We start from the raw sequence: 121,896 nt of genomic DNA, 5'->3' as shown, positions 1-121,896 counted from the left end.
TAATTAAATTACAGATTCTAAATGACTAACTGTCTGTAACAGGTGCTAGTTAATTTGGCTAAGCCCTGAGTTACTATTCAAGATTTTTCTCTATGTGCACATTTCATATAAATGATTATATTGAAAATATTCACAAAAAATAATAACAATTTTGGGGGAAGAAAGATGGAAAGAAACCATCTGCTTTGCAGCACAACTAACCACTCTGGTATGCTTTGCCAGCACATCACCTCTACAAGAATTTCCACTTCATATGGCCCAGCATCGGCTGTGAACACCCAATCGCAAGATGGAGGATTTTTCCCTTGTATCAGAAATGTGACTCTATGAGGCATACCTAACATTCTGCTGTTCAATGTTTTGCTAAAATACACTGCTTGTACATCCATGACATCTACAATGCATGAATTTATATAGTCGGCTTGGGATTGGTCATTAATGTTCCACTTGGATGTTAGTGTTCCACTGGCAAAACTTTAAGGCAAATCTAATCTCTATAAGAAAGGTGATTGGAGAGATGTCAATAACTACCAAACTGTTCTTCAAAAATTTTGAGTGGTGGTGTCTTCTAGAGCAGTATTTCACATGAGCAACAACAATATATTTAGTCAATCATAGTCTGGATTTCAGAAGAGTTGCTCTACTGAGAATACCATTTACACATTCATTCACCAAATTTTATAACCATTAAAAAAAAAATACTGCTTGACGTATTTTGCAGTCTATGTAAGGCATTTGACTGCATGAATCACAATATTCTATAAGTGCTGAGATTTAATGTAATTACTGTTACAGCCAACCACTGAACAATATCATGCATAAAGTTGTACTTAGTAATTCAGCCAAAGTAGTCATAGGATATTCTTCTTTCTGGAGAGAAACCATGTACGGGATTCCCCAAGGCTCAATCTTAGGTCCACCGTTGGTCCTCATATAATAAACAATCTTCCGTCAGATATACAACATGCAGAATTAATTCTCTTTGCCCATGACACTAGTATTGTAATTTATCCAATTTTTTGAAAGTATCAATGTCTGGTTTTCTTTAAATGATCTCTGTTGATAAAAATAAATATAAAGTAAAAATTTGGCATATCCATTTCTGTAGATCTCAAAGGTAGTCCACCAGTGAACTGGAAAAAGCAGATTTTGAAACTTGTAAAACAGCTTAGTTCAGTCACATTTGCATATAGAATCATCACTAATCTTGCGGGAGAGAGAAATAAGTAAGCTGAGACAGTTTGCATATTTTCTTTCAGTAATGTCATTTGAAATAATGTTCTGGGGTAAATCATCTTTAAGAAAGAAAGTCTTCATGCTAAAAAATGTGTTGCAAGAGTAATATGTGGTGCTCACCCACAGTCACCTTGTAGATATCTGTTTAAGACGTTGGGCATTTTGACTACCAGTGTAATTATTCTCTTACATAATTAGTTTAAAAGTCCACTGCAGTTCAAAAGAGACAAAAATGTAGATACTGTAATACCAGAAGAAAAAGTGGCATTTACTACTCCTAATTGAGATTGCCTTTGGCACAAAAAGGGGTGTAAAATGCTGCAGCCAAAAGTTTTGATGTACGAGGGTTGCTCTGACAGTAATGCAGTGCAGTTTTTTCTTTATTAATTCTTTATTGAACATAATGAGAATTACTCTTTATTGAACATAAAGAGAATTACACACATGAAAGAATGGTGTCTTATCTATACACCCTATTTTTCCACATAATCTCCTTCTCATTCTATGGCCTTCCTCCAGCACAAAACAAGGGCATGTATGCCCTGATGGTACCAGTCCTTGTCCTGGTGGTGCAGCCAGTGCCTCACTGTGTGAATCACCTCAACACTCATTGTCCTCAAAATGTCTACTATGAATGGCATCCTTTAACTGCCCAAACATCAACTCACTGGAACACGTCAGGTGTGACAGCCATGGATGGTCTCCCTGACCAGTGCAAACTGTGGAGCTCCACCAAACCGCCTTCTGATGACCTCTCCCTTCTTGCCCAGCAACTAACTGTACTTCTCTTGACAACAGATGCACCATAGACTTTGCAAGAGCATTTTTGGATGTTCCCCACAGTTTCTTTCTCTGCCGGGAGAAATTTAATGATGGCATGTTGCTTCTAACATACATAACCCACATACGCTATTTTGAAACTGTCCTCCAGCTATGTTATCTGTTGGAAGTGACGGAGACTTGGCGCACTCACTCAGTAGACTTCAAATAATACATATGTAACATTTTGCATTTGTAGCATTGGTTTTGGCTGAGAAAAAAATGTGGTGCATTACTTTCTGGGCAATCCTCATAAAATGTCTGACAGCAAAGTAAAGTTTGAAAACAAACTGAAATAATTTCTCCTTGACAGGTCATTCTATTCCATAGAAGAATTTCTATCACTGCAATGTGTAAAGGGTGGTGGGTAGGAATTACCAATTCATTTCTTTATATTAAAAAAAACTAACTAACTCTTGCACAATATTATGAAAAGGACATTTGCTACTCACCATAAAACAGAGATGCTGAATCGCAGATAGGCAGAACAAAAAAAAAGACTACCAGAAAACGAGCTTTCGGCCAACAAGGCCTTCATTGGTGATAGAACATAAACACACACACTCACACAAACATAATTCCCACACATATGACTGCAGTCTCTGGCAGCTGAGGCCACATTGCGAGCAACAGCACAGGATTGTAGACCATGTCGAGAGGGTAAGGAGGAGGCTGGGGCAGGGAGGGGGGGAGGGCATAGCAGGGTAGGGGTGAGGGATGGTGAAGTGCTGTTTGTGGGAGCATACAGGCATGAGGTGGAGAGAGGGTAGGGCAGCTACGTGCAGTCAGGAGGTTATACAGATGATGGGGGAGGGTTAATGGAAAAGAAGAGTGGTAAAAAGACTGGTTGCTCTCATGGAATAGAGGACTGTGTAGTGCTGGAATGGGAACAGGGAAGGGGTTAGATGGTATGGACAAAGACTAACAAAGGTCAAGGCCAGGAGGGTTACAGGAACACAGGATATATTACAGGAAGAGTTCCCATCTGCACAATTCAGAAAAGCTGGTGTTGGTAGGAAGGATCCAGAAGCCCCAAGCTGTGTAGTAGTCAGTGAAATGAAGATGGCTGTGTTGGGCAGCACACTCATCAATAGGGTGGTCCAGCTGTCTCTTATCCACAGTTTGTCGGTGGCCATTCATGTGGACAGACAGGATGTTGACTGTCATGCCCATATAGAATGCAGCACAGTGTTTGCAGCTTAGTTTGATCATTTTGTGTCGTCTCATTGTCACTGTAGGCTTGCACCATGGGAAGGAAGCAGAGGATGTTGTTTGGTGGCCAGTAACCTATTTCTGTAACACAACTGTACACATGTATTAACAGGTTTCTTTATTACCTTAAACAAGAAGCTACCTAACTTAAGATAGTCCAGTGTTGTGGTACAAGCTCTTCCGTAATAGGCCACATTAGCCTCGCTGCTAGTGAAGTACAAGTCCCGCTATGTTCTCTACTCTGGTCACTATGTGCTGCCTGAGGCTGAGACTGACTGCAATTGCAACTGTCTGTGACTGCAAGTGACTCAACTCAGTGACTCACTAGATGACTGACTCACTCTGCGACTCTGACTGACTGGGCCCTCTGGTCCATGGCGGCAGTCTAAATACTGGTGGTCAGGAGGCCATTGGTCGCACATTTCTTGTGAGTTTGCCTTTGTCCTCTCTCCTGACAGGTTGCTCCAGTGCCTACTATTAATCTTCTCACCACCTCTTTGCCAATCAGAGTGATGGTGACAGCTTACACCAGCACAGATCATATGATGTGTTTCAGAAGTAGCCATGCCTTAGATGGGATAGGTGATGCTTGTGACCGGACTTGAGTAGGTGGTGATGGGAGGATATATGGGACAGGTCTCGCATCTATGTCTATTACAGGGATATGAGCAATGAGGCAAGGTGTTGGGAACAGGAGTTGTGTACGGATGGCTGAGGATATTGTGTAGGTTCAGTGGGTGACAGAATACCACTGTGGGGAGGGATCGGAAGGGTAGTGTGTAGGACATTCCTGATTTCAGGGCATGACGAAACATAGTCAAAACCCTGGTGGAGAATGTGATCCAGTTGCTCCAGCCCTAGGTGGTACTGAGTCACGAGGGGAATGCTCCTCTGTGGTCTGATGGTGGGGCTTTGGAAAGTCATGGGTGACTGGAGAGATAAGGCCAAGAGGTATGTTTTTGTACAAGGTTGAAGGCACCAATGAGATACTCGGTGTATTTTGGGAGGGATTGCTCACCACTACAGATGCAACAGCCATGGGTGGCCAGGCTATATGGAAGGGACTGCTTGGTATGGAATGGGTGGCAACTGTGAAAGTGGAGGTATTGCTGGTGGTTGGTACTGATGTAGCTATCTTTGAGGTGGAGGTCAACATCAAGGAAGGTGGCTTGTTGAGTTGAATAGGACCAGGTGAAGTGAATGGGGGAGAAGGTGTTGAGGTTCTGCAGGAATGTGGATAGGGTATCCTCACCCTCGATCCATATCATGAAGATGTCATCACTGAATCTGAACTAAGTGAGGGGCTTGGGATTCTGGGTGTTAGGAAGGTTTCTTCTAGATGGCTCATGAATAGGTTGGCAAAGGATGATGCCATGCATAGTCATACACTGTATTTGTTTGTAGACAGTGCCTTCAAAGGAGACGTAATCATGAGTGAGGATATAGTTGGTCATGGCAATTAGGAAGGAGGTTGTAGGTTTGGAATCCATCAGGTGTTGGGAAAGATAGTGTTGTATAGCAGCAAGGCCACGGGGATTGGGGATATTAGTGTATAAGGAGGTGGCATCAGTAGTGATGAGCAGTTGACATTTACAAATGAAAGCATGCAAAATTCAGCCACAGCAAGCACCTCATAAAGGTGACAAACAACAACATGTGGAGTTCTGTAATTTAGTTCTTGGCCAGATGGAGGATGACAGTTTTCTTCCATGCCTACTGTTTAGTGATGAGGCAACATTCCATTTAAATGGAAAGGTGAACTGTCATAATGTGAGAATATGGGGTATGGAACAACCACATGAAGTTGTACTACATGAGACGGACTCTCCAAAATTTAATGTGGTTTGAGCAGTTTCTCAGGAGAATGTGTATAGTCCATTTTTCTTTGCTGAGAACACTGTCACAGGAAGCACATATATTGATATGCTTGAGAACTTTCTTTTCTCACAGTTGGAGACTGATTCAAACAACAACTCATTTATCAACAGGATGGGCACCACCATGCTGGCATCTGGAAGTGCAGGAATTTTTAAAGCAAAGGATTACTTACCAATGGATTCATCACACTGGACCAAATGATTCAGCCTTACATTACTGGCCTCCAAGGTCAGTGGACCTGACTGTATGTGATTATTTCCTGTGGGGGTTTACAAAAGACTGTTTATGTGCCTCCGTTACCCCGTGGAAGCTGTAACTCAAAACATGCTCGTTGCAGTGTGGGAACAATTTGAATACTGCATTGACATATGTTGTGCATCTCAATGGGGGAGGGGCGGCATATTGAACACCTATGAAAAGGTATAAAAAAACTTTTTGAGTTTTCTGTCCATCAAAAACCAAAATTCAATGCATATGTTTATTAGTTTCAGAAGTATAGACATGCCAAATCAGATGACTCTTTTTGATCCACCCTGTACATTTCCTGGCAACGGCCTTACTGCAGTGGATACACCGGTTCCCAGCAGATCACTGAAGTTAAGCACTGTCGGGCATGGCCGGCACTGGGATGGGTGACCATCCGGGTTGCCATGTGCTGTTGCCAATTGAGGAGTTACTTGACCTAATAGCAGCAGCTCCGGTCAAAGAAAACCATCATAATGACCGGCAGAACAGTGTGCTGACCACATACCCCTCATATCTGCATCCTCAGCTGACAATGACATGGCAGTCAGATGGTCCCAATGGGACACTTGTGGCCTGAAGACAGAGTGCTGTACATTTCCTACAACAATGAAAACAATAATTCTTGATGCAAATTGATGTGTATTACTAACTACTTTTTAAGTGAAATTACTGAACTATTGATTTTGCTGTTAACTGCATATGTCTGATCTTTTAATTATTATGTTTATTTACAAAGAAAAAATTATAGTAATAATGAGAGTTATGGATAGGTGGGAGAACCAGAATTACTGTTTCTACAGTCAAGCATTCATTATTTTTATGGTAGAGCAGGATAGTCATCCAATTTAATGTAAATAAATGATATACTGAACATCTTTGTCTAAATTTATGTCATTCATACTCTGAGGTACATTTCATCAAATACTGAAAAAAGAAGAGAAGTTTTGTGGGATGCCAGGCAATGTACAGTTAAGAATCATGTCACATGCACTGTTGGTGATGTTGAGAGGTTTTGTCAATGATTAGTTTTTGATTAGATGTATAATGTTAGACCAATGAAGTAATGATAGTTTATTTTGAGATGATGTAATTATGATGAAGATTATGGTGTACTGTGGGAGATTATGAAATATTTTGAGAGGAATATGAAAATGAACTTATGGTTTGGGACTAATAATCAGACGATGTAGTGAATTACATCCAAGGAATCATACTGCAATATGCTTATAATGAAGTATAAGTAATTTTGGAAAGTGATTATGAGTATATTGGATGAGAAGACAGAATGAAAAGTGTATGACCTATTAGTCTCTTAGATGAGAAATGGTAGAAATGCTTAGTTTAACCTGATAACTTTGTTTTGAGTAGAAATGTACAAGATCATCATCAGTGGTAAACAACTAAACAGTTAGTACAAAACGAGTACTATTCAGAACATAATAATGAACTTGTTGCTATAATTGGGGGGGGGGGGGGGCATTAAAACTAGTGTGTGGATAGATGAGAAATCTACTCAACAATCACTGGCAGGGGAACACACACATAAAAGGATTTAATTTAACTTCTACATGCTTTCTGAGCCAGTGTGTGATGAAGAAAGCTGGGATATTTTTACTTCCCCTCTTGTTTTGCTATCTGCCTCCTTAAATTCGTTTTTTCACTTCTAACTAATTACCATTAATATACGTGTATATAATCTGCTTTTTCATAAAAGAGAAATACTGGCCCTCAGTTTTAAAGAATTTAACACCAGATCCAATTTTGTGCCTAGTTTTCTGTATATAATTCATTTTCTAATTTATTTTGACTATTACTAGTTAGTATATCTTATTGTAGGGTGAAATCAGTAATTGTTTCTAACTTAAATTCTATTGTTGATGTATAAACAAATATAAATTCTGTACTAATTATAAACATTTGGGAGACAAAACAATAGCATTCTTAAAGGATTTCTTTGTCTCTATTCGAAAACATGTTAGAAAAGCCAGCACTCAATTAATTCCAAAGTAATTAACAGTTTTGTCAAAAGTATTGTTTGCATAACTGTATATTTTAAATTCAAGATTTAAACAAATAATTCAGCCTAACTCTTGTAGTAGAAGAAACTGTTAAAAAGATGGAATTTTTTTGATGTATTCAGTTCATTTAATGAGTTAAGTTTTAATTGTAATTTCTGTAAATTAAACTTTGAACAATGTGTAGTTTCAGCACCTATTATTGTGAGGATACATAAGGGCCCAATTGTTGGTCACAAGACAGTCAGTCCACGGCAGAGTTTCAGATGAGGAACCTGTGTTGGTTAGATCAACAACTATGCATCCGTGAAATAAGTGTAACACAATTAGGCCATGTGTAAAATCAATGGCAGTGTTTGCTCCATATGTACCTGGCTATTCTTCAAGAAATGTGAACTTTTTGGTTAGGTTTTTACTGCTCATCGATGTTCAACAGGAAACTATTGTAGTAGTATGTGGATGTTCACCTGCAACCTATTAATGAGGCTTATCGAAGGTTAATCTATAGTGCACTGGCCATATAATTGTGTATTATTGGGGGGTTGTGAGCAGTGAAAGTATAAGACTGTGAAATGCAAATGTGCACCTGTCATCTGCATTATTTACGGTAGTCAGTGTCCAAATTATAAACCCCATTTTTCAGCCAGTATAGCAACGCAGTACGTTGACACTGAGGACAATAAACAAAATAAATAAGGCAAGTGAACTGCTACAAGTGGTTTCTTCTTCTGACAGAAGAGCTGAAGAGGAAGGAAGAGGCATGAAGGAAAAGGACTGCAGAGCTTTAGGGAAAGGGATACAGTTCACTTACAAATCTGTGAAGATTCTACTTCAGCCCCAAGTACAACATAATTTTAGATGCAGGAACATATATCCTGTAGCTTTGATCACTGCTGTGAAAATTAATTTTCTAACTTTTTTGTAGTGATGGTTAAACTTTCATGTAGCTGATACAAAAGATATATAATTAAGGTGAGGCTGGCCAACAATCCCTTCAGAGCAGATGCACATTACATTCGAACTCTTGCAGTAATCAGTGTAATGTCATGAGTAATGAGAATAATGGGCAGGGGTACTACATCAGTAATGGGTGGATAAGTTGAGAATTTCTAGAGCAGTCCATTGCAGTTGTGATGACCACTGTGTTTGGATGGCTTAGTGGTTAGAGGATCTGCCTAGTGAGCAGGAGACCTGGGTTTGAATCCCAGTCTGGCACAAATTTTCAACTTTTCCCATTGATGCAAATCAATGCCCACTAGCAGCTAAATGTCTTGATATGAAAGAGAATGTATAAAGTTGATATACTTTACTACAAGAGATGATGGAGTAAACTGGACTGAGATGGTGAAATCAGTGACACAACCATTTGAAGTGTGAAAGGTAATGGGCCTTGCAACAATGAAGTTTACCTAATAATGGACTATCGAATTTGTCAAAAAATTAGAAAATAACTTTTCACATTTTCGCCAGAAATACAGGTTGACACAGAATAATGGGAGTGTTTGAAATGAGTAGTGGCAGCCACGGGCAGGTTGCAGCACTGCAGGTTCGTGTCACTTAGTGAGTAAACAGTTTGCCATTTCAGTAATCATGGATCAGTGGAACTGACAACAGTGTGCATTAGCCATAAATATGTTTTATAAAAACATTGATAGTTTGGTAGCATCACAGAGGGAGTTTTGATGTTTTTATGATTCAGGACATCATGATGCCATTCTGTCAAAACACGTGATAAAATATTGGATTAATAACTTTGAAGAGACTGGGTCTGCCCTCAAGAAGAAACCAACAGGATGACCAAGAAGTGTGCGTTCTCCAGTGAACATTGATGTACGCGAGTCTGTCTTATGGAGTCAACGGTGTTCAACTCATAAGCAAGCAGCAGGGATTGGAATTGTCCTGGGAGAGTGTCCGCAAAGTTTGGGATGTAATTCACGGTGTCCCAGCTGAGATGTTGCAGCATTCAATGAGGAATCTCAACAGCAGATTTCACGAATGTATTCGTACAGCAGGACACCATCTAAAGGACATAATTTTTAAAAATGATAAATGCTATCAATGTTTCGTAAATAGCAAAGTTGTAAGGTTTCAATAACTATGAATGCAATTTCTTTCCATCATCACTTCTAGTTTTATTGGATTGTGGAAATGTGCCCATTTTTCTGTGTCACCCTGTAGGTGATTAGATTCAAATCACTGTGTAGATGTTCTGAAATTTTGTTGATGCAATGTGATAATGATAGATTTAAAGAATTTAAAATTCCTATGGTAGATAAGAACGAAATATTTCACTAACTGTGCAATTTTGCATTAGTTAAATATTATTGGATCTCTCACACACACACACACACACACACACACACACACACACTAAAAAACAGTATTTGCATGTAGAAATAATTTAATAATTTATTTCAGAAAAAAATTTTATCATTTATTCCAAATGAAACATTGGTTGTTCCACTATGTTGATGTCAGAATTTTGCTCACATTTCATGCATGCAAAATTCTTAGGGGGTTGTTGCAATGGAAATGGTTGCTGTTACATTTTCATTTACTAGTAAAGAATGTAATAAAAGTAAAAAAAGGCCTGTAACTTTTCATTTACAAGCATACATGTCACAAAACTGAATCCTTGAATCACGCCTTCTATCAACTGTGCCAACTAAGAGAATGTCAAGTAATTTTTTTTCCCCTCAATGTGTAGACAAACATTTGCATCAACCAGTTTACTCTTCAAGCCAGGTTTTATGAACAGTATTGTAATTATGTTAACATTGTGTTAATTATGCAGTACCTTAGTAGGTACAGGCAGAATTAAATTATTACATCTCTTTCAAATTAAAGTGTGAACTATGTTCTAGTAAATTTCTGGCTTCATTCTAGAATCCGGCAATTTCTAAATCAACAGTAATCTTCATTGTGATGATCGTAGTGAAGATAGTCTTATCCAGCCCTGCGTGTAGTCCATGATGAAATGTTTGTCACTGGAAAGAGCCTCTCCAGCAGCTGCATGCGGTCTTTCTGGTAGAAGCCTTGCCTCATAGCCAACTGTGAGCCTATCTCTAAGTACCGTGGGGTGCAGGGCTTAAGGGCCTGCCAGTCGACATTAAGCAGATCTGTCTTCTCTGATGTTGGATTCCTGCAACAATAAAAAGAACAGATTAATGACCTGCAGTGCATTCTGTGCTTTGTTTGTTTACAATAAAAGTGGAATTCACTCTTCCCAGCTCATATTTATCAAGACTTTCCTGATTGTGATCAGTCCTGCAGGACTGGAAAAAGAGCACAGGTCACTCTTGTTTACAAAAAAGATAAAAGAACAGATACAGAAAATTATACAAACATCACCGTTGCCCATCTGTCAGCATATGCTAAACTCAAACATTATGATAGTCCTAGAGGCAAACCAACTTTTCCCAAAAACCCAACATGAATTTTCAGGAAGAACCACTTGTGTGAAACACAGCTTGGCGATATCTCATTAACAGTAGATGTGAGTGAACACTTAGATACCATATCCCTACCATATTCCTAGATTTTGATACTGTTCCACAGCATTGACGATAAACAAATACACGATCATACGTATCTTCACATATAGTGACTGGCATAATGAATATTTGACTAATAGCAACCTATACATTATACTGGGAAGTGAAAGTTCAACAGAAAGTGTAATAAAGCGTCAAATGCACTCAATATCCATAAAAAATTTGTCACATATGATCAGTTGCACAGTAAAATTTTTCCCTTCTTGATGATGTGGTAGCCATACCACAGAATCATAAGGAGGGCAGCACACCATTTTTTGCCCAAGAGCACCAATTTAGTGTTAGGCCTCGGAAATGGTGCAGTCCCCAGAGGCTCGGAAGAGACAAAAGCAAAATCCAGTGCAAGGCAGACCTCTGTGCCTTGTGGATGTTTACAGTGACCCTGATTTTGTCAGCAGTGACCCACGTAGGTCAAGTACAACATACGCTCTTCACTGATCCATCTACAAGTTTAAACACATGTTAATCATTCGCTCCATCCCGTCATGTCCACAAATTAAATGGTGGCCCATGAGACTAGAGGTAATTTGCAAGTTTGGTCAGACACACATCCTTTCTCCTTCTACAGCTGCGAGACCACACTATGCGCTCGATCACTGAGGAGTGTGCGCCCTCCAGGATCAGTGGTCAGGCTATTAACTGCAGTCACGTGACTGCACATTGTGAACATTTCAGACAATATTTCTGCAAGTTTTCTAGTATACCAAATGTTGTCAATAAATATGTTATTATGTAATCATGTCTCTGATCAATTACTGTCGCCTGAGCCTGCAGCCTGAACTTAATGCATGGGTGCGGCAGTAAAAGCTGGCTCACAGCACGATGGACTTGAAAGCAGTAAAAACGACCAGTCACCTACTTCACTGGTCAGCCTGACATTATCTGTGGACAAAACAAATGGTGAAGGACATGATCAGTGGAAGTGATGTGGAGCTGCAAGTGGACTCCTGGACAAATGTTTCTGTGCTTTCCCCTAAATGTGTGCATATGTGTTTGAATACTGAACATTAATTTTTTTGTGTGTGCATGTTTTCTTCATGTGTGTCAAGTTACCATAAATATGTGTTTTACCCTGTGTGTGAATACTTAGCTATTGCATTATGATGACTATGGAGGAACTCCAATAGACAATAGAAGAATTACAGCATGCATTAGGTTCCTGGAGAGCAAGCTACAGACATGGCCCACACGCATGGCATCAGCTCACTGGAAGCCAACTAATGAAAATTTGCACAAGCAAAACAGCACCACACCAATGCCACTCGCCATTGCTGGGACGACAGCTAGCACAGGATGCATGTCGATTAGTCTGTCCCCCTTTTGGCCCGGCGAACCATTCATGTGGTTTAGCCCAGTGGAAACGGTTTTTCTAAGTAACAAGATTACTTGCAGGCTCACCAAATTTAGACAAATCATGAGCCAGCTCAATCAAAACAATGTGGCCAAAATGCAGGTCATAATCACTGTGCCACCGATGCAGTCCTCGTATAAACAGATGAAGGAGGAATTTATCCAATGGATTTCGTCATCCAAAGAACAACAGATGCACCAATTGCTGCATCATGAAGTATGCAGTGACCTTCTCAGTTCCTGTGACACCTGCACAGCCTCGCACAGCCAGACATTGTCCTGAATTCACTGTTGCACATTGTCTGGTCATGCAGCCTCCCTACACAGGTGCAAGTGGTAATAGCTATGCAGACAGATATGCATCTGGATGCCACTGCAAACTTGGCCAATTGAGTACAAGAAGTACTGGCAACAGTGCTTAGTACCAAGGCTGCGGCAGCCTACAACACGATACACTGCAGCAACAGCCATTTTAACAGTTCCCTCTTGATAGTGGAACCACCTCCAAGCAGTTACTGTTGGTACCCTGTCCATTTTGGTAACAAAGTGACCAAATGTCATTCACCATGCCCACACTCAAATGCCATCTGCAACCAGTCCTGGACACACCCATCTGCAGTGCAGTATCAAAGCATCTATTTGTAGTGGAGGCCGTTCAAATGGCTCTGAGCACTATGGGACTTAACATCTGAGGTCATCAGTCCCCAGTGGAGGCCACAGGTACCTGGTTGACACTGATTCAGATTTATCCATTTTCCCTTGGCCAATGCTAAGAGACTGTAGGAAGGCTAAAATTCTGATTCTCATGGCAGCAAACAATTCTGCCACAAAACATACAGTGTTCATCACTGGAATGTGGACCTTGGACTGCACTGCACATTCGTGTGGAGATTCACTATGACTGGTGTCAACGAGCTGATCCTGGGTGTTCCTAGCCACTACAAGATGCTTACTGACATCACAAATGCACAACAAAGCAAGACTGAGTTTGAGGCCATGCTCCAAGTGTCAAGCAGTCCGTGGTCTTCTGCTGTAAATTTCATACCAAAAAAGGAAAATTCTTGGCTCTCATGTGAGGACTACTGTGGACTGAATTCAGATTCCTGTTGCACTGGAAGACATACAAAAAATGGTGACCGTCATCCCATTTGGGCTTTTCAAGAACATTTATACTACGATGTTCAGGCTTTGGAGTGCTGCCCAGACTTGGCAGCATTTCCTGGGGAAGGGCGCGGGGGTGGGGGTGGGGGGGGGGGGGGTGAGTGGAATTTGCAAGGCTTCCCACAATGTTTTGCATACCTTGATGACATCCTCTCATGTTCTCACATTTGCCTCAGCTCCACCACAACCACCTAATGACCATCTTTCAGCACTTTAGTGAGGCTGGCATTGTTATAAACCTGTTGAAATGCGTATTCAGGATAATGGAGATTGAAATGGGCATCTAATCACCCCTACCAGATTCAAGCCTCTACTGTAGAAGATACAGGCAATCCTAAATATGCCACACCCACAGACGCACAAAAGTATCCGCCAGTACCTCAGTGTGATCTACTTTTACTGGCACCATCTGCATAACTGCCGAGGTGCTGGAATGCCTGAGTGCAGAACTATGTTTGTGGCCCCATTGCTAAAGGTGCTAAAGGAAGGGTTCTCATTACCTGGACAGACACAATGGAACAAAGCTTTGCCGAGTCCAAATGGAGCCTCACTGGACGATGCTGCTTGGCGCCCCCCCCCCCCCCCAAAAAAAAAAAACACAATGCACAGTCAGTTGCAGTTAAAGATGCCAGCCAGACTGCTGTGGGTGCAGCACTCCCCAACAGTGCACTGGCTGCAGTTGGCAGCCACTTTGTTTCTTTTCATGCAAGTTATCAGCATCACAGTGCTCATGGAGTGTGTACGTTCATCAGAAGACACCCGCCCTTTCATTACTTTCATCAGCCACAAGCTGTTGTTATCATCTGTTCACCACACTAACTATAATAGCTAGAGTACATGCTGCAGTTCACCAAGGACATTTGCCACTTTTCTGGGGTGGAAAATGTCGTTGCTGACTACTTGTCTGTGATTGTGCTGTTATCTCCTCTCCTGTGATCTTTCAGGATATCACCCAAGATCTTTCAGGATATCACCCAAGAACAGGAGAGTGGTGAACAATTGGACAGCTTTCACAACAATGTCCCCAGTGGTTTTCAACTGGATATATTTAATGCTGTGTTACACGCACATACACTGAGTGATAATGCGAGATGACAGCTTTATAGGCACATTTAACTTGGACAGCACTGGCTAGTCAGTGGTTCCAACTAACCTGCAATGATGTGAACATTTTCCTGAAACACCAACATTCAAGGACAAACTGAAAGAATAGTTAATACAAAAGTCATTCTATTCAATTAATGAATTTTTTGTGCATAGGAACAAATTTTTATTATACAACTGAGTTAGCATTTCAATGTAAACATAAATGTAAACTACTTGTTGCTGTAGTGTTATATTGTTGCTCAAATACTTTGATACTGTTAATCTGAATGTGTACACATAATATTAATTATCATGTATGTTATATGTTTTTATTTCTGCTAGTGTTCCATGTTGTTACTATAAATCTTGTCATGAATTAACCATACTGTGCTCTGCTGTATTGTTAACGTTGTAAAAATACTGACTAGTTCCATATCCTTGCAATCCATTGCTATCAGGATCAACAGAAGTCACAATAAAATAAATAAGTAATAAATAGAGATGAGCAGAGAAACAATATAGCTACAAATGTCATTTAATTTTTCAAGAGAATGAAAGAATATTCAGCAAAACTCCAGCACTACCACATGCTTCTTGGGTGACCAAACGGAAAGCATAAAATGCTCTCATTCTCCAACTTAACATAGTATTCTAATTACAAATAAGAGGGATCACAATTTCCTAACTTAAATACAGGGATGTGCAAAAGCATACTGGACAGATTTCACCATATTCTTGAATAATGAGGCCACTGAAGGTATTGAATACAGTCAGTCATCTGGTAATCTCATGGCTCCTTCCTTATCTCAGAGAAATACATTTCATTTCAGGAACTGTCATCTGCTATGCTGATAACAAGTCAGTCAACAACAGATTCCACGAAACCACTCAGGCAACACATTTTCTCCTCTTCTTTTATGATGTGCCATTCTATACTCTGTCAGCAATCAGCAGTGACATGTGAAAAAGCTGCCTGCTTTAGTACCAGTATGTCTGACAGCTTAACAGTGTTGTTATTTCTTGTGACAAATCCCATAACTTGGCTCCAGAATCAGTTCTGTTGGGTTCATATTGTAATGGTACAGTGGCTAATATAAAAATGAAGCATTTGTAAGGTGTGCTCGATGCTAGGAAAATGATTGTTTTTCATGTTTCTATGACACTTATCACTGTGGTTTGTGTGAGACTACATCTGTGGTATAAAACAATGGACATACCGTATTTACTCGAATCTAAGCCGCACTCGAATCTAAGCCGCATCTGGAAAACGAGACTCGAAATCAAAAAAAAAAAAAAAAAAAAAAAATCCCGAATCTAAGCCGCACGTGAAATTTGAGACTCGAAATTCAAGGGGAGAGAAAAGTTTTAGGCCGCACCTTCAAATCGAAACAAAGTTGGTCCATTGTCACATGAGACACAATTTAGGTCGAATGAAAGACGATACAGCTACAATAGTTTGGTTCGAGTCGTAAGCTTAGCAGGTAAGGTAGCCATTGCTATGTGTCACGCGCTCCGTCCGTATTTATACGGGTACCCTTCCTTTTTCACGTGCTTCGTCTGGTCTGAATCGATTGCTTATTTTGCTTTGATCCGATAAGTGCCGTTTTCTTTGTTATAGGTGTTTACGTCACTCTAAGCTGAAAATGCATTACTGTACTGCGTCATGCATTGTTTGTCGCATTTTGTTGTGCGTGTTTACGTCCTGTCGCCGCCCGCGGCATGGCTTGCTTTTGTGCGCGCTACCGCCGCTTACAATTAAAAAAGAGAAATTGTCTCATTAGCGAAACAATGGCAAGTGACTGCTACTTGTTGTTACTTACACTGCTGCTTTCTTTGATAATGATCAACAAGAACCAAATAATAGACTGCGTATGATAGAACATGTTCTGAACGAGAGTTAAGCGAAAATTTTTCTCCGTTTGAAAATCTTTGCGGCCGCTTCTTTAGTACATCAAATTCTGCACAGAAATTAGTCATTTTAGATTTAAAAATCTAGTCAGTTGCCGTGCTTCATTTCTGACTATCACTATTAGGCATAAGAATAATACGAATATAAACATGACACGATACGTATATTCTTCCGCGTTTGCTGTTGTCTCACTCTAGTTTCGTAGTTTATTAGGCAGACAGGATTTAAATGAGATAGCAGCAAACACGAAAGAATACATGGCAAAATGTTGATATTCGTATTATTCTTATGGTGAAGAGAATACTGCATGTGATTCATATTTCATCAGGTTCCTATTAGCAACAGTCTTGCCAGTCGGATTTTCGTAGTACATTGAAATTCTGCTACTTTCGAAGATGAACAATACGGAATTTGTATTTACTTCGTTGGATAATGTATGAAAATGCAGTGGTCGAAACTGGGGGCGGACAAAAAAAAATCTCGTCTTCCACTTTTCTTTTTTTTTAATTTATTTACTGACGCAGAGGTTTTGGCGCCAGTATTTATCTCTGTGCCTACAAAGCATGCCCGTGTAGCGCTACATATATTCGACGGCAGAAGGTAGTTGTGTCGGCACCTACCAACATTTTTCAGAACTTCCGCTTGCTTTGCACTCGATTCTAAGCCGCAGGCGGTTTTTTGGATTACAAAAACCGGAAAAAAAAAGTGCGGCTTAGATTCGAGTAAATACGGTAGTTCAAATAAAGTGTGTGTTGTTTTACATTTTTGTCTTAAAAATTAAATTGTTATGTTTTCTTAATTTCAGCAACCTTTAATTATAATCTTTCATAAAATATTGACAATTAAGAATTTATATTTGAAATGAAAACAAGAATTTTGTGCACACTATGTACTTAGAAACAAGAAGATGTGCGTTATTCATTAAAAAAAATGATGACAAAGGTGAGCCTTGCAGCTGTGATCCATGAACTGCACCAGGTTACCAATCTACTACACTACCAATTCCACTATATGTCCAGTGTGTATTTCTATCTCAACTGCATCAAAGACAGTCCCTTGGAAAATTGCAAAGCCAATTTTTTCTGTAAATTTATGAAAAACATTAAGAACTACCTATTTCTCAGCACTTTTGAACAATGTTCCACACATGTATTTCACTACAGAGCAGGGAGCAGCTTCATCCATTTTCATACTGCATATTAACAGTGTGACAGAGCACAACAGTACAGAAACTGTAATTGTAAACGAGTTTTGCAATATAAACTACATAGCTAAAGCATGATTAAGAAAAACATTCATGGAAGTTAATACATTAGAATATCTTAAAGTTTCATTTAATGTAACTTAGTAATAAGATATCTAATGGATAAGTAGGATCTACTTCCAAGAGCATAACACCACCAGTGTACGTGTGCTATGGCTTCTGACAAATCATCGTGTTTGTGTTTGTTTACATCAGATTTATTCTTATGATGAACAGAGTATAATGCCCATTCCCGCTTCCTTCTGCAAAATTTTGTGCAATGTTTTGACAGGTGTACATTGCCCATTCCTCCCATGGAAATTCCAGTGTAATGCAGTCAACTGCATCCAAGGCAAAAGGTTTCTACTGAAAACAGTGTGCGCTGTTTATGCACATTGCCAGACTGTGTGGTGTGAGGATACTTCAAACAGCAAGCTACCCCTCAGCATCTAAAGACATGGCCAACTAGCTCCATCAGGCATTTCCTGAATGCAGGCACTTCTGCTTGTACTCCTCAGCCTGTGATTAACACTAAAGTTCGAGATCGACGTTTCATCAGCAGACCTAATCTATCGTCAATATGTTGCCATCCCTGGTAAATTCATGGAGGAGGCACTACCACAGGATGCCTTGGTCTCACAACTGGCAGAACATCTGTGCAGTCACATGGACAGTCTGTGACAGCATGCACTGACGTGCCATGGCCAGTGGCGTAGCATGAGGGGAGACTTTGAGACTTAGCCTCCCCTGTTTTCGTGTTCAAAAAAGATGCAATAGTAAGTCGCAACAAAAATATAAAAAACTTTCTGCTAAGAGCTCTAAATGCGAGAAGACATCAGTTTTGTAGCCCGCGCCGCACCCTGAGTATTGGTGTATTTGCCTGCTTGAGACTCGACTGCTCTTAGTCTCTGCCTCCCTACCCTTACCTGTCTGTGTTAGTGGCATTCTCGGCTCCCCTCCACTGTCCCTCTTCCACGAAGGCTGGGGCGCTGCACTTGCTAGCAGGTATCGAGACTAGTCTCTGCCACTTCTATGCTGGCTTTTAACACGAAAGTGAACAGTCGTGCGGTTTTTGTTCTTAGTCATTCTTGTGTGATTTTAGTGCATATTTTCATTGTGTCACAACCATGAGTGAGCCAGCAACTGAACATCTTGTAGAATTTTTATTAAAGACGCCTTTTTCTACAGTAATGTACCGTACGAAAAAAATTGCGAATTGAAGGACAAACGACCTACTCCTATACTCAGTGTAGTTTTAAGTGAAGCCACATGAAAACGCACTTTTCAGACAGCCTGGTACGAAAAGTATACTTGGCTGACTGCTTATGCAGTTAATAACAGATTATATTGTTATATATGTCATCTGTTTGGTGGTGAAAACGAATGGTGCAATAAGGACATTTGTACAATAAAGAACTTTGACAGGAAAGCACCAAAGCATCAGATATCAAAACGTCACCGGCAGAACAACTAATCATTTCAGTTATTGGACAAAAGTAGAATTGAGCATGCCCATTCTGAAGCTGCTCGTCTGACAGCAACAAAATACAATGAACAAGTTGCATCCAACAGGACAGTATTGGCTTGTCTTACTCAGGCAATTGTATTTCTTTGTAAACAAGAACTAGCCTTTTGCAGCCACCGAGAAGACAAATCCTCTAGCTTCAAAGGTAACTATCTGGAATTGTTAGATTTACTAGCTCAAGGAGAGCAGTTAATCTGAGACCATCTGTCATCATCTTCAACCTTTAAAGGAACTTCTCCAGATATACAGAATGATGTAATAGAAATGATAACGCTGGCAGTTAATGAGAAAATAAAATCTGAAATTCAGAACTGTGATTTCATTTCGATTCAGGCTGATGAAACATTAGACGTGTCATGCAAGAGTCAAATGAGTATAGTATTCAGATACTGTATTGCAGACAAAATTGAGGAAAGATTCATTGAATCTTATGATATTTCTGGAGATAAAACTGCTGCAGGTTTGTCAAACATTATTCATGCAGTATTGAAGGAATGGCATGTGGAAAGAAAAGTGGTTAGTCAAACATATGATGGTGCTTCAGTAATGGCAGGCAGAGAAAGAGGACTACAACAATTGGTGAAGCAGTTCTCTCCCTATGCGGTGTTTACGCATTGTTACGCACACCAACTGAATTTGTTACTGTTACATGCTTCCAAAATCATACGAGAAGTATGCATGTTTGTAAGTGATCTTACTGCATTCCATTCGTTTTTCAGCAAATCATCAAAACGAACAGTATTGCTAACTGAGAAAGGATTTAAACTGCCGCATGCAAGCAGCACTCGCTGAAACTTTCATTCCAGGGCAGTTTCAAAAATATCTAGTGATTTCTCAGAGCTATATAGTGTTTTTAATTATATAATTGATGATTCAGACTCTCAGTGGGACCAGAATCTTTGAGCTGTGCTGTGGGAATGAAACGACGGACAGATGATCCTATGTTTGTCTACTTGCTTCATCTCTACCGAGGGTACTTTGTTTATGTTGATCATTTCTTTAATGTTCTTCAATCAAAATCTGTCAGTATAACTGCTTGCCACGATGAAATAAGAACTGTTTTGAGAAACTTACGACAGTTAAGAACGGTAACATCCGTTCATGAATGCATTAAATGCAGCTTGTGTTTGAATGGCAACTTATCATTTTGTAACAGTCAAAAGACATCTCTCAGGGCACTAACTTACGAGATACTGGATTTGCAAATTGTTCAGATGGAAAGAAGATTTCAAGATTTTCCCAAATTAATTTTGTTGAACTTTTGAACGAAAAGTGTTTCTCGAACTATCAAAAAGAATGCCAAAGTTGAAACTGCATCAGTTATTAGAACAATACCCTTTTCTTTTCTTTTTTTTTTTTTTTTAACAAGAACAACTTGAAAATGAACTGTGTAACATGTATGCTGATGAGAAAAAACACTTATCTCCAAGAATCCTCTTAAAGTACATTGTCAACAATGATTTAGACTCCGTTTATGAAGAAACAACGAAGTTCCTGATTTTGGTTTTGACCCTACCTGCAACTACAGCAAGCAGTAAATGAAGCATGAGTACTCTTAAAGGAGTGAAGAATTATTTAAGGAATTCCGTGTCCAACACCTGGCTGTCATGTTTGAGCACATTATCAATAGAAAAGACACTACTTGGAGAGCTATCCAGTGATCAGATCTTTGTAGACCGAGTTGTGGACTTCTTCGTGGAAAGAAAAGACAGGCACAATGCACTTGTGTACACGAAAATATAAGTGCTTCTTCTCTTGCTGCTGGAGTTCTACAAATGTGTCATCGTTTCTTGAACAAATTAGTTATTACTATTATTTCTTTCCTTTCTCACACTTTATGTCTGGTTAAAAATGGAAAGTGAGGCAGACTTTGATCAAGCATGACTTCCTTTTAACTGTACGGTATATGTTACATTGCATTTAGGAACTTTCAGGTAATTTAACATGTATCAATAATTACAGATTTCCAAGTTGTGTATATACGTTTGGGTGTAGCTGTATTGCGTTGATGTACTGGTGAATATTGTGTGGTATGACTCCTGTAGTTGATAGTATAAATGGTATAATGTCAACTTTATCCTGATGCCACATGTCCTTGACTTCCTCAGCCAGTGGGATGTATTTTTCAATTTTTTCTCCTGTTTTCTTCTGTATATTTGTTGTTTTGGGTATGGATATTTCGATTAGTTGTGTTAATCTCTTCTTTTTATTGGTGAGTATTATGTCAGGTTTGTTATGTGGTGGTGTTTTATCTGTTATAATGATTCTGTTCCAGTATAATTTGTATTCATCATTCTCCAGTACATTTTGTGGTGCTTACTTGTATGTGGGAATGTGTTGTTTTATTAGATTATGCCATATGGCAATTTTGTTGATGTATTATTTTTGCTACATTGTCATGTCTTCTGGTGTATTCTGTATTTGCTAGTATTGTACATCCGCTTGTGATGTGATCTACTGTTTCTATTTGTTATTTGCAAAGTCTGCATTTATCTGTTGTGGTACTGGGATCTTTAATAATATGCTTGCTGTAATATCTGGTGTTAATTGTTTGATCCTGTATTACAATCATAAATCCTTCCATCTCACTGTATATATTGCCTTTTCTTAGCCATGTGTTGGATGCGTCTTGATCGATGTGTGGTTGTGTTAGATGATACCGGTGCTTGCCATGTAGTGTTTTCTTTTTCCAATTTACTTTCTTCGTATCTGTTGATGTTATGTGATCTAAAGGGTTGTAGAAGTGGTTATGAAATTGCAATTGTGTAGCCAATGTATGAGGGCTATCCACAAAGTACATTACGTTTTGGAATTAAAAATAAATAAAGTATTGGAAATTTTTTTTATTATATACAGATGAAAGCCACACTTAAATACTACTTTTCTACATAGTTGCCATTTAAATAAAGGCACTTATCATAGCGACTGACGACCTTGGAAATTCCTTCGTCGTAAAATTCGGCCGCCTGCACCTTCAACCACGTGGTTACCTCTTCTTGAAGCTGTGCATCGTCATCAAAACGCTGCATAGCCAACCACTTCTTCATTGCTGGGAATAAGTGGAAGTCGCTCAGTGCCAGGTCAGGACTGTACGGCGGATGAGGAAACAACTCCCATTTAAGATTCGAGAACTTCACAAGTGGCATTTGCCGTGTGGGCCCAGGCGTTGTCGTGAATCAGCAAGATCTTTGAGCCCAACTTTCCCCTGCGCTTGTTTTGTATTGCTCTTCTGAGGTTATGCAGAGTTTGGCAATACCTTTGAGAGTTTATTGTAGTGCCTCTTTCCAGGAAATCCACAAAAATCACACCTTTTCTGTCCCAAAAGACAGTCGCCACATGGTTGAAGGCGCAGGCGGCCGAATTTTACGATGAAGGAATTTCCAAGCTCGTCCATCACTACGATAAGTGCCTTAATTTAAATGGCAACTATGTAGAAAAGTAGTATTTAAGTGTGGCTTTCATCTGTATATAATAAAAAAATTTCCAATACTTTATTTATTTTTAATTCCAAAACATAATGTACTTTGTGGATAGTCCTCATATTTATATGAATGATTGCTTTGTGTATTTTGCTAGTTTCTGCTCTTTCTATAAAGAATTTTCTTAAATTGCCTACCTGTCCATAATGTAGGTTTTTTATGTCGATAAATCCCCTTCCTCTGCTTAATGTGAATCTTTCTGTTGCTGAATGTATGTGATGTATTCTATTTTGTGGCATTGTGATCGTGTAAGTGTATTGAGTGCTTCTAGGTCTGTGTTACTCCATTTCACTACTCCAAATGAGTCGGTCAATAATGGTATAGCATAAGTATTTATAGCTTTCCTCTTGTTTCTTGCTGTCAATTCTGTTTTCAGTATTTTTGTTAATCTTTGTCTATATTTTTCTTTTAGTTCTTCTTTAATATTTGTATTATCTATTCCTATTTTTTGTACGTATTCTAGATATTTATAGGCATCAGTTTTTTCCATCGCTTCTATGCAGTTGCTGTGGTTATCCAATATGTAATCTTCTTGATTAGTGTGTTTTCCCTTGATATGCTATTTTTCTTACATATGTCTGTTCCGAACGCCATATTTATATCATTGCTGAATACTTCTGTTATCTTTAGTAATTGGTTGAGTTGCTGATTTGTTGCTGCCAGTAGTTATAGATCATCCATGTATAGCAAATGTGTGATTTTGTGTTGGTTTGTTCCAGTAATATTATATCCATAATTTGCATTATTTAGCATGTTGGATAGTGGGTTCAGAGCAAGGCAGAACCAGAAAGGACTTAATGAGTCTCCTTGGTATATTCCACGCTTAATCTGTATTGGCTGTGATATGATATTATTTGAATTTGTTTGGATATTAAGTGTGGTTTTCCAATGTTTCATTACTATGTTTAGGAACTGTATCAATTTAGGATCTACTTTGTTATTTCCAATATTTGTAGTAACCATGAGTGGGGTACGCTATCAAAAGCTTTCTGGTAATCAATGTATGCATAGTGTAGTGACCTTTGTTTAGTTTAGCTTGATATGACACCTCTGCGTCTATTATCAGTTGCTCTTTACATCCTTGTGCTCCTTTGCAACAGCCTTTTTGTTCTTCATTTATAATTTTGTTCTGTGTTGTATGTGTCATTAATTTCTATGTAATGACTGAAGTTAATATTTTGTATATTGTTGGTAGGCATGTTATGGGGCAATATTTTGCTGGGTTTGCTGTGTCTGCTTGATCTTTAGGTTTCAGATAAGTTATTCCTTGTGTAAGTGTATCAGGGACTGTGAATGGGTCTGCAATGTAACTGTTAAATAATTTATATCTAAAAACAAAGATGATGTGACTTAGCAAACGAAAGTGCTGGCAGGTTGATAGACACACAAACAAACACAAACATACACACAAAATTCAAGCTTTCGCAACCAACGGTTGCTTCATCAGGAAAGAGGGAAGGAGAGGGAAAGACGAAAGGATGTGGGTTTTAAGGGAGAGGGTAAGGAGTCATTCCAATCCCGGGAGCGGAAAGACTTACCTTAGAGGGAAAAAAGGACGGGTATACACTCACACACACACCCATATCCAACCGCACATACACAGACACAAGCAGACATTTGAAAAGGCAAAGAGTTTCGGCAGAGATGTCAGTCGAGGCAGAAGTTCAGAGGCAAAGATGTTGTTCAAAGACAGGTGAGGTATGAGCGGCGGCAACTTGAAATTAGGGGAGGTTGAAGCTTGGCGGATAATGAGAAGAGAGGATATACTGGAGGGCAAGTTCCCATCTCCAGAGTTCTGACAGGTTGGTGTTAGTGGGAAGTATCCAGATAACCCGGACGGTAGAACACTGTGCCAAGATGTGCTGGCCGTGCACCAAGGCATGTTTAGCCACAGGGTGATCCTCATTACCAACAAACACTGTCTGCCTGTGTCCATTCATGCAAATGGACAGTTTGTTGCTGGTCATTCCTACATAGAAAGCTTCACAGTGTAGGCAGGTCAGTTGGTAAATCACGTGGGTGCTTTCACACGTGGCTCTGCCTTTGATCGTGTACACCTTCCGGGTTACAGGACTGGAGTAGGTGGTGGTGGGAGGGTGCATGGGACAGGTTTTACACCGGGGGCGGTTACAAGGGTAGGAGCCAGAGGGTAGGGAAGGTGGTTTGGGGATTTCATAGGGATGAACTAAGAGGTTACGAAGGTTAGGTGGACAGCGGAAAGACACTCTTGGTGGAGTGGGGAGGATTTCATGAAGGATGGATCTCATTTCAGGGCAGGATTTGAGGAAGTTGTATCCCTGCTGGAGAGCCACATTCAGAGTCTGATCCAGTCCCGGAAAGTATCCTGTCACAAGTGGGGCACTTTTGTGGTTCTTCTGTGGGAGGTTCTGGGTTTGAGGGGATGAGGAAGCGGCTCTGGTTATTTGCTTCTGTACCAGGTCAGGAGGGTAGTTGCGGGATGCGAAAGCTGTTTTCAGATTGTTGGTGTAATGGTTCAGGGATTCCGGACTGGAGCAGATTCATTTGCCACGAAGACCTAGGCTGTAGGGAAGGGACCGTTTGATGTGGAATGGGTGGCAGCTGTCATAGTGGAGGTACTGTTGCTTGTTGGTGGGTTTGATGTGGACAGATGTGTGAAGCTGGCCATTGGACAGATGGAGGTCAATTCTGTTCTAATTTGCGGTTGGCCTGTAGGAGGATGCGCATGTCACCCTCCACCTCAAAAAACTATCCAATCTCCTGGTTTCCCACCTCTGGAAGGGCAACTCACTCACCCTTCACAACCTTTCCAACAAACCTCAACCTCCTCTCATTGCACACAAACCCAGTCCCTCCCATCTACTCAATCTCCCACTTCCAGCTCCACTCCCTCCAAAACCTCAAAATTCCAATCAACACAATCTGGAACCACAACACCCTAATTCAGTAGTTAACCTTTCCTCCAAACCTCTCTCCCAATCCGAAACCTCTGTCCTATCCAAAGGCCTCACCTTCAGCCCCACTCCCAGATTCAACCAAAGAGCCCTTGTCAAAGATTTACTGTCCTACACTCGTACTCTCTGCTGGAAATATCACTTTGCCACGAAGAAAAATGATCCTAATCCTACTCCCAATGATCCAAATCCCCAAGACACTATCCAAATTCAACCCTGCCTGGAACAGTTCCGTCCTCCGTCACAATGGGACCACCTCCTCTTCCTCAAAATCACCCTCTCCAAACCTTCCAGGAATTTCTGACTTCCAGCCTTGCCTCTCAATCCTTCTTAAAAAACCTTAATCCTACTCACAACATCACCACTGCTGAAGCCCAGGATATCTGTGATCTGAAGGCTGACCGATCCATCGTCATTCTTCCGGCGGACAAGGGTTCCACGACCGTGGTACTTGATCGTCAGGAGTATGTGGCTGAGGGACTGCGTCAGCTTTCAGACAACACCACATACAAAGTTTTCCAAGGTACTCCCATTCCTGATGTCCAGGTGGAGCTTCAAGAAATCCTCAGAACCTTAGGCCCCCTACAAAACCTTTCATCTGACTCCATCAACCTCCTGACCCCACCGACACCCCGCACCCTTACCTTCTACCTTCTTCCTAAAATTCACAAACCCAATAGTCCCGGCCGCCCACCAAGCCCCCACAGAACGAATCTCTGCCTACGTAGATCAACACCTTCAACCCATTACATGCAGTCTCCCATCCTTCATCAAAGACACCAACCACTTTCTCGAACGCCTGGAATCCTTACCCAATCCGTTACCCCCGGAAACCATCCTTGTAACCATTGATGCCACTTCCTTATACACAAATATTCCGCAAGTCCAGGGCCTCACTGCGATGGAGCACTTCCTTTCACGCCGATCACCTGCCACCCTACCTAAAACCTCTTTCCTCATTACCTTAGCCAGCTTCATCCTGACCCACAAGTTCTTCACTTTGGAAGGCCAGACATACCAACAATTAAAGGGAGCAGCCATGAGTACCAGGATGGGCCCCTCGTACGCCAACCTATTCATGGGTTGCTTAGAGGAAGCCTTCTTGGTTACCCAGGCCTGCTAACCCAAAGTTAAGTACAGATTTATTGATGATATCTTCATGATCTGGACTCACAGTGAAGAAGAACTCCAGAATTTCCTCTCCAACCTCAACTCCTTTGGTTTCATCAGATTCACCTGGTCCTACTCCAAATCCCATGCTACTTTCCTTGAAGTTGACCTCCATCTGTCCAATGGCCAGCTTCACACGTCTGTCCACATCAAACCCACCAACAAGCAACAGTACCTCCATTATGACAGCTGCCACCCATTCCACATCAAACGGTCCCTTCCCTACAGCCTAGGTCTTCATGGCAACCGAATCTGCTCCAGTCCGGAATCCCTGAACCATTACACCAACAATCTGAAAACAGCTTTCGCATCCCGCAACTACCCTCCTGACCTGGTACAGAAGCAAATAACCAGAGCCACTTCCTCATCCCCTCAAACCCAGAACCTCCCACAGAAGAACCACAAAAGTGCCCCACTTGTGACAGGATACTTTCCGGGACTGGATCAGACTCTGAATGTGGCTCTCCAGCAGGGATACAACTTCCTCAAATCCTGCCCTGAAATGAGATCCATCCTTCATGAAATCCTCCCCACTCCACCAAGAGTGTCTTTCCGCCGTCCACCTAACCTTCGTAACCTCATAGTTCATCCCTATGAAATCCCCAAACCACCTTCCCTACCCTCTGGCTCCTACCCTTGTAACCGCCCCCGGTGTAAAACCTGTCTCATGCACCCTCCCACCACCACCTACTCCAGTCCTGTAACCCGGAAGGTGTACACGATCAAAGGCAGAGCCACGTGTGAAAGCACCCACGTGATTTACCAACTGACCTGCCTACACTGTGAAGCTTTCTATGTGGGAATGACCAGCAACAAACTGTCCATTTGCATGAATGGACACAGGCAGACAGTGTTTGTTGGTAATGAGGATCACCCTGTGGCTAAACATGCCTTGGTGCACGGCCAGCACATCTTGGCACAGTGTTCTACCGTCCGGGTTACCTGGATACTTCCCACTAACACCAACCTGTCAGAACTCCGGAGATGGGAACTTGCCCTCCAGTATATCCTCTCTTCTCATTATCTGCCAGGCTTCAACCTCTGCTAATTTCAAGTTGCCGCCGCTCATACCTCACCTGTCTTTGAACAAAATCTTTGCCTCTGAACTTCTGCCTCGACTGACATCTCTGCCGAAACTCTTTGCCTTTTCAAATGTCTGCTTGTGTCTGTGTATGTGCGGTTGGATATGGGTGTGTGTGTGAGTGTATACCCGTCCTTTTTTCCCTCTAAGGTAAGTCTTTCCGCTCCCGGGATTGGAATGACTCCTTACCCTCTCCCTTAAAACCCACATCCTTTCGTCTTTCCCTCTCCTTCCCTCTTTCCTGATGAAGCAACCGTTGGTTGCGAAAGCTTGAATTTTGTGTGTATGTTTGTGTTTGTTTGTGTGTCTATCGACCTGCCAGCACTTTCGTTTGGTAAGTCACATCATCGTTGTTTTTAGATATATTTTTACCATGTGGAATGTTTCCCTCTATTATATCCATATTGTTAAATAATTTGGTTAGATGTGAATGTGTTTAGGTGAATTTCTTTAGCCAGAAATTTGCTATTTTATCTTTTCCAGGGGCTTTCCAATTGTGCATAGAATTAATTGCTCAGGAGACTTCATGTTGCAAAATTATCACTTCAGGCATTTGTGGTATCGTCTCATATGTGTCTGTTTCTGCTTGTATCCACCATGCATATCTGTTATGTTGAGCCGGGTTTGACTATATGTTGCTCCAGAAGTGTTCCATGTCTGTTATGTTTGGTGGATTGTCTATTTTAATGTGTGTGTTATCTATTGTCTGGTAAAATTTCTTTTGGTTTGTGTTGAATGTTTGGTATTATTATTAGTGGTAGTGGTGGTAGTAGTACTAGTAGTAGTAATAGTAGTAGTAGTAGTAGTAGTGGTGGTGGTAATAGTAGTAGTTAGTTTTTTTTGTTGATTTATTTGATGCATTTTGCTTCACTTGTTTAAATTAATGTTTATTGTACTATTTTGTCACCCTATAATAAATGGAGAGTCTCCCCAACCTTTAAAACCACGCTACGCCACTGGCCATGGCACTGGCTGTGTATATGTTCCTGCTAATTTAGAGTGCTGCATGCATGTTGTGCATAGACACCATACATCCAACACCTAGGGCACCCTACTCGGGACCGCACATTTCCAGCCACACATCATCACCTACCACTCCCGGACAGTGGTGCCTGTCACTGCTGTCATTAGTGTGCTGCACATGGACACACCCACTGCACACCCAGCCAACCACATGTGACATCATGCATCGCCGCCCAATCACTGCTGACCGGCGCAATGACAATGCACTCATGCTGACATCAGCACGAAACATGGGAGGCCCAAACTTATACTGGCCACAGATGGATCACTTTTGCTTTTCACGGCTACAGAGCTCCACCCTCCAAGGGGGAATCCGTGTGGCAGCTGTACCACAGAAATCACGTCAACCATGGACCTCCAGTGTTCACACACAAGATTAGATTTCCCTGTTAGGCCAACCTTTGGCAGTGGTGCAGCATCCATGGGTGCAGAGGAGACAAAAGTAAAAGGCAGTGTGAGCTAGACCTCCATGCCCTGTGTATGTTTATGCCGATTGCAGATTCTGTCAGCCACAGAACACATGGGCTGAGTGGAATGCATGCTCCCTAGTGATGCATTTGCAAATCTGAACAGCTGCCAATTATTTGCTCCATCCCATTATGTCAGCAAATTAAACAGGCCTCACGAGTTGAGATGTAATTTGCATGTTCAGCTGGACACACATCCTTTGTCTCCCCACAATTGCCAGACCACACTATGGCTCAATCACTGAGGAGTGTACACCCTTCAGGATCAATAGTTGAGCTATTTAATGCACTCACATGACTGCAGTGTTGAACATTTCAGACAATACCTCTGTGAGTTTTTTATTGTAGCAACTGTTATCCATAAATATATTATCATGTAATCATATGTTTGATTAATTACCATTGTCTGAGCCAACTACCTGAGCTTAGTGCATGGGTGCAGCATTAAAAGCCAGCTCACCACATGACAGCAGTTGAAATCAGTAGAAACCACCCGTTTCCTGCTTCAACATTGCCTGCAGGAAAGTACCATCACTAGGTGAGTGCAAGGAAAGGCAGAAAGACTAACAAATTTTCTGCTTGGTGTAATGAATGCAGCTCTCATTAAATGTGCAAAATACAAGATAATGCCCTAACAAAAACGAAAAGGAAATGGAACCTGATAGTATCCAATACCAAGATTGGTGGTGACCATCTTGAGCAAGTCACGTGGTATAAGTGTTAAGGGTAATAATAAGAAACAGTACAAAATGGTTTGGTTACTTAAAATCAGTAGTAAAGATGTCAAATGGAAGTTACATTTCTTGGGAAGGTTCTGTAGATGTGCAGTTTGTATGAAATTGCATGCAAGACACGAGTGTGACAAATTGTAGATTGTTGTTATAGCATCTGGAGGTCTTATGATGTAGGCATGAAAATAGACATGTAATGATTTCAGAAAGGAACTGATAAGTTAGTCGTACAATGGTATATCCCATATGGAAGTGTAACATAACTTGACTGGAAATCATCGGAAAAAATGCGACATAGCTCTTGCGAAACCCTGTTTTGTAAATTTAGAGAACCTGTGTTCAAAGAATGTTGTGTGACCATTCTATTGCCCCCCCCTGCATAAATCATGTATGGATCACGAGAATAAGCTTAGAGAGATAAGGGCACATACAGAGGCATACAAACAGTCATTTTTTCCATCAACCAATGTACAAATGGCAAAGGGCAGGGAATCCCTAACATTGGTTCAATGTACCCTCCAATATGCACTGTGGAGGATATAAGGATATACATATGCAAATTTACACTCAGGAGATAACTGAAAAATAGCCTCACATGCTAGTGTCAGTGCAGTTGCTACTTCGGAAATATGGAAGAGTTGGAGTTTAAAAATGGAAGTTCAATGGAATCAACTGGAAATATCTCGAATATTTCAAAAGTTGTATACAAAGCCCAGTGTTAAGGAAATTATTCAGCAAGTATTATTTATTTATACATTACACAGTACTACTGAGAATTCTTGTTGTTTAAGAAAACAGAAATTCTTGGTATGTAAGGAAACATTATGTTCATGAGCTATTATGAAATTTATTTCTGTATTCAGAGTGCAGGGCACATAGCCTCTTAGATGTTTTGCTTAACTGATTGATTTTGAACCAGATTCAACTTATCATTGGCACAATATTTGTTTACTAAAACTTTTTAATCAGTGCAGCAGTCATTGTTATATTTATTTTTTCTGTACCTATTTAATATATATGTGTAAGACTTTGACTAAACTATCTTTTATTTCTTATATTTGAACTGTACAAAATCAAACAGAAAAATCCACAGCCGGCCAGAGTGGCTGTGCGGTTATAGGCGCTACAGTCTGGAACCGAGCGACCGCTACGGTCGCAGGTTCGAATCCTGCCTCGGGCATGGATGAGTGTGATGTCCTTAGGTTGGTTAGGTTTAACTAGTTCTAAGTTCTAGGCAACTGATGACCTCAAAAGTTAAGTTGCATAGTGCTCAGAGCCAAAAATCCACACATTACAGGCTTTCATGGCCAATATTTGAGTAGTAACTGAGGATGGTGGAACCATTCACTTGTTTTAGGTTAATATTAAAAACATAATAACCAATTTTGAGTTTTACCCTTATGCTCATCTATAAAATTTTGCAGATGCTGTGATGGAATATTGCACTGTGTACAAATGTGTTATTTTACGTACACAGCCAACCACAGCAAGGGTTTGTTTTTCTCCCTTATGCGATAACACATCGGAGCTCCATCTGAAACACACTTCTTGTTTGGTCTGTGTTGATCATGTAAACACAATTAAAACTGCTAATAAATGATGCCATCTGCATGCTGGACAGTGCTGCCAATGTCTGCATATCTTCGATATAGTCTCACTATTCAAAGCCACTTTTACAATTTTCTATGAATTTGGTGATTTTAAAATTTTTCATCTTTTACTTTTTTTCCCTCCTGCATCCCTTAGGATCCTCCTCATGTAGGAGTCATGTTTAAATAAATGAATCAGTTTTGTTACAATCTTTTACTTGGTTTAATGATTTTTAGTTGACTCTTGGTCTTGGCATAAGATGATTTAAAATTTCTACTCATAAATAGAAAAATGGGTGTTGGTTCAAGGTAATTGTACTAAATAGAAAAATGGGTGTTGGTTCAAGGTAATTGCACAAAAATAGTCTGGTCAAATTTATTTGTACATAAAAAATTTCTAAATTAATTAAGGCTATCACCCATTAACAATACTGACATGAAACTTACCCTGTTTTTACAAAATTTGCCCACATCTTCGTCATTCTTTTCACTGTTGTATATTCTGGATCAGCTTCAACAAATTCCGGGAAAATTGTTGAAGTGTAGAATAAGTATAAGAGGTCATCAGTATGTGAAACACCTTATAAAAAAAAAAAAAAAAAAAAAAAAACATAAATAATAAATGTATTTTGCAAGAAGAAATGCACAATTATTTTTGTATTACTATATGATAAAAGTTATATGCCTGAATAAAGTCATGCCTGGTAGAAAACGAATTTCCATTAACAACATTTATGACACTTCATACATTTTCTGCTTCAGGCACTTTCACGAAAGCTGTGAAATCATTGAGGTGTTCAATTCAAAGACTGTGTGATGCATTCTCTCATCTTTGCATAAGTACTGCAACGTACATCCCTCAATCCTATTTACTGAATTCAGGTCTTGGCCTCCCTCTAAAACTTTTGATCCACTCTCCCCTAAATACTCACACATGCCCTTCCCTTCATTAGCAAATAATTGTCCCTTGGTGCTTCAGGATCTATAGTGTCAATATATTACTTCTTTTGGCCAAGTTGTGCCAAAGATCTATTTACTCTCCAATTGGATACAGTACATCTTCATTAGTTACCCACTCTACCCTTTGATGGTTATCATTCCTCTAGAATGTCTAATTTCAAAATCTTCAGCTCTTCTCTCCTCTGTGGTGCTTATCATCCACATTTCATTTCCATATAAGGAGGAGTTATTCTCTCCGCAACAGTGTGTTATCTCATGAAATAAAACAAAACATCAATAACTTAAGGTACGTAACCAGAAACTTTACGTATTTCTCTTTGGCCATGCCCTCTATAAATAGCCATAGATAATTTTAGGAGACTGCATAACACCATTACTACACAAATAGGTGGGTTACTTGTCTATCAGTTACCAGCACTGTACAGTATGTACTGCATCAGCAATCAGTCTCCACTGTATTCTGACTGTTGGTGTTTCCTCTCAGCTGATTACATTCAAAGCTTCCACATCCATCCTTATGTTACCTTACCATCTGTTTCTTGGTCTAACCTGTGGTCTTTCTGTTGTAATGTGGGCAATGAAAGCTTGCTTAGGAAGTTGGATCTCCAGCATACAGATTATGTGAGCTGCCCACTGGTGTTGTGTCCTCTTTTGATACTATAAAACTTTGGGGTGGTTCATGAGCTCATACATTTCATTATTCTTTCTTGCTTGCCAAGTATATCTCTCTCTTACTGGGCCCTAGTTTCTTCTCATTGCTTTCTTTCAAATGTCACAAACTTGTATATCTCCCTTTTAGTTACTGTCAAGCTTCCTGAACTACAGAAGGCAAGTTGGCAAATGGTGGGATTGCAGATCTTCATTTTCACAGAAAGTGATGTGGCTTCTGATCTAAACATATCTCTGAGAGCACACTGACATCTGGAGCCAACAGAAATTCTTTCATTTACCTTTATGCATATCTGATCATAACAACTGTACTTTCCCAGGTACATGAACTGATCAACAGACATGAACTTGTTTTCATCAACTGTGAAGTGCTCCTGTGCATATTTAGTTCTGGTTAACAGCAATATTAGGAGAAGGACAGATTGCTACTCACCATAAAGATGACACATTGCGTTGCAGACAGGCACAACAAAGCTTTCGGCAAAGTCTCCTTTAGAAAAGAAAACACACATGAACACTGACATATATTTTCTTTTGTGAAGAAGGCTTTGGCCAAAATCAAAATATGTAACAGTCTTTTTGTTTTGTCCCTCTGCATCTTAACAAGTCATCATTTATGATGAGTAGCACTCTATCTTTTTCCTAACACTGTTGATATTCCAAGCTGGAATTTACATTATTTGATTTAGTTCTGCCTACTTGCACATTAATTGTTTTAGTTCTGCCTACCTGATATATTCTTTTTTTTTTTTTTTAATTGTTGATGGGTAGTCCTGCCTTGCTTACTGCTGTGGTAACTCTTTTGTAAATCTCCCCAAGATCATGTTCACTCTCACTAATGCCACAGTGTAGGCATCAGAAAATGTCTGAAACATGCCACTTTCCATTCATAGCCCATTACACTCTTCAGCTTTGCTGGCTTACGGTTTCTCCACGGCAAGATTAACCAGTGGCAGTGCATCTTCCTGTCTCAATCCATTTGGGAAAGGATATGAGTTTTCTCCTCCTGTTCATATTGCAATGAATCAGACAATGCCTCTAACCACAGTGACACATTCTGGGCACTGGATGCCAAGCTCTATGACCTATGTTGACACAGTGCTCTCAGCTGTGAGTCACTTCTGTGCTCTGACTTAATTCTGCAAGACAATAACCAAGTTCTTGGAGACTGACTACCCTTTGAGATGCTCCCACATGATGGAAGAATGTGGCCCCATATGATGGGAGAATGTGGTTGGGCTACCTCTTCCACATAATCCGCTTCCTGCAGCAGTATTTATCATCCCTTCCTCCCCCTCCCCCTCCCCTGCCCCTTTAAGGAGCCATCCAGTCGTCATTGGATAGTCGGTTACTGTTTGACACCCACTCTGTGTCAAACTCTGCCATCGAAACAACAATGTACTACCTATGATGTGGCTGCCAACACTGTCTCAGGCCTCAAACACTCAACTGCTGCCCTGATGCTGCCAAACATAGCCATCCTGTGGTGCAGAGTTTGGGGCTTTGCGTCTCTTGGCCGCCTTCACCACGACAACAACAGTTGTCATGCCTGAGTCTGTTACAGACTCAGTTACACGAGTTGTCCATGATGGACCTGAAGGAGGATTAGTGGGCACTTGCTATACATTGCCTCTAATATGGACAGTGCTGTGGGGACGACTGCACAGGAGACACTTGCCAGAATCTCAGATATCAAGAACTATGGATAAGAAGGGTGAATGACTGTAAATAATAATAAATGGCATTTTTATCTATGGGGCTTCTTCTGCTGCATCCACATCCATCTTTTTATTTTATATTTTGTTTCACACATCTAGTTCCATAGGACCAAAGTGAGCAGCAAATCTCCATAGCCATGGAACATGTCAGTACATGAAATTACAACAGAAACGTAATTCTAAATAAAATAAAAATGTTTATGAATTCTAAAAAGACCACAAGCTACAATTTGACATAAACACATTCAATAATGTAACACAGGAATCAGCTTAATTTTTCAAGGAACTCATAGAAAGAATGAGGAAAATCTTCAGCTTAGGTATGAAAGTGCATGGATTGCTGATAATATTTTTGAAATCTTGTGGTAGCTTATTGAAAATGGATATAGCAGAATACTGCATCCCTTTCTGCACAAGAGTCAAGGAGGTGTGATCCAAATGCAGACTGGACTTCCGCCTAGTATTAACGAGTGAGAGCAGCTAATTCTTGGGAATAAGCTGATATTGTTAACAAGAAATGACATTAAAGAATATATATATATATTGAGAGGCCAATGTATATTGTTAATGGATGAATAAAGAGATTGATTGATTGATTGTGTCAGAATACCCAAAGTAATGAACAGGAGTTGACAAGAGGTTCGCAGTCTTATACCACTTACTGCCTGAAGTGCCCATTTCTGAGCCAAAAATACACTTTGAGAATGGGAAGAGTTACCCCAAAATATAATACCATGCATTCTAAACAAATGAAAATAAGCAAAGTAGACTACTTTTTGTGTCGAACGATCACTTACTTCAGATATTGATCTAATAGTAAAAATAGCAGCATTAAGTCTTTGAATAAGATCCTGAACATGGGTTTTCCATGACAATTTACTATCTATCTGCTATTTAAAACAGTGCCAATGTTGCACACAACACTCTCTACTACCAAGCTAGTGTCATCATCAAACAGAAACATTTTTGAATGACTAGGCATATTATTTATATAAACAGGGAACAGCAGTGGCCCCAACACTGATCCCTCAGGCAACCCCCATTTAATTATGCCCCACCCAGAACTCATATCACAGCCATTCTCAATACTGCGGGTTTGCTGTCTGTTCTTAAAATAAGAGGTGAACCAATTGTGAGCTACTCCCTGTATTCCATAATGCTCCAACTTCTGCAGCAATATTTTGTGATCTGCTAGACAATCACTCATCCACTTCAAGCCATCCTAACACTTTTGGTATCAGAAGAAACTAGTGAAGATTCAGATGGGTTATCAATGAAAGAGAGCAATGGAACAGGTTCTGCAGCAGGGATGTTCTATGCAGCAGTATAAGTAAGTGCCGACTTTAGAATTTTGCTTTTGGCATTTATGGTTGTTTTTTCTTATTCTTTTTTCTTCCTTCTTATTTTAGGTACACTGTGTACTTGTAGTGGTGGTAAGTGGGCAAAATGTCTAAAGAGGTTTTTGCTTGGGGTGTGATTAAGCATGTGCTGGATAATGTAGCTCAGGTGTGGGAAGCTACATAGAAATGCATACAGCATTGGGAAGCCTAAGTGAGGAAAGGAGGAAAAGGTCACATTCCAGTGTACTCATACCTGTCCTTGATGCTAATGGCTTCACTGGTAGTGGAACTAAACCTTGTTTACGTGCAGACATGACCGGAGGTGCCCGACAGTACTAAACGATACCTGGATGACCCAGGCTGCTTGGCGCTGTACAGTCAAGTCATACTGATACTGCATTATATTAAAACTGATGCTTATTCTTGGTGTCTGCTGATATGTATAGTTATTGCAGAAATATATGTTATTGGAGAGAATTCTCAGATGAAAAAGTGTTAATAAATAAGCTCAGTTCTGTCAATAAATATGTAAAAGCTTTGCTAATACCATTAGAAAGAGCTATGGTGAGAGCAGTAGCTCCAGTATAAAACTGTTCAGCCCTTACATGGATTACAGGTGTGGTGTACACTTATTATGCAGCATATAGCTACACAGACCCTAATGCTTTACACATTAACTATTAGATTATAAAACAAATTTGATTTTTCCACACTAGTCTGTAAAATTATGCAATAGCAAATCCAGTTCTGTGCTTGCTTGTCCATATTTAGCTGTTAGTTTGTGCACTGAAATCTCTATTTCATTTTCATTTCTTACACTTTCCTATAGATTCATGTATTAATACCGAATGTGTTTTTTTTTTTTTTTTTTTTTATGTGCCACAAATTCAAATTATTTGATCGTAAAATGACAGTTTAATTTTACATTTGAATGCATCTCTGTAAAAGTATATATTAATTTCTAAATTATGACACATTTGCTTCAATTTTCAGATCATAACACAACTTTTTTATTTTTATTTTCAATGGTTTCGTGTAAAAGGACATATTAAAGGTGAATAGATAACAAAAATCCATTGTCTCCTACATGCTGTGCTGAATATTTAGGCCATAAAAGAAAAGTTATTTTCCTTGTGTTCATTTCTGTTGGCTTTTGACAGAAGAATGTGTTAACACAATGCAGTTTTAAGTTTGTTTTATCCACTGCTGTGCACCAATTACAGTTCAGGAACCATATTACATTTTGAGTGCGACTAGACCACTGACGCCTCCTTCAGAACAATGAATAGCAGAGTACAGAAACAGCTCACAGCACTCTCACGCAAAACAGCAATTGTGAAGTGATTGGGTAATAGTTACTATTTAAAACCAGTTTTTTTTTTTGGGGGGGGGGGGGGGGGAGCATATAATTTGGTGCGCCTAGTGGTGCAAAATTTTAAAATCTGCCTAAGCATCAAACACCTTCCCTTCGTGCAGAATCAGTGGTTGACTCTCTGACCAACTATGTGAGAGGAAAATTGCACAAGTTTATATTAGATAAGAGGGTCACAAGTATCTATGGCAAATAGAGGTATACTGGGTAAAGCAAAATTGAATCCAGCACATTGGAGGTTAAGTGGTGTAGGTGGAGTTAACATTCATTCATTCATTCGGTTTGGCAATGTTCTGGGATTCTGATTGTAAGTAAATAACTACCAAGTTTATGCAGAAGTACTCCCTGTAGTTGATAATAGATACAATGTCATACTTGGTTTAGATTTCCTGACTGAACATCTTGCCAAAGTTGACTTAGAAAAGCAGCCAGCAGAGCTGGATAGAACATTGTTTCATCTTGGTTTTATGGCTGAAAAATCCACATTGTCACAAGAATTGCCCCTAGGCCAGGGATGGCCACCTAACTTACATACTTTGTCCCTTAAATTCAAATTACAGGATCTTGTACCAGGTTGTACAGGGATACTGATGTGTGTAAACATAGAAGAAGATGAACATACAGAGACTAGGAGCAGATTTGCTGGTTAATTCTCTACATATCATTTAGCCCTTGCCAGAGCACAAGGAGTTGGATCAAGCCCAACATTTTGTAAGTAGTTTTTCCTATGTACAAGAAGTCAGTGGAAGCCAGGCTGTACCTGTAAGTATACATAAGTTTAGTTCCAATGAAGTAATGTTATTTCATGGTGCTTTGACAGCCAGCTTAGAAGCACTGGGTGAGGATGAAGTGAATACAGATTCCACAACAATCTATGTGACACTGGAACAGTATCAGTTCAGCCACACTGATGGGAAGGTACCACATTGAGAGGGACATGATACAGTAGATAAGGAGAGGTTGTTAGAAAATTACACTGAATTATTTGATTGTCCTGGACCACGGCCTGCCATGCCACTAACTGAACATAGTATTTCCACTGGGAATGAATCACCATGTATAAGGAATCTTATCAAGGTGTGTACCATTTACAGCCTGTTGTGGAAGAGTTTATACATCAACAACTTTGTGATGGGTTCACAGAAAAGAGTACAAGCAATCGGGGTGTATCTATTGTAATCATACGAAAGAGATCATCACAAGGCAAAGTGTACAGGTTTTGTTCTGACTAACAGTATTTGAACCAACAGACAGTCACAGATATCTCCCCCAGGTCTAATATAACAAAGATCTCAGATAAATTGGGTCAATGTCATTATTTTAGAACTATGGATTTATGAAGTGGTTACCATCAGTTACAATTAACACCACCACCAAAAATGACATTCACAGTTCCCTCTGATCACCACCAGCACTGTCAATGCCATTTGATTAAAAAATGCACCAACAATATTCCAACATCTTGTAGATGGGGTATCACAAGCAGTAAAACAAAAAGCAAACATGGTATATTTAGACATCATCATTCTGTTCTCCAAGGATATCCATGAGCACTTAATATCTTTATGCAGTGTCTTAGATTCACGACAAACATTCAGCCTGCAAAAGTGCCATTTTGTATGACAGGATATCCATTACTTGGGTCATATTATAGGTCAGGATGTAGTGTGTACCAATCTGCAAATGGTTAAAGCTGTGAGAAATAGCTCAATACCCACTATAGAAAAATAATTGCAGTCTTTTTAGACATAGCTAATTCTCATAGAAAATTCATTCTGAAATTCACTGAAGTCATAAAACTCCTCACACAATTACTAAAACATGGAAAGAAATTTCAGTCTTCTCTGGACTGCAAAATAGCAATTGGAATCATGCCTTGGATTGCGTACTATGTCAAGTATTACATGGGGGAAAAAAAAGAAAAACATTCAATAGCAAATTAATAAAGACAACTCAATAAGGCTGAAAAAAATATTCAACTAAATAAAAGGAAATATATGGAGTCACTTATTTCCACTGTTAGTTGTACAGACTGTACTGTAAGACGATAAATGATCACTCGACATTAAAATGGCTAATGGGAATTACAGATCCAGCCAGATGGGTATTAAGACTAAGGCAATTTTATTTTGAAGTAAACTAGGTAAATCACATGGAATGCAGACAGACTAAATTGGAAAGTACTCACCATGGAATGTGATAATGTAAACACAGGTGAATGACAGAAAGAACAATAGATTGTTAGCACTTCGTGAAGAAACCAAAATTCAGCAATTCAGGTGATTTGCTGTCTAGAAAGAAAAGATGTGTTCAATGCCTTGTGGCACCAGCAAAATTATGAAACAAACTGCTGAGTCAGCACATGATTCCGTTTTTGGCAGACACAGTGGCCACTGAGCCACAGAGTGATGGGTTGCAGAAAACTATTGGTGGAAGACATTTAAGCAAGATGTAGAACAATATGTAAAAAATTGTATCCCATGGGCACAAAGAGCACAGCTTAGAAAGCAAAAAATTGTATTACAGATATCACCAGAGGCAGATAAACTATTTCAGATAATTGGCATGGACATAATCGAACCATTTGCTCAAACACCAGCACGGAACCATTATGCACTAACAATAATTGATCATTTTTCACATTTTGTGTCATGATCACAATACCAGACCAGCAACCAGAAACAGTGGCACAAGCAATGGTTAAGGGGGGGGGGGGGGGGGGGAACCACATTAGGAAGCTGTTTGACACAGATTTTTTGGGTGGGAAGAATTAATTTGGATTTAATCAAATTCTGTGATTTCCGCTGAAGGTTGTGAGTACAATTCTCAAATTGCGTGCTGTGCAGACATTCTGATTTTCATCTGAAATCAAAAAGGTTTTGATTTTACATTAATAATTTATTTTCTAAGAATATGAACCTCAATTCAGGTGAATTTTTTTCTCTACTCATGCAAAGAAAAATACCCTTAAAATCATGATATCATCTCACAAGTTGGTTCATATAATTTGTAATTTTACCATCAGTTTTCACAATGATCAGTAGTATACTTTTTGAGTTAGACTGCACGCAAATGTGAAACTAGAAATTGAAGGAAGTTAACAATAATGTAAAATGCTTACCGATTAATAAGGAATTCCAGCACCATATACTAATCCTCCTCCTTCCCCATAAGCTTCATTTCACACTTGTGGTAGTGCTTTACAAGCTTTCCAATCTTCCTTTGATTCCAATGAACTATGTTGATTCTGCCAGCTCACATGCTGGTTATCCATTTGTTCACCATAATTGAAGCTTTGCATGCCTACTACAATTCCCAACTCATTCATGACCATCAGAAGGGATGACTTTCCCTCATTGAATAATCTCGCTGCTAAACACAAAGCCAATTCAATGACTTTTAGTCTGGAGTGCAAGTGTTTAGAAGCCAATGGCCTAATAGTGGAATTAAAACTTTCATTTGCATCTTGTGTGTGGCTACCGAAACATCTCTCCGGTATCTCATCGCTTGATAAATCTTCATATGTTGGAAGATGCGCATGCAGTTTTATGCTCATAAAATCTAAACGAATGAGAATTTTGCTTTGAAATTTTGACAGCGTATTTATTCTTGGATAGTTAAGCTAATGATTTATGCAATAAAAAAAATCTGAGTTTTTGAACCTTCTAATTTGGTTTCCCCCCATAATTAGTGGATAATAAAGTTTGGGACACCTGAGGCAGTAGCAACAAACCAAGCCATGAATTTTTGTCAGACTTAATAAGGTAGGTGTGTCAACTATTGTACATTAAGAATCACAGGACTAGTGTGTTAGTGCCACAAGCAAATGGATGAACTAGGACAATAGGAAAAATATTGAGTTACTATGTCAATAGTCACCATAATGACTGTGACAGCCTACTTCTTTCGATGATATTGGCATATAACTCAAAGGTTCATGACAATTTCAGCATGTCAGGTTATTTTGGTTAAACAATGTCACCTTCTTCTGAGCTATGCAAAGCCCCTCCAGGAGAAGATATGTAATCAGTTCAACAATTCTCAAAAAGATTAAGGGCACCAAGTTAAATGATGAAATGGAAGGGGAAGGCAAAAAAGTTTCTTTCACATCACCAAGGACCCTACCAAGTAGTAGAAATGACAGTCGCCTGTTAATGTTAAATTACAACTCCCAATAAACCCCACAGCACTCCACATAGGGCATACTCGTCCATTTCAAGTAACCCCAGAGAGGCTGCTTCCATAACTGGTAATACCTACCTAAAGGGGGACATCGAGCAGCAGAGAGAAAAGTATATAAATGAACACAGTCCAAATCTAATTTAGGATGAGGGGTAGCAGTTCCTGTTCCAGCCCTCTAGTGCAGAACAAAGGAAAAGATAATTCTAGCCATAACAGGTACTGCTTTTTATGACGTGAAAAGGTATTGTACAGAACACCACCACCAACTTAAAACATTGGGAACAGCAATATCAGCTGCTACATAATTCTAGTCATAATATGTTTTGCTTACTACCAGCTCAAGTGTAAAGTTGCCCAAATTCCATTCCTAACCAGAGTGCTAGCAGAACTCAAAGCAGGACACAAAATGTATATAAACATAAATATTCTAGTGCTTCTGTTGCAGTTCACTTTCAAACTGGTATTTGAAAGGACAAATTCAATGAAGAAGGCTAGAACATAATGAATCAAATGGTGCCTGTAGCTGCAGTGCCATGCTCTGGGCACTGGCCATTGATGTCAGTGACCCATGCACTCAACATGCTCTGCTGCAAGCCACTTCTGTGCTCTGATCTATTTCCAAAAGGCAATGACCATGTTCTCAGACATTGATTGCCCTTCGAGAATCCTCCACACCTCAGAAAAATGTGACAGTGCTACCTCTTCTGAGTAACCAGCCTCCTGACAGTGGCTAGTCACCATTAGACAGCTGGACTGAATTATGACACCCAGCTTGTGACAGATGCTGCTACGGAGACGACGACATACCAATGACTCAATGACTCACTGGGCCTCAAACTGTCAACTGCCTTCTGAAAACCCAGGCTCTTGACAGCCCCACTACCATGGGTCTACTTACTGGGATCCAGCCAGCTTCTCATGTTCCGGGACTTGAAGTAAGATTATCCCCATCCTGCACTGACACAGCCAGCCACAGCTGGTTCAGGAACCTACCATCACATGACTACTTTCACTGCAACAACAACAGGCACCTTGGCCATGTCTGCTACAGGATGGATTACATGAGACATCCACAGGGCCTGACGCAGCACAGTAGGTGATTGGTATATACAGCCACTGACAAGGATGGTGCTGTGATGACAGCTGTGCTGCGAGATGCTGTGGCAGCATATTTATGATACTTGCTGAGGTTCTAGAGATCAAGACATATGGCCAAGAAGACTGAAAAACTGGATATAATAAACACTAAAGGGCATTTGTATTGACACACTACTGTCTTCTACTGCAACTGCATCCGTCTCTGGTACAGAATCACTCACCCCCTCCAAGCCATCCTGCCACTGTATCACAGTACCACTGCTCTTAAAAAGATTTTCTACTCTGACAGTAGTAAAAGCAAGGTACTGAAGGTCTAAGCCATCAGTTTAAACAGCAAATTATATTTTAACAATACTGTGCAGCCCTCCATATTTTAACTAATCAGAGTAACTGTTTGAAATGGGGCATTGTAACACCATGGAGAAGACACTTACCATCAGGAGTCTGTGTGCCTGGTATGTACGTCCAGCTATATCTGCCCTGGTAAGTAAAGTGGTAATAATAGACAGGTGCTGTGTTCAGCTGTGACATTATTTTGACTGTACTATACACAGGATAGTTTATAATAATGTCAGAATAAAACTGCAAAAAAGAAAACAAATTTAATACATGAAGCAGAGAGTAGAGAATATATAAGATTCACTAGGTATTTATGATATTTATTTCTGAAGAAATACTGGAGGCTATAAATGTGTTCCCTGCTCTCAGTGGTATCAGATGTATAAAATCTACTATAAGCAAACATTAGATATACACTTATTGTTTATAATGCTTATTTAGGATGTAAAAAGTTTTACAAAATTAAACATCTACATGCCAAAAAAGTAGTTTCTTACAAGTACTTAGAAGGGAAACTAGTAATACACATTCTTCTAATGATACTCATAAAATTTATCTGCAGCAATTGGATGCTACCTTCATCAATTCAGTTCGAGACATTAAAACAGGATTAAAGCAACAAAACATCAGAAAGAGATCTGGATGGTGCTTCAACAGTTAGCAGAACAAGAGTTCTTCAGCCAGCAAATACTGTGACTCAAGAACATATAAAATAAACTATAACAATTGTGTTAAGTTTTATATAAGATGGAGTGGGAGGAAATACATTACAAGATCAAAGCAATTCTATGATGGGAATGGTGGTCCGTGATGACACACCTAAAGTATAGGTTAGTTCACACCAGTGCAAGTGTGAAAGTGCTGCATAAAGCCTACAGGACAAGATTAAAAATACTGGAAGACTTTGAAATTTTTATCCTTAACTCAAGAAATTCACAAGCAATTTGGAACAAACAGAATGACATTACTCATAATTGTATAGATTTAAAAAAAATTCTGCTCACCAAGTGGTAGCAGGAGAAAACACACCTAAAGGTTACAGAAATATGCAAGCTTTGAGAGCCAGTGGCTCCTTCATCTGGCAGAAGCACTGAAGGGAAAGGAAGATATATGAAGGAAAAGAACTGGTGAGGATTAGAAAATGGGAAGAGTTTGGAAAAGTCATCCAGAAACCTGGGTCAAAGGAGACTTATAAGTAAGACTCCCATGACCTGATTTCTGGACAACTTATCAGTAAGTATCCCCAGACCTGGGTTCTGGGAAACTTTTCCAAGCTTTTCCCATATCCTAAACCTCACCAGTCCTTTTCCTTCATCCCTCTTCCTTCCCCTTCCATCCTTCTGCAAGGTGAAGGAGCCACTGGCTCTGAAAGCTCGCACATTTCTTTTACCTTTAAACATTTTAACTCCTGCTGCTGCTTGGTGAACAGAACATTTTTTAACTATCCAATTATATTATATTTTAAATTTTTTAAATTTTTGTTCATATATTAACTCCCTACTGGCTTTTAAAATTTTTTGATAGTTTCTGGTATAAAGTGTACAGACTGTGGCACATTCTCCTATGGTATTGCTGGGTCACACCTGGCACTTGCTGGGACAGCAGAGCTGCCGCTGGCTGCGTTGTAACCAATGTGCCTCTGAGGCAAGTTACTAGTCCTATTGTGAGATGGATCTGCCTTCTAAAATACACTCCTGGAAATTGAAATAAGAACACCGTGAATTCATTGTCCCAGGAAGGGGAAACTTTATTGACACATTCCTGGGGTCAGATACATCACATGATCACACTGACAGAACCACAGGCACATAGACACAGGCAACAGAGCATGCACAATGTCGGCACTAGTACAGTGTATATCCACCTTTCGCAGCAATGCAGGCTTCTATTCTCCCATGGAGACGATCGTAGAGATGCTGGATGTAGTCCTGTGGAGCGGCTTGCCATGCCATTTCCACCTGGCGCCTCAGTTGGACCAGCGTTCGTGCTGGACGTGCAGACCGCGTGAGACGACGCTTCATCCAGTCCCAAACATGCTCAATGGGGGACAGATCCGGAGATCTTGCTGGCCAGGGTAGTTGACTTACACCTTCTAGAGCACGTTGGGTGGCACAGGATACATGCGGACGTGCATTGTCCTGTTGGAACAGCAAGTTCCCTTGCCGGTTTAGGAATGGTAGAACGATGGGTTCGATGATGGTTTGGATGTACCGTGCACTATTCAGTGTCCCCTCGACGATCACCAGTGGTGTACGGCCAGTGTAGGAGATCTCTCCCCACACCATGATGCCGGGTGTTGGCCCTGTGTGCCTCGGTCGTATGCAGTCCTGATTGTGGCGCTCACCTGCACGGCGCCAAACACGCATACGACCATCATTGGCACCAAGGCAGAAGCGACTCTCATCGCTGAAGACGACACGTCTCCATTCGTCCCTCCATTCACGCCTGTCGCGACACCAATGGAGGCGGGCTGCACGATGTTGGGGCGTGAGCGGAAGACGGCCTAACGGTGTGCGGGACCGTAGCCCAGCTTCATGGAGACGGTTGCGAATGGTCCTCGCTGATACCCCAGGAGCAACAGTGTCCCTAATTTGCTGGGAAGTGGCGGTGCGGTCCCCTACGGCACTGCGTAGGATCCTACGGTCTAAGGCGTACATCCGTGCGTCGCTGCGGTCCGGTCCCAGGTCGACGGGCACGTGCACCTTCCGCCGACCGCTGGCGACAACATCGATGTACTGTGGAGACCTCACGCCCCACGTGTTGAGCAATTCGGCGGTACGTCGACCCGGCCTCCCGCATGCCCACTATACGCCCTCGCTCAAAGTCCGTCAACTGCACATACGGTTCACGTCCACGCTGTCGCGGCATGCTACCAGTGTTAAAGACTGCGATGGAGCTCCATATGCCATGGCAAACTGGCTGACACTGACGGCGGCGGTGCACAAATGCTGCGCAGCTAGCGCCATTCGACGGCCAACACCGCGGTTCCTGGTGTGTCCGCTGTGCCATGCGTGTGATCATTGCTTGTACAGCCCTCTTGCAGTGTCCGGAGCAAGTATGGTGGGTCTGATACACCGGTGTCAATGTGTTCTTTTTTCCATTTCCAGGAGTGTATATTAATCTATATAAATAAAAATGTAAAGGTTCATTTGTACAAACTTGTAAATAACCGAAAGTTCTCCACCATTTGATTTGAAACTTTGACTTAATGTTCCATTCGAATACATGTGTGGTTTTATGTTTTATATACCTATTGGTGTGCCATATCTCATATTTATGGTGACCACTACTAAAGTTCCAGTTTCAAAACTCTGGAGAAAGAGAACCACTGTTCAGAATGATATCAATTTTGAACAGCATATTATTGACACAGGGGGAAAACGCTATGGAACAAAACCAAATGTAACAAAAATTTTACCAATAGATGGTGCTGTAAGTGTCTTAACATAAAATGTGGTCAGCTACAAATCACAAATTAATCACTATACGATGGCTATGGTCTTCACAATAAGTGAAGATACTGAGTCAAATGCTTTTGGGAACCAAGAAACAATGCATGTACCTGGTTGCCTTGATCCAAAGCTTTCAGCAAGTCATGTGGGAAAAGTGGGAGTTGGGTTTCACATGATCGATGTTTTTGGAATCTATGCAGGGTGGCATTGAGGACATCATTTTGTTCAAGACACCTCATCATGTTTGGGCTCAGAATATGTTTTAAGATTCTACAACAAATTAATGTCGAGGATGTTGGACGGTAGTTTTGTGGATCACTTCTACTATCCTTCTTGTTGATGGATGTGACCTGTACCTTTTACCAAGAACTGGGCACAGTTTTTTGTTTGAGGAATCTATGATAGATTATAGTTAGAAAAGAATAGCTACAGACATGTTCAAATTATTAGACTAAAGAAACTTAACATTACACATTTACATCCACATACAGATTATATTTGTACATTCAACACTTTGTATGTGTGCCTTTGTTCTTAATCAACATTTTTATCCTGTTTTGCATAGTTTTTATTAACTTTTCACATGACATTTTAATATCATTGTCATGGTACCAGATTTCCTCTAGTTTCTCCATGAGATCTTGTTTGGTGGTTATTGTAAATTTCCTTATCCTCCATTTCACAATAGCCCATAAATTTTCAGTTGGATTCATATCAGGGCTATTCCCTGGCCAGGGCAACACTTTCAGTTGCTTTTCTTCCAAGAACTTAGAAACACTTTTGGCTTTGTGGTAAGGTGCCCCATCATGCATCAAAATGGCATATTTGTTAGGAAACCTCTCATTTATTCCCTTTTCAAGGATTTCTTTGTATTGTTCTTGCCTCATTGTCCCTCCAACAACGTGTAATCTGCCAGGGTATCATGGACATCACACTCCAGACCATAACGGAAGTTTCATGCTTCACACATTGCTGCACACACTCAGCTTTGAACTGTTCTTCAGGTCTGCGGCAAACATACTGGCTGCTTTCTTCTATCACAGTGAATACAGATTCATCACTGAAGCATGTGCACAAAAGTGCAAGCTAGAAAAGTTGGGAACAGCAGCATAGGAGACCTCAACATGCACAAAATTCAAATGTGCATTTCTTCAGTATCAATAAAACATCACAATTTCAATCCAAAACTCCTAACTTTAGAGATCAGGCCCACTTAATTTACCATATCATTGCACACACCTTAGCCCTGTCCTCACTTGCCCACTCCTGAAGTTGTTTAGCCCAGTGCAGTTTTTTGTTTTTCATGGCAGGTGTGATTTTCTGTTTTTTCCTCGGTCGGCATGCCTTTAAACCACATTCAAACAGCCCCCTCCTCACTGTCACAGGTGAAACTTCAATACCCAAACCCTTTAGCTGATGGCTCATGACTGTAGAAGAAAGTTTATGGTTCATTGTTGTCATGCTTGTAAGTCTTATCATTGTTCTAGGACTGATTTTTCTTTCACATCCACATTTTCCTTTCCTGTTTGGCTTGTATTCACCACCTTCCTGCACTGAAAGTTCAGTTCTGCTGACAGTTTTCCAAGATATTCTCATTCTGTCAGCAATTTCTTGCTGTGTATAGACATTTTCAGCAAGAAGTGCTACCACAGCTGAAACTTTCCAAGGTGAAACACCTTTTGCCTTCCCCATAACCTCACTTTCTTCAGAAACTCCACAATTTATTCCTATAGCTAAAAACATGCAAGTTCACAAGCTATGTAATGTCTTGTTAATGTAGCAAGAAGTTGATAGAATAAATAACAAGCTGAAGTACACCAGAGAAATGTAAAGCATTACTGTAAACACAGTTTCAAAGCATGTACACAGACAACTAACACCAACCCCCCTTCTAACAGCAGTGTACCGCAAGTCTCTAGAGGAACGGAAGGTTCCAAATGATTGGAAAAGAGCAGGTAGTCCCAGTCTTCAAGAAGGGTCGTCGAGCAGATGCACATAACTATAGACCTATATCTCTGACGTCGATCTGTTGTAGAATTTTAGAACATGTTTTTTGCTTGAGTGTCATGTCGCTTTTGGAAACCCAGAATCTACTATGTAGGAATCAACATGGATTCCAGAAACAGCGATCGTGTGAGACCCAACTCGCTTTATTTGTTCATGAGACCCAGAAAATATTAGATACAGGCTCCCAGGTAGATGCTATTTTCCTTGACTTCCGGAAGGCATTCGATACAGTTCCACACTGTCGCCTGATAAACAAAGTAAGAGCCTACGAAATATCAGACCAGCTGTGTGGCTGGATTGAAGAGTTTTTAGCAAACAGAACACAGCATGTTGTTATCAATGGAGAGACGTCTACAGACATTAAAGTAACCTCTGGCGTGCCACAGGGGAGTGTTATGGGACCATTGCTTTTCACAATATATATATAAATGACCTAGTAGATAGTGTCGGAAGTTCCATGCGGCTTTTCGCGAATGATGCTGTAGTATACAGAGAAGTTTCAGCCTTAGAAAATCGTAGCGAAATGCAGGAAGATCTGCAGCGGATAGGCACTTGGTGCAGGGAGTGGCAACTGACCCTTAACATAGACAAATGTAATGTATTGCGAATACATAGAAAGAAGGATCCTTTATTGTATGATTATATGTTAGCGGAACAAACACTGGTAGCAGTTACTTCTGTAAAATATCTGTGAGTATGCATACGGAACGATTTGAAGTGGAATGATCATATAAAATTAATTGTTGGTAAGGCGGGTAGCAGGTTGAGATTCATTGGAAGAGTCCTTAGAAAATGTAGTCCATCTACATAGGAGGTGGCTTACAAAACACTCGTTCGACCTATACTCGAGTATTGCTCATCAGTATGGGATCAGTACCAGATCGGGTTGACGGAGGAGATAGAGAAGATCCAAAGAAGAGCGGCACATTTCGTCACAGGGTTATTTGGTAACCGTGATAGTGTTACGGAGATGTTTAGCAAACTCAAGTGGCAGACTCTGCAAGAGAGGCACTCTGCATTGCGGTGTAGCTTGCTCGCCAGGTTTCGAGAGGGTGCATTTCTGGATGAGGTATCGAATATATTGCTTCCCCCTACTTATACCTCCCGAGGAGATCACGAATGTAAAATTAGAGAGATTCGAGCGCGCACGGAGGCTTTCCGGCAGTCGTTCTTCCCGCGAACCATACGCGACTGGAACAGAAAAGGGAGGTAATGACAGTGGCACGTAAAGTGCCCTCCGCCACACACCGTTGGGTGGCTTGCGGAGTATAAATGTAGATGTAGATGTAGTAGATGTAGATTTGGAGGGAAAATGACAAATGTTACCAACTGTGAAAAATTCAGCAATTTGTGAGTTGCTTGGAAGGGAAATTTTGTGGCATCAATCAAACCATTAAAAAATATCAATTATTACACTTTTCTCTCCTATTTTTACACCAGAAAACTGAAGAGTATCAAAAATAATTGATTAGTCTAGTAATTTGAACATGTGTGTAACTCAGCCACAAATTCAGTATAGAATCCGACAGGGATTCCTTCGGGCACTGGAGTTTTGTTCAATTTTAACAGTTTCAGCTGTTTTTCAACACCACTGACACTACTTATTTCACTCATGTTTTTATTGGCATGAGGATTAAATTGGGGTAATTTTCCTGGGTTTTCCTTTGTAAAGGAACATTTGCAAATGGATTGAGGCATTCCATCCTTTACTTTGCTACCCTCAATTTCATTTCCTGTCTCATTCACTGGACACTAGCTTTGGTGCCGCTAACAGCCTCTACATATGACCAGAATTTCTTTGGGTTCTGTGAAAGATCACTTGACAATATTCTGCTACGGTAGTCATTGAAGGCATCATGCATTGCTCTCTTGGCAGCCAAATGCATTTCATTCAGCCTCCCACTATCTATAGTCCTACACTTTGTTTTATATCTGTTACGCAGTAATATCTGTTTCTTTAGAAGTTTCTTTACAGTGACTGTATACGATGGAGGTTCCCTCCAATTATGAACTATTCTATTGGGTACATATCTATGCAATGCATGATCAACTATTCCTTTAAACTTGTGCCAGAGTTTCGCTACATGCTCCTGACCCGTGCTAAAAGTTCCAAGTTCCTCACTGAGATGTGACACTACTGATTTTTTATCTAGTTTACTGAACATATATATCTTTCAGCTTGTCTTAGTTGTCCTTTGTACTTTGGTAATCATTGTTATCGCAACCATTTTATGGTCACTGATACCAGTTTTGATGTGAACATCCTCAAAGATGTCAGGTCTATTTGTTGCCATTAGATCCAATATATTTCCATCATGAGTTGGGTTCCCATCTATTCTGACTTCAGTTTATATATAGTGGGATATGATGTGCATTTACTTAAATATTAATTTTTCATATTTCTTGCATTAAATGTGGACTTTTCATTTGTTTTAAAGGGCTTATAACTAGTGCTACATTATACTATTATGTTTAAATAAATCAGCAATTACTTTTGTATTGAAACTTATACAAGATCTGACTCTCTCTTCCTACTGGTTTGTGCCCATCAACAAAATTCTCTTTTGGTAAATGTTAGGATGGCTTGAACAAAAAGCATATAAGATACAATTTTTTTAAAATTTTTGGTCACTGTCTAACTTGCTTTTTAAGCATATAATGTCTCTTCTCAAAAGTATTTTTTTGCAACAAATATTTGTCATCATTCATTTATTTTCTTTAATACAGTTCATATCATATATCATCTTTGCAGATACTGTATATTGCACTGAATTTATCTTGCAGATCACTTTTCATCTAGTCATGTGATATCTTCCATTTCCACACCACTGAGCATTTTTGCATCCTGATCTGGAGACATAGTTTACTATTAAGAAAACACCTGTTCATAAATATGGATGAAAAACCAAACTAAAAACTACATATTGGCACAGTGATGACAAGCCATAACAGAGTGCAATCAATAATAATGATTTAACAATGGCAAAATGATCAAATGTTTCCACTCAGAACTGAATGCACAGTCTATATCAACTGTTTTCATGTGGTTGCTCCTGCAGACTGATTCCACTCAAAAGGACCAAATGAATAATAATCCTACAGGTATGTAAAACTACAACTGACAGAACTGAGCAATTTCATTTGGTTGCTGCCACAGACTAGTTTCACTCAATACAATGATTGTATAGTTCAACCTACAAATAAAGCTACAACCAATTGAACTGATAGTTGTAATTTGTTTGCTCCCATTGACTGGTGTCACTCAAAAAATGAATTTATAATTCAACTTATGCCTAAAACTACAACCAAATGAGTCAATTGTTTTCCTACAACCAAATGAATCAACTTTTTTCATTCTGTTATTCCGATCACTACACCCTAGCATTTGTATCTCTGTACAACCCACTTAGGTAGAAGATTTATTCAAACTGAGGCTAAACAATATTTAACTTCTAAGTTTTGGTAAGTGACTTTGATAATTTTTTTAACCTTTTCATATTTTACCTTTAGTATCCTGACAATGTATAACAAACATCTCTCATTCTTATATTTTAATTAGAGATCTGATGATGGCAACAGCCCCCACATTATAAATAAAGAAATATATTAAACATTGTACATAGCTTTAGCCATAAAATGTTTGTTTATAGTTACAATACTTTATTTTTAAAACTGAAATACTGATGTCCACATAAACAAGATTCTCAACTTCTTGTTTCCTTTTTCAAAAACATAGTTGTTCATAGAGGTGTTAATATGCCATTTTAAACACTGTTATCTTAATTATTATTTTTTTTGTTATTTTTTAAAATCTCATCAGTTCATTAAATCACAAATTATATACTAAAAGTTAAATTGAAAAATATATATTAAATGGTGCTTTGTATGCTTTTAATTCCAAAATTGTTGTCAAATGTTATTTTTGCAGGTGGTTATCACAAAATTTCTCTTGGTACGGCCCATAACATAAGTTCAGCCAAGGCATCTGCAAATCCTAAATACAATCCTGCAACTATGAGATAGAAATAATTCTTTTTTTTGTCAGAAGAGATTTGTATTATGATTAATGTTTCTGCAACAGGTAGTCAGTGAATTGCAGTAGTAGCCCAGTTTTGCCACTTACATGCTTGGAGAAACTCCAAACAGCTTTAGAATGCATTGAAGACATTACAATTTTAATCGTCTGTCAGGCGCAATTCTGGAACACCTGCATTTGGACGCAATGAGCCTGACAGGCACACATTTCAAAATCAGCTATTATCCCACATTTTCAACTTTAGTAACCGAAACATTATCAATGGCTTTCATGGGAATGTGCAGAAATGGAACATACAAAAAAGAATGCTAAAAAAACCTCTTATTAAAAACAAAGAAACAAAATATAAATGACCAAAACTGTGAATCCACCATTGAACAGTTACAGTTTTCAGTACACAAATTTTATTAAACACTAAATTTGTGCAAAAAACTCCCATTTTAAGGCCACCATTTTTGTGCTGATGCTTATCACACTCACCCAGAAGTACCAGAACAAATACACTGGTGAGCAGAGAAACAAAGTTGGCAGATCATATTTGCATGTGATAAGCAGATAGCATTGTGGCAGTTTTTACATTCATAGTCTGACATCGCTCTGCAGCCCATTTTTGTAGTGCAGGTGACCCATACACATTTTTTGGGGTGTGGGAGAGGTGGTGATTTCTCTCTGTCTTCTGTGGGGACAGATCTTTTGAGTTGGCTTTGTAAGCTGGAGAGGATTCCAATCTTCTTCATACTTCTGTGTAATATTAAAGAACAAGTTGACGTGATAGCAATTTTAGGTAAACTCTTCAAGCTGTTTCTCCAGTTGATTTCAATGGTAAATAACCTGGGAGTTGATACCACCCACATTCAATATCGTGAAATAATGATCATTGGCCAGCACTTTGTGTTTCTGCTCACACTGTAAGTAGCATACATTTGATCTGTGGTATGAATGCCGCTATTTTTTTTGAATTGTAGAAAGTGACTATCTCTGGTATATTTTTCTCTCCAGATTGATCAGGATCAATAGCATTGTCACTGTAAAGAGAAGATACAAGAATCACAGTTTTATTCTGGCGCAGTATGAAGGAAACTAAAATCTTCTCATTACATACTGCTTCCCTTTTACATCAACAAAATTGGATGGCAATTGTCTTTATTTTTTCTGGCAGTTCCAGCAAAGGACAGCTTTTTTGTCTTCAAATAGTTGATGAGGTCAAAATCAGGCAATCAGCTATCAGCAGTGATATTTTGACTGGATCCAAATACAGGCCTAGTCATTCTCTTGACAACTTCAGCTGGTTTGTTGCTGACACAGAAAGGACCCACAGGCTGTAGTCCAGTGTAGACCTTCATGTTCACTGTGTATATCATTTTAGCAGTCAACTAGAGCAAAATGTTTGATTCCATATTTGTTTGTTTCTGAGGGTATGTACAGCCAAAAAGCACATCTACCACAAAAACCAGGAAGCATTTCCTCTACGGTCACATTATCCCTGTGTCAATAGGTGTTTTGACAGCTTTCCGTGAACTTTTCGAAAACTTCGCAAATAGGAGCTAGCCGGTCCAATCCTTTCCATTGAACTCTGTCAGTTTGGTTGTCAAAACGTAGGTAATGTATCAGACTCTTAAACCATTTGAGATTCATCACGAGACTGAGTTTTTCAATGCTGTCACCTCCAGTCCTCCAAAATTCCTCCAGCTTTGACAACTCCCTTTGTACGAGGGAGGACCAAAAAGTAATGGAAAGTGGGCTGCAACAGTGTCTGTTACAGTCATGCCACCGGAGTCAGTGTACGCAGCTGTGTTGCTGTGAGTGCTTCGGTTCACCCATCAGAGTTGTTTTAGTTAAACATTTTTTTCCATTTCGGTGAAAACGTGATGGCAGAATGTTGAGAGTAATGTGCGGCTGTGAAATTTTGTTTCCTGTTGGGGAAATTGGCTGCGGGAACTGTTGTAATGCTTAAGACTGCTTATGGGGATGCTGTCTTAAGTAAAACCAGTGTCTGATTGGTTTTTCATGTTTTAAAAATGGGGAAATGTCAATTGAAAATGTCAATGCCCTTGCTTGTGAAGACTGTTGTTGAACCATTGTTCAACTCTGGAGATGTCTGGAATATCATGGAGTTCAATTCAGAGGATTTTATCATAAGATTTTCACATGAGAAGGGTTGCAGCCAAATTTGTCCCTCACCTTCTCATAAACAAGCAAAGGGAGTATTGACTTCAAGCATGTTTTGAGCTTCAAAAATCAGCTTAAAGAGGACCCTGAATTTATTTCCTAGGTGATTACTGCTTATGAGTCATGTTGCTATGCATACAAACCCAAAACAAAGCAGCAATGAAGTCAGTGGAAGACAAGTGGCTCTCCACATCTGAAAAATGCTAGCCAAGTCAAACATCAAGACAATGCTCATTTGTTTCTTCAACTGCAGAGGTGTTGTGCATGTGGCGTTCATTCCCCTGGGTCAAACTGTCAACCAGGAGTTCTACTTGGAGGTTTTGAAAAAATTAAGGGAGAGTATCTGGAACAAAAGGGCAGATCTTTGATGCACAGGTGACTGGTTCTTCCATCATGATAACATGCTGGCCCATGCCACCCCCTCTGTAAAGCAGTTTTTGACCAAAAAAGGCACAATACCAATTGTTCACCCTCGTCCTACTCACTGGATCTAGCCCCCTGTGATTTCTTTTTGTTTCCCCAGATTCAAAAGGGACATGAAGGGAAAGTGCTTTGCCACTGTGGAAGACATAAAACAAAAATCATTGGAAGGAATAAGGAACATCCCAATAAGTGAATTTAAAAACTGTTTTGAACAATGAAGGATTGTTTGAAGAAGTTTGTTGTGGTCAATGGAGAATTTTCTAAGGTGATTAAATTTGGTGTAAAAATATGAAGAAATAAAGATGTTAAGATGAATTTCCCCCTTTTTTTTGGGGGGGGGGGGTGTCCCCCGCCCATATGCACCTCCTAGGTACAACAAACCAATAAATGCTCTTCATTCAATTACATCTGCAAAATTGATGTCTCTCTATCTGGATTAATGATCCCTGATAGTGTCAGTGTATTGATTTGTGTATTTGACAGTGGTGTCGAGGAAGTCATCAGTGAATAAATAATTTCCAACAGTCAATTGCACTTTAACATTTGTAGCATTTCCTATGAATCCAGGGAGATGAGTGCTGATGTCTTTTCCCAGTTGGCTTTTTGGCCCACATTGTCTTCTTATCTCTTCCCAAATAGAAGTTTCTTGCTTTGTTGTCTCTTCCTTCTTCATCCTCAGCAGTATCCTCACCATCTTGCTCTGTTACAGAATCACCTTCATGTTCTTCCACCTCATCTTGTGAAACAATGTCACCCTCATCATCAAGACCCTCTGACAGCATGGGGGTCTTCCTAGTCAGTGCACATCAGCAAATCCTGAATTTCTTCATGATGACAGGTGTGAGACAGGTCGTAATTATTCTGAGCCATATCTGTGGAGACTCTGGAGTTTAAAATAAAGAACACCTGGATAATTTCATATTCAGACACAATGTGCCTGAAATGCAAAGCTCATGGTACTATACATTTTCACAAAATATTCACAAAATTGGAGATGCCACTATCATCACATCTGCTCTCCACAAAGGTCACACGTAAACTAGTGGAGGGGACTGTAAACAACACCTGAAGATAGGAGGTTCTAATAGTGGGGAAATCCTGCCAACTAACTGTGGAGAGGGGAAGAAAATCATTTCAGTTGAGCCTGTCAGGCCAATTGGGCTCAACAGAGTCCTAAACATGGCTGACAGCAGCAACTGTAAATAAAATTTCAATATATAAATTATTTACGAATAAAGGAGATGACTCACCGAAAGGCAGAAACACTGCATCGTTGATAGGTATACAAACAAAAGGTATAGAGCTTTGCTAGTTTTCAGAATGAAATTCCTTTTCCAAGCTTGTAGGAGAAACATGTAGGAGAAACATGCACACTAATAAATACACACTCATTTACATGCAAATGTCTGTCTCCCTACATTGTGCTCAGTCGACTGCCAGCTCTTACCTGGCCCACGGTGAATGTACTAGTACTGGGGTGAGGTGTGGGTGCAGGGTGGGGTGGGGTGAGGGATGGAGAGAGGCGGGATGCAGGGAAGGGGTTGGAAGTAAAAGTGTCTAGTGACTCATGGGAGAGTGGGGAGCTGCCTGTGATCTAGCTGGGGTAGCAGTTAGGGGGGGCAGGGGGCAGACGGCTGGGCATGCAGTTTCACAAACTAGGGCATGAGATGGCAGTACACAACTAGCTGACACAAATTGGGCAGGGTTACTGGGACAGGGGATGGTACATGCACACACATGCATACACACTCTCTCTCTCTATTGGGTGGAGGGTGTTGGGTCAGCAAGTTACCTTAGGCTTATGCCACAGAGGTTATGTGAGTGAAGGATGTACTGTAAGGAAAGTTCCCATCTGTGCAGATCATAAAAGCTGGCGGTGGTGGGGTGGATCTAGATGGCATGGGTTTCATGTGAGATTTCAATGGCTGCTTCACAACTCATGCCATCTGGATCCCCCCAACCACCAACAAGAACACATTCTCAGCACCTGAAATTATCATGGCCACAACCTCCAGCCAACAGTCCCCCCTCCCCCCCCCCCCTCTGTCCTATCACCTCCTCCCTATTCTCATCCCCTCACCCTCTTTGTGTGCCACCCTCTGTCAACACACCCATCCACCTTTCCCCTTCCCCCTCCTACCCATTTTTGCTCCCTCCCCCTCCTTCCCCATCTCCTTCCGCCACAGCCTCCTGACGCAGAGTGTGGTGATCCTGTCATGCCGCCACATAGTCCCTTGCATACTCCACCGGACAGTGTTCTCCTCTCTCTCAACCTATACCCTGATATCCCTCCCCCTTGCCCGCCCCAGACTGTTGCCTTTGTTCAATGTGACGGTTCCATTCGGGTCCAACCTGCCGGTGATTGCGGTCATGTGTGCATGAGGTGTACTTGCTTTTGTGTGTGTGTGTGTGTGTGTGTGTGTGTGTGTGTGTGTGTGTGTTTGTGTTTGTTTGTTTATTTTTCTTTTATGGAGCAAGCTTTGACAGAAAGTTAAATGTTTAAGTCTTTTTGTTGTGTCTGTCTGCAGCTCAACATGTCATCTTTAGGGCGAGTAGTGATATATCCTTTTCTGAATATGTTAGCTGCATAGTTTGTGTCTCTAGCTGCACAGCATTAAGTGTGTTGAGCTTTTTTGCCAGATAGTGAAGTTTTGAGATGGAAACGCTAGTCATTGACATTTTCAAATATGAAAGACAGCAATAATTAAAAAGAAAAAATGCTGTATGAAATAGCTATATAAACATAGCATTTCTGATGCAACACTGGTTGATTATACAAAGAAAACAAAACAATATAAAGTTTCATACCTTCCCACAGTCACTGTTCATAAATTATAGGTTTAAATATGCCTACTTTCTCACTTACTTTACCGAGAGCATCCCCTGAAGCATTTGTTATTGGTTCATCATTGAGGTAAAATTTCGTCAGCTCTGCAGCAATTTCATTTGATCCTGGAGCATTGATCTCTTGGAGGACATAGTTTAAAACTATTGACACAAAATTCTCTTTCAAATTCTGTGATACATTACTGCGGAGAAATTCTGGAAGACAATTTTAAAATATACAGTTACAATCAAACAATTGATATAGTAGCTATAATAGAAGATCACTCTGAATTGGTATCTGTTGCCTTCTAACCATATAACTAGCCCTACCTTGTGTACATACCAGCATGTGTTCCAAACTATTCAGTCATTAAATCCTTCTGTATGCTTTCCTCCTCCTCCTCCTCCCCCCCCCCCCCAGCCCATCTGTGTGTGTGTGTGTGTGTGTGTGTGTGTGTGTGTGTGTGTGTGTGTGTGTGTGTGTGTGTGTGTGTGTGTGTGTGAACATAAGGGAAGACTACATAATGATACTACATTTTCAGATTACAAATTTCCCTCTCCACTGAAATTCTTACAAATTTAAATTAATTATAGTAAAGTATGTCTGGTATGCTGCCTTCTGTAATCTGTTATAAGATGTCACAATAATGATATGTCACTGCATTGTTTCTGATATATTAAGCAGGTACAGAATGGAATGTGTCATACATCCAATCATTCATTGTATACTATGAGCCCCACAATGAAGAGAGACATTAAGGATTGTGGAACAATGTGAAGCAAAAACTGCTTTGATAGTTTATAATCAATACACTGCTCTAAACAAATTGTGTACAAGCAAGGTAAATCTGATGGTGTGATGTTAACAGTAAGTCTGAGAACAAGTTAACAGTAAGTCTGAGAACAAGCTGCCACTTTCTCAGTTACATTACATTTTGTTGCTTATCCCCAAATGCTTAATATCCATGTAATCATATTGATATTCATCTTGGGAAAAAAATATGTTAGGGTAGTAATATGTAAACATATACAGTGTTTGCCAAGAATGCGGTGTACAGTTGAAAACAATAATGTGCTGTTGTGCTAGTAATGTATTTCAACTTTCGCATGCTTATTTTTTGTTTGCCCGTGACACATTTATATTTATTTCATTACCTTTATCACGTATTTGAGAACGCTGTACTTCCATTACAACATTGGCATAAGCAAGTGTGTGTGACGGTAACCTGGCAATATTGTCATGGCAGAAAAAAATAGGAGAATCTGTTATGGATTAATGACAGTATTCTGGAAAGGATAGATTGCTACTCACTGTATAGCAGAGATGTTGACACAGGCACAACAAAAAGAATACTAAACATGTAAGTTTTCAGTCAGATGGCCATATTCTGAAACAGACAACATGCAGATGAGCAGTCCCTCTCAAGGTCTCACTGAGGCTTTCACATACTGTACTTACCCTCCCAACCATGTACAGAAACAGATCTCCCGTGCCTTATCTCTCCAGTCACCAACCAGTTCTCAAAGTCCCACTATCCAGCCACAGAGGAGAATTTCTCTCATGACTCAGCACCACCCAGGACTGGAGCAACTGAATCACATTCACCACCAAGGTTTCAGCTACCTCTAGCAGGGCCCTGAAATGTAGAATGTCCTACCTATTATCCTCTCTACCCCTCCCACAGTGATATTCCGCTACCCACTGAACCTACACAATATCCTTGTCATTCCCTACATAGCCTCTGCTCCAAACCTCTTGCCTCATGATTCACATCCCTGTAACAGACCTATATGCAAGACCCCTCCCATGCATCCTCCCACCACCTACTACTCCAGTCTGATCACAAGCATCACCGGTCCCATTAAAGTCAGGGCTACCTGTGAAACCAGTCATGTGATTCACAAGCTAAGCCTCAACCAATGTGCTTTGTCCTACATGGGCATGACAATCAACAAGCTGTGTGTGCGCAAGAATGGCCACTGAAACTGTAGCCATGAAACAATTGGACCACCCATTTGCTGAGCACGCCGCCCAACACATTGTTCTTTTTAATGACTGCTTCACAACCTGTGCCATCTTGATCCTTTCTACCAACACCAAGCTTTTCTCTGTTGTGCAGGTGTGCACTCGTGTGCAATATATCGCATGTTCCTGTAGCCATCCTGGCCTCAACCTCCATTAGTCATTGTCCTTCACCCACCGATACCCTTCCCTGTTCCCTGTTCACCCTCCACTGCCACACAGCCTTCAATCCCACAAGCGCACACACAGTGTTTTTACTTCTCTCCTTCCACCTTCCTCCCCCCCACTCCCCCCCACCCCCCCAACCCCCACATTCCATCTTAGCCCCCAACTCTGCACCTAGCTGCCCTACTTTTTCTCCACCTCATCCCTGTATCCTCCTGCAAACATTACTTTACTGTCCCTAACTCATACCCTGCTCTACCTCTCACTTACTGCTCCAGCTTCTCATAGTCTAACATTGGCATCCAGAGACAGTGGTCATGTGTGTGTCAGCTGTGTTTGCAGGAATTTTAGTAGGCCTTTTGTTGCTCTGTCTGCGACTCAATATCTCTGCTGTATGGTGAGCAGTAATCTATTCTTTTCCTAATATTGTCAAAAAAAATATTTCTTTGGACTTAATCAATAAAAATGAGGATAGGCAACCACATAAATGTGATGCTTAGGCACATGTAACAGAAGAGCAAGTTTCCTATATTTTGAAGTACCACCCCTTTTAGTTTAAGTGCAAACACTGTGTGATGACATACTGAAATGGCTGTGGGTGAGTGTATTTCAGTTTCTGTATGACTTTGTGTGGAAGAGTGTGTATTTAAATTAGATAAGGGCCAACATATTGAAGTATAGACAAATCTTTATAGCATTATGTGAGTATAACTGCTGTGCATCACTCAGCTACAGGTGGATGATTACCTGTCCATTTTATGTTTGTTACTTCCATGATGGAGTATCTGTTACTGCAAATACTTCATTGGGTCTGATATTGACTAAATGGCATTAAAATATTTGCTAATAAAAAAAGCATTTTTTTAAATATTGTAAATGAATGAAAATGCAAGGTAATATGATCACACATAAAACAATAAACCACTAGATGATTTTGTGTCATAGATGAGGAAAAATAAGTCAAACAAAACAGACTAAAACACATTATGTCTCACAGCCATACAATGGTGACAAACACAGAACTTTAATTCAGCATTTTATGACAATCATTCCCACAGCAGAAATAATTGGATAGTGGCATAAAAAATGTAGTGGGTGAAGGTAGCTACAATATGCAGCCATTTATTACAACAAATTCATCATTTCATCCAATGTAGCCCATGGTTCAATATAACCTTAAATTTTTCCTCCTGAATAGAAGTACTTGCCAGAGATTCTGTCCTGTAATTTTATAGTTTTCTTGTGTGAATTTTTTATACAGTTGACAGCCTATTTTATAAATGTTTCATAAAAAAATCTGTGATTGCAAATTTGAAAGTTTAACACATTATGGTGTGTGTCACTTAGGAAACTATTTTCTTCCAGAATGAAACTACAAGGACAGTTGAAACAGACTGAGATATAAACCACAACAATAGTATCAGAAATGGCAAAATCATTTGGAAAAAATTGATGGTGCTCAGTAAGCTAAAAAGTGGTTGTGACTCATTCAGTAGGCTAGATAAATGCAGAAATATAACATAAATAATGAACTGAACAGCAATGCTTGTCGTGTAACACTTCGCTTTTGGTGAAGTCTACCATGCCTACGAATGATGATCATCACAGTGAAAGTATCTGTTATTAGCTAGTTGGTTTACAATTGTACACTGATGGAAAGTTGTTATTCTTTGTGCATGTACACTAACCTGGATGAATGCAACACATCACCAAGGCGGGACAATGATGGCAGCTTTTGCTACATGCTATGGTGCTTGCTGGCCAGGAAATTATTCTGTATTATAGGGTTCCAGCTCAGAGAAGCAACGTGCACTATCAAGAAAAAGAGTGTGCCATGACAATAGTGTGCCATGACAATGGTGTTTAGGTTCTGGAAGAAAAAGAAGATTCTTTCTCCTTTCTTCCAGGAGTGCTAGTGCTGCAAGTTAGGCAGGAGAACTTCTGTGAAGTTTAGAATGCAGGAGATGAGGTACTGGCAAAAGTAGAGCTGTGAGGACTGTTCATAAGTCACACTCAATTGTTCAGTTGTTAGAGCACTTGCAGACGAAGGGCACAGGCAGTATTGCACACAGTTTTAATCTGTCAGATAGTTTTATATCAGCACACTCTCTGCAGCAGAGTGAAAATTTCATTCTGGAGAATTTATTCTGTCAGATTAGTACAGAACTGTCATCATTATTGTCAGATGGAATTTATGTAATGTGCGGTCAAATATATCAAAATTTATTTTAAATGTTGTGTTCCCTTATATCATCAGTTATAACAGAAGATATAATATAACTGTTGTGAGAAAAAATACTTTGTATCATTTAGCATAAAGTATGGATATGATAACAGTTCACAAATTCCAACACAATAACAACTTCAGAGGTGAAGAAGTCCTAACAACTGCAGAGGTGAAGATGTCCACATCAGGAAATAACTATACAGTTTACCCAAACAGTATTTCAAGAGGCAGTAGTTCAGAGTCAGAAAGGAACAGCACTTGCAGTCTGAACGTACATACTATTTCAAATCCATTGAACACTTCAAGCTAGAACAGGCACCCAACTAATTCATAATGTGAAGGCAGTGACAATGGTATTTATATCCCATCCACTAACCTTTAGACTTGCATTTCAGTACTGCATTAAGAAAATGAGTATTTTATTAAATACTAGTAATTTACCCTTGGGTATGTAAGCGAGTTCATCTTTGGTTGTTCCTGTCATTACAGGAACATGGGCAAAATTTCCTTGCAGGAATTGTTCTGCAACGTCAGCTGGTAAGAATTTTTCAACTCCATCTCCTGAATCTCGCTCAATAACAAAAGCAAATGAGCTGGTTAAATTCCTTGTCAGGTCCTACAAAAACAAGGCATTAAGTAATAAATAACACATGAACAATTGTAATTGTGTGCCAGGTTTTACTTTAAAACTTATCTTAAAAATAGATCTAAATTAATTAATTTATACATATATAAATAAACAATGACAGCATGCACTCAAAATAATAACATACGTTTTGACTGATAAATTAATAAAGAAGCCTGAAGTTCTTTTATCAAATTGAGGAAAAGTTAATCAACATGGAGTAATGCCACCACTGTGCAGACACTTATTTTGTACATTATGTTATACGAATTATGTCCTATGGATCAACAATGAACAAGAAGCTCCCAGGCTGTCGAACCAATTACAAATGAAGAAGGACATAAGCAGAGAAATGCAATAATTATGAACTCTACCTACATTAAAGTAGGATATTTCAGAGCTTGACAGCCAATAACTAACCTTGTGTGTAATTTCAGGTGCATTATCACCAGTATGTGATAGCCTTTGGAGTCCATGTAGAGAGCGCATTTTAGATTAAGGTGACAATGTCAGCTATTGGAATTTTTTTTCTCTCTCTCTCTCTCTCTCTCACACACACACACACGCACACACACATATACAGCACTGTTAGCTGCAGGGAAGTACACTGTCTGAAATCTTAGCACAACTTGCATGTTGTTAATATGAATTCCATAGATTATCTAGTCCATGTTGTTAATATGTATTTCGTAGACTATCCAGTCCATGTTGTTAATATGCGTTCCATCCACTATCCAGTCCATCTCTGTGCCACTCTTGCCCTCTATTCTGCATTCACTAATGTCCCCTCAGGATAAGCTAACATATCAGAATCAGAATTTTATTGTCTCTCAACATACATGTCAAATCATTGTTCTATTGTACAGGAGACTCATCAAGCTTATAACTATAATAGGTTCTACATGGAATACAACATTTACTAGAACTATATAAACTATTAATTTTTATCCTGCTCAACTGGTCAGATCATCATTAAAAAATTCATCAGTACAGTAGAAGCATTTTTGAGCCAGAGTGCTATATAATTTTCTTTTTTGCTGAATCAGTTTCCATCTTTTGAAAATTTATCTTTTTTAACTTGTTGAACATTTTCATCCTCATATATTGTGGGGTCTGCCCAAAAAGATTGAGTCTAAGTGTAGGAAGCATGAAACTTTCTATGTTTCTAATTCCACATCTGTGTTGGAAGTTTTTGGAGCAAACAGTTCTGGATTATTATTTGTGAAAAGAATTGTTTCATATAAATACAATGAGGGAACACTTAGTATGTTTAGGTCTCTTAATAGTGGCTGAAAAAATTCTTTTGACTTTGCACAACACACGTTACTTATAATCTTTTTCTGTAAAGTCAATATTTTTGTCAAACTGCTAACATTTCCCCAAAAGATAAAGCCGAATCTCACTGTCACCTCAAAGTAGCTATGGTACACTACCCTTTTCATGTCTATGGCAGTGTCACTGGCTAAGATTAACATAGCAAATGCCAGGCTGTTCAGTTTATTTCTTAAATAGTCTATACGTGAGGACCATGACAAATTTCTGTCCAACTGCATTCCTAAGAATTTAACACATTCTGCTTGATTTAGTTCCAGACTTCCTTGCATAATTTGAATATCATTTATTTTTGACTGATTTCTCTTACACTGCATAACCTGTGTTTTTGAAATATTTGGTTTTAGTCTACATACATGAAACCACACATCTTGATTTTCTAGAGTTTTTATGACATTTTCGGGAATTTCTTCTGCATTTTTATTTCCTATCAGTACTGATTTGTCGTCAGTGGATAAAACTGAATGATGATTTATATTTATGGTGAAGTCATCTGTGTAAAAAAGAAAAAAATATGGGGTCTAGAATTGATCCTTGTGGTCACCCTGTGAGATAGTTCTCCATTTTGAAGAGTATTTTTCTTTGTCTGATGTTATGGCTGCCCTTTGCTGTTACTTTGTCAAATATGACTTGCACTACTGTAAGGCACTGCCTGTAATTCTATATTTTTACATTTTATATTATAATAGTGAGTGGTTCACACAGTTGAATGCTTTCTATAAGTCACAGAAGGTTCCTGCAGCTTTTTGTGGTTTATCTATGGTGGAATTAACTTGAGTTATGAATTAATTAACTGCATAAATTGTACTTTTGCTTTTTAGGAAGCCAAATTATATTAAAGTTGTGACAAAAATTTTGAATCTGGATTGCAACAATCGTTTCAAATATTTTAAAACATACAGGAAGAAGGGAAATTGGACAGTATTTTCCCCTATCTTCTTTAGAGTCTTTTTTTTAAATAATGGTTTCACTTCTGCACATTTTAGAATGTCTGGAAAGTAACATTCTTAAAGTGATTTATTAATTGTTTCAGACAGTAGATATGCTATTATATTTGAAGCTGCTTTGATGACTTTGACAGGTATTTCATCCCATCCCACATAATTTTTGTTTATTTGCGTTAATATAAATCTTTTACTGTTACTTTGTCAAATTTGACTCTGATTCTTACTCTGAAGTGACCCAAATAAATGTACATTATCTTGATAGGAGTCTAATCTACATTACCATCAGATTTTGCTACCATTATAATAAAATTTGTAAAAATTGTCTGATATCTGAGCAGGATTTACAATTATTTTGTCTTTTACCTTTATTACCTTTATTTTAGAAATTTCCTGGTGGCTAGGATTGATTCCAAGGTCAGATTTGACAACTGTCCATGTTGTTGTTGTTGTTGTGGTCTTCAGTCCTGAGACTGGTTTGATGCAGCTCTCCATGCTACTCTATCCTGTGCAAGTTTCTTCATCTCCCAGTACCCACTGCAACCTACATCCTTCTGAATCTGCTTAGTGTATTCATCTCTTGGTCTCCCTCTACGATTTTTACCCTCCACGCTGCCCTCCAATACTAAATTGGTGATCCCTTGATGCCTCAGAACATGTCCTACCAACCGATCCCTTCTTCTGGTCAAGTTGTGCCACAAACTCCTCTTCTCCCCAATCCTATTCAGTACCTCCTCATTAGTTATGTGATCTACCCATCTAATCTTCAGCATTCTTCTGTAGCACCACATTTCGAAAGCTTCTATTCTCTTCTTGTCCAAACTATTTACCGTTCATGTTTCACTTCCATACATGGCTACACTCCATACAAATACTTTCAGAAACGACTTCCTGACACTTAAATCTATACTCGATGTTAACAAATTTCTCTTCTTCAGAAACGCTTTCCTTGCCATTGCCAGTCTACATTTTATATCCTCTCTACTTCGACCATCATCAGTTATTTTGCTCCCCAAATAGCAAAACTCCTTTACTACTTTAAGTGTCTCATTTCCTAGTCTAATACCCTCAGCATCACCCGACTTAATTCGACTACATTCCATTATCCTCATTTTGCTTTTGTTGATGTTCATCTTATATCCTCCCTTCAAGACACCATCCATTCCGTTCAACTGCTCTTCCAAGTCCTTTGCTGTCTCTGACAGAATTACAATGTCATCGGCAAACCTCAAAGTTTTTATTTCTTCTCCATGGATTTTAATACCTACTCCGAATTTGTCTTTTGTTTCCTTTACTGCTTGCTCAGTATACAGATTGAATAACATCGGGGAGAGGCTACAACCCTGTCCCACTCCTTTCCCAACCACTGCTTCCCTTTCATGCCCCTCGACTCGTATAACTGCCATCTGGTTTCTGTACAAATTGTAAATAGCCTTTCGCTCCCTGTATTTTACCCCTGCCACCTTTAGAATTTGAAAGAGAGTATTCCAGTCAACATTGTCAAAAGCTTTCTCTAAGTCTACAAATGCTAGAAACGTAGGTTTGCCTTTCCTTAATCTTTCTTCTAAGATAAGTCGTAAGGTCAGTATTGCCTCACGTGTTCCAGTATTTCTACGGAATCCAAACTGATCTTCCCCGAGTTCGGCTTCTACTAGTTTTTCCATTCGTCTGTAAAGAATTTGTGTTAGTATTTTACAGCTGTGGCTTATTAAACTGATTGTTCGGTAATTCTCACATCTGTCAACACCTGCTTTCTTTGGGATTGGAATTATTATATTCTTCTTGAAGTCTGAGGGTATTTCGCCTGTTTCATACATCTTGCTCACCAGATGGTAGAGTTTTGTCAGGGCTGGCTCTCCCAAGGCCGTCAGTAGTTCCAATGGAATGTTGTCTACTCCGGGGGCCTTGTTTCGACTCAGGTCTTTCAGTGCTCTGTCAAACTCTTCACGCAGTATCGTATCTCCCATTTCATCTTCATCTACACCCTCTTCCATTTCCATAATATTGTCCTCAAGTACATCGCCCTTGTATAGACCCTCTATATACTCCTTCCACCTTTCTGCTTTCCCTTCTTTGCTTAGAATTGGGTTTCCATCTGAGCTCTTGATGTTCATACGAGTGGTTCTCTTTTCTCCAAAGGTCTCTTTAATTTTCCTGTAGGCAGTATCTATCTTACCCCTAGTGAGATAAGCCTCTACATCCTTACATTTGTCCTCCAGCCATCCCTGCTTAGCCATTTTGCACTTCCTGTCGATCTCATTTTTGAGACGTTTGTATTCCTTTTTGCCTGCTTCATTTACTGCATTTTTATATTTTCTTCTTTCATCCATTAAATTCAATATTTCTTTTGTTACCCAAGGATTTCTACTAGACCTCGTCTTTTTACCTACTTGATCCTCTGCTGCCTTCACTACTTCATCCCTCAAAGCTACCCATTCTTCTTCTACTGTATTTCTTTCCCCCATTCCTGTCAATTGTTCCCTTATGCTCTCCCTGAAACTCTGTGCAACCTCTGGTTCTTACAGTTTATCCAGGTCCCATCTCCTTAAATTCCCACCTTTTTGCAGTTTCTTCAGTTTTAATCTACAGGTCATAACCAATAGATTGTGGTCAGAGTCCACATCTGCCCCTGGAAATGTCTTACAATTTAAAACCTGGTTCCTAAATCTCTGTCTTACCATTATATAATCTATCTGATACCTTTTAGTATCTCCAGGGTTCTTCCATGTATACAACCTTCTATCATGATTCTTAAACCAAGTGTTAGCTATGATTAAGTTGTGCTCTGTGCAAAATTCTACGAGGCGGCTTCCTCTTTCATTTCTTAGCCCCAATCCATATTCTCCTACTACGTTTCCTTCTCTCCCTTTTCCTACACTCGAATTCCAGTCACCCATGACTATTAAATTTTCGTCTCCCTTCACTATCTGAATAATTTCTTTTATTTCATCATACATTTCTTCAATTTCTTCATCATCTGCAGAGCTAGTTGGCATATAAACTTGTACTACTGTAGTAGGTGTGGGCTTCGTATCTATCTTGGCCACAATAATGTGTTCACTAGCTGTTTGTAGTAGCTTACCCGTGTTCCTATTTTCCTATTCATTATTAAACCTACTCCTGCATTACCCCTATTTGACTTTGTGTTTATAACCCTGTAGTCACCTGACCAGAAGTCTTGTTCCTCCTGCCACTGAACTTCACTAATTCCCACTATATCTAACTTTAACCTATCCATTTCCCTTTTCAAATTTTCTAACCGACCTGCCCGATTAAGGGACCTGACATTCCACACTCCGATCCATAGAACGCCAGTTTTCTTTCTCCTGAAAACGACATCCTCTTGAGTAGTCCCCGCCCGGAGATCCGAATGGGGGACTATTTTACCTCCGGAATATTTTACCCAAGAGGACGCCATCATCATTTAATCATACAGTAAAGCTGCATGCCCTCGGGAAAAATTACGGCCGTAGTTTCCCCTTGCTTTCAGCCGTTCGCAGTACCAGCACAGCAAGGCCGTTTTGGTTATTGTTACAAGGCCAGATCAGTCAATCATCCAGACTGTTGCCCTTGCAACTACTGAAAAGGCTGCTGCCCCTCTTCAGGAACCACACGTTTGTCTGGCCTCTCAACAGATACCCCTCCGTTGTGGTTGTACCTACGGTACGGCTATCTGTATTGCTGAGGCACGCAAGCCTCCCCACCAACGGCAAGGTCCATGGTTCATGGGGGGGAACTGTCCATAATGCCTTGGATTTATTTCTGTACTTGTTGATAAATTTAGTATTTGCCATTTTCTTTGCTGCTTTTACAACCTTCCTAAATATTTTTATATGATTTAACATAACTATCATAAAACAGTTAAACCTTTTATGGCCACTTGTTGACAAATTGCCTGTTGGCATCCATCTCAGGTTCTTGGGTTGAAGAACCCAATATGGAAGTCAACAGGCAATTTGTCACACCATCTATTATAACAATCCTGTCACAGGCCATTCCTACTTTATCTGAGATAGTGTTTACTGAGACAACAGCCATATCATGTGCCAACAGGTTTACAACTACTGCACTGTTAAAAATTTCCTCATTTCTGATGCAACAGCCATTGCCATGTTCTGATTTTAAGCATTTTTATGGGAAGAAAACACTAAGGCTGGCTGTTACTCCTTTATTTTCTTTTATGTTCACTAGTAGTTTTGACACCTTATCCATTTTTAGGTGACAATGTCCTCTTAATATTTTCATGGAGTTACTTTGAAATGGACAGTCATCCAAACTAGCAATGCTGACATTAAATAAATAAATATTTTACAGATGATCTTGGTGGTTTCTGCTCTTTAAGGGTTATCAGTAACAAAATATTTTACAGTTTTATGTGGATAAGGCAAACAACCACCTGTACACCCTCATGAACAGTCACTTCCAAAATGTGGCTAATCATGAAACTGCACCCCCTCCCTCCTACCTGTTGTAGAACCCCACAGCTCTGATGACTTTAGTAGCAGCTCTGAAACCCATGCCAACTGGATCCAGCAACAAATCTTCTTAAGAGCACAAGTGAGAATTGTCTCTCCCATCCTTGGACATCCACTTGCCTTGCAGATTAAAACTATGTGCCGGACTGAGGCTTGAACATGGAATCTCATCTTTTCATAATGAATGTTCTTACCAGCTGAGGTATCAAGACCTGACACTCAGCACACCCTCACAGCTGTACTTCTGTCACTACCTCTCTCCTGAGTTGTGCCTAGATAGATCAGGCAGTAAGAGCATTCCTCATAAAGAGCTATGTTCCACTTTCAAGTCTTAGTCAGGTGCACAGTCTTAATTGCCAGGAATTTTTGTAACATTGTACACTCCTCTTCAGAGTGAAAAATTTATCCTTGTGTCCTACATATACTCGGACTATGCAGTGTACAAAATACATGTCTTGTTGACAACATGCATACAAGACAAAAAGAGAACTTGAAAGATAAAAGTTTGTATCAAAAGGCAACATACACTACAGTTAGTTGCTATACTGATTGTTCCCACAATCCATGAAAAGTAAGGTTCTAGGTTGAAGTCTTGGTCAGTCATAATTTTAATATGCCGAGAAGTTTCCTAACAGTTCACACTCCCTCCAGAGTGAAAGATTTATTCTAGAAGGAACGTGATATTTTAACAGATCATAATGTTCACTAATGTGCAGCACATCATAAATTTAGGCAATTAATAATACAATGCTCACATAAAAGTATTCTCCTGTTTTGGCAATTTCCAAAGCATCTTTTCCTTTCAGGCAATTAACTATCTCTTCTGATGTTGTATCTGGGCAGTTCACCAGCCTTGCTTGCTCTCTTGCTTGTTGCAGTGGGTTTCTAACACCGTTTGTTAGATCAGCTCCACTCATTGCAATTATTTTATGGAACAAGCCTAAAACAAAAGTTAAAATTTTTTTATTGATGGTTGGTACCTTAATGAAACACATTTAATATCATTAAACACATTTTTTTTGTAATTGTATACATTATATCCTCGAAGACTGAAGAATTAGATCAGTACAATCATGAAAGGCCTCAGATATCAAAGTGTGAGGACTTCGCCTACAAGTGACAATCATTGTGCATAAACTCAGCATGCAATTACCATTGTCAGACATTTTTTTTGAGTTATATCTTTGGAGTGTTGCACAAGTTAGTTTTGTTCTATGATTCTCTATAGTGTCAATGTATTGTACATGTGCTCAACAATATTATAATAAATATCATTCATCTTATTCTGCAATCAGATCAAGTGATATTCCTGTGATCCACTTTCCTGGAATTCTCACAGTCATAACCCAACAAAAGCATGCAGATCATCTTCATCAAAATTCAATATATGTAATGGATTGCTTCACAATGACAGTGACTTGTTGCAATGAGCAATGTTTATCTGGACAGTTTTCCCAGCATGATAACATCAACTGTGATTCTTGAAGTGTTTTTAATGTATCTGCACAGACAATGAATGCTGTGAAAACAGAAAATGGTGTACTTCCACGACCCTCTCATAGGTTGAACAATATTGAACATTTACATAGACAATGTTTGGCACAGTATGACCTTTTCAGTGACTTTAAAAATGATTGGGGTCAAGTACTAAATCTATACGGTTTTTTTTTTTTTTTTTACAGAACATTCTGTGTTTCCTGGAAATTCAAACCTGTACAAAATTGCTCCATGTAATTTTATTAGTGCATCCACAGTTGAACCCATTAGCACAGAAATGTGGAGCCCACCCAACTGTGTTACACAAGAAGATTTCGGTGGTTTCTTCCATGTTGCATACAATTGCTGGGATTTCCATTACAAAAGCACTTGCACTGGCAGTATGAGTGCCAAACAAAATTGATTTTCACGAAGTGCACATAAGACAGTACTTACAGCCTAAACAACCACCTTTCCAGCCTGATCATCCAATGATGTTGTTCACCATCGCATAAATCACACTTGGCAACTGGGGTGTACTGAATAATGATTTGAAGTTTTCCATATACTCAGCAATATCGGTGAATAGCCTTATGTTACTAGTGATGTGATACAATCACCACCTACATCTAGCAAATTTTGTATGGTGAAAGGAACCCTGCACTGATGATAAGCTATGTTGCTGGAACAGCTGATACAGCAAGTGATACAGACAGAGAAACTGGGCAGCAGAATGCATTCACAGTTTTGGAGACACTTACATAGACTGACAGATCTAACATACATGCCAGACAGCATACTTTGGACATGTTGGTTAAATAAGTTACCATTGTACACTGAAGAACCAAAGAAACTGGTACACCTGCCTAATATTTTGTAGGGCCCTCACAAGCACGTAGAAGTGTTGCAACACAGCACGGCATGGACTTGATTAATGTCTGACATAGTGCTGGAGGTAACTGACACCATGAAACATGCAGGGCCGTCCATAAATACATAAGAGTACAAGAGCATGGAGATCTCTTCTGAACAGCATGTTACAAGGCATCCCAGATATGCTCAATAATGTTCATGTCTGGGGGGTTTGGTGATCAGCAGAAGTGTTTAAACTCAGAAGAGTGTTCCTGGAGCCACTCTGTAGCAATTCTGGACATGTGGAGTGTCGCATTGTATTGCTAAAATTACCAAAGTCAATTGGAATGCACAATGGACATGAATGGCTGGAGGTGATCAGACTGGATGCTGACGTACATGTCACCTGTCAGGGTCATATCTAGACGTGTCAGGGGTCCCATATCACTCCAAATGCATGCACCCCACACCATTACAGAGCCTCCACAAGCTTGAACAGTCCCCTGCTGACATGCAGGTTCCATGGATTCATGAGGTTGCCTCCATACTCATAAAAGTCCATCTGCTTGATACAATTTGAAATGAGACTCGGTCGACTAGTCAACATGTTTCCAGTCATCAACACTCCAATGTCAGTGCTGACGGGCCCAGGAAAAGCATAAAGCTTTGTGTTGTGCAGTCATGAATGGTACACGAGTGGGCCTTTGGCTCCAAAAGCTCATATCGATGATGTTTCATTGAATGGTTCACATGCTCACACTTGTTGATGACCAAGCATTGAAATCTGCAACAATCTGCAGAAGGTTTGCACTTCTGTCATGTTGAACAATTCTCTTCAGTTGTCTTTGGTCCCAGTCTCGTAGGATCTTTTTTTCGGCTGCAGCGATGTCAGATATTTGATGTTTCATAAGATTCCTGACATTCACGGTATGGTCATACAGAAAAATCCCCGCTTCATCCCTACCTTGGAGATGCTCCGCCGACTATAACACCATGTTCAAACTCACTTAAATATTGATAACCTGCCATTGTAGCAACAGTAACCGATCTAACAACTGCACCAGACACTTCTTGATGACGTTGGCCTGCTTTCTTTATTTGTTCATTTGTTGTCCTTGGCGTCGACGTACTGGCTGAAGAAATAGAGGCTGAATGTGCAACTACTGTCTCCTGTAAATGATGTAGCCAAAAGATGTGCCATTGTGTTTCACAGTACTTTAATTTCACTGTTCACAACCCCCCAATATTACTCAGTTATATGGCCAGTTCACTATTGTTTAACTTTAGATAAGCCTCATTAATAGTTTTGTAGGCGAACATCCACATACTGCTACAATAGTTTACTGTTGAACATCTATGAGCAGTAAAGAACATAACCACATAATTCACAGTTCTTTCTGTATAATCAGGTATATATGGAACAGACACTATCATTGTTTTAACACATGGCCTATTTTTGTTACACGTAATTCACAGTTACATTGATGCATTGTTGTTGTTCTAACCAACACAAGTTTCTCGTCTGAAACTCAGCTGTGGACTCAATGTCTGATGACCAAACATTGGGCCCTTATATATCCTCACAATAATAGGTGCTGAAACTACACATTGTTCAAAATTAAATGTACAGAAATTACAATTAAAACTTAACTCATTAAATGAACTGAATACATTGAAAAATTGGTTCTTTTTAACAGTTTCTTCTACTACAAGATTTAGGCTGAATTATTTGTTTAAATGATGAAATTAACATATATCATTATGCAAACAATACTTTTGATAAAACTGTTAATTACTTTGGAATTAATTAAGGGCTGGCTTTGCTGACATGTTTTCGAATAGAGCCAAATAGATCCTTTAAAAATACAATTAATTGTTCCTCCAAATGTTTATAATTAGTACAGAACTTATATTTGTTTATACATCAACAACAGAATCTAAGTTATGAAACAATTACTGGTTTCACCCTATAACAAAAGATACTAACTATGCACAATTGAAATAAATTAGAAAATCAAAAAACTAAGCACAAAATTAGATCTGGTGTTGAATACTTTGAAACTGAGGGCCAACCTTTCTCTTTTATGAAAATGCAAATTATGATCATGTATGTTAATGATACTTAGTTGAAAGTGAAAAAATGAAGGCTAAGGAGACAGATGGCAAAACAAGAGGGGCAGTAAAAATATCCTAGCTTGCTTCATCGCAACTGTTGTCTTATATAGGCACTGCTGGCCGCAGCGCTGTATTCTACCTGTTTACATATCTCTGCATTTGAATATGCATGCCTATACTAGTTTCTTTGGAGCTTCAGTGTATATTCAATGAGTGATGGTTCCACATGATGATGTTACATGGAAATTTAAATTATATATGTTGGATAGAAGTTTTGGGTTTCAGCAACTATGATGATACTATTATGGAAAGGACAACAGTTAATGGCAGTAGCAGTTCACAGTTCCACAACTGAGGCAATAAATTGCCAAAGGCCACCAAGCACTCATGGAAACATGACAATGATGTCACAAGTCAACTCGAGATTGCAGCAGTCAGCATGAGAACTAGACATCAGCTTTTTACATCAGACACATCCCTATCTAACAGGGCCAGGAATACTAGTTATGACAAACACTGTTGTGTTGGTTTCATACACATTTTGGGAATCAAGCATGTAAATTTTCCTCACTGTGTAGTTACTCAAATGCTAGGCACAACATTGAAATAGGCACATGGTCATGAAACATAAAAAATGTGTCACTAGTACAGTTGGATTGACCAAACAAGTTTAGCCCGACCTACACAGGAACCCTCTAGACTGTACATCCTAGATAAGATATCAAACCAGGATTTTCTTATTGACAGTGACACTGAGGTGAGTACCCTCCCCAACACAGCATCTCAACCAGAGAATTTGGCTGCCACCACCAATAACACACACTTCAAAGTATATGGAATAGTTCCACATAGTGGACCTCGCATTGCACGAAGCTATCATCCAACATTTCACAACTGTGGACAAAAATGAGCCGATATTCAGTACTGATTTTTTAAGACCATTCCACTTCATTCCTGACCTAGCAAATGGCAAATTTCAGTACACTAGCAGTGGGGTTTAAGTGACAGGCAACATCTGCAGACCATTTACACACACATGTATATGGTACACAGATTCTGAAATAACATCTGAGAAACAATTCAAGAATACTTACTGTTCTTTGAAATCGAATTTAGATGCCATAAGTAAGAAGTATGATGATGAAGAGGATCAGGTAGTGATTGTGGGTGGGGCTGGTAATAGTATTGGTTGGGATGGGGAGTATAACATAGATGGTGACCTGGAAAAGATAGCCACTCAGACTGGCAACACGAATGTGCATTTCGTGGAACTGTTTCAGCGTCACGATCGGCCTCATCTTAATACAGCCGTCAGGCGTAATAACATGAGACTTGGGGGTGCGCTGATGACAGAAAGCATGGGTCACATTTCAGTGGTGTCGGTGGAGTCTATCAGCAGGACGGGTTTCACTAGACACGGCCTGCACCTCAACAGGTGTGGGAAGGGGAGGTTGGCAAAGCTTATAGGTGACAGCATAGGTGGGGTTGGTGGGATCACTCATGGGAAAATTCCTGCAGTAGTGTGTGTTAGAGCTGCACCTTTTTTAGATTGAAGTCAGCTGATAGGTATTCCTGCTTAAGGGAAGTCTCTCTAACAAGGGAATCACTTTTGACAAAGCTTAGGTATCCGAGTAATGAGGGAATTAGTATATTTCATCAAAATATACAAGGTATTAGGGATAAAGTTAGTGAACTGCTTATAGATGTTGACTCTGAAATTATTGGTATATCTGAACACTTCTTAAATAAGGAGATAATTCAGAGGCTTCCTTTACCAGGATACAGGTTGGCTGGCTGCTTTTCGAGGAGCTCTTTGCGGTGTGGGGGAGTAGCCATGTATGTGAAAAACGGCATCACATTTGAGTCAATTGATGTTTCAAAGTACTGCACTGAAAAGGTGTTTGAATGTTGTGCAGGTGTGGTTAAATTTAACAGAGTTAAACTTGTAACTGTTGTTATTTATAGATCCCCAGACTCCGATTTCACAGCATTTTTGCTAAAGCTAGAGGAGGTTCTTGGTTCACTTTATAGGAAATACAAAAAGTTAGTTATATGTGGTGACTTCAATATTAATTGTATAAGTGATTGTGCTAGGAAGAGGATGCTGGTAGACCTCTTTAATTCATATAATCTTATGCAAACTGTATTCTTTCCAACGAGAGTGCAAGGGAACAGTAGAACAACCATAGACAACATTTCTGTTCATTCCTCATTACTAGAAGGGCATTCTGTTAGAAAAAAGGTGAATGGCCTTTCAGATCATGATGCGCAAATTTTAACTTTAAAAGATTTTTATGCTGCAACTCGTGTTAAATATAGTCATCAGCTGTTCAGGAAAGCTGATCCGGTTGCTGTAGAGACCTTTGTAAACCTTATAAAGGAACAAGAGTGGCAAGATGTTTATAGCGCTGAGACAGTAAACGATAAATATAATGTTTTTCTAAAGACCTTTCTCATGCTCTTTGAAAGTTGCTTTCCGTTACAACGTTTAAAACAGGGTACTAGCACAAACAGGCAGCCTGGGTGGCTGACTAGAGGGATAAGAACATCTTGTAGAACAAAGTGGCAATTATATCAAAACGTTAGAAACAGTCAAAATCTAAATGCAGCAGCCCATTACAAACAGTATTGTAAGGTGCTTAAAAATGTTATTAGGAAGGCAAAAAGTATGTGGTATGCAGATAGAATAGCTAAGTCTCAGGATAAAATTAAAACCATATGGTCAGTCGTAAAGGAAGTTGCTGGTCTGCAGAGACAGGTCGAGGATATAGAATCAGTGCGTAGTGGGAATGTCCGTGTTACTGATAAGTCGCATATATGTACAGTATTTAATAATCACTTTCTGAATATAGCAGGTGAACTAAATAGAAACCTAATTCCAACAGGGAATCATATAGCGCTCTTAGAAAAAAGTGTTCCGAGACTGTTACCTGAAATGCTCCTCCATGATACTGACAAGAGGGAGATTGAGTTAATAATTAAATCACTAAAGACCAAGAACTCTCATGGATATGACGGGGTATCTAGCAGAATACTGAAGTATTGTTCTATGTATGTTAGCCCAGTACTTAGCCATATCTGTAACTTTTCCTTTAGGAGTGGTCGGTTTCCTGATCGATTAAAATACTCGGTAGTGAAGCCACTTTATAAAAAGGGAGACATTGATAATGTTGACAATTTTAGACCTATTTCTATGCCATCGGTGTTTGCTAAAGTTATCGAGAAGGTTGTATATACAAGGTTACTGGAGCATTTAAATTCACATAATTTGCTGTCAAATGTTCAGTTTGGTTTTAGAAATGGTTTAACAACTGAAAATGCTATATTCTCTTTTCTCTGTGAGGTTTTCGACGGATTAAATAAAAGGTTGCGAACGCTAGGTGTTTTCTTTGATTTAACGAAGGCTTTTGACTGTGTTGACCACAAAATATTACTGCATAAGTTGGACCATTATGGAGTAAGGGGAGTAGCTTACAATTGGTTCGCCTCTTACTTTAAGAACAGAAAGCAGAGGGTAATTCTCCGCAATATTGAGAGTGGTAGTGATGTTCAGTCCCAATGGAGCACTGTTAAGTGGGGCGTTCCCCAAGGGTCGGTGCTGGGGCCACTGCTGTTTCTTATTTATATAAATGATATGCCTTCTAGTATTACAGGTGATTCAAAAATATTTCTGTTTGCTGATGACACCAGCTTGATAGTGAAGGATCTTGTGTGTAATATTGAAACAGTAACAAATAATTTAGTTCATGAAATAAGTTCGTGGCTTGTGGAAAATAATTTGATGCTAAATCACAGTAAGACTCAGTTTTTACAGTTTCTAACTCACAATTCAACAAGAACTGACATTTTAATCAGACAGAATGGGCATGTTATAAGCGAGACGGAACAGTTCAAGTTCCTAGGCGTACGGATAGATAGTAAGCTGTTGTGGAAAGCCCATGTTCAGGATCTTGTTCAGAAACTAAATGCTGCTTTATTTACCATTAGAACAGTATCTGAAATAAGTGACACTTCAGCACGAAAAGTAGTCTACTTCGCATATTTTCATACGCTTATGTCGTATGGTATTATTTTTTGGGGTAATTCTTCTGATTCAAAAAGGGTATTTTTGGCTCAAAAACGGGCTGTTCGAGCTATATGTGGTGTAAGTTCGAGAACCTCTTGTCGACCCCTATTCAAAAATCTGGGAATTCTGACATTGCCCTCACAGTATATATTTTCTTTAATGTCGTTTGTTGTTAGCAATATTAGCCTATTCCCAAGAGTTAGCAGCTTTCACTCAGTTAATACTAGGCAGAAATCAAATCTGCATGTAGAATGCAGTTCCTTGACTCTTGTGCAGAAAGGAGTGCAGTATTCTGCTGCATCCATTTTCAATAAGCTACCACAAGAACTCAAAAAACTTAGCAGTAGCCCAAACTCTTTTAAGTCTAAACTGAAGAGTTTCCTCATGGCTCACTCCTTCTATTCTGTCGAGGAGCTCCTGGAAGAGCTAAAAAATTAAGCAAATTCCAGTGTTACATTGTTGATTGTCTTCATTTAAACTTATGACTTGTCACCTGAATATGTTTTTTTTTATATTTCATTTTATCTGTTTCTAATATCGTGTTATAATTTCATGTATTGACTCGTTCCATGACCATGGAGATTTCTCCTTAATTTGGTCCCACGGAACAATAAATAAATAAATAAATAAATAAATAAAACCAAGAAAAAGAAAATTATGCAATGAAAATCAAGCTGCAGCATTCATCCTGCCCACCTGCAATATTGGCGTCCTGCATGACAGAACAGATATGCAGGAGGCCTTCATCACAGTGAGTGAAACCAAAGCAGATGTTTACGGTATGACTGAGGCCACTGCCAGAGATGAAATCACAGCCTCATGTCTCAGCCAACAACTGATAGGGCACACTACCTGAACACCACGGATTGAAAGGAGTGCCATCACGATCCACAAGTGGACTATTTTCCCATGCCACTCACGTGATCAAAAATAGTCCCAGAAGATCCATCTGCCAACTGGAATTATAAGCCGGTGCATTGCCAACCAGAAGGCAGTTCAATATGTGCCATGGACTTGTAGGGATCTATCATCCCAACTGCAACATCCTCGTGCCTTGTCTGCAGATAGTCCCGGATCGTCAGGAGTGGTAGCTTCAGACTGTGACTCAAGAGCGTCATGCAGCAGTGGTCTGGCCTCCCTGGACAGCTTTGTGGTAATGCTGTGCCAACCACTCTCTAGTAATTTTGTTTCTGTCTTTTCTTTGGTGGACTTACTCGAGTGAGAGACTTGTGAGGAAAACATTTTATTTTGTTATCCTTCTGTTATAAGATCCAAAGTGGGATCCATACTTAGTTTCTTGCCTAAATTGTGTTTTGTTTTGACTACTTTGTTGACATCAGCAACGTTCTTATTTATTAGTTTTTCCTAATAAAAACAAATTGAGGAATATCATTCACTTTTTCTCTCTGCTACCACAGATACGGCAGTCGCGACGGGTAGGTTTTGTTCGATATTCACATGTTTTCTCAGTCGTTTTTCTCTATGGCAGACAGTATTCCAGGTTTATATGAATCTTCAGCATGAGTCATAGCACTGTTAAGAACACATGCAACAAACAAATGAGCTCATTATGCAGTGATTACAGGCAATGTTCTCCCCACCCTCAGAGGTTCCAGTTCATAGGTCGCAGTCAGACTCCTCTCTGATACAGTTCTGTGCCACAGGCCCACGTTTTCCAAGTTTGACAAAACTCCTGAGCTATGGGAAAACTATGTGACCATGTGGAACAACATTTCCTTGCACATAATGTCACTAGTGACATACAACGTCGGTGGTTTTTTCTTGTCAATTTGGGCCCTGACATTTATCATCTGTTGAAGCAATTACATCCAAACGAGGAGCCTCATACCCTCTCCTATGAGGCACTGATGTCTAGCTTGTTGGATTGTTTTGACTCCTAGGTACACAATCTTCTGTTGCCAAAAACTCCCAACACAGTCTAACAGGGAATGGATTGAAACTTCCTGGCAGATTAAAACTGTGTGCCGGACCGAGACTCGAACTCGGGATCTTTGCCTTTCATGGGCAAGTGCTCTACCAACTAAGCTACCCAAGCATGACTCATGCCCCATCATAACAGCTTTACTTCCGCCAGTACCTTGTCTCCTACCTTCCAAACTTGCCCCTGAAAGGCAAAGGTCCCGAGTTTGAGTCTCGGTCCGGCACACAGTTTTAATCTGCCAGGAAGTTTCATATCAGCACACACTCCACTGCAGAGTGAAAATCTCATTCAGGGAATGGATTGTTACTCTTCAAGGTCTTTCCCGTGACTGTCAGTTCTTCTGTGGGAACCCTCACCTGCGGGCAGTCATATGGTTTGGCACTCACGTGGGATATGATTCTTGTCCATACCCCAGACAACTTCCTGCAAGCAGATCTTTGAAACTGAAACATCTCTCCTTGGAAACTTTATCAATTATTTGCACACATGAACAGTCAATTTGCTCATCTGCCACACTCCAATCGCCATCATAACTCTTTCCTGCCTGCCCACCATGCAGCCATACTTCACAATGACAGTGTCCGTGCCAGGGATATTCCACGGAGGATGTAGCCACCCCCTTGAGCCATGTTGTTAGTCCCCACCTCCAACCACATAAGCAACATTTGCACCCATGTAGTCAATGTTTTGTTACGCATCGATGACAAGACAATCATTCCCAGAGGGTGACCTGCTCAGTCTCTGGGATGCAGGGTCATAAGGCCGAAGTCTGCCAGTTGTCAATGTTGATGGATGTGGACCATACTACATTAAACCCTCCACAATTTGTAGGGGATGAGTCAGACCAAACTCCACCAGTTTTTCCACACACAACAGCAGCTATCACTCTGACCGCATAGGTAAACAGCGCCCCTTACCCACCATCATTGACTGGGACTGGCACCGCCAGTTAATTTCACCATCGCTTTGTTCATTCACAATTGCTCTGAAGAGTTACAGCAACTACATCATCCAACTACAGGGGTGGTTCTTAGCAAGGATCCAATATCTAACAAATGATGTCACAGCAGGCATTTTGGTCCTTACCGCCTATGAGGCCACCAACTTGTTAGGGATGGACCTCTTCCACTCCTGGGCATCGAGCTACACTATTCTGCACCAGCTATCAAGTCCTTCTCTTTGGACACTCAGTTGCAAGAGCTTCTGGACTAATTCTCAGACATCTTTTCCGATGCCTCTCTAGGGGTCTCTGGGTTCCACATCCAAATCCTTCCCTCAGTGGTTCCGAAGTTCCACAAAGCCCATCCAGTACCGTTTGCACTCTGCGATAAGCTGCAGCTGGTACTTCATCACCTGGAAGATGAAAGAGTCCTGATGCCAGTGCACTATAGTCACTGGGCTTCACTTATCATCATCATCATCATCAAAAAGCCAAACTGGTCTCTTTGAGTTTGTAGGGATTTTTAAGCCACTGTCAATCGCAATCCATTATTGGCACTTAACCCATGTCAAAGGTTGAGGATATTCTGTCAAAACTGGTGGGCAGAAAAGTATTTGCCAAGACTGATCTTCATTATGCCTACCTCCAGTTGCCTTCAGACAAGACATCGAGTCTATCCTGGTCATAAATATGCCTTTTGGGCTTTCTTGTTACAACCGACTTCCATTCAGGGTCACAGGTGCCCTTGCCACTTTTCAGTGCAATTGGGAGATGCTGACCAGAGACATTCTTGGGACAGTAAACTACCTTGATGACATCTTAGACGCTGGTGGTACCAACCACGAACTTGCACGGAACCTATGTGCACTCTTCAGCATTCTGCAGAATGCTCACTTAGCTGCAAACAAGGACAAATGTCTTTTTTTTTTTGTGCCTCACATAACCTGCCTCATCACATCTTCAGCGACACAGGTATTTGTCCAGTGCTGCAATACGTCATGACACCTCACAGCTCATGTCCATCCATGGACAGCTGAATTACTATAGACATTTTATTCCCCACTCTGCAGCTCTGGCAGAACCGCTTCACCACCTCCTTTGCAAAAATACTTCATGGAAATGGTCTCTGGCTTGTGATCAGGCATTCAAACATCTGAAATCAGCCCTCCTTAAGCCAGTGTGCCTTATCCCATATGACTCCTACAAACCTCTCACCTGGGCTGTGGATGCATTGGATTATGTATTGGGGGCCATCTTGTCTCACATTGTTGATGGCACTGAATGGCTGATTGCCTTTGTCTCCAAAACTCTCTCACCCACACAGAACAATTATAGCCCAATCAAGGTGGAGGCCTTAACCATCATTTTCGGGTTTAAAGTGCTCCACAACTTCATCTATGGTAGCCACTCCACGTTGTTCATGGACCACAAGCCCTTGGTATCCCTGTTTGATGCCACTTCAGCCATTCTTATGAGGACTGCTCACCACCTCCAGTGGGATAATGATCGCTGGCAGGTTATGCTGCTACCCTCCCTGCACCAGCATGAATTGAAGCCCCTGCATGTTGGACACTGGGGTATTGTCCTCACTAAACACCTCGCCTGCCAACATGTTTATTGGAGAGGGATGGATCCCACCAGCACTCACATGGTGACATAAGGTACCATGAGTCAAAGTCAACAATTGGCACCCGCTCACCCCCTTGGCATCTGACCACTTCCCCTTGGTCCCACTTATACCTGGATTTCATGGGCCCATTCCTTGGTCCCTCCTGACTCATCCTCAAGGACATATGTCTCCCACATGTCCTCCACATCAGCCTCAAGTACCATCCACACTCTCTCCCACATCTTTGACATTGAGGGACTTCTGGAAACAACTGTGACCAACAATGGTCCTCAGTTTGTCTGCTGAATTCACTTGCTTCTGTGCTACCTCCAGCATTCAGTTGGTCCATACGGTGCTGTTTCATCCTTCATCAAATGGTCTAGCAGAAAGATTTGCCCACACATTTAAGACATGGATGGCCAAACTGCATCAGCAGCACACCCTGGATGACACTCTCATATTTTTCTTTCGACCTACTGGTCCACAGTCCAGTATGTGTCACCCCAGTGGAAAAACTTCATGGACACCTTCGCCAATCGTCCCTGTCCATCCTGTTCTCACTTTCTGCCCCGCCCAGCTCAGAAATGTTCTAACCACTCTTGTTTTTCACTGCAGGATCCAGTTTGGGCAACAGTGTTCACCAGGAACCGTCTTCAGTGGGGCCCGCTCATGATCTCCAACCTCCTCGGCTGTGCCACGGCAACTGTCACCCTCGAAGATGGCATGGTGTGCCAGAAGCACAGCAACCAGCTCCACCTCTGGCATGCTTTGGGGGCAGCTCCTACACCACCTTGTCTTCCATTGAATCTCAGGGATGATCGCTTTCTGCCTTCCAGTCCAGTGCTGCTGCTATTGTCACCACGTACAGCAAGGCCAGTGGATCCTCCTGCTCCTGAAACTATGCCTATTGCGGTGGTTCTAGTACCTGTTGCTACCTGAAATTGTGGTCACTGGCTGATCTGAGACCCGAGGTTGAGATGAGCTTTCACCTTACCCCAGGAGAGGGGGGGGGGGGCAAGGAGGAGGGAGGAAGAGGACTGCAGTGTCCACCCCATCTGCATGCAACATCAGTATCCCATACGACAGAACAGAGATGTGGGATGCCTTCATCACAGCGAGTGAAACCAAAGCAGATGTTTACAGTATGGCTGAGGCCACAGCCAGAGACAAAAACACAGCCTTATGTTTCAGTCAACTGCCACCAGGGCCCATTACCCATGCTCCGCAGATTGACAGCAGCACCACAGGTTGCAATCAACAAGCCAACTATTTTCCTACACCACTCACATGATCAAAAATAGTCCTAGAAGATTCATCCACCAAACAGCCTTATAAGCCAGTGCACTGCTGGTCAGAAGGCAGTTTGACATGCCACCTGGATTTGTCTGCTGGTAGTCCTGGATCATCAGGAGTGATGAAGATAATGATGATGATGCTTGGTTTGTGGGGCACTCAACTGTGTGGTTATCAGCACCCGTACAAATTCCCAACCTTTGCTCAGTCCAAATCCGTCACTTGCATGAATGATGATGAAATGAGGAGGACAACACAAACACACAGTCATCTTGAGGCAGGGGAAATTCCCCGACCCTGCTGGGAATCGAACCTGGGACCCCCGTGCTCGGGAAGCGAGAATGCGACTGCGAGACCATGAGCTGCAGACTCATCAGGAGTGGTAGCTTTGGACTGTGACTCAAGAGTGTCTTGTAACAGAGATATGGCCTCCCTGGACAGCTTTGTGGTAATGCTGTGCCAGCCACTCTCTAGTAGTTTTGTTTCCATCTTTTCTTTGGTGGACTTTCTCGAGTGAGAGACTTGTAAGGAAAACATTTTATTTTGTTATTCTTCTGTTATAAGATCCAAAGTGGGATCCAAACTTAGTTTCTTCCGTAAATTGTGTTTTGTTTTAACTGTTTTGTCAACATCAGCAATTTTCTTGTTTATTGGTTTTTCCCAATAAAAACTAATTGAGGAATTTCGTTTGTGTCTCTGGTACCACAGATATAGCACAAGGTTCACAGTACAAATTTTCTTCCAAGGCAAGGGAACGTCTCCAAAAATGAAACAGTGAGTGCCATGCGCGATCTTAAACAGTACCTGAGCACCCTTACTCACACAAATGTAGTAATGGTCAATATTCCAAATGACTGTGACCTTGTAAGGTGGTCATGTGTTAATATAGAAATAAAAAGTCGCAACAATCAATTTGCTAAAATTTGCAGACATTTTAAAAATGTGAAATGTGTTGATCTAATCAATACTGGACATAGATTCCAGACACAACACGGACTTCACCCAAATGGTTCAAATGGCTTTGAGCACTATGGGACTTAACTGCTCAGGCCATCAGTCCCCTAGAACTTAAAACTACTTAAACCCAACTAACCTAAGGACATCACACACATCCATGCCCGAGGCAGGATTCAAACCTGCGACCGTAGCAGTTGCACAGTTCCAGACTGTAGCGCCTGGAACCGCTCACCCACTCTGGCCGGCTCACCCAAATGGCTTGGGGAAAGAATATCTGAAAAACCTGATAACCAAGGAAATAAAAAAACCACCAAAATAAATTAAAAACCAAAATAATAATTGCATTGCCATCACCAGACTCCATAACGAAAGCACTGCAAAAAGAAGTGAAAGCATTAGAACCATCATCAGCACCAGCAAAGCATGTAAATAAAGACAAAAGCATAAACAGAAAGAATAGTGAACAGCGATTTGAACATAAAGAGAACTACAATCCCGCACCATCCAAATATTATTTTAGATGAAAACGAGAAAAACAAAAAGACTCCAAGTTCACAAGAAAGCACAACAGTAGTAACAAAACCAATATGGAAGTGTCAGAAACAGCATCACTCTCAACAACAACAACATTAGCAGCAGCACCAATAGCAGCAACAAGCAACTCACCGCAACCCAATGTACAGTGAACGAAACTTGTCCTTCTCTAGCATTTTTGGTATCTCACCTGGACACAGGAAGGAATATGACAGCACAAAATGTAAATAAAGCTTTACCAGTTCTCACCCTAGTCACCTGCAGATTTTAAGCCTAAATATTCAGTGTATTATAAATAAATCACTAGGACTTGATGTAGCAATGAATGGTGCAAACATTCACGGCATGTGCATCATGGAGCACTGGTGCAGAAGTTTTGAACTAAGTATCATTAATATTCATCCACATAAGTTGACAAGTCAGTATTCTAGCAAAAATGCCAAAAACGGAGGTATATGTGTCTTTACTAAATCAGGTATCAGGTACAAAAGAAGGTGTGAAGCTGAATCATTGAGCGTGGAAAATAATTTTGAAGCAGCAGTTATACAGTAGTATGAAATACAGGGAAAAGTCATAGTCATAGCAATATACAGACTGCCTACTAGGGATGCAGACATATTCATTAATCAGTTAGAAACACTGCTTAACATTATTTTTACTGAAAGAGTCACTGTAGTTGTCTGTGGGGATTTCAACATAAATCTTAGGAATGGAAGGCTAAAAAATCAATTCCTAAATCTATTATGTAGTTTCAATCTGTTTCCACACATACACGAACCCATAAGAATAACATATAATACAAACAATCTTATAGACAATATATTTTCAAATATATGATCCACAGAAGTAGAAGTAACAAATACTGATTTGGGATTATCAGACCATAATGCTCTTGTCCTCAGAATTCCTTAAATACCAATGCAAGGAAAAAAGTGTACTTCACATATAAAAGAAAATTTTCCACTAAAAACTGGGTAGAATTTACAAATATCCTAACTAGTGAGCCCTGGGCAGAAGTGCTGTCCCTATCAAATACGAATGATGCATATAACACTTTTTCTTCAGTTTTCATGGAAGATTTCAAAATGTACTTTTCAAAGAAGCTGTCAAGAATCACATCACATCACAATACAAAGCCAAGTTCTCGGATCACAGCTGGCATCAAAACTTCTTGTGGAACTCTAAAGAGACTAAATTCAAAATTGAAGACATCTACAAATCCACAGTTCATAGAATATGTTAAGAATTACAAGAGGGCATATCAAAAAGTAACTGCCGAGACAAAATTTATGAGTAATGACAACTTAATAAGACAGTCTGATAACAAATCAAAAGCCATATGGGGTATTGTGAAGACTGAAACAGGAAAGAGATGTGAAGGCCAGGATATCATTCTCAAAAACACAGAAAATGTCAGTATTAAAAAACAAAATTTGCCAAATTACATCAACAATTATTTCATAAATGCAACAACTTTATTATGCTCAAAATTTACAAACTAAGAAAAACCTGAGTTTCCAAAAGCTGCTTGCAACATGAGTATAGATCCAACAGATGAACATGAAGTGTTAAAAGTAATAAAAAGCTTGAAACCTAAAATGTCAACAGGAGTTGATGAGGTGCCTGTTTATATCATAACAATGACAGCTGCACAAATCATATGGCCCTTGGCATACACAGTCAACTCATCATTTAGTGAAGGAGTGTTTCTGGAAAAGATGACAATGTCAAAAATGAAGCCATTATTCAAAAACAGAAGCATAAGGTAGAAAAACTATCGGTCACCATCCCTCCTTCCAGCATTTTACAAAGTAACAGAAAATTAATTAAGCACAGAATCAACAAATATCTAAATGACCATAAGTTACTAAATAGAAATGAGTATGGCTTCCAGGCAGGTAAAAGTACAGAAACAGCACTAATGTGCTACACTGAACAAATAATCACAAATCTAGAAAAAGACAACAGCATAATCTTGGCATTCTTTTAGAAAAACTGAAAAGCATTAGGTATTCATGGGACAGGGAAAAAGTGGTTTAAATCATACCTACAAAACAGAACACAGATTGTAGGACTGATGTCAGATTACTCCAACCACAAAATTAATTTAGTATCAGATGCAAAAAAAGTCAAAATAGGAGTGCCGCAGGCAGTATTCTAGGTCCCTTATTGTTGCTTGTCGACATAAATGACTTTCACACCTCAGATGGAGCAGCAAAGGCCATACTATTCACAGATGACACTAGTGTGAGAATAGGTGCACCAAAGAAAATGCTGCAAATAAATAATGATCAAGTAATAATTAATGTCCACACTTGGTTCAATGCAAACCAGTTGACATTAAATGCAAATAAAACAAATTATTTGCAGTTTGAGAAAATATGTCAATATGTAAATCTTGACCTGTTGTTGGGTGACAAGGCCATAGACAGAGTGGCATCAACAAAATTGTGGGGGATTGACGTAGATTAAAATCTTAATTTTAATGATCATGTAATGAAACTTGTGCAGAAACTTAACTTAGCCTGTTTTGCTCTTAGAATTATTGCAAATGTCTGTACTGCAGAGGGTGCCATTATGGCATATTTTGGCTATTTTCAGTCTCTTGCAACATAAGGAGTAATATTTTGGGGTTCCACCACTTGTGTCTCAAACAAATATTCCTGTTACAGAAGAGGGCTATCCAAATAACAACACACAGTCATACACAGACACAATGCAAACCCTTATTCAACAAGCTTAAAGTTCTAACAATACCTTTCTTATATATGTACAAATGTGTTTTATAAGTTAGGGCCTACCTTGCAGATTTTCAGACAAATGCCAACTTGCATAACTACAATACTCGAAATAGCACAGCAGTCCATACTCAGCGAACAAAACGAACACACACACAGAGGCATGTGATCCATATTGGTACAAAACTCTACAACATACTGCCAGCCAACATCAGAAAGTTAGAAGATGAAAACTGATTTAGAGAAAGACTTTCTACTTGAACAATGTTTTTACTCAGTAAGTGACTATTTAGGCCAATAAATAATTCTGATAATGTTTATATTAAGGCAAAACTGAGAACACTGTCTTTCATCCCCTAAAGTTTCTGTTAATTTTGTATATCTGATGGACAGATGCTGAGTGTGCTAAAATCTGTACTGAATTATTGTAGTGAATATAAGGGCTTCCTGTTTAGGGAAGACAAAAGTAAAGCCTTAGGGCAAATAGACTATGCAGTTACAATATTGTTAGTATACATCTATAAAAAGTTGTATTACTCTATCTTGTATAACCAAATATTATTCTTTGTACATTTTTTGTACAATTTTGTATGTATCATTCTTTGTACTACTTAATGCAAAATTTTGTATGTTCCTTTTGCACAAATTGTTTCCCATAATTTACATGTACTTTTGGACAACATCCTTACAGTATTTATTGTCTACAGATGGATAAATAAATAAATAAAAATAAAATAAAATGAGGTGACAAGTCATGGTATACCTCCTAATACCACGTCCAATATTCTTTTGCCCAACATAGTGCAACAACTTTATGTGGCATGGACTTAACAAGCTGTTGGAAGTACCATGCACAAGTATTGAGCCATGCTGCTTCTACAGCCATCCATAATTATGAAAGTGTTACTGGTCCACAATTTTGTGCATCAACTGACCTGTTGATTATGTTCCACATACTTTTCATAGGATTCATGTCGGATGAACTGGGTGGCCAAATCATTTGCTCGAATTGTCCAGAATGTTCTCCAAACAAATCACGAACAATTTTAGCCCATTGACATGGCACACTGTAAAAATTCCATTGTTGTTTGGGAACATGATGTCCATGAATGGCTACAAATTGTCTCCAAGTATCCAGACATAACCATTTCCAGCCAATGTTCAGTTCTGTTGGACCACAGGACCCAGTCCATTCCATGTAAACACAGTCCACACTATTATGGAGCACCCGCCAGGTTACACAGTGCCTTGTTCACAACTTGTGTCCATGGCTTCATGGAATCTGCACCCCACTTGAACCTACCATCAGCTCTTACCAACTGAAATAGCGTCCCATCTGATTAGGTCACGGTTTTCCAGTCACTAGGGCCCAACTGATATGATCATGAGACCAGGAGAGGCACTGTAGGTGATGCTGTGCTGTTAGCAAAGACACTCAAGTCAGGCATCTGCTGCCATATCTCATTAAGAACCAATTTTGCTGCACTGTCCTAATGGATACGTTTTTCATATGTCCCACATTGATTACTGTAGTTTGTTTCATGCAGTGTTGCTTCTCTGTTTGCACTGACAACTCTGCACAAACACCATCAGTCTCGGTTGTTAAGTGAAGACCATCAACCACTGCATTGTCTGTGCTGAGGTAATGCCTGAAATTGGTATTCTCAGCACACTTTTGACACTGTGGATCTCTAAATGTTGAATTTCCTAGCAATTTCCAAAACGGAATGTCCCATGCACCTAGCTCCAATTACCACTCCACGCTGAAAGTCTTTTTATTCCCATCATGTAGCCATAATCACATCAAAAACCTTTTCACTTGAATCATCTGAGTACAAATGAGAAGTCTACCAATGCATTGCCCACTTATACCTTGTGTACATGATACTACCACCACCTGCTTGTGTGCATATCACATTCCCATAACTTTTGTCACCTCAATGTATTGACACTTGACAGAATCACAAGTCTTGTCTTGGTGCCAGTACAACACCAAAATGATACATACAGTAGTAGTGGCATGGGAGGCAATTGTAAGTGCTGTGTCTAGCAACAGCCTTGCTGCCAGAGCACTAAGCACCGAGACAAACATGACCAGTAAGGAAAGAGCAACAAGCTGTCAACAGAAAGACAGCCTTTTCCACTGAGTGCTGACCAGTCCCAACACAAGCAAAAATGGTCTGTATCTCATCACGTATTATTCAGAAAATGCTGCACCCTTTTTAATGCCATGTATAATGATGAGGGAATCTTTAACACTGTTCACCAGAGTTCCAATTTTTTTCTGGCAAGCAGAGATAATTCCATTTTTCACAACTTTAATTTTGTATTATTGTTATTATTAACAAAATGATATTTGACATTAATTTCGTCAAGAGAGCTCAATCTGTTATCTAACTGCCATTTTTATACACAGTTATGACATACCTCTAGACATAGGAGACAGCATGTGTAGATATGCACTGACAGCACCAGTACTGTCACCAGCAATTGTGACACTACCAGGATTCCCACCGAATGAGGCAATATTCTGCTGCACCCATCTGAGGGCCATTACTTGGTCCTTCAATCCATTATTCCCAGGAAGAACTGAATCACCAGTACTCAGAAAACCTGAAATACGATCATAAAATTAGTTTTTAATTAGCAATACATTAAATAGCTTAGGCTTGATTTAATAGAATCACACTCTAAAGAATCATGGTGTACTGATACAGTATAAACAGTTATAGGTCAAATTTATTGATCCATCATTAGACTATAAAAGCAAAGATTTCTTCAATATTTGAATACATTTTCTTAATGTACTATGACTGTACACGCACACACACACACACACACACACACACACACACACACACACACACACACACACACAAATGCAGATTGTCCCAGGAGCAATGGTCAGTATTCAGAGATGTAACAGGAACAATCAAAGCAAAAAAAGTCTAGTAAACATGATCTCTAAAATATATACCTTAAGAGCTATGAGCACATCATCTTCAATACTGTGCAACACATCAACACATCAACACATCTTTTCTACTGGATCCCTTTGCTCTCCATATTTTGGGAGGAGGCAGTGTCGACCAAAAGACGAAAAAAATTGTCTAGTACACTTGGGCTCTAAAATGCATACTTTATCAGCTATGAGCACTTGTTCATTCGAAGAGACGTGTTTCACAGTAGCAAAGATGAGCAAGTACTCGTAGCTCTTAAGGTATGCACTTAGAGCCCATGTATACCGGGATTTCTTCTTCTTTTGGTCCACACTACTACCTCTCCAAATATGGAAAACAGAGAGCTTGCAGTAGAAAGACAAGGGACTGCCTTGTCAACCTCATCAATTTGTTCATAAAATCTGTTATTTAGTAAAACATAAAATACTGGAAACTCCGCCATAGCCAATCCCAAGCCCCATTGAGAAAGAAGGCAGGGGAAGAGTAACACCTTGTTAAAATCCTTGGTTCACCTGGCCCAGTTAATAGTATCTTGAGAGGGCCCCTTGCCAGAGATACGGTGAAGACCTCAACAGCAGCGAAGGTGGAGAAGATGGACTTTGGTATGGCGGAGCTGGCGGAAGAGGCAGCCTCTTGTCCAAGGCCAAAGTGGACAGAGGGTACGACGGATCCACATGTTAGTGACGGTATCCAGACAGCACTTGTTCCACATATTAGTGGCAGCTGAATAAATAATATTCCAGACTAACAATCTAGTCTTACTTTGGAATTCAAGGATGATTTTGGATTCCCTACTCTTTACAATTTACAGCTTCAAGTCGCAAAATGGAAAGTTTGCACAATGGATGCTCTACCCCAGGTGGTAACTCTGATGAGGAATCCACCATTACATCATGTAATGCAATGGGACCTAGGATTCTGGGGAGTCCCAACATTGGCAATGAACAAGAGATGGAATATATTGAAAAGCATTCCACTATTCAGTTCAAGAAGAAGTACTACTTTGGAACATTAAATGTAAATTCTCTTCTAAAAATTGGGAAACAAAAGGAATTAGAATTGTTCCTGCAGAAGAACGATATACAAATTATAGCAGGCCAGGAAACATGATTCTTAGATGAGAATGTACACTACTAGCCATTAAAATTGCTACACCACGAAGATGACGTGCTACAGACGCAAAATTTAACCAACAGGGAGAAGATGCTGTGATATGCAAATTATTAGCTTTTCAGAGTACTCACACAAGATTAGGGCCAGTGGCGACGCCTACAATGTGCTGACATGAGGAAAGTTTCCAACCGATTTCTCATACTCAAACAGCAGTTGACCGGCGTTGCCTGGTGAAACATTGTTGTGATGCCTCATGTAAGGAGGAGAAATGCATACCATCACATTTCTGACTTTGATAAAGGTCAGATTGTAGCCTATCACTATTGCAGTTTATCTTATTGTGACACTGCTGCTCGCGTAGGTCAAGATCCAATGACTGTTAGCAGAATATGGAATCGGTGAGTTCAGGAGGGTAATACGGAACGCTGTGCTGGATCCCAACGGCCTTGTATCACTAGCAGTCGAGACAACAGGCATCTTATCTGCATGGCTGTAATGGATCGTGCAGCCACGTCTTGATCTCTGCACAAACAGTTCAACGTCGTTTGCAGCAGCATGGACTATCAGCTCGGAGACCATGGCTGCTGTTACCCTTGACGCTGCATCGCAGACAGGAGCACCTGCGATGATGTACTCAACGACAAACCTGGGTGTACGAATGGCAAAACGTCACTTTTTCGGATGAATCCAGGTTCTATTTACAGCATCATGATGGTCGCATCTGTATTTGGCGAACATCATTGTGAACGCTCATTAGAAGTGTGTAGTCATCAACGCCATACTGGCGTATCACCCAGCGTGATGGTATGGGGTGCCATTGGTTAAACATCATGGTCACCTCTTGTTCACATTGACAGCACTTTGAACAGTGGACATTACATTTCAGATATGTTACGACCCATGGCTCTATCCTTCATTTGATCCCTGTGAAACACTACATTTCAGTAGGATAATGCACGAACACATGTTGCAGGTCCTGTACGGGCCTTTCTGGATACAGAAAATGTTCGACTGCTGCCCTGGCCAGCACATTCTCCAGATCTCTCACCAATTGAAAACATCTGGTCAATGGTGGCCAAACAACTGGCTCGTCACAATATGTCAGTCACTACTCTTGATGAACTGTGGTATCGTGTTAAAGCTGTATGGGCAGCTGTACCTGTACACACCATCCAAGCTGTTTGACTCAATGCCCAGGCATATCAAGGCCGTTATTACGGCCAGAGGTGGTTGTTCTGGGGACTGATTTCTCAGGAGTGAAAATGTAATCACAAGTCAGTTCTAGTATAATATATTTGTCCAATGAATACCCGTTTATCATCTGCATTTCTTCTTGGTGTAGAAATTTTAATGGCCAGTAGTGTAGTTGATACACAACATTCTAGAATTTGTAAAGGGAAACCAGCAGTGAGAATAATGGAAAACATACTGATGTTTGGAACAGCATTTTATGTACACAAAAAAAATCATAGACAGTGTAACAGGATTTAGATCAAATTCAGAAAGAATATCAAATGGCTCTGATCACTATGCGACTTAACTTCATCAGTCACCTAGAACTTAGAAATAATTAAACCTAACTAACATAAGGACATCACACACGTCCATGCCTGAGGCAGGATTCGAACCTGTGACTGTAGCAGTCGCCCGGTTCCAGACTGTAGTGCCTAGAACTGCACGGCCACTCTGGTTGGCTGAAAGAATATCCATGTTAACAATAAAGTGCAAGAATAAAAGTTACACTCTCATAAACTGCCCTGCACCTATAAATGCAGACAACAGAAGAAATCTGGAGAAAGTAAATCAATTCTGGGATCTTTTAGAATCTGAAATTTCTATCATACCTAAGAAGATTGTCAAAATACTTCTTGGTGACTTCAATGTGCAAATTTGGAGGGAAAAGAAATTTAGGCCCATTATAAGTGAATATCCAGCTCACTCAAGAAGAAACATAAATGGTGAAAGACTGACCAATATGTGTAAAATGTTCCAGTTAAAACTCATGTCCACAAATTTCTGTAAACTACCAAGAAAAGCCAAAACTTGGAGACATCCAAATCCAAACCGAGGGGAATTTCAACTGGATCACGTAGCCATATCTAAAAGATATATCACAGAAATTATGAATGTTACAATAGTCAGAAATGAGGAATTTGACTCAACCTCTCTAAGATTAAAATAAAATTTCTCCCATTTAAAACAAAAAAGGTGACCAAGAAAGTGATCAGATACAACACGACTACAGCTAATATTACAAAAGAAAATATAGAAAAATTTAGAGAAGAAATTGAGACAAGTAAAGAAGGCGATTGGCTTGAACTCCAGATGCAAATAACTCAAGCAGCAGAAACACTTTAGGTTTGGCCAAGAATAAAAAGAAGACATGGTGGAATGAGGAGTGAGAGGAAGCACTAATACAAAGACCTCAAAAATGAAGAAAATGGAGATGTTCGGAGAAAGAGGAAGACCTTGAACAATTCAAACAACAAAGAAAAGAAACATAAAAAATAATCTGGAAAATCAAAAGAAACTTTGAAAATTCTCAGCTTATTGAAATAGAAGAAAATTTCATCAAAAATAATACTAGAAACTTTTACCAAACTTTTAAACACATACTTAAAGGATACCAGTCACCATGTATTTGTTTCAAAGACGAAAATGGGATTAAATAACTAATAAAATAGTGAAATTTTAGCAAATAGTTTTGAAAAGCTGTTAAACTGACCAGTTTTAGATAAATTAGAATTTCCAGTGACAAGTCAAAATCTCGAGGAAGATTTCCCACCAACAGAATTAGATATTCATGAAGCCATCAAAACACTCAAAAACAATAAAGCAAGTGGTGAAGACTCCATTACAGAAGAATTATTGAAGTGGTCAGAACCAAAAACCATAAAGGATCTTCAACTGCTTCTTGAGAATATTTGGAAAACTGAAAAGATTCCAGTTGAATGGGAAACAGCATTAATCCACTCGCTACATAAAAAGGGAGACAAACAAAATGTCAATAATTACAGAGGAGTGTCACTTCTGCCAGTGGCATACAAAATATTATCAAAAATTGTACTGAACAGAGTGGTAGATACTTTAGACAAACAACTGGGAGAATATCAGGGTGGTTTTTGAAAGGGAAGATCCTGTGCAGAAGAAATTTTTAACTTACAGTCAATAATTCGCCATAGAATGTTAACCAGCAAACCATTTATAGTGTTCATTTATTGATTTCAAGAAAGCATTTGATTGTATAGACAAAGAAACAATAGATAAGGTCATTAGAGAATTTGGCATTAAATCAAAACTAGCAAATATAATTCGTGAAACACTAACAGGTCCAATATCTAAAGTCAAATTTATAGGAGAAGTATCTCAGCCATTTGAAATAAAAACTGGTGTTATACAAGGTGATGGTTTATCACCTTCACTTTTTAATTGTGCTCTATAAAAAATTGAATGCAGCTAAAAAATCACAAAATTGAACCAGTAACTCTGGGAAGGAAAACAAATGGAATCAAGGTAAACTGCTTGGCTTCTGCAGATGATTTTGCAATACTTTCAGAAAACCTGACAGAAGTTATTCAGATAAACCTTCTGTAAAAAATAGCAAACAGAACTGGTCTCAAAATTTCAGCTGAAAAAACAAAATTCATGAAAAATGCACCAAGATTCTTAGAAACACAAATAGGTAAAATAAAGTGAGTAAATAAATTTAAATATCTTGGAGAGACTATACAATAGAATGGACCACAAAAATCTGCAATAGATGTAAGAATTAACAAAATGGTTTGACCAAAAATATTTACAAGTGTATATCTAGAAAAAAAACTAAAACACTACACCACAGTGGTATGACCAGAATGTTTATACAGATCTCAATACCTAATGGTGAACTATAAAATAGACAGACTACAGATACTGGAAAGAAGGATTATTAAAAAAATAATGGGTGCAATAAAAACTGCAGATGGTTGGAAAATAAGAAGTAATGAGATCTACAAAAACATAGAGAAAATATCTGAAGTAATGGTCAAATGCAGATTAACCTTTTTTGGACACCCCTACCGAATGGATGGAAATATACTAACAAAACAAATACTCCTATATTTCTGGAAGAAGAAATCAACAATAGCATGGATTACAGAAGTAAGGAAAGATCTAAAAAGAAACAACATCAAAAAATCAGAAATAGCAGAAAGAAACTGTTTTAAAAATAAAATACTAAATTTGGAAGGCTTTCAAAGTAGAAGAAATAAAAAATCGGGTACAACATGGACAGAAGAAAGGAAGAGAGTTCATGGGGAGAAAATGAGGGATACTGGAAAAATAGGAAACAACAACAAAGGAAGAAGAGTAACTGAAGTTTTTAATGTGATCCTAGTTGGTCAATATGATTTAAACAATAAAAATATATATATGGGAAAGGGCAGCCAGTCACCTATAGCAGACTGATGCATAGAGCATAAAAATAAATAACAGTAAAAATTGATCACACTAGCTTTTGAGCTCTTCCTCTTTTTCTAGAAAAAATACACACATTCACATACAAAATCCACAAAGGCACTCCGATGACACAGGCTGCCCTTTCCCTTTTCTTTCATCTAAAAGAGGGTGTATCCTCTCTAAAGACAAAGTTAAAGCACCAAAGATAGCCACACTTGTTGGCTGTGTAAAGGATTACTTGATTTTACAGAAGACAGACATATGTAACATAGCCTGTAAGTGTGGTTTGTTGTACATCAAATGTACTTTCCATACAATTTAAAGACATTACATGGAACAGTGACTTCATATCCACCTGCTACAGCTAGATAGCTCTGCCATGTCCAAGCACCGTAAACAAGGTGGCCATGATACAGACCATAACAACATTCAGATTTTAGCATCTGTTTCATGTTTTGGGATTCAGTTTTCAGGGAAGCCACTAAAATAAAATTGGTGAATGTTTTAATGAGTTGTGATGATGGGTATAATTCTGAAAAAAATGTGGACTGTAGCACTGGCAATCCTTAACTCTCATAGACAATGGTACTGTCCCTCTATCATAAGAATTTGTTACACAATATGTGCTGGTATAAGCTGTTGCCAGCACACTGGTTGGCAAAGATGTAGCAAGAAGATCGACAGTAGGCACTGGATAAGCACGCCTGTCAGGAGAGTGACCGAAGACTGACTCACAAGCAACACGCAGCCAGTGTCCTCTTGACAGCAAGTATTTAGACCGCCACCACAGACTGGAGGGCTCAGTCTCAGGCACTAGATCAGTCAGTCTCACTCTTTCAGTTACTAGCTCTTGTCACTAGGTCAGCTACTAGGTCAGTCACTATTCTAGTTGGTGTCTGTCAGCACATTGCGGCACGACTTGAGCACATAGCAGGACTTGCACTTCACCATCAGTGAGGCTAACGTGGACTATTATGGAAAAGCTTGTACTACAACAAATGGATGCTATAAAGTTAAGTAGCAGCTATCTGTTTAAGTAAATAAAGAATCCTGTTAATACATGTGTGCAGTTGTGTTGTAGGGAGAGGATACCGGTCACCAAATAACATCCTCTCACTTCATTCCTATGGTACAAGATGCTACAGTGTTGACAAGGACACAAAACAATATCCCTCACAGATGACATCAAAGTAGCATATATCTCTGCTACTCAAGTAGTATTTATCACACTGTAATTTGCTGTATACTCATATGAGCTCTTGGTTGGTATAAAAGGTGGGTGACAGCACTTCGCTGAGAGTCTTTCCCACTTCCTTCAGAGATGGCTGAATGGTTTACAACCAAACCAACAGGAAGCAAAGACTAGTTACAGCTGAAGTCAAACAATTTTCTATATCTGTACAGTAAGTCCTTGATTTCCAACACGCAACAGGCCTTAAACTCAAATTATTCACATCTGTTGTTGTCTGGTTTTATTCCAGTCCCCTCATTGTTTTTGTTATTGCCTTACCATTTTTTCAAATACTGTATTATTTTATTTTTTTCCTTTTTAGAGTGCCATACATCAATCGCTAAAAATGGAACCATTGTAAGATCACTTTCTTGTTGGTTTGTTTGCCTGCCTGCCTGTCTGTGTGTCCAACTGTTAAAACCCCCTTTTCTCAGGAATGGGAAAACATGTAAAGTTGAGATTTATGTCACATACTAAGGTATATGATATCTGTATATGGTATCTTGGCATTGTAAAAAGATTGAACCATCTTAGTCAATTCAATCAAAAGATACAGCCATTTATGTCACAAATTTTGGTACTCTCAAACACATGCATCAAAACCTGTTGAGCGAAAGCATGAAATCTGACATGAAGCAAAGTTTCACAGTAAAACTGAAGAAAAAAATCTAAAATTGTGAATCTGCAATTACATCAAGAAAAATAAAAATAAAAATTTGTCATTTGTTTTCCCAAAGCCTGCCTGTCCATCTGTCTGTTGAGAGCCCTTTTTCTCAGGAACAGGTAGACATACCAAGTTGAAATTTCTCACATATTAATGTCTTTGGTCCCTTGATGGTGAAAAAACTTAAGCTTCTAAGTCAATGCAAGTGAAAGATATGACTATTTATGTCAAATATTTTGATAGACTACAAACTCGCTCATTACAACATATAGGGTACTACCTGTTCATCTTGAATCATGAAATTTGGCAAGAAGCAAGGTTTCACAGTACAAGTAAAGGAAAAAAATCATAACATTGTTTATTTGTAATTATATCACATGAAAAAAATATTTTAATCATTGGAAACTCCAGTCAGGAATATCAACAATGTAGGAAAAGACAAGATTCCTACGTACTGTAAAGAAGACATGTCAAGTTGCAGAAGGGCACAATTAAAATGCACTTACATAAAGCTTTTGGCCACAGCTTTCATCAGTAAAAGTGAGACACACAACCAAGCATACCTCACACACGCACAATCGCAAACTACAGCATCTAGAGCCAGAATGCAACTATCACATGGGATGCAAGCAGCTATCCAGAGGGGCGGGGAAGGGGAAGGGGAAGGGACAGTAGTGTACTGGTGGCAAGAGAGATGAATACTGTCTGGTGGATTGTGCAGGGACTAGAATGCCAACAGGCACAGCATCATGAAGTTGTGGGGAAGGGAGGTGGGGGAAAAAAGTAGCAAAAATGGAGAGGAGTGTGGAAAAACAGGCAGATGTGTTGGCAGAGGGCCACAAATAAACAGGGTGGGAGATGAGAATGGGGAGGAGATAACAGGATAGAGGGGGTGGAAACTGTCCTATCATCTCCTCTCCAATTTTATTTCCCACCCTGTTTATTTTCTGCCCTCTGCCAATGCATCCACCTATCTTTTCTGATTCCCCTTAGCAAGAAGTTTGTCAGGACATGGCATGGGATATGTGTCAATGACAGACTGAGCATTGACAGAAATGTTGAAATCAGCATGAAGGCATAACCATCCTGATGGTTTCTTTACAATGACTAACAGGGTAACCCATTCACTGGATGCAATCAGTTGGACAACCCCAGAGGCCGTGAGGTGGTCAAGCTCCAACTTGACTTGGTCACAGAGTGCAATCGGCACCAGGTGATCCCAAAAGAAATGGGGTCTCACTGAAGGTTTCATGGTAATGTGAGCTTTGAAATTATTGGCACAAACCAAACCTTTAGAAAAGATGGTGGAAATTCACAGCATAAAGAGATGAGTTGTGTATAAGGCACTTGATCAGAGACGAGATTAACTTCATCGGAAATAGTAAACCCGAAAAGGTTAAAGGTGCCCAAACCAAACAAATTTTCGGTGTATGCATTATTCACCACTGGAAAAGTCAGCAGATGAACCACAGATTTACATGTGACTGGGACTGAGAAACTACCTAATACTGGAATGCCTTGTTTATTGTACGTGACTAATGTACATGACACTAGTGCTGAAGGGTGAGAACCAAGTACATATACGTATGCAAGATGAATAATGACACGGCAGCACCAGTGTTGACTTTCATGTGCAAAACATTCTGATAAACGTTGACATCAATAAAAAGCTTACCAATAAAAAGATCTTGGAACTTTGCATTACAAAGAGGAGCAATGCGGCCCGTTTTGTTGCACTGGCAGCAAACGGCACACCGCTTACGACAATCCAACCTATCATGAGTGACACAACACAATGGACAAGAGGGAAGTGTGCAGCACTTGCATTGTTCATTACCGGGCTTGCTGTGCTGCTGCTGTGGATGAGGCTGCTGCAATAAGGTGGGCCGGCCCCCTTGATGTTTTGCTCACACATGAACTGCTGCTACCATATCGTCCTACAAATAGTGGGGGGAAGCGAGCTGAACTTCTGTAACCTTATACCATAATTCAGTTTGAATACCCTTAGCCTTCAAAACCTCAAATGATAGGGAAATAGTCAGAACATTGGAGGGGAGGGGTTTTCACATTGAAAGGTCCCTCGCGATCGGGGACCAACCAAATGACTGCATCAGGAACCGTTTGGTTAGCATATGATTCCTTATATAGATCAGCAACAAAATGATGACATCTTAAACAGTGAAACTCAGTAGTCAAAGTCTTATAGGAATGTTCCGGTTTCTTGCAATACCAATAGAACTCAACTCGAGCAGCAATGACGTGTCCATTTACAGCAGTACTTTGAAAGAAGGTCGAACATATTATCAAAAGAGAGTGAAGATGGATCCTACAGGGGAAGCCAAAGGAGTTGATGTATACAAGGCAATAACCAAGCCAAAAACAAAGGATGGCACAAGAAAACATCAGTCAATCCAAATGCATGAAAATTCATCAGTCAATCCAAATGCATGAAAATTCTGCTGCAACTGTTTTTCATAGGCTTCCCATTCCTCAACAGACTCAGTGTACACTGGAAACAGCAGGGGATAAAGGAATGGGGTAGCAACTGGCATTTCAGATGACTTAGATTGAGACAAATCCGAACTGGCCAAAACAGAGGCAAGCATTTGCAAAACATGGATTGTGTTGTGCTGTGGCAGACATCTTATACTGTTGACTGAGACACTGAAAGACTGCAGTACAAACCCTTTGCTGCCAGTGTAAAAACACATCAGTAGCAGCGTCAGACATCGTAGACGAAACATAGGACCAACCACAGAATGAAAACTGCATGGAGAACAATGCCACACTCATCATCACTTGTATTGCAACATGGACAAACATCACAACCAAGAACATGGGTACAACTTTATTAGTCTGTGCCATGTATGCCAATCACCATAATATACATTGAACACAATAAGATAAGGCAAACGTATGCAAGCAGTAATAACTTGGTAACTGAGCATGAGCGCAGTTTGGCAGGATTTAAATAGGCAGTCCTCCATGGCAGGCTTTATAGGAGTCCACACAGTATTGATCTTTCACACCACATTCTTGCAGATGATGCACACTACTAATGTGTGCGGCTTTCAAATGTGCAAGCATTACTTCATAACATATATCATTGCTACATTTTCCAGTATCCCTTGTCAACATATTTTTTTGCAGTTTTTAGTGTAACTTTCCTATGTCATTCCTGAATAACAACGTTTTCTTAAAAACTTCCTTCTCTTTTGCAATAAAATTAAACCTCTGTATATAAAATTTGATGGAGCTTTATTTGAGCCCACGTTTGTTGCCATAGGTACAACTTATATTTGAATATAAGCCACTGAAACTAATTATGATTAACTGAATGAATCAGTTCCCATCTGAGTAAAAAGTAACAATGGATTATGATTATCACATGTAATATGATTGTCACATACTACATTCACACCACTGCAAGTACAATGTAAATCAGTGATGTCCTAGAATTGAACTTGTGAGCAGGGTTCTGGCTCGCTGCCAATAGCTCTTTCATTTCGATGCACACTTCCCCCACCACCATGCCAAGCTATCAGAGTGTGAGGAGGGGGAAGAGTGGGAAACTTGAAGCCTCTGTATTTAAATGACAATGCAGTTGCATTTGCATATGATTTGATTTAATATTTCTCAACACAGGTCACAAACAAAATTTAATTATTGTTGGCACACTGAAGACATAATTTTTATCTGGTAACAACTGCCACCATATGGACAGATGAAGACAACTTCACACACTTTCACGCTCATGTTACCACATATTCATGACTTATTTAGTTTCATAATTGAAAAAAAGCCTTTCATACACATTTGTTGATTGAAATATTTTATCACGTTTGCAACCTCATTATTGAGATGTTGAAACTCTTCCCTAGGAAAATAATGTAGATCTCCTAGACAGTTGCAATGTCAATGAATTTGTCTTTTAAATAGGAATTATATGCAGATCAATCAGATACATCTGCAAATGCACAGGGGCGCTTTCAACTAAAATAGCAAACACACTTAAAAACAGCTCGAAAACAGATGTAAGATTGGCAGTGTCCTTGGGTAACTATTCTTGTATGTCTTTCAAATGCCACAATGGATTTTTCAAACCTTGCATTTTCTTTAATGCCAGTGAGCTTATGGGAAATTGAAGTGTTTTTTGTTAGAATTTGTCCCTTCCACAAGATGATTTTATCTTTAAATCCATCCCCATAAAATCACAAATAAGTTGTTTCTTATCTTGCAGTGCTTTTCTGTGAGCTGTGTGCAGTCAAGTTCACTTAAAACGCAAGGTTTGCAATCTATTCTGGATGTTCTGATTTTCACTCTTTATAGAGGTTTTAAATCAAAAAATTGTTCCAGGCTTGCCCCTTGACTTGAAAAACATAATTTTCAGTAATATTTAAAAGTCTCCATACTCTATGTTGAGTTCTACTGACAGTGGAATAATGCAAGTGACTTCACAAAATTTTCATGTTCGTATCACCAATTTCATCACGTGTTCCATGCTCACAAATTTAGTGTAAAATGCTCCTTGATGTACAGAACAATGAATCCCATCTGTCAATGGGTGTAATATTTTCCTCTTTCATAGTCAACTAAATCTTTAAATTCTTTCTGCATGGTGTTGTCATGTCATTCCATAGCAAATTTATGGTACCCGATGATTATGCGACTATCACACACATCAGATACTGAGAATTCTCATCCTTCTTCTCTAACATTCCCATTCATGTTTTAAGCTTGTGACAATACACTGACAGACTGTCTTTTTTTGCACCAACACCCACTGGACCTGTGAACTTTTTTTATACCAGGAACAAATGGCAAAGGGTAAACTGGGCTGACACCGTGATCCTGCCAAACCAAAGAAAGACATTCCAACCAAAAAATGTCGCAAAGCCAAGCCTCAGTCTGCATGCAGCCCACACTGCTCATGTGCAGTTTGGCACACCGTGGCTGGTCCAGGTGTAAAAAAACTAATGAAAAGTAACTTAACAATAATAGTGAATTTATGCAGATAAAATGATAATGTTTCCCAAATCATCAACTATAGTTATGTACAGAATACATGTTTCTTAAAGTATCACCCTTATACAGTAATGGTCTAAAATACAACAGTTTCATTATGGACTTACATGGTGAGGTATAAACCACAACAAAAACTTACACACCCACACCCACACCCACACCCGCACGCACACGCACGCACACACACACACACACACACACACACACACACACACACACACACACACACACACACACAGAGAGAGAGAGACTCCTATTGCTGCATTTGCTCAACATACCCAAAGCTCCAAGCCTGTAGTTGATTGTTACCAGAACAATGTCCTCATCCATCAAATACTGAGGACCATACAAGTCACTGGTACCACTGAAGACGTAATAAGCACTAGGGTGAAGAAACACTATCACCGGTCTCTGAGGATTTCTAGTGTTATGTGGCAGCTGTCATGACAGAGAACATGTTATGATTCATACTCATAGTGATAGGTACACAAATGTAATGGTCTTAAATAACTTGTACACAAGGTTTGTCATACATATCAGACTAATATGTACATCAGACTAATAAACAATTGAGTACCAATACTAATAACACTGTTCTACAAAAAAAACTTTTTTTCTATTTCTGATAAAAAATATTGTGATCCTAGTTGTATTTTGAGTGCTGAATTGAAAACTGTTTTTGGTTTTATTCTGTCAGGGATAGTTTATGAGTAATCGCAATTTTATTTCTCTTTTCAGTTTCTGATATAGTGCAGCAAACGTGAGGTGAAATTCGACAAACAAATGCACATCTTTATGATGTTATAAGTTCATCACATTAATGGAGGGTGGGATCTAACATATAACACAGTAACCTATGTGTATACACTTTGAAGCATTTATTTGACATGAGAAATTGCAGAAAATTGACAAACAACTGCCTTGTAATGCACATCACTTTTTTCTCTTGTATTGTGAATCTTTCTTCTCTCGAATGATATTCCAGCAATAATCTGCTAACATAGAAGGTACCCACTTCCCTTCATAGCGCCTTTCTATGGTAGAAATGTCTTTATGGAATCTTTCCCCATGTTCATCCGATACGTCACTACAACTCTCTGTGAAGTAGTCCAGATGAGAGTCCATCATATGTACCTTCAAAGACATATTGCACCCCAAATCCTGATATGCTTTGATCATATTCTTCACAATTGCTTTGTAGTTAGTAGCTCTTTTTCTTCCGAGGAAGTTTTCCGACACCATCTTGAAACAGTCCCATGCGGTTTTTTCTTTATCAGTTAAACATGCTTCAAAATTTGCATCTTTCTGCAGCTCCCTGATTTGTGAGCCCACAAATACACCTTCCTTTATTTTTGCAGCTGAAAGACGGGAGAATTTGGTAGCTAGATATGCAAACCCACAGCCTGTTGGATCCATGGCCTTCACGAATTGTTTCATCAGGCCAAGTTTGATGTGAAGCGGTGGAAGTAGTATATATTCAGGAGCTACCAGACTTTCGCCAACTTTCCATCTCCGCCTAGGCCATTTCTTTTTCACAAAGTGAGAATTTCGGTCTCGACTATCCCACTCGCAAAGAAAACAGGCATACTTTGTGTAGCCTTGTTGCATTTCCAGTAGCATAGCAATTACCTTGAAATCATCCTTTGTACGAATTCGTAATTCTCTTTTGTCAAACTAGCATAAGCTACTGGAACAGAGGGTATTTTATTTCCATTATGGAGCAAAACACCCTTCAGACTTGTTTTCGATGCATCTATGAAAAGTCTTCACTCCTGTGAAATATAAGTGAAGTTCAGCACTTTCATCAGGCCAGCAACATCATTGCAAAATGTCAGTGCTTCGTCAGTTGAAAAATAAGAAATAAAGGCATGTTCTCTGTGCCTGAACACACTGATTTTAGTACTTTGGTGCAGTGGATTATACTCTTGTAATCTTGAACCAAGCAGCTGCGCCTTTTGTTTACTTAGCCCTAGATCACGTACTAAATCATTTAAATCTGCCTGTGTTAACAAATGTGGCGATGACTCACTTGTGCAGTGATATAAAGAATCATCATCTGTGATTTCTTCAGTACTACTTATTTCACTGTCACTCGGAATTTGATCTCAAGCTCTTGAAGGTACTGGAAGGTTGTCCGAATGCCGCACTGGCATTCTCGCTGAAGGCAGATCTGGGTAAACAATGTGCCTCTTCGACTTTTTGTTTGTAAAACCCTGAATTTTTGTTAGACAGAAATAACAATCAGTAACATGATCCTTAGGCTCCCTCCACACCATGGGAACAGCAAACATCGCCACATTCTCTTTACCTTTCCACCACTGAATTAGTTTGCAGTAACATGTAGCACAACAGAAATGTGGTGCCCATTCTTTATCTTGGTCTCCACCTCTACTCCAAAGTAATGTTTGTATGCTTTCTTTATGACTGAAGAAATTTTCTTCCTATTTCTGGCAAAAGTGAACTTCCCACAGATGTAGCAGAAGTTGTCCGGCTTATATCGACATCCACGATGACGTGGCATTTCTGCAAATTTAAAAATACCGCTTTGGTAATACACCTGTATTAACTTAATAGTAGGGAACTAGAGGAACGCTGATGTGTAAAAACAAGCCTTCAGCACCAGGCTCAATCAGTTTACACACAGGAATTAAAAAATTCATCCGTGCTCGGAAATACGACAGACAGTTACTTGTCAGCCAAAACACCCACTCGTTAAGATTGACACAAACTGCGGCTAACACCACTGTTGTAAACTCGATGCACCTGCCCCTAGGAGGCGTGAAGCTTTACTGCCGAGGCAGCGACCGGCTGTCGCCGTTCAAGTTAATGAGATGTTTCAGTTGGTCTTAATGACATAGGTGTGGCGGGGGTAACCTAATGATGTCTGATTCTTCCCACCTGCTGTTGCAGAAGAAATTATCACGTTCTATCACTACTGGATGTGGCAACATACCAGTATTTCTCCAAAACATCTCTGTGTTTGCCATGAATTGTGAAAAAATTGTGTGGATGGATATGTGTGTGTGTGTGTGTGTGTGCGAGTGTATACCCGTCCTTTTTCCCCCCTAAGGTAAGTCTTTCCGCTCCCGGGATTGGAATGACTCCTTACCCTCTCCCCTAAAACCCACATCCTTTCGTCTTTCCCTCTCCTTCCCTCTTTCCTGATGAGGCAACAGATTGTTGCGAAAGCTTGAATTTTGTGTGTGTGTTTGTGTTTGTTTGTGTGTCTATCGACCTGCCAGCACTTTCGTTCGGTAAGTCACATCATCTTTGTTTTTTATATATATATATATATATATATATATATATATATATATATATATATATATATATATATATATATATATATATATATATAAAGAAAGATGATGAGACTTACCAAACAAAAGCGCTGGCAGGTCGATAGACACACAAACAAACACAAATATACACACAAAATTCAAGCTTTCGCAACAAACTGTTGCCTCATCAGGAAAGAGGGGAAGGAGAGGGAAAGACGAAAGGATGTGGGTTTTAAGGGAGAGGATAAGGAGTCATTCCAATCCCGGGAGCGGAAAGACTTACCTTAGGGGGAAAAAAGGACAGGTATACACTCGCACACACACACACACATATCCATCCACACATACAGACACAAGCAGACATATTTAAAGACAAAGAGTTTGGGCAGAGATGTCAGTCGAGGTGGAAGAGTAGAGGCAAAGAAGTTGTTGAAAGACAGGTGAGGTATGAGTGGCGGCAACTTGAAATTAGCGGAGATTGAGGCCTGGCGGATAACAAGACGAGAGGATATACTGAAGGGCAAGTTCCCATCTCCGGAGTTCGGATAGGTTGGTGTTGGTGGGAAGTATCCAGATAACCCAGACGGTGTAACACTGTGCCAAGATGTGCTGGCTGTGCACCAAGGCATGTTTAGCCACAGGGTGATCCTCATTACCAACAAACACTGTCTGCCTGTGTCCATTCATGCGAATGGACAGTTTGTTGCTGGTCATTCCCACATAGAATGCATCACAGTGTAGGCAGGTCAGTTGGTAAATCACGTGGGTGCTTTCACACGTGGCTCTGCCTTTGATCGTGTACACCTTCCGGGTTACAGGACTGGAGTAGGTGGTGGTGGGAGGGTGCATGGGACAGGTTTTGCACCGGGGGCGGTTACAAGGATAGGAGCCAGAGGGTAGGGAAGGTGGTTTGGGCATTTCATAGGGATGAACTAACAGGTTACGAAGGTTAGGTGGACGGCGGAAAGACACTCTTGGTGGAGTGGGGAGGATTTCATGAAGGATGGATCTCATTTCAGGGCAGGATTTGAGGAAGTCGTATCCCTGCTGGAGAGCCACATTCAGAGTCTGGTCCAGTCCCGGAAAGTATCCTGTCACAAGTGGGGCACTTTTGTGGTTCTTCTGTGGGGGATTCTGGGTTTGAGGGGATGAGGAAGTGGCCCTGGTTATTTGCTTCTGTACCAGGCCGGGAGGGTAGTTGCGGGATGCGAAAGCTGTCGTCAGGTTGTTGGTGTAATGTTTCAGGGATTCCGGATTGGAGCAGATTCGTTTGCCACGAAGACCTAGGCTGTAGGGAAGGGACCGTTTGATGTGGAATGGGTGGCAGCTGTCATAATGGAGGTACTGTTGCTTGTTGGTGGGTTTGATGTGGACGGACGTGTGAAGTTGGCCATTGGACAGGTGGAGGTCAACGTCAAGGAAAGTGGCATGGGATTTGGAGTAGGACCAGGTGAATCTGATGGAACCAAAGGAGTTGAGGTTGGAGAGGAAATTCTGGAGTTCTTCTTCACTGTGAGTCCAGATCATGAAGATGTCATCAATAAATCTGTACCAAACTTTGGGTTGGCAGACCTGGGTAACCAAGAAGGCTTCCTCTAAGCGACCCATGAATAGGTTGGCGTACGAGGGGGCCATCCTGGTACCCATGGCTGTTCCCTTTAATTGTTGGTATGTCTGGCCTTCAAAAGTGAAGAAGTTGTGGGTCAGGATGAAGCTGGCTAAGGTAATGAGGAAAGAGGTTTTAGGTAGGGTGGCAGGTGATCGGCGTGAAAGGAAATGCTCCATCGCAGCGAGACCCTGGACGTGCGGAATACACAAATATCCTTTCGTCTTTCCCTCTCCTTCCCCTCTTTCCTGATGAGGCAACAGTTTGTTGCGAAAGCTTGAATTTTGTGTGTATATTTGTGTTTGTTTGTGTGTCTATCGACCTGCCAGCGCTTTTGTTTGGTAAGTCTCATCATCTTTCTTTTTAGATATACTTTTCCACGTGGAATGTTTCCCTCTGTTTTATATATATATATATATATATATATATATATATATATATATATATATATATATATATATATAGTATCCCTGACAATGATTTTTTGTTTACATATTTGAATTTCCCATGGTAAAATGGTCTAGAAGCACATACTTTAATATCAGAAATAGAACCCATGTCGAACAGTGTAATATAACAAAATGAAAGACAGCAAATACAACCTTTTAAATCACACCCATTACTATCCCCTACACTTCCCAGGTACTTGTAGGGTCTGCTTGAAACACATACATCTTCATCTGCTCTGGCCTTACTGCCACCTTTCTTTTGTTACTTTGGCCCAGTCTTCTTCCAATGCTTTCTTCTGCTCCTTTCAACCACCTTGTCCCTTGACCATCCCCTTGGCCTCTTGCATTCCATCGTCATATTGTCCATCTTCCTCTGCACCTTCTTATCATCCACTCTCCCTGCATTCCCATATCATTCTAATCTTCGCATCTCAATCTTTTCTTTCAGAGGTTCCTCTTGTGTTTTGTTTCCCAACTTTTCCATTTTTGTTACAACTGTCCAACTTCTCAGAAACTTTATTTTACTTTCTTGCACTTACTTTTTCTTGTATTCATGGCACAGGCTTCTACAGATTGAAATCATAATTGGTGCTTTTCTATGAGACTTCACTGTTCATATTGTGACTTTCACAGTCCTTATTTCCTTCGCTTTTTTTTTTTTTTTTTTTTTTTTTTTTTTTTTTTTTTTTTTTTTTTTTGCCAATCCCCAGTAGTTGAAACTTTCACTGTTTTTAGCTACTCCATACCCAGTGTTATTTTGGTTGTACATATATTTTTTTTCTTGTTGTGTACACCAGCTCACACTTCTTTGCATTAAATTTTAGACTATTTATTACATAATGTCTATAAGTTTGTGCTAGTAGTTGTGTATCTCAATAATACAATAATTAATATGAAATACAGCAAAAAGAAGCATAGGCTGAATGCAGTAAATGGAATTTACATGAAATATTTATAGCATACTAATTCTCTACCACTGGAGTCTTCTTACTCACTTTTGTTGTATACACATTGAGAAACAAACAGTCTTCTGACGTATCATTAGTGTTTTGTGTTGAAGGACACGTTGAACCATCCTTTGTTGCATTCTTTACACCATCCCATGGCCTAACTGGCACTGGTGACTGTAAAATTCAAAGCTTAGAGTGAAAAACTATGTTATCTGCTTACTTATGTATAAATGATGTATAATTTATTATTTCATCAAGTGTAATTTGATGTATGAATAGCATTAAGTAGTATAGTAAAGAAAATAATTAATGTTTGAAAACATAAAATGCATGATAAAAAAATCTACTCACCAAGAAGCAGCAGCAGGAAAAAACATAAAAGATATTTAACATGCAGGATTTCAGAGTCAGTAGCTCCTTCTACTGGAAGGAGGGTCGAAAGGAAAGGAAGAGGAATGAAGGAGAAGGACTGGTGAGGTTCAGGAAAAGGGGAGAATACAAGAAAGTCACCCAGAACACTGGTCATGGAAGACATACTAGATGGCATGTGAAGGAAAGACTAATTGCTGGTCTCTGCAAAAGCTGATATTTGAAAACTTGTGAACTTAAAGGTGGAAGAAAGGGTAATAAGCAAGACAGAGATTACTGAACAAACACCAGGAAAGAGTCAATAAGAACAGAAAGTGAAGTACATTGTTAAGTGGCAGACAGAGGGTGGGGTAATAAGACAGGATGGACATAATTTTAGGAGGTAGCAAAGTTTTTGAGAACTTCACAGGCAGGAACTGGCATTACAACTTTTGCATGGTTCTTACCACCCACCTGGTCTAAATGTACATTAATTTCTATAGTCACAGTTTCTTTTTAGTAGATATTCATTTTATTCCCCCACTTTATTTTCTGACCTGTCTATTTTTCCCCAACACCTTTACCTGCCTCTCATGTATAATGCACTTAGCTTTCCGCTCTTATTGACACTTGTGTGGTGTTCATTCAGTAATATCTGACTTGCTTATTACCATGTCTTCCATCTTTAAGTGCTGAGGTTTTCGAATCTCATCTGGCACAGGCACTAAAATCAGTCTTTATTTCTCAACCCATTCAGTAAGTCCATATTCTCACCATTTTGCTGAACCACACTAGTGCTTTTCTTTCATTCCTCTTCCTTTCCCTTCAAACTTCTGCCAGAAGGAGCTACTAGCTTCAAAATCTTCTCCGTTTCCATATCTTTTATGTGTGTTTTCTCCTGTTGCCACTTGGCGAGTAAAATTTTATCCATCTACATTATTTTATTTTTGCTACAGTGTACAAATCAAGATTCTAAGATTTCCCATCTTTTGTAAGGTACGCTTTGACTTGCACTCTTTCTTCATAAGGTCTAAGGTACATAATGAGTGCGTAAATGAATCAGATCAGACATTTCATTGGGCATACATGCTTTTATATCATACTCCATAGCCATAATTATAGAAAGTTAGAGCATATATAAAAAAAATCTTTTTAAAAGTCAATCTAAAGCAATTTACCTAGCTTTCAAAGCCAAATAAAGTGGAATGTTTAATGTATATAATAAATTAAATAATGAGGCAATGAAAGAAGTAAGCAGCACAAAACTTTTAGGGACTATTAACAAACCTAGATTGGGCATTGAAGTAGCTTAAAATGAATGGGCAAATCTGTTGGGATCATTGGTATATACAGTGTACAAGAGAGACCTCTTCTCATGCAGGATATGTGAACCAAATCAGGTAACACAATGGTTAGCACATTGGACTCGCATTTGGGAGCACAGTGGTTCAAATACACATCTGGCTGCCCCAGGCAAATGTGGGGATCGTTCCTTTGAGAAGGGCATGGAAGATTTCCTTCTACATCCTTGAAACATCGTGAGCTTGTGTTCTGTCAGTAACATCCTCAATCTCAATGTGATGTTACATCTTAACCTTGCTTGCTTGGATATGTGAGGATAGTATTTTTCAAATTTACAATCTGTAAGCAGATAGAATTACAATGTTTCAGACGATTCAGATTCCGCAATGTGATTAGTAATCCAGTTAAAAGCCAATAAGCCATAAACACAACGTTCTAGCTTTATGTTAAAACTGACTGTGAGGAAGAAAACAGAAAAGCACATAGTTGTGTAATCAATTTTTGTTTAAAATTATACATAAGAAGAAATAATATATAAGGGAGAAACAATATGCTTAATGTTTAAATGTCGTGCTATTGTAGTTAAAATTAAGGGAAAAATATGAAGCCACACATTTCCACAGCACAGCACATGCTTTCTCAGTTTGTTTTAACAGAAGATCTGCACATTGTTGTTTAAGAAAATATATAGCCAACGTCCACCTGAACGTTTATTACAGTATTGTACAAAAATCTGAAGTCAGTTGGTCAAGAAGTTTTCAGATTTTTCATAACTTTCCCTATTATAGATTATATAAAATTATGTTTATTAAAATATGTAGCCAACATCTGTCCAAATGCTTAGTAGAGCATTGTGTAAAAATCTGAAGGAAATCAGTCAGGAAATTTTTGAGATTTTTGCTAAGAATGTTTCCCCTTTATATATTACATATATGTTTACACATCATTCATATAAAAAAATATTTAGCTTATGTTTGTCAGAATGTTTATTAGAACACCATGTAAATATTTGAAGGGATTTTTGCTCACAACTTTTCTCTGATTTTTATATAAATCAAAAAGTATATACCTTATGCCTCCCCAAATATTTGTTTTGCTACAAACTTTTCCACTTTATGCAGGGTGTCCCATTTATCTTAACCAGCCTAAATAACTGTTTGTGCAGATGAAAATTACAAAATGTCTAAAGCAAATGTTCTTTTGCCGTCAGGGAGACATCAGTCAGCATGATTGCCTTCATTGTAGATTTGTTTTTTACAAGGATATGAACAGCGGTATGACTTTTTTAAATGGCACCCTGTATTTTTTATTCGGTAAGACATTTCCTCTCCTCAAGACCTATTCAAAACTGTATCACAGTGCACCTTTCACTGAAACACAACATTCCATTGTAGCTTTGTTTTTTACAGTGATATGAACAGTGGTATGACTTTTTGAAGGTAGGCGAAATGCTACGCAGGCAGTGGAACTGTGCAGAGAGCGATATCCTGACAAGAACCCATCTTCCTGAGATGTTTTCTCATCTTGTTGCGACACTTCAGGAAACGGGAAGTTTCAACCCACGACAACACAATCATTGTAGCACTCGCATACACAAAGCTGCCAAAGTTATTGTTCTTGCTTCCATTGCTATGAATCCACATGTGAGCACACGACAGCTTGAACATGAGATTGGCATTCCTAAAACCAGTGTACATCATATTGTTACACATCACTGGTTCCACCCTTACCATGTACACCTACATCACGAATTGCATGGGAATCATTTCCAGAATCATGTACAGTTCAGTCAGTGGGCACAGCAGCAAATCCTCACCAACCCGAACTTCTTCTCTGATGTTCTATTTACTGATGAATGTTCCTTCTCAAAAAAAGGACAGGTAAAGACAAGGAACATGCATTATTGGTCCAGTGACAACCCACGATGGCTTAGACAGGTGGTACATCAGCGTCAATGGTAGTGTAAATGGCACAGCATATGTCAACTTCCTCAGACGAATTATTCCTCCTCTTCTGGATGAAGTGCCGCTAAGAACCAGAATGCTTATGTGGTAATAACACAATGCATGTCCAGCACATAATGCCTTGTGTGCACATCGTGTTCTGAACTGAAGTTATCCTACCAGATGGATTGGTCAAGGAGGAACAGTTACTTGGCCTGCTAGGTCTCCTGATTTAAATCCTCTGGACTTTTTTCTTTGGGGATGCATTAAAGATGTTGTCTATCGTGATATTCCAACAACTCCAGAGGACATTCAGGACCGTATCTTGCTTGCTTTTAATTCTCTTCAGCAGACAACACTGGAAGCAGTAAATAATTCTTTCACTCAATGAGTGCACCAGTGTATCAGAGACCAGGGTCACCACTTTGACCACCTTTGAATGTTCTACTCCTGGGCAATGGTATGGGAAAGTCAAAGTCAATTTTGTGTTATATCTTTACTTGGCCTTCATTTGTTTTCTGTCAACTCCAGCAAGTGGACGAGTTTGTGATCCAGGGCTAAAAGTCTATGTTGTGTTATGTAATTACTAACGTTGTGTTTCAGTGAATGGTACACTGTGATACATATTTGAAAAGGTCTTTAGGAGCGGAAATGTATTACTGAAAAAAAATACAGGGTGCCATTTAAAAAAGTCATACCACTGTTCATATCTTTGTAAAAAACAAAGTTACAACAAAGGCAATCATGCTGATTGGTGTCCCCCTGACGGCTAAAGAACATTTGCTTGAAACATTTTATAATTTGTATCTGGACAAACAGTTATTTAGGGTGGTCAAGATAAATGGGACACCCTGTATAGTACCAGTGTGTATATATATTTTGCTCTATATTTTATTACAATATTGTGTAAAAATTTTAAGTAAATCAGTCAGGAACTTTTTGAGAAATTTGGTAACATCATTAAACAACATCTTGTCTTTATGTATTAGTATAGATGAGTGAGTATTAAATATCAAATTAACCAGAGTCCTTGGGCAAAGAATACATAAACAAATAAATACATACACTTGCTAGGTATGTGTGTGAACATTCCCTCATTCATTGACACAGTATGGGACAGAACCCTAAGTTATGTGGAAGAGGTGACATTATAAATCAATTGGCAGATGCAGCAGGCAACCAATTACAGTTAGGGCTGGTATGTTCACTGGAATTCAGATTAGTCTAGATTACTTTATTATATGCAGTATCTACACCAACAGAAAAAAAAAAACAGCTCGTGTAATTTGAAAGAGAGTCACTGCTCTTCTTCTTACACCACATAGCTGCTATTTTTATATAATAATTCAAATTAAGTATTTATATAACTTTGCTCAAAACATTATCAGCTACTATATGCCAGGGAAGTTAAAGTCTTTTTACTGCGAAAACCACAGTTAATTGGAATTTACATCTCTGAATCCAAATATTCTGATAACTTATGGAAGGAATGGCTAATGAGGTACTCTTTAATTTCAAATATTTGGGGATTTTCAATTTTTTGCCTGGTGTCTGCCTGTAGATAATTAGGGAAATTTGTATCAGAACATTAAACTTTTCTTCAAAATTTGGCCTCTATTTTACTGTTTCAGTTGCACAGTTATTTTTATGATTGCTGGTTTCAGTGTAGTAGTGGTGTAAGAAACCTGCTGTAACCACATGGGCATGGAACTATACATCAGAATGTTAGTCAACGTACAAATCAATGTGCAACAGGGATGGTGAAATAAAGGATACATTTTGAATCTCAACATAGTTGCAGAATCTCTCAAGACGAGTAAGTTAGCAATAATAAGACTTCTACGAACTTCCTACATGCTGAAATAATTGTAGGACAGCAACTTCTATTTATCAGTACAACGAAAAACTGGGCAATGTTGCAAATTTCACTTATTTTATTCACTCGATAACTAGTTTTGGGCGCTGTAACTGTTCGTTTGCACATTTTTGACATGGTTTTTGCATTATGGGAAATAACAGTATGACTGTCTGTTATGATGTTTCGAAAACGGATCCCGGCCCAATATTAGTCACCGAAGGAATAAAAAATGTGAAATTTGCAACTTTGGCTGGTTTTTTGTTGTACTGAATAAAACTTATGTCAGAAACACAGACTTAAACACATACGCTATGTGGAAATTATTTGTACTTCCAGTTTTGTGGCTGTGAATTGCATGTGCCTACCTACATTTACTCCTGTTATTAATCAGAAATATCATTTGGTAGTGTGGCAAATAAGTGCAAGTGAAGAATGTTGTAATACGTCTACTGCTTGCACAGCTCTTTTAAGTCTTGATTAAAACCGCCCAAATTCTAAGCTGGGTGGGGTGGCGACATCTCACAGTTTTCATAGTTCACAAGAAACTGCTCTCGGTACACTAACTTGTTCTGGCTTTAGTCTAACTGTTACTGGATTGATACATGTCTGTTTGACAGCTAGGATGTGAGTTCGGTTTGTGAAGTTTTTATTAAGGGGGCAACTACCCTCCCTTCCCCCAAGCTGGGGACACCCTCGAGAGCTGGCCTTCTGTATAAAATAAATCTATCTCGCCCTGCAAAAGATCCCACCATCCCTTTCCTGTCGACTTCTTTTTCTGTCTTTTACGTGTTTTAGACGAAAACGAATTCGTAGTATGCTCTCCTATCCCCTTGCAATGCTGCCAGCCTAAACTATGAACAGATAACTGGGCAATGTTAATTTATCTCTGCCATGCAGAAGAGCAACTATAATTTTAAAATTGGCCAGCAGAGGTAATGAACACTTAAATATTTTTTGTAAAATGGAAGTACAACATACCATAACTGAACAAAACGAGACAAGAATCAACATTCAATGTTAATTAAAAAATGCTTCTAGGTTGGCTACGCCCAACACTTACACTGTTTGCCCGGCAACATTTTGACTTTCGTCGATCCTGATCTAGTGAACCAAAGATAAAATGAATAAGCACCGTAGTAGTACCTTGAAGCGTAGTTCTCCGACGGGCGGCTGTGCGTAACGCACTCCACGGAAGGAAAATATCGATTTGCCATCTAGGGACTGCAGTATGCTTCCCCGCAGCCGGCCTAAGGGCGTCTGAACCTCGGGAAATTCCGACGCTGACGTCGACGTCGTCTTGTTCCTACAGTTAGAAGGCGATCTGCCCCTGCCCGTGTTCCTATCGCAGGCGACGAGGCCCACAGCACACAGCAGAACAGCGAACAGAGCTTCTCTCCTCATGTCTACTGCAATACTGAACTGCGCCCGCTGTCGCCAACTGCTGCCCGTGTTGCCGACGCAATAGTTCCAGGAACCGCACGCTACACTTCCAAGAGTTCCCTTCTGGCGTAGCCAAAGTCGTACTTGGCCATAGATTTCAGACAAGCGCTGAAAAAACACCACCTTGCTTCCAGTTTTCAAGTAAGACAAACGGAATGCGATTACTGTATGTCTTACTGGAAACGTTGACCATTGGCTGAAATTTATGAAGTATCATTTCACACAATACATTTTCGGTTCAACACTTAATCAAGAGACGTATAAAGCATTTAGACAACCATATGGTCCCCAGTCATGACGAAAGTGAAGTTCACGGGACTTTTTTAATGTAAGAACTCTACCTATATCAGCCACACGAATTCATTACAGTACAAACAAAACCGGAATCCACTGATCGTTATGAGGTAATTACGTTTTACAATAGACGCCTCCACATTTGCTTCCTTGTGATGTACTCCACTCCTACAGATGCCATGATAATAAAAGCAGTGGGTGATTTCCCTAAATCACTCCAGGCAAATGCCGGGATGGTTCCTCTGAAAGGGCACGGCCGACTTCCTTCCCCATCCTTCCCTAATCCGATGAGACCGATGACCTCGCTGTCTGGTCTCCTTCCCCAAAACCAACCAACCAATAAAAGCAGTGAAAATGCCTATAAGAATCGGACGAAAGCTTTTAGCTCGAAAGTTCCTCCTAACAAAACTGCAAGAACAGCAACTCAAGATATATTTTATTTATTTCTTTATCCCTTCTCAGACAATAAATATTGTATGGATGTTTGAAACATCGCAACACTTACATTTTATACAACCAACTGCCAGTACAAATATATATCGGTGTATAGAATATTCACTGCAGATGGTGGAAGAATCTATAAGTGTACCGGTACTGTTCTTATATACCCCGTCTGGGCACAGCTACTGGAATTCCTTTCTGGCTGTCGTAACGTCTCAATTAAACTATAAGTACGTTATTGCAACTTGGTACTGGAAGATAATTCGAACTTCTCATTAACCTTGTAACATACTGGATCACACGTATGTCTCCGGATTCTGTGTAAATTTGCACAGATGTATCTAAAACACATCTCGAGATGTCATTAGTTGAGGAATTCTTTATCCCAAATTAATGCACATGAAATCAGAGTCGCCAGTTTCTTTCCTTCTCACTTAAACATCCATACTTTTAGCAAATTCTATCGCTATCAAACGAATACTGTTAACGGTATTTGGTAGAAATTCAACGTGGAATAGCAAAATTATTTGCTAGACAGTGCGTATTGAGCACGACAAAATCGAAAATAATTATTGAGGAATAACGTCGTCCTTTTTCTGAATTTTAGCTCGTGCTGGAGTAGTTCTTAATGAGTAAGCGGACCATTTAAGGACAGATCAGCGACATAGCTTGCCTTAGACGGACCCTGTATCAAAATTTGTCCCAGGGCCCTTTTACCTGACTGTGGCAAAGCTCAACTGGAGGGTAAGGATTTTTCACAAAAGAAACAAAAACTCTCGTTTTGAAAAAATTAAATAAATACTTATTGATTAAGTATAGGTTATGTAGGTAAGTAATTATTTACAATTAGTGCTCCTAGGAACCAAGTTAGCCAAACATTTCAAATATATACTTTTCTTGCCTTTTTTTCGCCACACTTATTAAATCATCCATAGCTGAAGACGATTTTAGTTTTTCGAGATGTTCTGCCTCTATATACAGCACTGACAAGTCTGAAAGCCGTCCTTGACTCGTAGAAGTTCTAAGATAGTTTTTAATCAGTTTTAATTTCGAAAAACTTCTTTCTGCTGTTGCGGTTTTTACAGGAAGGGTCAAAAATAGGAAACATTCTTTTGTTACCGCCGGAAAACTGGATGTAAGGCTACTGAATTTAGTCAGTAATAATTTCATGAGTTCCTTAATGGAATTGATTTTCTGAATTTCAGTTTTGAAGCACATTTCCAAAGATTAATTGTTCATATAGATCAAATGACATGTCTTTACTGCATATAGCAGTCAGTTTTCCCACTTCCTTTTTTCATTTGAAAATGGTAAGAGTTCCTCTGCTTGTAACACTGCGAATGTATTACTATGATCACAGAGGCTTTTAAATATTTGTTTGGTTTGAGAAATTAGAAACAGCAATTGCACACATTGACTTTGAAATACGATACCGGATCTGAAATTCTCTTCTGATAACTCACCAAATACATGGAAGAATCCTGGAGATACTAGAAGGAATCAGATAGATTGTATAATGGTAAGACAGAGATTTAGGAACCAGGTTTTAAATTGTAAGACATTTCCAGGGGCAGATGTGGACTCTGACCACAATCTATTGGTTATGGACTGTAGATTAAAACTGAAGAAACTGCAAAAAGGTGGGAATTTAAGGAGATGGTACCTGGATAAACTGACTAAACCAGAGGTTGTACAAAGTTTCAGGGAGAGCATAAGGGAACAATTGACAGGAATGGGGGAAAGAAGTACAGTAGAAGAAGAATGGGTAGCTCTGAGGGATGTAGTAGTGAAGGCAGCAGAGGATCAAGTAGGTAAAAAGGCGAGGGCTAGTAGAAATCCTTGGGTACAGAAGAAATATTGAATTTAATTGATGAAAGGAGAAAATATAAAAATGCAGTAAATGAAGCAGGCAAAAAGGAATACAAACGTCTCAAAAATGAGATCGACAGGAAGTGCAAAATGGCTAAGCAGGAATGGCTAGAGGACAAATGTAAGGATGTAGAGGCTTATCTCACTAGGGGTAAGATAGATACTGCCTACAGGAAAATTAAAGAGAGCTTTGGAGCTCAGATGGAAACCCAGTTCTAAGCAAAGAAGGGAAAGCAGAAAGGTGGAAGGAGTATGTAGAGGATCTATACAAGGACGATGTACTTGAGGACAATATTATGGAAATGGAAGAGGATGTAGATGAAGATGAAATGGGAGATACGATACTGCGGGAAGAGTTTGACAGAGCACTGAAAGACCTGAATCGAAACAAGGCCCCGGGAGTAGACAACATGCCATTAGAACTACTGACGGCCTTGGGAGAGCCAGTCCTGAAAAAACTCTACCATCTGGTGAGCAAGATGTACGAGACAGGCGAAATACCCTTAGACTGCAAGAAGAATATAATAATTCCATTCCCAAAGAAAGCAGGTGTTGACAGATGTGAAAATTACCGAACTATCAGTTTAATAAGTCACAGCTGCAAAATACTAACGCGAATCCTTTACAGACGAATGGAAAAACTGGTAGAAGCCGACCTCGGGGAAGATCAGTTTGGATTCCGTAGAAATATTGGAACACTTGAGGCAATACTGACCTTACGACTTGTCTTAGAAGAAAGATTAAGGAAAGGCAAACCTACGTTTCTAGCATTTGTAGACTTAGAGAAGGCTTTTGACAATGTTGACTGGAACACTCTGTTTCAAATTCTAAAGGTGGCAGGGGTAAAATACAGGGAGCGAAAGGCTATTTACAATTTGTACAGAAAGCAGATGGCAGTTATAAGAGTCGAGGGGTATGAAAGGGAAGCAGTGGTTGGGAAGGGAGTGAGACAGGGTTGTAGCCTATCCCCGATGTTAATAAAATCTGTATATTGAGCAAGCAGTAAAGGAAACAAAAGAAAAATTCGGAGTAGGTATTAAAATCCATGGAGAAGAAATAAAAACGTTGAGGTTCGCCGATGACATTGTAATGCTATCAGAGACAGCAAAGGACTTGGAAGAGCAGTTGAACGGAATGGACAGTATCTTGAAAGGAGGGTATAAGATGAACATCAACAAACGCAAAACGAGGATAATGGAATGTAGTCGAATTAAGTCGGTTGATGCTGAGGGAATTAAATTAGGAAATGAGACACTTAAAGTAGTAAAGAAGTTTTGCTATTTGGGGAGCAAAATAACTGATGATGGTCGCAGTAGAGACGATATAAAATATAGACTGGCAATGGCAAGGAAAGCGTTTCTGAAGAAGAGAAATTTGTTAACATCGAGTATAGATTTAAGTGTCAGCAAGTCGTTCCTGAAAGTATTTGTATGGAGTGTAGCCATGTATGGAAGTGAAACATGGACGATAAATCGTTTGGACAAGAAGAGAATAGAAGCTTTCGAAATGTGGTGCTACAGAAGAATGCTGAAGATTAGATGGGTAGATCACATAACTAATGGCGAAGTATTGAACAAAATTGGAGAGAAGAGGAGTTTGTGGCACAACTTGACAAAAAGAAGGGAGCGGTTAGTAGGACATGTTCTGATGCATCAAGGGATCACAAATTTAGCACTGGAGGGCAGCGTGGAGGGTAAAAATCGTAGAAGGAGACCAAGAGATGAATACACTAAGCAGATTCAGAAGGATGTAGGTTGCAGTAGGTACTGGGAGATGAAGAAGCTTGCACAGGACAGGGTAGCATGGAGAGCTGCATCAAACCAGTCTCAGGACTGAAGACCACAACAACAACTCATCAAAATATTGCTTCGTCACCTTCCGTCTTTGATTTTCCAAAACAATTGTTACCCCCCACTCTTTTGCTAAGTCTCTGAACTCGTTTAGCAAACCATGGAATGAATTTTGATTTCTTATTTCGCTCAGTCTATTCAAAGTTCGTGTCATGTACGAAGGCGGCCCAATTTTTAGCCGTTCTGCACATCCTCCTGCACTAGCCACTGACACCCAATAAACT

The 121,896-nt window shown here is 39.7% G+C and overlaps 1 protein-coding gene and 1 pseudogene across 1 annotated transcript; one reads left to right on the top strand and one right to left on the bottom strand.

Moving 5' to 3' along the window:
* The first annotated feature begins 5,691 nt into the window (after positions 1 to 5,691).
* On the top strand, positions 5,692 to 5,809 carry LOC126238351 (5S ribosomal RNA; annotated as a pseudogene).
* Positions 5,810 to 9,789: 3,980 nt separating this feature from the next.
* On the bottom strand, positions 9,790 to 117,202 carry LOC126235995 (esterase E4-like). The gene is made up of 10 exons (XM_049944992.1): positions 116,922 to 117,202; positions 110,373 to 110,501; positions 104,320 to 104,479; positions 91,039 to 91,224; positions 70,845 to 71,029; positions 63,155 to 63,329; positions 58,339 to 58,514; positions 43,481 to 43,628; positions 32,155 to 32,287; positions 9,790 to 10,548 (listed from the first exon to the last, which is right to left on the bottom strand). The coding sequence occupies exons 1-10, from the start codon at positions 117,177 to 117,179 to the stop codon at positions 10,353 to 10,355; spliced, it is 1,746 nt and encodes a 581-aa protein (XP_049800949.1). The 5' UTR covers positions 117,180 to 117,202; the 3' UTR covers positions 9,790 to 10,352.
* Positions 117,203 to 121,896: the final 4,694 nt, after the last annotated feature.

Source organism: Schistocerca nitens, chromosome 2 (assembly GCF_023898315.1).
Source record: "Schistocerca nitens isolate TAMUIC-IGC-003100 chromosome 2, iqSchNite1.1, whole genome shotgun sequence".
Taxonomy (NCBI): Eukaryota; Metazoa; Arthropoda; class Insecta; order Orthoptera; family Acrididae; genus Schistocerca; species Schistocerca nitens.
The sequence above is the reverse complement of the archived record's forward strand: the minus strand, read 5'-3'. Positions and strand labels throughout refer to the sequence as shown.

Bases quoted from the DNA above. Each gene is read 5' to 3' on its own strand.
- LOC126235995 (XM_049944992.1), bottom strand. From the start codon at position 117,179: ATGAGGAGAGAAGCTCTGTTCGCTGTTCTGCTGTGTGCTGTGGGCCTC. The intron at 43,629-58,338 runs GTAAGTGAGAAA...TCTTTTTTGCAG, and splicing joins CAGGGGATGCTCTCGGTAAA to TTTTATTCTGACATTATTAT. The intron at 32,288-43,480 runs GTAAGTGTCTTC...TTTTTTTATAAG, and splicing joins AGGCACACAGACTCCTGATG to GTGTTTCACATACTGATGAC.